This window comes from Epinephelus lanceolatus, chromosome 22, assembly GCF_041903045.1.
Source record: "Epinephelus lanceolatus isolate andai-2023 chromosome 22, ASM4190304v1, whole genome shotgun sequence".
NCBI lineage: Eukaryota > Metazoa > Chordata > Actinopteri > Perciformes > Serranidae > Epinephelus > Epinephelus lanceolatus.
In genome coordinates, this window is record NC_135755.1 from 1,076,855 (window position 1) to 1,215,092 (window position 138,238).

At 43.5% G+C, this 138,238-nt stretch overlaps 14 protein-coding genes and 1 pseudogene across 29 annotated transcripts in view; 9 read left to right on the forward strand and 6 right to left on the reverse strand.

Annotated features, from left to right (window-relative positions):
* The first annotated feature begins 5,103 nt into the window (after positions 1 to 5,103).
* On the forward strand, positions 5,104 to 14,113 carry LOC117246456 (low affinity immunoglobulin gamma Fc region receptor III-A-like). 2 transcript variants are annotated; one of them, XM_078164238.1, is made up of 11 exons: positions 5,104 to 5,266; positions 5,363 to 5,537; positions 6,626 to 6,691; positions 6,804 to 7,049; positions 7,168 to 7,413; positions 8,142 to 8,339; positions 8,711 to 8,755; positions 9,803 to 9,874; positions 10,559 to 10,636; positions 11,357 to 11,413; positions 11,784 to 14,113. In XM_078164238.1, exons 2-11 carry the CDS (start codon positions 5,507 to 5,509, stop codon positions 11,789 to 11,791), a joined length of 1,047 nt encoding a protein of 348 aa, XP_078020364.1. In that variant the 5' UTR covers positions 5,104 to 5,266; positions 5,363 to 5,506; the 3' UTR covers positions 11,792 to 14,113. The 2 variants fall into 2 exon arrangements, with proteins under 2 accessions (XP_078020364.1, XP_078020365.1); XM_078164239.1 differs by having other exon boundaries at positions 5,104 to 5,537.
* A 2,863-nt stretch (positions 14,114 to 16,976) lies between these two features.
* Positions 16,977 to 27,574, forward strand: LOC117246488 (low affinity immunoglobulin gamma Fc region receptor III-A-like). 2 transcript variants are annotated; one of them, XM_033610420.2, is made up of 12 exons: positions 16,977 to 17,051; positions 21,167 to 21,229; positions 22,945 to 23,190; positions 23,309 to 23,554; positions 24,432 to 24,605; positions 24,710 to 24,754; positions 24,924 to 24,998; positions 25,176 to 25,250; positions 25,707 to 25,778; positions 26,359 to 26,415; positions 26,760 to 26,796; positions 26,908 to 27,574. In XM_033610420.2, the coding sequence occupies exons 1-11, from the start codon at positions 17,021 to 17,023 to the stop codon at positions 26,786 to 26,788; spliced, it is 1,113 nt and encodes a 370-aa protein (XP_033466311.2). In that variant the 5' UTR covers positions 16,977 to 17,020; the 3' UTR covers positions 26,789 to 26,796; positions 26,908 to 27,574. The 2 variants fall into 2 exon arrangements, with proteins under 2 accessions (XP_033466311.2, XP_078020363.1); XM_078164237.1 differs by having other exon boundaries at positions 26,760 to 27,574.
* Positions 27,575 to 29,220: 1,646 nt separating this feature from the next.
* Positions 29,221 to 33,928, reverse strand: LOC117245755 (butyrophilin subfamily 2 member A2-like). Of its 2 annotated transcripts, XM_078164607.1 has the most exons (7): positions 33,391 to 33,928; positions 33,165 to 33,237; positions 32,945 to 33,075; positions 32,527 to 32,853; positions 30,519 to 30,800; positions 30,307 to 30,429; positions 29,221 to 30,017 (listed from the first exon to the last, which is right to left on the reverse strand). In XM_078164607.1, exons 4-7 carry the CDS (start codon positions 32,750 to 32,752, stop codon positions 29,806 to 29,808), a joined length of 843 nt encoding a protein of 280 aa, XP_078020733.1. In that variant the 5' UTR covers positions 32,753 to 32,853; positions 32,945 to 33,075; positions 33,165 to 33,237; positions 33,391 to 33,928; the 3' UTR covers positions 29,221 to 29,805. The 2 variants fall into 2 exon arrangements, with proteins under 2 accessions (XP_078020733.1, XP_078020734.1); XM_078164608.1 differs by lacking the exon at positions 33,165 to 33,237.
* Positions 33,929 to 35,964: 2,036 nt separating this feature from the next.
* On the reverse strand, positions 35,965 to 42,077 carry LOC117246405 (CD276 antigen homolog). Of its 2 annotated transcripts, XM_033610270.2 has the most exons (6): positions 42,048 to 42,077; positions 40,174 to 40,265; positions 38,404 to 38,742; positions 38,028 to 38,315; positions 37,820 to 37,942; positions 35,965 to 37,441 (listed from the first exon to the last, which is right to left on the reverse strand). In XM_033610270.2, the coding sequence occupies exons 2-6, from the start codon at positions 40,262 to 40,264 to the stop codon at positions 36,951 to 36,953; spliced, it is 1,332 nt and encodes a 443-aa protein (XP_033466161.2). In that variant the 5' UTR covers position 40,265; positions 42,048 to 42,077; the 3' UTR covers positions 35,965 to 36,950. The 2 variants fall into 2 exon arrangements, with proteins under 2 accessions (XP_033466161.2, XP_078020679.1); XM_078164553.1 differs by lacking the exon at positions 42,048 to 42,077 and having other exon boundaries at positions 40,174 to 40,485.
* A 471-nt stretch (positions 42,078 to 42,548) lies between these two features.
* LOC117246462 (low affinity immunoglobulin gamma Fc region receptor II-like) lies at positions 42,549 to 48,395 on the forward strand. Of its 4 annotated transcripts, none has more exons than XM_078164188.1 (10): positions 42,551 to 42,887; positions 43,492 to 43,612; positions 43,710 to 43,757; positions 45,246 to 45,509; positions 45,619 to 45,861; positions 45,944 to 46,084; positions 46,190 to 46,237; positions 46,954 to 47,028; positions 47,605 to 47,714; positions 47,894 to 48,395. In XM_078164188.1, the coding sequence occupies exons 2-9, from the start codon at positions 43,582 to 43,584 to the stop codon at positions 47,712 to 47,714; spliced, it is 960 nt and encodes a 319-aa protein (XP_078020314.1). In that variant the 5' UTR covers positions 42,551 to 42,887; positions 43,492 to 43,581; the 3' UTR covers positions 47,894 to 48,395. The 4 variants fall into 4 exon arrangements, with proteins under 4 accessions (XP_078020315.1, XP_078020314.1, XP_078020313.1 ...); XM_078164187.1 differs by having other exon boundaries at positions 42,552 to 42,887; positions 46,190 to 46,270; XM_078164189.1 differs by lacking the exon at positions 43,710 to 43,757 and having other exon boundaries at positions 42,549 to 42,887; positions 46,190 to 46,270.
* A 4,711-nt stretch (positions 48,396 to 53,106) lies between these two features.
* On the forward strand, positions 53,107 to 56,460 carry LOC144459704 (Fc receptor-like protein 5). 2 transcript variants are annotated; one of them, XM_078164190.1, is made up of 5 exons: positions 53,107 to 53,145; positions 53,332 to 53,388; positions 53,547 to 53,798; positions 54,528 to 54,773; positions 55,473 to 56,460. In XM_078164190.1, exons 1-5 carry the CDS (start codon positions 53,115 to 53,117, stop codon positions 55,712 to 55,714), a joined length of 828 nt encoding a protein of 275 aa, XP_078020316.1. In that variant the 5' UTR covers positions 53,107 to 53,114; the 3' UTR covers positions 55,715 to 56,460. The 2 variants fall into 2 exon arrangements, with proteins under 2 accessions (XP_078020316.1, XP_078020317.1); XM_078164191.1 differs by having other exon boundaries at positions 55,476 to 56,460.
* Positions 56,461 to 56,661: 201 nt separating this feature from the next.
* LOC117246197 (uncharacterized) lies at positions 56,662 to 63,258 on the reverse strand. 4 transcript variants are annotated; one of them, XM_033609983.2, is made up of 6 exons: positions 63,103 to 63,173; positions 61,851 to 61,940; positions 61,582 to 61,699; positions 59,595 to 59,873; positions 59,381 to 59,500; positions 56,667 to 57,947 (listed from the first exon to the last, which is right to left on the reverse strand). In XM_033609983.2, the coding sequence occupies exons 3-6, from the start codon at positions 61,688 to 61,690 to the stop codon at positions 57,379 to 57,381; spliced, it is 1,077 nt and encodes a 358-aa protein (XP_033465874.1). In that variant the 5' UTR covers positions 61,691 to 61,699; positions 61,851 to 61,940; positions 63,103 to 63,173; the 3' UTR covers positions 56,667 to 57,378. The 4 variants fall into 4 exon arrangements, with proteins under 4 accessions (XP_033465871.1, XP_033465874.1, XP_033465873.1 ...); XM_033609982.2 differs by having other exon boundaries at positions 61,582 to 61,725; XM_033609980.2 differs by lacking the exon at positions 63,103 to 63,173 and having other exon boundaries at positions 56,662 to 57,947; positions 61,851 to 63,065.
* Positions 63,259 to 64,495: 1,237 nt separating this feature from the next.
* Positions 64,496 to 70,623, reverse strand: LOC117246196 (butyrophilin subfamily 2 member A1-like). 3 transcript variants are annotated; one of them, XM_078164185.1, is made up of 7 exons: positions 70,468 to 70,542; positions 68,281 to 68,563; positions 68,029 to 68,146; positions 67,432 to 67,773; positions 66,153 to 66,431; positions 65,939 to 66,058; positions 64,496 to 65,443 (listed from the first exon to the last, which is right to left on the reverse strand). In XM_078164185.1, the coding sequence occupies exons 3-7, from the start codon at positions 68,135 to 68,137 to the stop codon at positions 64,875 to 64,877; spliced, it is 1,419 nt and encodes a 472-aa protein (XP_078020311.1). In that variant the 5' UTR covers positions 68,138 to 68,146; positions 68,281 to 68,563; positions 70,468 to 70,542; the 3' UTR covers positions 64,496 to 64,874. The 3 variants fall into 3 exon arrangements, with proteins under 3 accessions (XP_078020311.1, XP_033465869.2, XP_033465867.2); XM_033609978.2 differs by lacking the exon at positions 68,281 to 68,563 and having other exon boundaries at positions 64,496 to 65,434; positions 70,468 to 70,623; XM_033609976.2 differs by lacking the exon at positions 68,281 to 68,563 and having other exon boundaries at positions 70,468 to 70,623.
* Positions 70,624 to 70,963: 340 nt separating this feature from the next.
* Positions 70,964 to 87,655, forward strand: LOC117246199 (uncharacterized). 2 transcript variants are annotated; one of them, XR_013488539.1, is made up of 12 exons: positions 70,964 to 71,184; positions 72,840 to 73,029; positions 73,225 to 73,284; positions 74,518 to 74,778; positions 75,002 to 75,247; positions 75,736 to 75,888; positions 75,971 to 76,021; positions 77,521 to 77,565; positions 78,064 to 78,138; positions 79,232 to 79,311; positions 81,336 to 81,475; positions 87,306 to 87,655. XR_013488539.1 is itself a non-coding variant. In XM_033609984.2 (11 exons), the coding sequence occupies exons 2-10, from the start codon at positions 72,999 to 73,001 to the stop codon at positions 79,288 to 79,290; spliced, it is 981 nt and encodes a 326-aa protein (XP_033465875.2). In that variant the 5' UTR covers positions 70,964 to 71,184; positions 72,840 to 72,998; the 3' UTR covers positions 79,291 to 79,311; positions 81,336 to 81,893. The 2 variants fall into 2 exon arrangements, 1 of the variants encoding a protein (XP_033465875.2); XM_033609984.2 differs by lacking the exon at positions 87,306 to 87,655 and having other exon boundaries at positions 81,336 to 81,893.
* Positions 87,656 to 89,460: 1,805 nt separating this feature from the next.
* LOC144459717 (butyrophilin subfamily 3 member A2-like) lies at positions 89,461 to 92,881 on the reverse strand (annotated as a pseudogene). The gene is made up of 3 exons (XR_013488540.1): positions 92,833 to 92,881; positions 91,639 to 91,978; positions 89,461 to 90,605 (listed from the first exon to the last, which is right to left on the reverse strand). The product of XR_013488540.1 is annotated as a butyrophilin subfamily 3 member A2-like (transcript).
* A 5,731-nt stretch (positions 92,882 to 98,612) lies between these two features.
* LOC117245754 (Fc receptor-like protein 5) lies at positions 98,613 to 100,479 on the forward strand. Its single transcript, XM_033609236.2, has 5 exons — positions 98,613 to 98,686; positions 99,011 to 99,055; positions 99,175 to 99,441; positions 99,520 to 99,765; positions 99,955 to 100,479. The coding sequence occupies exons 1-5, from the start codon at positions 98,632 to 98,634 to the stop codon at positions 100,134 to 100,136; spliced, it is 795 nt and encodes a 264-aa protein (XP_033465127.1). The 5' UTR covers positions 98,613 to 98,631; the 3' UTR covers positions 100,137 to 100,479.
* Positions 100,480 to 103,856: 3,377 nt separating this feature from the next.
* Positions 103,857 to 111,680, forward strand: LOC117246444 (low affinity immunoglobulin gamma Fc region receptor III-A-like). Its single transcript, XM_033610336.2, has 10 exons — positions 103,857 to 104,028; positions 104,230 to 104,274; positions 104,476 to 104,712; positions 105,803 to 106,048; positions 106,694 to 106,819; positions 108,135 to 108,191; positions 108,358 to 108,432; positions 109,535 to 109,600; positions 109,759 to 109,856; positions 110,453 to 111,680. Exons 1-10 carry the CDS (start codon positions 103,998 to 104,000, stop codon positions 110,462 to 110,464), a joined length of 993 nt encoding a protein of 330 aa, XP_033466227.1. The 5' UTR covers positions 103,857 to 103,997; the 3' UTR covers positions 110,465 to 111,680.
* Positions 111,681 to 117,629: 5,949 nt separating this feature from the next.
* Positions 117,630 to 122,430, forward strand: LOC117246508 (L-amino-acid oxidase-like). The gene is made up of 7 exons (XM_033610455.2): positions 117,630 to 117,993; positions 118,344 to 118,567; positions 118,672 to 118,784; positions 119,301 to 119,502; positions 120,625 to 120,693; positions 120,871 to 121,007; positions 121,421 to 122,430. Exons 1-7 carry the CDS (start codon positions 117,975 to 117,977, stop codon positions 122,229 to 122,231), a joined length of 1,575 nt encoding a protein of 524 aa, XP_033466346.2. The 5' UTR covers positions 117,630 to 117,974; the 3' UTR covers positions 122,232 to 122,430.
* Positions 122,431 to 125,188: 2,758 nt separating this feature from the next.
* On the forward strand, positions 125,189 to 132,784 carry LOC117246507 (L-amino-acid oxidase-like). Its single transcript, XM_033610454.2, has 8 exons — positions 125,189 to 125,368; positions 125,772 to 125,836; positions 127,101 to 127,327; positions 128,493 to 128,605; positions 129,532 to 129,733; positions 130,009 to 130,077; positions 130,526 to 130,662; positions 131,547 to 132,784. The coding sequence occupies exons 2-8, from the start codon at positions 125,806 to 125,808 to the stop codon at positions 132,334 to 132,336; spliced, it is 1,569 nt and encodes a 522-aa protein (XP_033466345.2). The 5' UTR covers positions 125,189 to 125,368; positions 125,772 to 125,805; the 3' UTR covers positions 132,337 to 132,784.
* Positions 132,785 to 137,212: 4,428 nt separating this feature from the next.
* Positions 137,213 to 138,238, reverse strand: part of LOC144459911 (uncharacterized) — a 1,691-nt gene continuing 665 nt past the window's right edge. The window contains exons 1-2 of the mRNA XM_078164719.1: positions 138,214 to 138,238; positions 137,213 to 137,320 (exon numbers count right to left, since the gene is read on the reverse strand). The exon at positions 138,214 to 138,238 is cut by the window's right edge and continues 665 nt beyond it. Coding sequence (XP_078020845.1) covers positions 137,213 to 137,320; positions 138,214 to 138,238 — 133 coding nt within the window. The remainder of the gene's footprint in view (positions 137,321 to 138,213) is intronic.

Consider the following 138,238-nt stretch of genomic DNA (forward strand, 5'->3'; position numbering starts at 1 on the left):
AAACATGCAAATCAGTCACTAAATTTAAAAAGATGTTTAAAATTAAGGTATTCAGTAAATATAAAATACTGGGATAAAGTAAGCCAATTAGTATGAATTGAAGATTCTGCTTAGATTAATATTATTTATTGTTTTCAGTTTAGATAAAAAAAAATCATTGTTTAAAACTGTGCCATCTCGTTATCGCTATCTCAGTGTTCTGTTTCTGCAACTTTCCTTCTTGTAAATAGGGTAGGCAAAAATAAGATGTTGCTTCAGCCTATGCCTTTTTGCCCATACTTAATACAGAAATCCAAATTGTATGTATATATCATGTTCTGTTGAATGGACAAATAAATTACTATAGTAATGTTTACCATAAAACATTGTCGGCATGTGTAACGCCAAGTCCTCTTAACTTAATGTTAACCTAACGTTACACCAGAGATCCTACGATAGCTAGTTAATGTTAGCTAACCTTACCGCTAACTTAATGATAGAAAACCAGCTAATGTTGCCTAAAAATGTTAAGATATAAATGTGCAGTAGGTAGTAAAGCCAGATGACCAATAAAGCTTGGAGACTAACGTTACAACACATTAAACTGCAAAATTCAAAACGGCTAACGTTATAGCATTGTTAAAGATTAGCTGAAGTCAGCTAGCATCTAGGGAAAAATTCTAAACTTGCTCAACTTTATTAATAAATGTCACAGAATAAAAAAAAAATATTAACCCCCCTATGATCCAGGATTGTGAAATAATAATAAGCTCACTCTGTTACCACCAACTATTGAAAATATAGATAAATATTAACCTAGCAGAAAATCTGCTCGATGTGTCCTCCTGTGAAGTTGAACAATAGAAGAGCGGGACAATTAATAACCCACTGGTTGGGTCACAGTAACCCATCCAACTGTTTAGCTATGAATGAACCCCTTCCAACCCCTCTGACCCAGCATGAAACAACCCAACAATGTGTTTACAGAAATAACCCAGCATTTTTTTGTGTGTACTACTAAGGTGACAGCATGATGCAGTCCCAGGAGAACACACACGTGCACATATTCACCTCTAACATCTTCCTCAAACCACCATGAAATAAATCCTTTTTTTTTTTATCAGAGATTAACAGGTAAAATATCTTTTCTGGGGATCAGTCATCTCTATACAGTAGTATATATATCATCACCCTCTGAATGTGTTTATATGTGGTGTATTTTCTTAAATGTACATTACTGATGCGACCATGATGTTCTTACCAAATAAACTGTAACAAACTGAAGTTCCCTCTGAGTGTGATCTTTGTGTTTCTGCAGTTACAGAGCAGCACGATGAGCTGATTCATGAACTGAAATCTTTGATATTATATGAATAAAGTTTAACTGGAGGAATTAAACTCCTGAGAGTGATGTCACATGACCAGAGGACGGGCTGAGGAACAGCTTTTCACCTGCTCATCTGCCGCCTCACGTCATGCAGACGCAGCTGTTCTCCTTCTACCAGAAAGACGGACTAATGAAGCACACACTTCCAAAAGAGAAACTCCATCCAGGTGATCCAACCAGGTCATCTGACCAATGAGGCTCACAGCATGCATCATGAGTGTGATGTGTCATGTGCACCACAACAAGCAGCTCCGCAGCAGACTGATGATCCTGGGAGGGGACGCAGCATCTGTATCTTCCACCATCAGAGAGTGTGACTGCAGACAGTGTCAGTGACACATCTCCATGCTTCAGTCTCTCACTGCACACTGATGTCCGTCCTCTGTAAGACAGGTCTTGTTTGACCACAGTGTTTGTCCTTCATGCCACACATGGACAAATATGGGCTCCAGGTCAGATCCAGGTGGCACGCCAACCTAACGTCTTCACCAACTAATGTCACTGCTGTTTGAGAAGGCCCCGCCCCCTGAGACTGGCCTGCAGTCACATCTAACACATGTACAGAACAGCTAGTGATAATGAAGCCTCGTGAGTCACTGTGTATTCTCTGAGCCCACTAGATGGCGCTGTTGCCTCAACAATCAGAACATGATCAGAGCGCAGCAGCACTGGTTCATGAAGCTGCAGTTTATTCCCTGGCTGTCACACAGTGCTGCTGTCTGTGTGTAAGTTAGCCCTAGTCAGGACGTTATATCAGGAAGATCCATGTCATGTGATGTCCTCTCCGTCTGTGTGCCTACCCTAACCCTACCACGTGCAAGTAAAAACCCAAGGAAGCTATTGTTGGTGTCCTGCGTCCTGTTTCTCCAAGCGTCACAATATTATATTGGCGACGAGGATAATCTGGAGAGATGGACAACGACCTTGGTGGAAGGAGGGAAGACACATGCAGGTGAGATGGCACCAACAGGATCCCTGCCACCATTTGATTCAAAAGTGCAAGCTTGGGAGGAATACTGTGAAATAATGGAGCACTTCTTTCCTGCAAATGATATCAAGAAGTCCATATTGCTCAGTGTGGAGGGAGCACAAACTTACAAAACCTGGAGAGAATTCACAGTTGGTAACTTTATTACAGAGCCACTTTAACCCCAAACCAAGTGAAATTGTCCAGAGATTTACATTTGATTCACGTATGAGAAGACCCACTGAATCTGTGGCTGAATCTGGGGCTGAGTTAAGGAAACTGGCACGAGACTTATGGAGAGACACTTTCACAGATGTTACGGGACAGGCTGCTATGTGGAATAAATGATGACCGAATCCAGAGAAGATTACTGTCAGAGACCAATCTCACATTGGAAAGTACCCTGTCTGTAGCCCAAGCAATGGAGTCTGCCAACAAAAATGTGCAGGATTTTCAGGCCAAAGCAGGAGCCATGTGCTGTAATGCAGTGAGGGCTGGTGGATCAAAAAGCATGGGGCAGAAGAGAGAGAGCCAGGGGAGTGCAGAAAAGGATAAAGATTGTTATCGTTGCAAGGGTAAACATGCACCTGAGGACTGTCAGCTCAAAAAGGAAAAATGTCATGTGCAATGACTGGACACATAGCCCGAGTGTGTTGAACTGACAGAAGACCCAGAGAGGGAGAAGTGCATTATTGTTCTCCCAGAGTGGCAGAAGGGAGTGATGAGGAGGAGGAGCAGGCTTTGTCATTATACAGTGTCCTGGGTGAGGATGAAGAGGAGGGAGTGCTCACAGCCTGAGGTGTACTGGGATCTATATCAGGAACGCCACTGAGCTCTCGCCTCCTGATTTTGGTCAACATGTCTCCTCATGACCCGTCCTGTGCATGACAGGGGACCTGCGCAGCTCTCATTGGTCCAGGGATCCATCTGGGACCAAGTCCATAGTTTTGTGTAAAAACTAGATTCCTGGGTGAAAAACTCCTGAGCTTGGTGTTTACTGGATATTAGACATATTCAGTAGATTCACTTTTTTACGACACTATTTGACAACTCTACAACGGGAACAATCACAGTCCCAAAAACATTGTTTCTAGAGAAAATGCTAAAATATCTGAAATTAGCCATCATCATAACACAGCTAGAATTTGTGACGGATAGCACTGAGACGACGCCATACCTCTGCAGCTATCACAATCTGGCAACCCTGAGCACCCCCCCCCCCCCCCCCCAACCGCTGTAACCAAGGTAACCAAATCAAGATACTGACATATTTTGGACCCGTCAAAATTTCCAAAACAATTATTTCTCTACTGTAATTATTTGTTCTCAGGAAAATATAGACTTTAATTCTGCACCTCTGTAGACGTTCTACGGATGTATTATTATTATTTAAATATTGGGTTTGATGACACAGCTATAGGGGACACTGGGGTAAGTTGAGCCAAAGGGTAAGTTGAGCCACCCCTTCTTGCTAGGAAACCGTAAATAAAATTGAGCATGTGACCAAATATTTTGGAGGAAGGCATCATTTTATGGAGTCTGTGAAGGTAAGAACCACATGAGTTAAGTGGTTCGAGATTTATGTCCAAAAAAGCATTTTTCACTCATGAAAGTGAATTTAGTCTGTCATAAGTTTCATGGGGATTGTGTTTAGACCAAAATAGATCATTTTTAATTTTATACATCAATTGTGGTATCTATTAGCTACAAAATGAGGTTGTACAGCTAGCATGAAAGTGCACCATTTTAGCTGTGGGGGCTAATAAAGCAGGACAGGAACGAGCTTCTAGAGGAAGGACAACTTTCACATGTTGACATGTGACTGTGTCAGAGGGAGGAGACACAGACAGCCTCCAACAAACCAGCCTGAGGCCTGCTGTACATGTTAACAGCTCAGAGTGTAATTACACGTATGAATGTTTTCATACAGATAAATGTGACATGTTTGCCTCATAGATGCTCTTAAAACAGTGCATCCTGGGTAATCTAAGCTGCGACCGTATTTTGACCTCACGTTGTTCGAACGATCCAGTCAACTCAACTCACAGCTGAACTAAAAAACTTTACAGTCCCCAACACGTCATACTGGACTAGTTACAAGTTCACATTTGATCCCAAAACTGCCTACTACACACACACACACACACACACACACACACACACACACACACCTGCCTGGACTTGTCATTCTCCCTCCGTCCAGCAGATGTCCTCACACTGTCCCAGTCACATGACTCTTCATTCACCTGTTTCCACTTCCCTTCATCACTCCTGCAGTTTATGATCAGCCCACCGACACTCAGCCACTGCCACTACACTCGTTTGACCTCAAACCTGACTCTGGACCTGGACCTGGACCTGGACCTGGCCCTGGACCTGGACCTCTAACTGTGTGTTTACCTGTTGCCTGTTCCAGAGCTGCTCACCTGGGCCAACCTCTAAATGTCCTGCGTCACTTTGCTTCTATATCCAGGTAGAACGACATGATGTGAGACGGTTTGTAAACGTGTGGAGCGAGCATTGAGGTATGTCTCCTCTCCTTCTGTGTGTGTGTGTGTGTGTGTGTGTCACAGGTGTGACCCAGATCAGCTGTCAGCCAGGTTCAGGTAGATCCTTGGGTACATTCAAGTCTGGATTTATTTCTCACTGGCTCTGCTGATGTTGACAAATGTTTCCTGAATAAAGCATCTTTTGTTTGGACTGAATCAAACGCCACCACATAACTGTCTCTGTTTAACTGAATGTGTTGTCAGGCTGAACGCAGCCCGTGTGCCCCTCTTGGATCACTCCTCCCTGTTTGCAGCCTCTGATGACATCATGCTTACATCATCAAGGTTATCTTCTCAGACCTGACGCAGCCACAGAGCCACAGAGATCTGTTCACACAGACTGAACCTCTCCTGTGACGTCAGCGCAGTGACCCTTTAAAATATGTGATTAATTTATTGAATATGAATAATCAACTTTCTGATGAAGGTCAGAGACCCAGCAGCTCTGACCATCTTCACACGTGTATTTTTACCCTCCAGAGGAACTGAGAGCTGCGAGACGTCGTGAGGCTGTAACCTGCTGTGAGCTGCTCTCTGCACAGGAACAGGAAGTGCTTCACCTTCAGCGACATCACGTTTAGCTGTCTTTCAGTGTGATGATCAGACAGTCAGCAGGAAGACACCATGGAGGTCACAGCGCTCTGCGTCACACTGAGTGAGTCTGTCTGCAGTTGTTACTCTCAGATCACTTCCAACAAACAAACAAACAAACAAACAAACAGAATGTCAGATTGTATCAGGGAGCGTTATCAGACGTTCAGTCATATATTGATATTTGTTGTTGTGGATGATTTAATTTCTGATTTAATTGATATGTCTGATGGTTCTTTGTTTGCTTATTGGTTGATTAATGTGTTCATGTGTTCATGTCATCAGTGAGAGTGAGGGAGTTGAGTCTTAAATAAAAGTTTAAATGAATGAAGGGTTATAATTACACAAAATATATTGTGCATCTTTTGTGTGTCCATCTTCACCAGCCACGCTATAATAGTCAGGTTCTCTTCTTATCAGATTCTTCACTGAGGAAGACTACTAAAAACACTTAAAGGAAAAATGATGCACTCAGTACCTTCAGTAAAGTGCGTACGTTTGATCATCCAAAGTATAAAGTAGTAATGGTGCAGTAGAATACTGCTGCTGCATTCATGAGTCATGCAGTCACTCTGCAGATGTTTCAAGTTCATTTTATCTCCTTTACATCCTGTTGGGTTGTTTAATTTAATCTGCAGTGATGCGTCATGGTCTATAAGATCATCATGTGTTTGTTGCGTCAACTTCTCTAAAAAACAACTTTTCATGTCTTCAGAAAAACAGACGTGTTTTTTGTCTTAGTGCCGGAGCATCCTGCAGGAAAAACCCAACTGGGGACAAGAGCTGAAGATGAGTGACGGCTATAAACTCTCTGTGAACACATTAGTGTCGTATAACTGTTAGTAAGTGCCTCCAGTTTGGACCTGAGTAGGACTTAATAAATGTGCATAGTTACATTAAGAGTCATGGACGATATTATCAGGTCTGATTTTACTCTGTTTCATATTTGTCATGTGTGTCATGTGCCATACATGAACACGTTCCACCCTGAAGACGTCACACAGACACAGCTGTCTTCACGTTGATAATATGAAGAGTGATGAACATTTGCAGCAGTGTGTGTCCATGCTGCATCACCTCGTTATACTGCAGGGTGTTCACATGTTGGCGTCATGTGTGTGTGACACACTGCTGTCCTCTTTGTCTCTCCAGTGGTGAATGTGTTGCTGCTGCTGCTCACTGATGAAGGGCAGAGCAGCTCCAGTGTTCACAGATCTGGTGAGTTCAGATTGTTGATTAAAGAACATCCACATGTTTGTTACAGTGTGAGAACATGCAGGGACGTCTCTCTCACTGCTCTTCCTCTTCTTCTTCTTCTTCTCTGTGACAGATGCATGTGTTCTTCACGTGGACCCAAACAGACTGCAGTTCTTTGAGTATGACTCCATCTCATTCAAGTGTCGGGGGTTTCACGGCTCATCAGAATGGAGAGTGATGAGAAAGGTTTCCTCAAATGTTTCTCAGTGGGACTCTGGATTCTTAAACATCACACCTGCCTTTGAAACACACAGTGGAGAGTACTGGTGTGAAAATGCAGAGGGAGACAGGAGCAACGCTGTCAACATCACCGTCACTGGTACGTTCAACACACACTGACTCCAGCAACATTTCTGCTCTTCAAGAAAACACAGTGTGGCTGAAAGCTCCAGAATAAAGCAGGTGAAGGTTGTTGCACTTTATTTCTTGTTGTCCAGCTGGTGATGTGATCCTGGAGAGTCCTGCTCTGCCTGTGATGGAACGACAGGCCGTCACTCTGCGCTGCAGAAGAAAGATGACATCGTCCAGCTCTGCAGCTGACTTCTATAGAGACGGCCTCTTCAGTAAGACTGGATATACGGGCCGGATGACCATCAGCAATGTCTCCAGGTCCAATGAAGGACTCTACAGGTGTCACATCTCTGGAGCTGGAGGATCAGCAGAGAGCTGGCTGGCTGTCACAGGTGAGACATAATGAAACTAGCCAACACACACGTGATTACGTTTAGCCGACACACACACGTGGTTACGTTTAGCCGACACACACACGTGGTTACGTTTAGCCAACACACACACGTGGTTACGTTTAGCCAACACACACGTGGTTGGTCACTGCCCAAGTGCCGGATTTTGGTACCCTCAGAGTGAGACCAGGCTCCACCAACTAGCGCCGCTCAGTGGCGTATTATACCACCATGAAAGGTGGCTTTTTGGGCAGCTATAGGTCAGGAGGTAGAGCAGATTGTCCACTAATCGAAAGATGGGAAGTTCAATCCCCGGCTCCTCCAGTCTGCATGTCAAAGTTTCCTTGAGCAAGATACTGAACCCCAAATTGCTCCTGATGGCTGCTCCATCAGTGTGCCATCCATTAGCCACTCACACACTGCTCCATCAGTGTGTGAGTGGCTAATGGATGGCACCATGTGTGGTAGCATCGGCCAGCAGTGTGTGAATGTGACTCATGTGTAAACAGGTGACAGTGAGCGGTCAGAAGACTAGAAAAGTGCTCTACAAGCACAGTCCATAGTCCATTTCGGCGTCAGATGTCTGATGTGGAAGTCAGTGACTGACTAGTTTTGAGTGTTCAGTAAGACAGTTTGAGATAACCTGTAAAATATTTCACATATATAAGTGTTGTATTATTATAAAACACTTTATCATGTCACACTTTCATCTCTCATGGTGTTAACAGCACATATTGCTCCCTCACATGAAGACACAACACCTCAGGAGGGTCAAGAGCCTCCTACTCCTCCTCCTCCTCCTCCTCATCTTCCTCTGGACCCTGGCTCCATTCAGCTCTCCGTCCTGTTGCCGGTTGTCTTCAGCATTCTGTGTGTGTCTGTGCTGCTGTTGGTGGTGGGACTGCTTCAGTGTCGGAAACACAGAGGTTCGTTAAATCACCTGGGAGGAATGTGAAGTTTGCTTTCTGTGTGGTTTCTTCTTCTTCTTCTCTCTCAGTTTATAAACCTGTTAGAGCTGGTTTTAAACCATGGACATGAACATAGCACCGTTGCTGCTCACCTTCACCTTTATGAGTAACAGATAAGCAGATTAAGAGATGTAAATGTGATGTACGGTGCAAAACGTTTGAAGCTGCACAAAGTAAAAACCAGATTGTGACTTTTCTCTCAGAAGTTGAACCTTGGATGGTTTCAGATGTTTCAGCTATAACTATTATTATCATAGCTGCCATGTGCCAATACTGGACAGTCAGGGGTTAAAACACTGTCTACTGATGTTTCTCGTCCTGTTGCACAGCGGCGTGTTTTCCCTCTGAGGCGCCAACAACACAGTCAGACCCAGGTGAGTGTCAAACAGCTGTTGAACACACAGTCAAAAAGTCACGGTCACATCAGCTGATATTTTGATTTTAAATGGAGCATAAAAAAGACAAATATAGAAATCTGCATCTGTATGAAGAGGTGCTGATGTCATTAACTGGAGGGTTTTAACCACAGGACGCATCATATGAGTTTAATATGAAATACTGCATGTTGGCCTCATTTTTATTATTTACAAACACATTGTATGAAATGTTTACACAGTTCTCTGTAGCTTTATGTGTTGGAGGGCTGCAGAGCCGTGTGCAGACTAGAAATAGACCAGCTGTGTGAGAATAAAGCTGAGTGGTGCCGTGCCCTCACATGAGCACAGCTCCTGTGGTCAGTGTAGCAGCTTCTGTTGGTTATGATGGACACTGCAGGCATGTGGCGGCAGATGTGTTGTGTGGTGGCAGATGTGTTGTGTGGTGGCAGATGTGTTGTGTGGCGGCAGATGTGTTGAGTGGTGGCAGATGTGTTGTGTGGCGGCAGATGTGTTGAGTGGTGGCAGATGTGTTGTGTGGTGGCAGATGTGTTGAGTGGCGGCAGATGTGTCGTGTGGTGGCAGATGTCTCGAGTGGTGGCAGATGTGTCGAGTGGTGGCAGATGTGTTGTGTGGTGGCAGATGTGTTGAGTGGTGGCAGATGTGTTGTGTGGTGGCAGATGTGTTGAGTGGTGGCAGATGTGTTGTGTGGTGGCAGATGTGTTGAGTGGCGGCAGATGTGTCGTGTGGTGGCAGATGTCTCGAGTGGTGGCAGATGTGTCGAGTGGTGGCAGATGTGTTGTGTGGTGGCAGATGTGTTGAGTGGTGGCAGATGTGTTGTGTGGTGGCAGATGTGTTGAGTGGTGGCAGATGTGTTGTGTGGTGGCAGATGTGTTGAGTGGCGGCAGATGTGTCGTGTGGTGGCAGATGTCTCGAGTGGTGGCAGATGTGTTGAGTGGTGGCAGATGTGTTGAGTGGTGGCAGATGTGTTGTGCGGCGGCAGATGCTACAGTGAATATTCATATTTTATTATCATGTTTGTTTCAGTGTATGAACACGTCAGCGCAGATGATCCACGAACAGTGACGTACGCCAAAGTCACAAAACACAAGAAGAAAGGTATTTGTTTCATATATCTTATTTTACTAGGTGCAATATCAGTAAATGATAAAGTGTTTAATATCTAAACTTCCATCAGTCAGTGATGTGAACTCAGCCTCTCAGTCTGTGTCTTTATTATATTCTGCTGCTCACATATTGTATTGCTGTTTGTTTTGTACATTTTATTTAAAACACTGATCGTGTCTTTCTTTTTATTAATACGTACTTTTTGTCCTGTTTATAATTTGTGTCTCTGCTGCTGTAATGTTACAAATTTCCTGGTGAAAGGTTGAGCTTCCTTTCTTCACGAAGCATGTGAGGAAACAGTTTGTATGAAGCAAGTGAGCAGAGACGTTCAGTGTGTATGAATCTGACAGTGCATGTTTTAAAGTCAAAATACACTGTAGTTAACAGAAATGAGCAGTGGTGGGTAGTGTAGCCAAAAATTGTACTCAAGTAAGATGTAATGTAATCAATCAATCAAAAATAATAATCTGCAAATTCATATATTTTAAATGATACCCCTTTAACTACAACAAAAATAAATTAAATCTTTACAAACATAACATAAATCAAGGCACAAGAAACACAAATATATATATATATATATACACCTTCACACCTGTAAACAACCTGTAAACAACTGTACTTCTATTGTTCCTGATGAAATGAAGATGACAGTGAATATATTTAATGTTTCAGGCTGTCCAGAGGCAAATACTGTGAGTCATGTGACGGATGTGACGTATGCTGTTGTCACACCAAAGAGGAAGGAGAGAGGTATTTTCTTCTTCTTCAGATATATTCTTGAACAGATTCACTGTGTAACCACTGACACTATGACTGTAGTACAGATTAGTTTAACTTGAAGCAGAAACACATCAAGTGATGGATGCTTACATTTGCATTAATGAGAGTTTGACATCACGGCTAATGAATGTATCTGGATATGAGACATGGATTTCAGTTTTGCAGTTAAATTAAACCCAGTCCTTAAGTCCAGAGATCCAAATGTATAAAGCAACAAATGTTGACATGATTAAAAGACAAATAGTATTTCATATCGTCCACAAACAACAACAACTCTGCCCAGGTTACACCCCAATCACCAGGACAATGTTGGCACGTACATCTCTGCAAAATCCAACAAATCCCAGTCTATCACCCAGAAGCACGTCGTTCACTTCCTGTGTGAATGTGGAGCCAAACCATGACGGTCTTCAAACCTAACCACGTACTTTTGTTGATGTCTCAGTGTTGTTTGTGATGTCTGGGTGGACACAGAAGCACCCAGTGTGTAATATAGAAATGTCCACTGACTGATCTGTGATACCTTTGGTTGACAACGTGTTGGTCAAACATATAAAACATATAAACATAACACATTTGTGGTGTGCAGAAACGCACCGAGCCAACATTTTGTTCTGGTGACTGAAGTTTAATATTTATTAAGTTGGAATGAAGGATAACAGTAAAGTTTGTGTCTCTGTAACTCCTCAGTCTGTGGAGAGGCAGCTGAAGCAAACAGAGCAACATATGCAGCCATCAGACACCAGCGTAAGGAGAGAAGTGTTTTTATCTTTATTATTTTTCATACTGTCATTTTATGCTCAGGAGCTTTGCTAGAAATATATTTGATTAAAATGACTTTTGCATAAAGATAAATTACATCCATGAGTTGTCAAATAAAGGCAGTCACTTTTACAAAGCAACCATTTGGTTTAACAGAAATAAAAGTGTGTCATCTGCATAAAAACACAAAATAAATTCATACAGACAAAAACTACAGATACAAATCTACAGATACATACATGACAACAAATATAGCTATATGGATATTTGACTGTATGAGTCTCTAAACATGTTAAAATCTTTTACAGAGCGTGCAGTATAATTTATTTGTACATGTATCTGTGTGTGTTTGCAGGTCAGTGAGAGCAGAAACACCACCTGAAGGATGGAGGAGAGACTCTGCCTCCGCTTGTTTAATACGCGTTCAAGATGGAGAAGAACATCAAATCTATGTCAAAGTGTTCTTGCTCATAAATATAGGTAAACGCAGTGAAAGGTTAACGCCATGAAGCGCCACGGCTCACTCGCAGCCCCAGAGTCTATTTTTAAAAGCTAGCTGTTTGGTGTTTCAGTTAAACCACATGGTTTTATCTGCTCTGCCTGTTCACACGTCTGAGGACGCTGCTGACATCAACAGAGCTGCTGCAGCTTTTAAAACAGACTCTCGGTGGTCAACTGCTGACACAAGATCAAACTGAGGAGTTTGAACTTGTGTGTCAGATCTGTAAGCGAACAAATGTGAGGGGAGTATTTTTTTATAGCCTGTTAAATGAGGTACAGCATGCAGGTACAGGTAGGTCGCTCTGTCAGTGGACTTTAACGTCTACGTGTTTCACACTAGGTATCCTCTCACGTCTGCTGTCGACGTTCTGGGACAGGACGTGTTAGGTTTATAAAAAACATCATGGTTTTCTCTACATTCATGCAGAAGGCAAACAGCTGGCTCCTGGGTCAAAGTTCAGGTTTTACTGGACCCATCCACCTCCTCTCCTGACTTTTATACTGTAGGTACTTCAGCTCCTTCTATTATGTTGCTACTGGCAGCATTTCCAACTGACGCCATCCAGCGGTGAATCATCCTGCCATGACAGGTGCCATCTGCTGACATACTGCAACACCTCTAAAGATTCTGTCTGGGTGCATTGGCTGCACACTGACACTGCCTGGTGGCGTATCATTACACTATGAACGGTGGCTTTTGGCGCTGGTGATTGACGCCAAAATCTCTGCAAGAGCAGCGACGTTTGATGACTGAAGAATGAGACCTGGCTGATGTGTCCTAAAGCATGGAGACATTAGAGGCTCAGTGCTGCCCTCCAAAGGCCAAATGTTGTCAGTGGAAAATAAGAGTTTCAAAAAGTGATTCACCAACGCCAAAAGCCACATTTCACAGTGTTATGATACGCCACCAGGCAGGCAACGTTTTGTGGTGTCAGGATATGCCACCTGTTGGCTGGACGGTATCAGTCGCAGCAGTATGATGCATTGACAGGCATTATCAGTTGATAACATGGCTGGACGGCACCTGCTGCAGCGGGATGATCCACTGCTGGGCTGAGTCAGGTAGAAACACTGCCGGTAACGATGTTCTATACGAAGCAGGAAAGTCCGTATGAGAGCAAACACACCCTGGACTTTCACCCGGGAGCCTGGTGTTCACTTCACATAAGGATACTGTGCCTAATCATGATTTTGTTCTTTAAATCACATGCCTTTGTTGACGTCCTGTTGCAGGTTGCGGTCAGTGGATGTTTTTGCCATAGGTGTGAGTCGCACCGCTGTTTGTGGTGTCCCTGAACATCATCAGCAGATGCAGCAGGATACTGAGCATATACCATGTAGATGTTTAAAGAGGCAACCGACAGCATCTCTTCCTAAATATATCATGATGAAAATAATGTGGGTTGCACAGGGTAGTGTCCACAGTAAAATCAGACTATCAGTGTTTACATAGGTTACTTAGTGGCTTTGCAATCTTTGCAATAAGCTTCTGCCACAAGTGCTGAAATTTCACGGAAAAAAATCTGCTTTACGGCAGGAAACGCGTCATGTATTGTGAAACTGGTCGGTCAGCCAATCAGGGACTGGAGCTGGTCCTTATGAGGAGTTGGGCATGAGATAGTTGAGTCACGAGCACAATGGCAGACGGACAAAGTTTGGAGACAAGTGAAAAACGGCCTAGCAAAAGAAAAGGAGCTCCTCTGTGTGAGGAGGCAAAGAAGAGCAAAAAGGAGAGTGATAAAAGAAGAGGAAAAACAAGAGTAAACCTCAGTCAGGCGTTCAAGAGATGGAGGGAGCTCCTTGACCAAAGAGGCTTCAAAACCCATGTCCAGCTAGCTTTCTTTCTAATGGATCAGTAAGTAACACGGCTAAATGTTAGCTAGACCAGAGAGGACTGTACTGTACTGGCTGCTAGTTCATTCCTAGCTGGCCAGCATCGCAAATCGCCGCAACCAGGGAGCGGGTAGCGAGTGTTGGTCGGCTGACATCCTGGTTGCCATTCTACGGCAGCCCTCGGACAGTGATACCCCCCTCCCTTCCTTCTGTTCTCTTCTCACGGAGGCAGCTATCCACGGACATCGCCCAGCTAAGTTACGCCCAGCTAAGTGAACACTGGACTTTGTTTCCCATTCAATTTGAGCTCCAACCGGCCGCATGGTTTCCATACGGTAGTGTTTATTCTAGAATGGGGACTGTTTACATGTGCATATTGGTATAATTCCACTGTGTCTACTGTTGTTTGTACTGATACTGTACATATTGGTATAATTTACTGTGAGCTGTTTGTACTGGTACTGTGCATTGTGGTATAATTATTTGCATTACGATTTGTTTTTTCTTCAGATAAATCTGATGATTGTTGCTCGGTCTCTTTACTCATTTATTTAGTAGAGTGTCCACACACCTTCTCATTCTACATATACATAGAGGTATACTGGTGGCTTTACAGCCTACATTTTATTCATTATCTCTGATCCCCACGCTCAATTTGGTCGTTGCCACAGTGCAACGCAACACCACTGACGCTAGGTGGCGCCAAGCTAAAAAAAACAAATCCTATCTGTTGCCTCTTTAAGTCCTCTGACAAAGTGATGATATGTGATGAGTTTAGACAGAATGTGTTGACACAAAAGCCAGTCCAAATGCTTTCATTAATAATTACTGATATGAAGACTCACACGGTCTGTATTTAATGTAACCTAATCCAAATAACACCAACAGAATTATTTTAAGGAAGAATCCTTCATGATGTTGAGGTCAGTGAAAGTGTTTAGTTATGATCTTACTTTTTGAGAGTTACATCTTCATCTTTCATCTATCATCGTCTTATTGATAAAAGCAACAGAGAATATTAAAACTTAGATTGTTAGTAGACAAATTAAATCTAACTATAAACTAAAGTTCCCTCTGAGTCTGGTTCTTCAGTTCCTCCTTCTGCTCCGTCTGTGTTTGAACCATCTGCTCCTACTCTTTCTTCTTCTGGAGCGTCTCTTCTGAGTCTGTGGGAGGAGACACATGTTGATTCAGTCTGATGCACGCGTTTTATACACAGAGAGAGAGAAGGTCAAATCAGAGTTACTAACATGTAGTCAGCAGTGCCATCTAGTGTCTGCCCGCTAACATCACAGTCACAGAGCTGCAGTAGCTCTGACTGTGTGTCGTCTCCATTTCCACACAACAACAACACCAGCTGCTGGCTGCACAAATCAAAGTGAGGAGAACGACCAAGAGAACGCTGCTGACACCAGCTGCACAACAAGATGGAGCCTCCAAGCAGCAGTCAGCTGAGATGATCAAACACACAAGTCACACATCAGCAGTCATCAGCTGTTAGAAGAGACTACATGATGTTAGGGTTGTGGTGTGGTTGATGTTCCTCTGCTGGACTCTACAGTAAAAGAACATCATGGTTTGACTCTACCGGAATGAAACACCACCTCCTGGTTGAGAGTCGGTTTGAAAGGGGTTTGTTGGCTCCATCCGCTGCTCCTCCCTCCCACCTCATAGGGACTGTCTTGATCCTTACATTAAATTCTTACCAGCAGCGTTTCAACCTGATGCTGTCCAGCAGGTATGATACTGCTGTGGCAGGCGCCATCCGGCCGTGTTACCCACTGACACCCCCTGCTTGCGTATCATACCACTACAAATGGAGGTTCTTGGTCTCTGTGTCTGACGCTGAGCTCACTGACAAAGCGGTGCTGTTTGACAACTTCAATATGAGAGCAGGCTGGGCTGCAGCGCTCTCACTCTGAAAATGTTGTTCCCATAAATCTCTTCGACACAAAACCTGGAAAAAAAAGGTTGAAAAATACAGAAGTGACGCTCTTCCCTGGTGTTCTCCTCTCCCTCTCTGCTGCTGCCGTCTGAGTTGCTCCTTCTGGTCCTCCAGCATCCTCATAATGTTGGTGAGATGGTCTCTTTGTGGACCACCTTCATTTGTGTTCCAGCCTGTTCTCACTCCCAACTCAGTGTCAGTGTCGGAGGCTGACCCAGAGAGGCACCTTTCACAGCAGTATGATACACACCTGATGCATCAGTTTTGGAGGCAGTGGGCGATGACTGAAGTCAGTGGTGTGCACAGTGGCCCAATTGTTAAAAAACGCTCATTAAAGTGCCCTCTTGGGAGGGTTTTTCTTTTCTTTTCGCCCCTGCCCTTCAAAAAGTCTGTGCATGCCACTGACTGAAGTCATCAAACACTGTTGCTTAGTCAGGTCACATCGGCATCAGACGCAGACACAGCGAGACACTCTTCACAGCGGTAAGTTACACTCCAGTGGGCAGCAGTTTGTAACGCCATCAGCAACTACCATGATATCAAGAGCCGTACAGTGCAGACAGGGCAGACAGGGCAGGAGCAAGGGAGGTGGATGGGTCAAACAAACTAGGACTTTCACCTGGGAGCACGCTGTTTGGTTCCAGTGTGAAGTTCAAGACAAACCATGTTTTTTGTGTGTTTTACCAACACTCTTTTTTTTTTACTGTAGACATGCACCGAGCAGAGACTGTACATTTCCTGTAAAAAAATCAAAGTGTATTTTGAAAAGACTCATGTTACATGTGTGAACTGACACACCGTCCCTGAACATCTGAGACAGAGGTAGGAGGACACCTCGCACGTCATATTTTGAGGTTTATGCTCATCAACAAAGCGGCTGTATGTGACGAGTTGGGATGAGAACATGTTGTGTTTTCTTTCATTCTTCGTGGAGTTAGGCCTTTTCAATATTTAAATATGTGCCACGCTAATAGAGTAGATCCTACAGTTCCCATAATGCAACACAAAAGACTCTCCTCAGGGTTGTCATGTCAGACTTGACAAAACTGAAAAGAAAAAGGGTCTGCACGTCTGCTTGATTTAATAACTATAAAATAATGAACTGAATGTTTTTATCTTTCTTTGTCATTCAGCTTTTTATTTGCGCTCCGAAACACAGCCGCTCTGAAGCTGATCAGAGCAGCTGAGACCTCAAAGACACTTTAAAGTGCTGTGGCCTCCTCTGCACAGGAACAGGAAGTGCTTCACCTTCAGCTACATCATATTTAGCTGCTCTTCTGTTCTGATGATCAGACAGTCAGCGAGGAGACATCATGCAGGTCACAGCGCTGTGCGTCGCACTGAGTGAGTACTGAGTCTGTCTCCAATAACTGCTCTCAGATCTGATCAGACTGATGTATGAGTGAGCAGTATCACTCTGTAGTGTGACACGTGACAGTTAGTGATGGTCCAGTTTGACCTTTATCCTCTACTCAAGTTTTTTTGTGTTTGACTCTGGCCTCATTATTTACTGGGCTGTTTACATGTTGTCATGTTCATCAGGAGCAGACAGAAGCTGTACATATAGAGACGTGTGTGTAACTGTACATATAGAGACGTGTGTGTGACTGTACATATAGAGACATGTGTGTGTAACTGTACATATAGAGACGTGTGTGTGACTGTACATATATACATGTGTGTGTAACTGTACATATAGAGACATGTGTGTAACTGTACATATAGAGACGTGTGTGTAACTGTACATATAGAGACGTGTGTGTGACTGTACATATAGACATGTGTGTGTAACTGTACATATAGAGACATGTGTGTAACTGTACATATAGAGACATGTGTGTGTGACTGTACATATAGAGACATGTGTGTAACTGTACATATAGAGACGTGTGTGTAACTGTACATATAGAGACATGTGTGTAACTGTACATATAGAGACATGTGTGTGTGACTGTACATATAGAGACATGTGTGTAACTGTACATATAGAGACATGTGTGTGTAACTGTACATATAGAGACATGTGTGTAACTGTACATATAGAGACGTGTGTGTAACTGTACATATAGAGACGTGTGTGTAACTGTACATATAGAGACGTGTGTGTGACTGTACATATAGAGACGTGTGTAACTGTACATATAGAGACGTGTGTGTGACTGTACATATAGAGACATGTGTGTAACTGTACATATAGAGACATGTGTGTAACTGTACATATAGAGACATGTGTGTAACTGTACATATAGAGACGTGTGTGTGTGACTGTACATATAGAGACATGTGTGTAACTGTACATATAGAGACGTGTGTGTAACTGTACATATAGAGACATGTGTGTAACTGTACATATAGAGACGTGTGTGTAACTGTACATATAGAGACGTGTGTGTAACTGTACATATAGAGACATGTGTGTAACTGTACATATAGAGACGTGTGTGTAACTGTACATATAGAGACGTGTGTGTGACTGTACATATAGACATGTGTGTGTAACTGTACATATAGAGACATGTGTGTAACTGTACATATAGAGACATGTGTGTGTGACTGTACATATAGAGACATGTGTGTGTAACTGTACATATAGAGACATGTGTGTGTGACTGTACATATAGAGACATGTGTGTGTAACTGTACATATAGAGACATGTGTGTAACTGTACATATAGAGACACGTGTGTGACTGTACATATAGAGACATGTGTGTGTGACTGTACATATAGAGACATGTGTGTGTGACTGTACATATAGAGACATGTGTGTAACTGTACATATAGAGACACGTGTGTGACTGTACATATAGAGACATGTGTGTGTGACTGTACATATAGAGACATGTGTGTAACTGTACATATAGAGACATGTGTGTGACTGTACATATAGAGACGTGTGTGTAACTGTACATATAGAGACACGTGTGTGTAACTGTACATATAGAGACATGTGTGTGTGACTGTACATATAGAGACATGTGTGTAACTGTACATATAGAGACACGTGTGTGACTGTACATATAGAGACACGTGTGTGTAACTGTACATATAGAGACACGTGTGTGTAACTGTACATATAGAGACGTGTGTGTAACTGTACATATAGTGACATGTGTGTAACTGTACATATAGAGACATGTGTGTGACTGTACATATAGAGACATGTGTGTAACTGTACATATAGAGACATGTGTAACTGTACATATAGAGACGTGTGTGTGACTGTACATATAGAGACACATGTGTGGAACTGTACATATAGAGACATGTGTGTGTAACTGTACATATAGAGACATGTGTGTAACTGTACATATAGAGACATGTGTGTGTGACTGTACATATAGACATGTGTGTGTAACTGTACATATAGAGACATGTGTGTGTGACTGTACATATAGAGACACGTGTGTGTAACTGTACATATAGAGACGTGTGTGTGTAACTGTACATATAGAGACATGTGTGTGTAACTGTACATATAGAGACATGTGTGTGTAACTGTACATATAGAGACATGTGTGTGTAACTGTACATGTAGAGACATGTGTGTAACTGTACATATAGAGACATGTGTGTAACTGTACATATAGAGACATGTGTGTGTAACTGTACATGTAGAGACATGTGTGTAACTGTACATATAGAGACATGTGTGTGTGACTGTACATATAGAGATGTGTGTGTAACTGTACATATAGAGACACGTGTGTGTAACTGTACATATAGAGACATGTGTAACTGTACATATAGAGACATGTGTGTGTGTGACTGTACATATAGAGACATGTGTGTGTAACTGTACATATAGAGACGTGTGTGTGACTGTACATATAGAGACATGTGTGTAACTGTACATATAGAGACATGTGTGTGTAACTGTACATATAGAGACACGTGTGTGACTGTACATATAGAGACATGTGTGTGTAACTGTACATATAGAGACACGTGTGTGTAACTGTACATATAGAGACACGTGTGTGTAACTGTACATATAGAGACATGTGTGTAACTGTACATATAGAGACATGTGTGTAACTGTACATATAGAGACACGTGTGTGTAACTGTACATATAGAGACACGTGTGTGTGACTGTACATATAGAGACATGTGTGTGACTGTACATATAGAGACATGTGTGTAACTGTACATATAGAGACATGTGTGTGTGACTGTACATATAGAGACATGTGTGTGTAACTGTACATATAGAGACATGTGTGTGTAACTGTACATATAGAGACATGTGTGTGACTGTACATATAGAGACATGTGTGTGTAACTGTACATATAGAGACATGTGTGTGTACCTGTACATATAGAGACATGTGTGTGACTGTACATATAGAGACATGTGTGTAACTGTACATATAGAGACATGTGTGTGTAACTGTACATATAGAGACGTGTGTGTGACTGTACATATAGAGACATGTGTGTGTAACTGTACATATAGAGACGTGTGTGTGACTGTACATATAGAGACATGTGTGTAACTGTACATATAGAGACATGTGTGTGTAACTGTACATATAGAGACACGTGTGTGACTGTACATATAGAGACATGTGTGTGTAACTGTACATATAGAGACACGTGTGTGTAACTGTACATATAGAGACATGTGTGTGTAACTGTACATATAGAGACACGTGTGTGTAACTGTACATATAGAGACATGTGTGTGTAACTGTACATATAGAGACACGTGTGTGTAACTGTACATATAGAGACATGTGTGTGTAACTGTACATATAGAGACACGTGTGTGACTGTACATATAGAGACATGTGTGTGTAACTGTACATATAGAGACATGTGTGTGACTGTACATATAGAGACACGTGTGTGACTGTACATATAGAGACATGTGTGTGTAACTGTACATATAGAGACATGTGTGTGTAACTGTACATATAGAGACATGTGTGTGACTGTACATATAGAGACACGTGTGTGTAACTGTACATATAGAGACATGTGTGTGTATCTGTACATATAGAGACATGTGTGTGTGACTGTACATATAGAGACACGTGTGTGTAACTGTACATATAGAGACACGTGTGTGTGACTGTACATATAGAGACATGTGTGTGTGACTGTACATATAGAGACATGTGTGTAACTGTACATATAGAGACATGTGTGTGTGACTGTACATATAAAGACATGTGTGTGTGACTGTACATATAGAGACATGTGTGTGTAACTGTACATATAGAGACACGTGTGTGTGACTGTACATATAGAGACATGTGTGTGTGACTGTACATATAGAGACATGTGTGTAACTGTACATATAGAGACATGTGTGTGTGACTGTACATATAAAGACATGTGTGTGTGACTGTACATATAGAGACATGTGTGTAACTGTACATATAGAGACATGTGTGTGTAACTGTACATATAGACATGTGTGTGTGACACTCTACTGTCCTCTTTGTCTCTCCAGTGTTGAATGTGATGTTGCTGCTCACTGATGAAGGGCAGAGCAGCTCCAGTGTTCACAGATCTGGTGAGTTCAGCTTCATTAATTGGCTTCATTAGCATGTAAGTGTGATCAGGGTTAGAAAACAGCGTCATGGTTTGAATCAACATTCATACAGGAAGTGAACATCAGCCTCTTGATTGAAAGTCCAGGGTTTGTTGGAGCCATCTACCCTCCTGCCCAAACTATAAGGACCTTCTAGCTTCTTATATAACGTCCTGCTGCGTTATGAACTGACGCCATACGTCTGCATATCCATCCTGTTGTCATTCACCAAACACTGCTGCCGTGTCAGTGATGTTAGCATCAGACATCGACACCAGAAGCCTCCTTTCTTGGCGGCATGATACCCCACCGGGCGCCGTCATTGTATAATGCGGCCAGACAGAGCCTTTCACGGTGTTTTGACATGTCACCAGTCAGCTGAACAGCGTCAGTTCATAACATGGTCAGACAGCACCTGTGGTGGCGTGACACATGGTGGACAGCAGAAACATGCTGGTAATGACATGATACAAGGAGCAGCAAAGTCCCTATGGGGCAGGTGGTGGATGATCCACCAAACCCTGGACTTTTACTCTGGAGCTTGGTGTCTGCTTCCTGTGTGAATGCAGAGCCAAACAATAGGCCCGTTTCCATCGCAGGAACTTCGGGGTAATTTTACGGGGGTGCGTGTCTCCACCGCAGGGACCACGCCCAAAGGACAGAGTTCTGGAACTTTTACAGGGGCTAAACAAGTCCCTGCCTCAGAGTAGGTACTCAGAACGGCCCTAGCCTCGCGTCACCAGGCTCTTCACGTACGGCGAAGAGCCTGGTTTCCATTCACTCTGAATTTTGTCTGGATTCTGGTTCCGGTCTAGAGAGCGGATCCGGAATTCACCAAATTCACCAAAGTAAAACTTTAAATTCTGGCGCACCATCGCTTTACAATAAAAGAAAAGGTTAATTAATGGCTTGGGGCTTTTCTTGTAAATTATATTCTTTCAATTAAAAAGTTTCACCACATTTTTATTAGCTTGGTGCTTTTATTTTGACAGAAAGACGCATCCATCGAATTCTGGATCCTGTCTCTCTCACCCTGGTTCTGGTTCCTTACCAAAACGACCCCAGACTAGAACAGCCCCGAAAAACTCCTGGGTGGGGCTTAGAGTTTACTTGGTGCTGATTGGATATACTCAAGGCGCTTTCAACAGAAAGCGACTTTAGCGTTCTTTGCCGTGTCACCCCGGTCAAAATGGTCGTGCAACAATTACGTCACATTCAGAGCCCGGTAACTTTACAGGAACCTTCCTCCTACTCCGCTCTCTCAGCGGTTGAGAGGGCCGAGCGAGAGGACGTTCCTGTGAAGTTCCTGCCCCCCAAATAGTACCAGGAACTTCTTCAGTGGAAAACACGACAGGTTTTGTTGTGTGTTGGTCACTAACAGTGGTCTACAGCTTGGCCGGCGTCTTGCCGCGGCAACACACCATCCACCATCCCCTCCACCTCCAGACGACAAAGTCAGATCATATTCTACGTCACTTTAGAAACGTTGATATGACACCACCACAGTGCCAACACTTTGCTCTGGTGACCGGGCTGGATAATGCTCAGGTTGTTATCTGGACAGTTTGAGTCTCTGTGAGACATGTTGTATGTTACAGCTGAACTCCTTCACTGGCAGTGATGGGAGAATACCAGTTACCAAGGATTAAAGACTGGAAGAGATCTTTAACTCTTCTTCTTCTTCTTCTCTGTGACAGATGCATGTGTTCTTCACGTGGACCCAAACAGACTGCAGTTCTTTGAGTATGACTCCATCTCATTCAAGTGTCGGGGGTTTCACGGCTCATCAGAATGGAGAGTGATGAGAAAGGTTTCCTCAAATGTTTCTCAGTGGGACTCTGGATTCTTAAACATCACACCTGCCTTTGAAACACACAGTGGAGAGTACTGGTGTGAAAATGCAGAGGGAGACAGGAGCAACGCTGTCAACATCACCGTCACTGGTACGTTCAACACACACTGACTCCAGCAACATTTCTGCTCTTCAAGAAAACACAGTGTGGCTGAAAGCTCCAGAATAAAGCAGGTGAAGGTTGTTGCACTTTATTTCTTGTTGTCCAGCTGGTGATGTGATCCTGGAGAGTCCTGCTCTGCCTGTGATGGAACGACAGGCCGTCACTCTGCGCTGCAGAAGAAAGATGACATCGTCCAGCTCTGCAGCTGACTTCTATAGAGACGGCCTCTTCAGTAAGACTGGATATACGGGCCGGATGACCATCAGCAATGTCTCCAGGTCCAATGAAGGACTCTACAGGTGTCACATCTCTGGAGCTGGAGGATCAGCAGAGAGCTGGCTGGCTGTCACAGGTGAGATTGTTGTCATTTTAATATCTCAACACGTTCTCAGCCCAAGTCGTCACATATGGCCACTCTGTCGATGCAGGCACCTTCCAGCTTCTTATATTACGTTTCCAACTGAAGCCATCCAGCAGCGCATCATACCAACATGACCAGCACCGTCTGGACACCTTATGAACCTACCATCTGTCTGCACATCATACGGTGGCGGTGTACCATGAAAGGTTCCATGCAGCCACGTTATACACTGACGCCGCCTCGCAGTGTATTGTGCCGCAGCAAGACGTAGCTGGTGTCTGTGTCTGTCAAGTTTGTGTTGGGTTCAGCCTCAATGCCTGAACTCCACCCGGCACAGACAACAACAGAGAACACAGGACAGCTGCACTCATTTCAGTTTGAGCATTAGGCTGATGACCTCAAAGAGAGAAACATAAATCATGTCAGTTAATTCAACCAATTAATCCACATAATGTCAATCAAATTATTAATGCTGGCCGAACATGTTCAACACATGTCATCAGTCTGTGAGATCATGAGTTTGCAGGTGTAAAGTTAAGGTTTCGGCTCGTGGTGATAGAGGGAGGGTCACTGGGACAGCTGTGTTAGCCACTCTGTGAAGCTCTACTGTGGCACTTTGGTGCTTTCAGCTAAATGCTCACATCATGCTAACATGCTAACATGCTAACAGCTACAGATGTCTTCGCAGTTCATCTGATATTTGTTGATTTAACTCAGTCTGGACCAGAGACTAGTTCTCCATCCCAGAAACCATGCAGCATTTATCACTAACGTTTGGTTGTCGTCACCAGGAGCCAAACAGAGCAACATTTGTTCCCTGAAACATTGACAATCAGTACGACTAATCCATCTTTCCTCCTGTTCACAGCATACATCCCTCCTGCACCTCAAGACACAACCCCTCAGCATCAGGAGATACCTCCTCATCCTCGGCACCATGGCTCCATTCAGCTCTCCGTCCCGTTACCGGCTGTTTTCACCGTCACGTGTGTGGCTGCGCTGCTGTTAGCTGTGGGGCTGCTTCAGTGTCGCAAACGCAAAGGTACAGTCCACACCTGATGATTTGTGCCAATGCAGGAAGTAGTGTGTCAGTAAAAGTACAGCTGTCCTATCAGTTCTCATATTCTGCCTCTATGTTCCATGCAGTTGCATGCTTTTCCTCTGAGGCACCAACAACAGGATTAAACCCTGGTAAGTTTAAAACAAAGCATCTATACTGCAGTAAGTTAATCAGCCTTTTGTCCTGACTATGGTTCTTTCCAGTCATGTGTCCAGGCCCAGAGGCTGACTGTGTCTCAGGCCAACTGTGTCTGCTACAGCTGTTGAAATATGTCTTTGTCCTTGTTGTTTTTTGCTCCAGTCAGTGAACGTGCCCTCGTAGCTGAGCCACACATGGATATATATGCTAATATCACACGGCCGAAGAAGAATAGAGGTACGTCTCTGACTTATTCTGAGTTATTAAACTTGTTTTTGCTAAACTGATGTTGAGCACAAGTGTCTCTCAGCTGCACAGATATGTGCAGTGTTGAGGGGGTGTAGGGTAGGGTGACTACTACATAACTCTCCTGTTGAAATATATGATTATTCTTGTTGTTTCTATCTGTTCCAGTTAGTGGACACGCCCATGTAGCTGACCCACCCATGGCTCTATATGCTAATATCCCACGGCGCAAGAAGAAAAGAAGTACGTCTCTGACTGATTCTCATTTTACTTTCATTACACGTGATTTGTGACTAAACAAAGCTGAGTGTAAGTGTTTGTCTGCTGCACACTTAAACCTGCAGCTGTGGTTTTGCATGATGTGCTTTGTGACCAAATTAAGTTCGGCTGTCGCATGGCTGAAATGTTTTCACATGCGTTTTTTATTAGATCAGTGAGATGTCTTAGAAAGTGTTCATGTCACAGTGAACGATTGAGATTCACATGACATAGTGAGAACATTACGGCACTAATGGCTGCGCTTCTTTGGATTACATTGTGTGTATAAACGTGGCTGTCATCAGCAAAGTATTGATGAAATATACAGCTAAGTATATGGACGTATGTTACCGTGTCTCAGCCAGAAGAAATGAAGTATCAACCCAACTTAATAGTTCACAGTTCATAGTTTTGTGTTGAAATTTTTTGTTGATATTTCAGTTCGTCCTGAGGCAAACGTGGCTGATCAAAATGGGACGTGTGCTGTTGTCACAACGAAGAAGAAGGCGAGAGGTACTTTACACTGTTATATTTACTTTGCATTAATAACAGACGACTGCCAGTGGAGCACAAACCACATCAAATCAGTGATGAGAAATGTCGCTCAGTTGAAATACCTGAACAAGACGAAACATTTGTTCAGTGAATCTTCAACTGAAGCCACTCTGTGAGTAATAATGATCACCATCAGCAGTTTAAATGTGAGAGCATCTTCATACTGACAGCGTGAGTGACTATATTTAAGAGAGCGCGATGAAACAGTGAAACCACATCGTTCCCTCTGATCGCTGTGTTCACACGTCTGAAGATGTTTATGAGAACAGAGCTGTGGCAGCTTTTTAATAGATTAGCTGTGGTCAACTACTGACGCTTTAACTGCAGTAAGGATCAGTCTGACATCATGATCTGTAACTTTACATCAGGGGGACATTAATATCATAACTATATCAGGACCTATGTGACGAGTATTACTTTTGTTTTTAACTAAGTTTAAACTTGACTACCAACAGATGACAACTACTCTGCCTGATACAAAGGTTTGTCTATTAATATTTACAGTTTGTTTGTTTTTTGCTTCTATTCATTATCTCAGGTTCTGGGGAGGCACGTGCAGCTCCTACAAACAAAGCAAAACGGAGCAAGGAGAGAGGTATTTTACTTTGAATTGTGATTAATCATTACACAAATAATTTAGAAAGGTCAACTTAATATGTCATGTTACAAATATTCATTCTGTGTTCATGAACATTTCTACCTCAGGAGATATTTTTTCACTAAGGTTAATTTAATTTGATTAGTAAATTGTCAATTTAAGCCAGCTGCTTTTATGAGCCATGACTTTTGATGGTTTAATATTTTCAAACTACTAGCCGTGATAGAAAAAAAACATTTGTTAGGATAATATGTTGTGTTGAATCATATAAACATTTCATTATGTTTTGGTTTTTATTATATTGAAACCTGTAGCCTCTGTATTTCCTGTGTCTTGTCCAGGTCACAGAAAAGTGGAAACACCTGACTGAAGGACGGAGTGAGCACTGTTTCATAGTGTGCATAAGATGGAGAAATGCAACTATCATTTGGGCTTCTACAGTAATATGTAACTTTTTCAATGACTGTGTACGTTTTTCCTTGTTTTAAGATACTTGTGACGAAACCATCCCGCACATAACCAACCTCCAGGAGGAGGGGGATGATGTGACGGAGCGACTCTTTCACTGACTGTGGGCAGTCCCCGCTCCCTTTCTGTCTTCACCGAGTCATTAAACATAATAATTAAAATAGTTTTCCCTCTTTCCCTCTGTTTCATTCATATCCATACATTCACACAGTCCTTGTATCACTCACCTTACGGAGTATGTTGCATATTCATCCTGCTGGTGCCAGCCATCTGAGTTTGGTTGGCGAAACAGGGCGTAACATTTTGTTGTGTTAAATAGTCAGTTCTCGCACCTTTGATGATCATGTGACCTGCATTATTATGTTTCTTTTTTGTTAAAGGGAAATTTGGGTTTATTTCAACCTGTCTCCTATCGTCCTAAATTTGTTTCAAGTCACTAGTGACATAAAAATAATAGTTAGCATGTTAGCCGTTAGCCTAGATACAGCCGGGGCGCATAGTAGCGTCAGACCTGTTAAAACGTAATTGAACGGGCAACCTTCAAGTGCAAAGTTAGTCCACTAAACAAGCTTTTTCTCCACAAAGACCGCCTCATATCATTAGGATAAATGTCAGAGAGCATATAGAAAACCACATGTAAACGTGTTGTCTTACCTCACCGGTGTGCTGCCATGTTTGTTTACCATCTAGCTCTGCTTTCCAAAGCGCGGCTGAAATATATCTGGCGAGCTCTAGATAAAGCCCAGCTGGATACTACTCCAGGTGGAGGTGTCTCGTCCTCGGTCACATCCAGACCTTGAAAATAAGGCTGCAACCGGTCCCATTCCTTGCAACAGAGGCATTCCTCTTCTGTGGGCACTGGGGCACAGCATTCACAGGTACACCACCAATCTCCAGAGCTACGCAGCCTTGCAGCAGCCATTCCTCCTCTCTCAGCCTCTACCTGTTGCGCCTCTCTCTCTCTCCTCCTCCGTTCTTCAATTTCACGAAGCTCTTCGTCAGTGTATTCTGGCTCAAATAAATAAGGGCGGCCATCAAACTCTGCAAAATCAAATTCCTCCTCTACAAAGTCAAAGTCTGGCAAAAAGTCAGCCATTATTCTATAAATCTTTCATAAAATAAATGAATGAACTTTTCAGGCTACTGTCCGGTTCTGCCTTCCAGCTGTTGCTGCTTGTTCTCGCGATATTTCGGCCGCGCTTTGGAAAGCAGAGCTAAATGGTAAACAAACATGGCAGCACAACATGCTAACTATTATTTTTATGTCACTAGTGACTTGAAACAAATTTAGGACGATAGGAGACAGTTCGAAATAAACCGAAATTTCCCTTTAAGTTAACTTGTAACTTGGGTTGGGGTAAATTGTGTTTTTGATTAGTCAATATGCTGATTGTGTTTTTCTTATGTGAATAATATGCCTAGTGGGAGAGGCAACTGGTTTAAAGGAGGCTGCTCTGGCCCTGGATGAGTCAGTGTTGTTGTGGTTGCAGACGAGGTCACACCTGCTGGACCTCCAGAATGTGTGCTGGAACCTGTGTTTTTGAAAAGGTATTTTGAGTTATTGAAGAACTCTCTTTTTGGGACATCTTGACCTTTTGTAAAGAGTTTTTTTTTTGTTTTGTTTTTCCCTGTCTGATTTGCATCCTTTTTTTTTAACTTTCTGGTAAATATCACTGTGTGCACTTTGGGAGGCCGGCATTATAAACCACACCATCACAATATTTTTCTGACTACACCTGTGTTTTAGGAGTTTTGAAATAGAACCCCACGACAGTTTAGCAAAAATGTTCCATGCTGTCATGATGCTTTTGGTTTGTATTTTTCTGGTTGTGTAGTTTGTGGTGTGCTAATTGCTTCAGTAAAAGCTTTGCAAAATGTACAGATCAAATATATCAGCTGTAAATTACATATTGTTGTGTCAGATTTTTCCAGATTTTTCTGAGAAATCCTGTAGGAAAATGAGTTAAAAAGCATTTGAAAATCAAATTGTAATTGGAAGCATTTTGCGTCCACTGGTGTGGTTCTCAATCATCATCATCATCATCATCATCATCATCATCATCATCATCATCACCATCTATCTGAGTGTCCACTGAGTCCATTTTTTAAAGGGGGTGGTTTTGCATAATGAAACAGTTTGACCACAGTGATCATGTGCTGTTCACACACTGCTGCAGCCTCTCACTGTGGTGTAAACTCAGCCTGACCTGAGGCAGACACACTGTACCCACAATGAGACGGTAAGATAATCATCCTGTAATGTGATGCCTTGTTGGAGTTCATATATTCCCCATTATATATTTATAAGATGTAGAATCAGTGCAGGGTCACACATCCAAGTTATTCCATTTTATTTCACCATAATTATTTAGTGTCAAAAAGAGAGAGATGCATGAAACCTCACAGGTACAGTGTGTTCAGTAAATAACCTCGAGTGTGAGATCAGTTATAGCTCCATGCTTCCCTCCAGCGGCTAACCAGTGTTTGGAGAAATAGAATAAATTCATACACATGCTGTGGAAACATCATGAACAAAACATACCACCTATTGCAACAGCCAATCCTGAAGCTCTCAAGCAACAACAATCTGTTCAGTCAAGCTTTTGTTCAGTTATTCCTTATCAATCAAATAAGCACTCACTCAGGGACCAGGGCAGACCACTGTGGCTTGATACAGAACAACAAAAAATTAAGAGAAATACGTTAATTAATCTCTGACGATGGCAAGGCAAAAATGTATTTACTTAACATTTTAAGACATTTTAAGTTTCACAAAAAAATGATACAGAAGTGTTGCACACTTCTTAAAACCTTGTCCATTGTGTCAGAATTATTAATACTATTATTATCATTATTATTATTATCATTGGTGTCACATTGTGCAGCTTGTCTTTAGTAAGGAAAAGTCACAGTCGTACTTCACAATAAAAAAACAGTCAGAATATTGATATATGTTTTCAGATTGTCTCTGGAGGTCTCCAGCTCTGTCTTCTCTTCCATCAGTGCTCTAATCACATGTTCCATGTCTTTCTTTTCCTCTAACTTTTCCTCTATCAAATCCTTCGTGTTGAGGAGCTGCTCTCCTTCTGCTGCTCCATCTACAGATTTATTGTCACCGTGCTTCTTGTTTTCTGTAAACACAGGAAGGAAACTGTTGAAGAGAAAATCCAAACTACTGTCGTTCTGCAGCGTTAAACAGAACAGAGCGACTTCAAGGAGACACAAAGTACAGCAGAGAAATGATGCTAAATATTAAACTGAACTCTGAGGTAAAAGCTGGTGATAAAATAATAACCTGAACAAACATGTTCATTAAACCTGTTCATTTATTATTTAACACATATCCTCATATATTATCTCAGGAACTCTGGGAGGAGCTAGTTAGTGACATTTAGATTCAGGTAACGTGACTCTTACGACCTTTGTTTTGTCTCCGTTTCCCCAAAACAAGGAGAGCTGCACAGATGCAGGAGAGCGGGACGCAAACAGACAAGATGATGATGACACGCACAGCAGCAGAAGACGGGGCTGCGAAGACGTCCTCTGAAATGAAGACACACAGGACGTTATATTCAGGTGCAGGCAGAATTCAGCTGTTCAAAGCTCACAAAGTCAGTAAGACAGTTCCTCACCTGAAACTGTGATGTGTGTCTCTGTGGTGTGGTTGATGTTCCTCTGCTGGACTCTACAGGTGAAGCTGTTGCCGTGTCTCTTCTCCACAGTCACTCTGCTGCTGACAGTATAGAGGTCATCAGGACCTCTGACTGTCTCTGGAGGTCCAGCAGAGACGAGGTTTCCCTCACCGTCCAGCCACAACACCTCAGGCTCTGGATACCAGCCTGCAGACTCACACTGCAGATCCACTTTGTCACTGACTCTGTTGACACTCACTATGACAGGTGAGGAGACGGCACCTGAGCAGAGGGAAGGTGGGCATTGAGTTAAGAGTTGTCACAGACGAGATGAGTTAGTACAGACGCTTCAAAGTCCAGAGTGTGATGATGCCTCGCTGGAGAACCTCGGTGATCCAACACAGTCGCTGAGATTCCTCTTTATATTTCTCATTAACATGTCTAGTAAATAATGAGGGGACACAAGTATTGGTAGGGAAACAAACAGATATTCAAGGGCATCTCTAATTATGGCCAACTGTGGTGTGGACATGAGGCTCGTGCTCGTGCTCGTGCTCGTGCGCCCGGCGCCACAATGATCTAGATTTCTAAATCAGAATCAGGTGTATGCACGGCTCCATCAGTCTGACGAAGAGAATCTGCATGCATACATCTGTCTTTGTACGTACGCACAGTTTGAGTCATGAATCTACTGAAGAAAACTGAAGCTGTGTTGTCTTGTTGTGAGTCTAAACATCCCATCAGGGTTTTGTGATAAACACCGTTGTTCTTGTCAAACTCAAACTCAAATTAAAGCTGTGAGCAGTGTTGGGCGGGACCTCGGACTCTCGCTGTTTCGGCCTCCAGCTCACGCAGACAGTGCAAATTATTCGTAAGAGTCAAAATGTTGAGAAAATTAGCAATGTCAAGAGAACGCAAGGTCATTTTTGGGTCATTTTTGGCAATAGAGGGACTTTATATTACAGTATGTTACAATATGTATTTAACAGTCAAAATCACAAAAGCAGCAACAGTATTATCAGTAATAAAGGCTGTGTGTGTGTGTGTGTGTGTGGGAGATGGAAAACACTGATATATAATGTATGTACCTGTGGCAGCATTTGAGAGTTGGAATGGAGTCTGTAGCACAAAGTATGGAGACGCTATAAGGCTCGACAAAGCCCAATGATTGGTCCCTTTTTCCATTCATTTCTTATGGGACAGCTTTCAAAGATGTCACGTCAACTTTAAGAGCCCATAAAATCCAAACCGTTTGAGTAATGACAAAGTTATTCAGAGGTGTTGTTCAGCAGGGGTTGAGCTGTTGTGTGTGCAAGTTTGAAGCCGATACAATAAACGGTCTAGGAGGAGATATTTTTTGAAAAAGAACATTTTTGAGGCAAAATCTTACTGTGAAAGGTCAAATAGCTCACTTCCTGTTTGGTTTAGATCAGGGGTGTCAGTGTGCGATTTGTAGGTCTTGATGAGACGAACAAGCCAGTTTTGGTTTGATCTTTCTACGACATTCCTACGGGCTGCAGCAGCCATTTTCGTGTGTCTAGGTGGGGCTAGAGAGGCCATTTTGGCACTTTAGAGGTTATTTTTTTAATTTTATCAAATTTTTCGCCAGTCCTGACAAGCGTGCCAATTTTGGAGAGTGTTTGAGCATGTTTAGGGGGTCAAATTTGGGTTCAAAGAGGCGGCGGGAGAAAGAAGTCTCACTCTAACTGGATATCTGTTGTAAAGCTGTGACCTGTGTCTGAAGATCCTGGAGAATAATATGAAATAGTTCAAACACACTGATGGTGATATTAGCATAGCACTGGAGTTAGCAGTCGACAGTTAGCATGTTAAAATGCTAATGCTACTATGCTACGTTCAATGCTAAAATTATTGAGAGCATGTTAAGATTTAACATTATAATGCTCACAATGATTTTAATGTGCACAACTGGAAGAATGAGAGTCACACCTAGAAAACAATGATGATGATCAAACAAACAAACAACAAACATGTGTGCACCACTTACCAACAACGAGCTGAACAAAAGTGTCTCCATGTAACAACGGGAAGAAACATCTGTATGTTCCTGCGTCAGAGAGTTTCAGTGAAACGTTTCCGTCCTTCAGCCGGTTGATGGACGCTGACGTTCTTCCCTCGTACGCCGGGTTTTGTTTCTCCAGCAGGTCCTGACCTCCACGTCTCACATGGACAAACCTGGGTTTCAGGTCAGGTCGTGTCCACTCCATGGACATCGAAACAGCATCCGCAGCTGGCTCCAGGTGACACGGCAAGATGACGTCATCACCAGTTACTGCAACTACAGGCTTAGATGGACCAATCAGGAGAGGCTGACCTGAGAATACATGTATGGTTTCACAGCAAGAACTAACTGAATGAGTTATGACATCATCACGTTCTTATCGACATATCTGTGTGTGAGTCACCTTCAGAGCAGCATGGCAGCAGCAGCAGCAGCAGCAGGACGACGGCGTGACAGAAAACTACGACTGCTGAAGCTGAGCTGGAGGCCAAAGTGGCGTCTGTCCTTCAGGTGAAACATGTTGGAGCTCTGTAACTGGAGAGAAATCACCTGTTACCAGCTGCTCTCCAGGATGATGATATGAAGGTGAATGAAAGCTTCTGATGTGAAGACCAGCTGCTTACTCTGCATTTATGCTCAGGAGGAGGAGGAGAAGGAAAAAGGAGGCGGTCGCTGCCTTCACTGGTTCACACTCTCCTGCGTCAGTCGTCAGTAGAAACACTCACAGATATGTAAATAAAAGTGTTCAAACCTGCTGTGGTGTTTTCCTGCTCTGAGCTGCTGCTCAAATGAACAAGAGTGGACTTTACCCCTGTGATAAACAGAGCATCACATCTAATGATAACTCACCTGTTCAGTGGTGGCTGTGCTGCAGCTGAGCGCCATGAGCGTCCTCTAACAGCAACAGGTTTATCTCGATGAACTCCAGACCTGATCTCAGTGATAAACTCATAAAGCCACATTACACTGACTGCTGTTGCAGCACATAAACATGTCAGCCAGTGTAAATATGAAACAGGATCCTCACAGCCATAAACCGTGTCTCACCTGTGTCTGATGAGTCTCCACAGGTCCAACCTGCAGGTTTCACACAGCAGCTTCACCACGTTAAAGGTCCCTGACACACCGACACGACCGTCGACTGTTGATGGGGGCGGCAGAGGTCAAGCAGGTCGTCCATGAATCGACCAGCAGTTGTGAATGTGACTCGTAGTGTAAAGACGCTAAACAAGAGCAGGTCCATTTACCATTTGAGCCATGTTTATTGACCCTCTTGGTGCCTGGACGGTGGGCGTGTCCTTAGATCAGCTGGTGACTGAAGGTGAGCTGAGCCACATCGTCACCATCTTTTAAATCCCACCTTAAAAATTCCTTTTATAGAAAAAACATTTATGAACATTGAATATATTTCTCAGTGCTATCGTCCTTCTGTGATCGTTTAATATGACTGTTCAACCTGCACTTTGTCTCCCAGGGTTTATGTATTTTATTACCATTGTTGTTTATTGTTTTATTGCTGCTGAGAAAGAAATCAGTCTGATTGTCAGTTCAGCTCAGCTCTGCTGTGGAGAGTTATTTCCTCTCACACAGGTGCAGACAGACATGCTAGTTGGCCATTGGCTGCAGTTTTCATGGTGTGTTCAGGTGCAACTTTTTGGCCGAGACACAGGAGACGTCACAAACTACACGAGGTGATTTTGCCCAGCAGGACCTGCTCCTGGATCAACATCCCATCATGCTCCTCCCAAATCCTGTTGTGCATCATAACCCATCGTGGAGCTATATGGAGCATTAACGCTGAATGCTGATTGGCTATCAACAGAGCTACAGAACAGACTGACACTAATATTCATCGTGTCTCAAACTAAAGTGTCGAGCTGGAACAACAACCAGATCAACTTTTCCTTTTTCATTTTTATTAAAACAGTGTTTTCATAACTGAGACAAAGCACGTAGAATAACTTCACACCATATTTAAATTCTCACAATAAAACAGCATAAATGTAAAGACATTGTTGATCGTGAAAAATGTGGTACAAAAAATGTAATATCCTGAAATACAATCAGTAGAAATAGTGTTTAAAGAACGAGTAAAATCATATATACATACATATATATACATACAGCATATATATAATTCACACAGTTACATTGTTCAGTGAAAAAATCAAACCATTAAAAATAAAAACACATCACAATAACATATTTACGAAAACAGTGACAGAAGAAATTATGATTTTATATCATCAAAAAGAAGCTTTGCAAATGTTTGTTCGTCTCGACTGAACGTGAGCTCTTGTTTTGAGGATCTTCCTGAAGGCGACACATCCAAACACCAACATGCCCATTTTCCATTTTTAATTTCTTTTTCTCCTCACAGGTCATAGAATCAGGGAGAACGATCCTCACCTTTAATACCATTTATTTGAGGAATTTCAGTCAGGATTTAGAGTGCATCATAGCACTGAGACAGCACTAGTTAAAATTACAAATGACCTTCTGATTGCTTCAGACAAAGGACTCGTCTCTGTACTTGTTTTATTAGATCTTAGTGCGGCGTTTGACACAATTGACCATCAAATTCTACTGCAGAGACTGGATCACTTAATTGGCCTAAAAGGTTCTGCACTAAGCTGGTTTAAATCTTATTTATCTGATCGTTTTCAGTTTGTTGACGTTCATAATGAATCATCCTTACGTACCAAAGTTTGTTTTGGAGTTCCGCAAGGTTCTGTGCTCGGACCAATCCTATTTACTCTATATATGCTTCCTTTAGGTAACATCATTAGAAATCACTCTATAAATTTCCATTGTTATGCGGATGATACTCAGTTGTATTTATCGATGAAGCCAGAAGAAAGTAATCAATTAACTAAACTCCATAACTGCCTTAAAGACATAAAAACTTGGATGAGCACCAATTTCCTGATGTTAAATTCAGACAAAACTGAAGTTATTGTTCTTGGCCCCAAACAACTCAGAGACTCTTTATCTGATGACATAGTTTCTCTAGATGGCATTGCTCTGGCCTCTAGCACTACCGTAAGAAACCTCGGAGTAACATTTGATCAAGATTTGTCTTTTAATTCTCATTTAAAACAAACCTCACCGACTGCATTTTTTCATCTGCGTAATATTGTGAAAATTAGGCCTATCCTGACCTGAAAAGATGCAGAAAAATTGGTCCACGCTTTTGTTACCTCAAGGCTGGATTACTGTAACTCTCTATTATCAGGTAGCTCTAGTAAGTCCTTAAAAACTCTCCAACTAATTCAGAATGCAGCAGCACGTGTACTAACAGGAACTAAGAAACGAGATCATATTTCTCCTGTTTTAGCTTCTCTGCACTGGCTCCCTGTAAAATCCAGAATTGAATTTAAAATCCTACTGTTAACTTATAAAGCTCTAAATGGTCAAGCTCCGTCATATCTTAGAGAGCTCATAGTGCCATATTATCCCACCAGAACACTGCGCTCTGAGAACGCAGGGTTACTCGTGGTCCCTAAAGTCTCCAAAAGTAGATCAGGAGCCAGAGCCTTCAGCTATCAGGCTCCTCTCCTGTGGAATCATCTTCCTGAGGCAGACACCGTCTCCACATTTAAGACTAGACTTAAGACTTTCCTCTTTGATAAAGCTTATAGTTAGGGCTGGCTCAGGCTTGCCCTGTACCAGCCCCTAGTTAGGCTGACTTAGGCCTAGTCTGCCGGAGGACCCCCTATAATACACCGGGCACCTTATAGTGATAAGGATAGTGGACAGCGTGACGTGTGTGGTTGTGCTGCTGCCGTGGTCCTGCCAGATGCCTCCTGCTGCTGCTGCCATTATTAGTCATTAGTCATATTTCTACTGTTATTATACACATATGATTATTGTCACACATGTATACTGTCAGATATTAATACATACTTTCAACATATTGTACCACAGTAGCCAGAACTATAACTATAATATTACTTTCATACAGATTACTGTTAATTTATTATGTTGATCTGTTCTGTACGACATCTATTGCACGTCTGTCCGTCCTGGAAGAGGGATCCCTCCTCAATTGCTCTTCCTGAGGTTTCTACTGTTTTTTCCCCGTTAAAGGGTTTTTTGGGGAGTTTTTCCTGATCAGCTGTGAGGGTCATAAGGACAGAGGGATGTCGTATGCTGTAAAGCCCTGTGAGGCAAATTGTGATTTGTGATATTGGGCTTTATAAATAAAATTGATTGATTGATTGATTGATTGATTGATTGATTGACGTCTTCTGTCACTGTGTCTCCTGTTGAATACAGTGACTCTGATGTCAGGATGAGTTTCAGTCAGAGCTGTCTCTACATGACATAAATGTTTTGTCACAGGAGCCTTTGATTAACTGCAGTCAGGCTGAGAGGACTGACTCTCTGTATGTGTGTGTGTCACCTCTCTATCCGACCTCTCCGACTGATGTTTGACCTGGAGCTCCTCTCTCTGTCTCCTCAAGTCGTTTCTTCATTTGCTCAATCTGTTTTTCTACCTTCTTCTTCCACTCTGTTATTCTCTGGATCATGTCCTCTGTTTTCTCAAGTTTCTCTTTAGTTCTCTGTAGAGATTCCTTATATTCTAGATTTTTATTGTCCAGTTCCACATTGTTCTGTGAAAGAAGTAACTTTTTCTCTTGTTTCTTCACATCAAAGTGTTTCTCTAATTTATCGAGTTTCTTCTCGTTCTTCTTCTTCTCCTCCTCCACCTTCACCAGCTCAGTTTTCAGTTTGTCTCTGGAGGTCTCCAGCTCTGTCTTCTCTTCCATCAGTGCTCTAATCACATGTTCCATGTCTTTCTTTTCCTCTAACTTTTCATCTATCAAATCCTTCGTGCTGGGGAGCTGCTCTCCTTCTGCTGCTCCATCTACAGTTTCATTGTCACAGTGCTTGTTTTCTGTAAACACAGGAAGGAAACTGTTCATTAAGAGTTGAAACCTGCTGTATTTATGACTTTAACATGACAGAGAGGCACAACAAAGACCTTGTGGTCAAACTAAAACACGAGTAAAGGTGAGTAAATCCAAAACAACTACACAACATGACAAACCGTCCACAGAGAGACACAAAGAGAGGCTGAACAAGTATAAAGTTTGTGTGTCTCGCTCCTGTGTCGGAGAGGTGTGAGGGCCTGGGGCCCATTGGCTCCTGGTGTTGGTAATGCAGTGACTTCAGCATGAACTCAATTACTCCTGGGAACACCTCTGCTACAACAGTCTGTGCATGATGATGGTAAATGACATTAAGAAATAAGATGATCAAATTTATAACTCACGGCCGTTGTTTTGTCTCAGTTTCCCCAAAACAAGGAGAGCTGCACAGATGCAGGAGAACACGACGCAAACAGACGAGATGATGATGACACGCACAGTGCAAGATGGGACCTCTAAGATGTCCTCTGAAATGAAGACACACAGGACGTTATATTCATATGCAGGCAGAATTCAGCTGTTCGGACCAAACAAAGTCAGCTGTAATCTCACCTGTGATCTGAAGATTTATTTCTCTGGTCTGGTTGATGTTCCTCTGCTGGACTCTACAGGTGAAGCTGTTGCCGTGTCTCTTCTCCACAGTCACTCTGCTGCTGACAGTATAGAGGTCATCAGGACCTCTGACTGTCTCTGGAGGTCCAGCAGAGAGGAGGTTTCCCTCACGGTCCAGCCACAGCACCTCAGGCTCTGGATACCAGCCTGCAGATTTACACTCCAACACCACTCTGCTGCCGGCTCTGTCCATCTCTGCTATGATGACAGCCGGAGAGGAAAACGCACCTGATAACGAGAGAGAGGACAATAACTATCAGTCGTATCAGTTTTGATCTACTGAACTGAAATTCAAAGGAAGCTGACGTCCACTCACCGACAATAAGCTCGGCCGTAGAGGTCCCCAGGTTTGGAATGTGGCACCTGTACTTTCCCTCATCAGAGAGTCTCACTTTGGACAGCTTCAGTGAAATGTCTCCCTGCCTCAGTTTGTCAGTGGACAGTGATGTCCTCCCCAGGTAGGACGGGTTCTGATCCTGCAAGAGCGCCACACCGTCACGCCTTACGTTGACAAACCTGGGGTTCAGGTCCAGTCTGGCCCACTCCAGCGTCTTTGCAACAACATCAGCAGCAGGCTCCAGGTGACATGGCAAAACGACATCATCTCCAACCATCGCCAGTATTGGCTTAGAAGGGCCAATCATCTGAGAAGCACCTGAGGAAGACACAGGGCTATGTTTAACTGCTGCCTATCTCCCCTCCCCAGTGTCACAAGACAAAATTAATGTTGGTCATCTACTGTTTAAAGTTGGTGTTGGGATGAAGCCAAAATATTCTTGGTGGCTAAAGTAGTTTATGGTTCTGTGGGTGACCCACCTACCGAAGGAAGCAGCAAGAAGCAGCAGGAGGCAACAAGAAGGAAGCAAGAAGCAGCAGGAGGCAGCAAGAAGGAAGCAAGAAGCAGCAGGAAGCAGCAGGAAGTAGCAGAAAGGAAGCAAGAAGCAGCAGGAAGGAAGCAAGAAGCAGCAGGAAGCAGCAGGAAGGAAGCAAGAAGCAGCAGGAAGTAGCAGGAAGGAAGCAAGAAGCAGCAGGAAGTAGCAGGAAGGAAGCAAGAAGCAGCAGGAAGCGGCAGGAAGGAAGCAAGAAACAGCAGGAAGGAAGCAAGAAGCAGCAGGAAGTAGCAAGAAGCAGCAGCAGGAAGGAAGCAAGAAGCAGCAGGAAGTAGCAGGAAGGAAGCAAGAAGCAGCAGGAAGGAAGCAAGAAGCAGCAGTAAGCAGCAGGAAGGAAGCAAGAAGCAGCAGGAAGTAGCAGGAAGGAAGCAAGAAGCAGCAGAAAGCAGCAGGAAGGAATCAAGAAGCAGCAGAAAGCAGCGAGAAGGAAGCAAGAAGCAGCAGGAAGTAGCAGGAAGGAAGCAAGAAGCAGCAGGAAGTAGCAGGAAGGACGCAGGAAGCAGCAGGAAGGAAGCAAGAAGCAGCAGCAGAAAGCAGCAGCAGAAAGCAGCAGTTTGTGTGAGCAGCGTCTGTAGCTTCGTGTCTCAGTGTTTTTCATTCAGATTCATTTCCTGTTTTATTTTGTTAGTCTCATTTCAGATCCCCACTTCCTGTCCTGGTGTGTTTCCCGCCTCTGAGATTGTCGGCCCTGCCCTGGTGTGTTGCACCTGTGTTGCACCTGTGTTGCACCTGTGCCCAGTTGTCCTCACCTCTCGTGTGTATGCAGCCTGAGTACTTCCTGCTCCCTCTGCCACTTTATTTTTGTACCCTTTCCTTCGCTTGTGTTTCTTGACCTCGCCTTTTGGATTGTTGCCAGGTGAACACTTCTGTTTTCACAACTCAGCTGTGTTTTTGAGTCATGAAGCGATCTGGAGCTTAGCAGGGATCTTTCCCAGGTGCCTCGTCATCCTCCACCCTCCACCCCCTCATGACAAAGTCGGCTCATATACTACGTCACTGTAGGAACACTGATGTGATGCCTATGAAACATGGAAATGTATCTGTGGAGTGCAGAAACGTACGATGCCGACGTTTTCCTCTGCAGACTGCTCTGTCTGTAACGTGTGGCTCCACTTAGGATTAACTTCACCATGTCCTTTATCTTTAGCTCCAGGTGTGTGTGTGTGTGTGTGTGTGTGTGTGTGTGTGTCACGTACCTTCACAGCTGTGTGTCAGAAGGAGAAAAACCAAAGCACTAACGGCACTGAGATGAGACACGGAGACTCGTCCACTCCACTGGTGAAACATCCTGAAAACAGCCATAAACAAGTAAATTAAAAACATTTAGTTTTGTGTAAAACACTTGACAGTTTGTTTCTTTCACTCAAACATGAGGTGATTTTTCAGCAGTCTTAAAGCTGAAGGCTGATGGTTCACCGTCAGTGGTCTGGACCTGAGGAGCCTCAAATGTTTTATGTCTATAACAGATTTCATCCCCACAGCGTGTCATAGCAGATTTTAATTTGAATTAATGTCACTATGGCATGAAGAGAACGCTTCAGGTTGTCACGAAGTCAAGCAGAATTAAAATAAAAAATTACAAATTAAGACGAGTTCAATGAACTAAAGGTGATTTGATTTGATTTGATTTGAAATGATGTAACGGTCGACTCTGACAGCTGCTCAGAAACAAAAACTCTGTCACATCCTGATAAGAATTTCAAAAACTCTTCTAACTAGAAAAGGCCTCAGAGAGTGCAGACGTTAAACGTTAGGTTATCGCTAACATTTGGCTAACTTTCACTAACCGCTAACATTTATCAGTCGCCAACGTTATGTGCATGACCAAAACATCAAGTTGTGAGGCAGTTTTAATCAACAGCAGCTTGTTGTACATACCGTGTCATTGAGTCAGGAAGGGCTCATCTCTATGTTTCCCGGGTTCTATGTTCCTTGCTCAACTAAAAAGGGTTCTATGTTTCTCACTTGGTTGAGTGGGGAACATAAAACCTGGGAAACATAGATACGCTCCCGTCAGGAAAACCCCCATTCAGTCAGATGATAGACTTTATGTATTCCTGACGGGAGCGTATGTATGTTTCCCAGGTTCTATGTTTCCCAGGTTCTATGTTCCCCACTTAACCCTGCAAAAAAGGTTCTATGTTTCCTGGGAAGCAGGGAACATAGAGCCCTTTTTGGTTGACCGGGAACCATAGAACCCGGGAAACACAGGGATGACCCCTTCCTGACGAGCCCAAGTAGGCCTACTCGCCACTGCCATCTGGTGGCACACGTCTGGTCATGGAATGAGTCTATTCTAAACCTCGGTGAATACAAAGTGCTGTTTAGCGCTATTTTATTATTGTATCCACTTTGCTTCAACCGATCACCTCCAAATTTATTATCATCTGTTCCTTGTCCTATTATCCACTTTTCCTGAAAATTTCATCAAAATCTATTTTGAACTTTTTGAGTTATTTTGCAGACAGACAAACAAACAGACAAACAAACAGACCAATGCTGGCAAAAACATAACCTAATAATAAACATTAAATACTGTCAAAGTTTTACATAATAATAATAATAATAATTCAATAGATCATTTTCTCAAACGACCATTTTTGTCTAGAGACATGATTTGTTCAAAATGTCCTGAGAAATAACTCACACTAAACATGTTAGCTAACGAATGAGAACGCTTCAAGAACACAACTAGAGACACACACTGAATGAATGAATAAAGTTAATCTAATCTAATCTAATGCAGTGTAAGTGTAGAAGACATAAACGTGCACCAATCAGTAACTTTAACAGATTCTGTCTCTGAGAACAGGGCGACACATGTGAGCCCTCAACCTGCCTGTTGCCCCCAACCCACCGTTACTGTTTCCTCTGACCTCACACCAGTCCCCCTGCGTCACACTGCCTGCCGGTGCATTTGTCTAAGTCTTTTAAAAGATGTCCCTACAGCTGTTTCACCTGCACACACTTGACTGTAGATGTCACTGTAAAAGTCACCTTATGAATGAAGATAAAATGTTTCTAAAATCAGGAACTAAAACACATATTTCTCATTTAATGAGCTCCATACCTGTAGTTGGTCTCAAGGAACGCCTCGGCCGCACAGATACAATGATTGTGGACTCTGACCCTGGCTGAGCGCTTATACTGTGCGTATGGGCGTGTTTGCAGTCATATCTGGGAATGTGCTTCCTTACAGGTCATAAACACAGTCACAATGCAGAGAGTCAGTTTTTATTCTGGCAAAGAACTCAATGACAAATCTGCCTTTTCTTTTTAATTTAGACTTTTACATCACATGACATTGTTTGACAAGGTGTGACATGGTTATACACAAACCGCTGCAACTCAACTCTGACAGTAACTGGCGGCAGGATATTAAACACACGTCATGAGTGGAACAGGGAAGTGGAGTCGACCTGTGTGATTAACTGTGATGTGTGTCTGATCACTGCAGAGGGCAGGAGAGGCCTGTCACATGTTTGAGTGTGTGTGAGACAGAAGGAGATAAAGACCCCATGCTACCACGCTGTACAGCACGCCAGAGAAAGATTCAGCACGTCCCAGCACAGAGTCTGTCTGATACAGTGTGCCAAAAATACCAGGATGTTCACTACACCTGGTCTGGTTCTGCAGTCTGTAAGCCAGCATGCTTCACTGGATACTCTGACCAGTTCAAATGAGGTTTTTCCAAACAACTTTTTATGTCGGGGCTTCAGGACACTTGGATCACTACGGACGAGCAGTATGGAGATATTTTGTGGTTTCAATGATGTGTTTTTGGACGTTTGAATCTGGGGCGCCGTCAGCCTCCATTAGGTGGAGTTGTGTTGCTACCTCCTCTCCCCTTGGATCTCTGCAAGTGATGTGAGGACTCTAAAACTTCACCTGAGCCTCCCTCGGCATATGGGTGAGTAGATAATGGCTGGATTTTTATTTTTGGGTGCACTATCCCTTTAAACTACTCACATCATGAGGAACAGCAGCAGAGCTCTGCAGGTTGATCTCCGTCTCTGCAGAGCTCAGTAAGTGGCGTTTGTTTCATCTCCATCATGCGGGATATAAAGCTGACCCTCCCCACTCACCACCTGCTGCTCACCTGTTCCTAACACCTCCCATCAGCCCTGCAGTATGAACATGCTTTCAGCTTATCTCTCCAGGTTACTGCTCTGCCTGCAGGACTTTCCCTCTTGGATAGGTTTGGTCTGGTGTAACATGAACTCTTGTCGTCGTGCTCCTTCAGTCAGTCTCTGAGCCTTTGCGGCATCACAGTGCACGCTGAGTCTGCTTCATTGACATGGAGATGATGTACTGTCTGGACAGGACCTTAGCCTGGCTGTTTGCTCTGACAGTGACAACAGTCTGCATATCATAATCCACCTGATGAGCTCACTGTGTTGGCTTGCTGCTCGTGCAAGTGACTCTGTGCTCTGGTGCTGCTTCAAGGCTCGACCAGTCAAACCCTGGTGAGTTCAGCTCGTGTCACAGATTAACTCTAGTGTGTCGGTCACCAGAAATAAGCTGCACAGGAAGAGGAAGTCCTCACCTACACAATAAGCTTCTGTCACTCAGTGTGATGTTCAGACAGTCGGCAGGAAGACAGCATGGAGGTCACCGCTCTCTGCGTCACTCTGTGTGAGTACTGAGTCTGTCTGTCTCTCAATCTGTCTCTATAAGAAATATAAATCATGTTGTATACAAACGTACCTGTTCTTTCACTCTGTGTCTCCAGTAATGAGCACGTTGATGCTTCTGCACTGTTACTGTGCTGACACAGCTGGTAAGTCTACGTCAACAAATCTTCAGAGATCTAACAGCTGACAGAAAAAGGTTGATTCAAAGTATACTTTATCATGTGAATCTATCCAGGCCCTCAGAGTGTGCCCATAGATTCAAATCTGCCTTTTCTAAAAGTGTTTGATACGATTCTGTAGGAAACAATACAGAGTGTCTCCTCTTTGCTTTGAATGCTTTTAAAATTAAAGTCTGCTCATGATGAAAAGTGCTCACTGTGATCAATGGGCAGTCAGCATGTTCTCATTCTCAAGTCGTCAAGTCCTGAACCAGATAGCACCAGTAGTGTTGGTGTGATACACTGCTGGACGGCGTCAGTCCAATCAGCAGAGACTCGTTTTTAATAGTAAAAGAATATCTATTAACACTAGTCCATAGCCATTGGTAGCTGTGTCACCTTCTACCTATGCCAGTCCTCAATGCCTATGTGCAGTTTCACATAGATTGACTACATCAGTGAGTAGAAAAACGTGGGACAGACAGAATGACTGACTGACAGAATGACACACTGACAGTTTCTGTGATTATGTACAGCATACCATACCATGACTTAGTCATACCAAACATTAGAAAACAACACCAACATTGGTCCACAGGGGGAGCCACAGCGATCGGTCGCATTTTAGCCATTTTGAAGCATTTTTCTGTTGTTATAGCGCCACCCAGTTGCCAATTAGAGTTAAATTTCTCCAGTCACCTTGAGGCGTCCTGTTCTACATATCTACCAAGTTTAGTAAAAATCCATATGGCGGTTAGGCCTAGATAAGAAATGAGCTCTCTAGCGCCCCCATTTTGTTTGATGGGGTCAATAATGGAGGGGTCCCCTCAGATTATGTGTGCTCATATGCCTACAAAGTTGCGTGGTGATGGGTGAAACCCTTGAGATGTTATACACCTTTATGTGATGAGCCACGCCCTCCGCAATATTCGGATAACATGTGCACATAGAATGAAACATGTGGAAAGTATTTTAGACCTCGTAGACTTGGTTTGATTTTAGGAGGGTGATGGATCCATAGTTGGATAGGGAACTCCCCCGGGGTGGAGAGGCTGGTGGTGGTCGAGGTGGTGAAGATGGAGAAGTGTTGATGATGTGGATGAGTAGAAGAATGAGTCTTTATTGAGCTTGTCCTGGACTCTGGGTACGATGGTTGGAGGTGATCAGGGTGGAGGAGGGATGACAGCTGACAGCAGCAGAGGAGAGAGCAGATCTAAAACTCTGGATAACTAGTAGAGTGAACAGCCAGTCAGCTGATTAGAGGAGGCAGACGCTATGTGACGACTTGGGATGAGAACGTGTTGGCAGAGCACACGCAGCGTTCAGTCCCATCCAAAGAATTTAGTTGTTCTTACAAAGCAGACGCCTCCTGTCTCCTCCATCAGGCGTGACCTTTTGTTTCTGTGCTTTCAAATCACTTGTGTTTTGTTGAGAGAAGTCACATTAAAATAAATATTTGCTCTGTCTTACTCCCAGGTGGAGTGTTCCTCCGCGTTGTTCCAAACAAGCTGCAGTTCTTTGAGTACGACTCTCTGTCCTTTGAATGTGAGGGATCTGAAAACATGATGGAGTGGAGAGTGATGAGGAGGATGATGGGCGTCGACACAATATGTGCGTCTGAGTGGAATCAGTCATGGGGACCCTGTTATATTCAACATGCCTATAAAGCAGACAGTGGAGAGTACTGGTGTGAGGCTGCAGACGGAGAGAGGAGCAGCACCATCAGCATCATCGTCGCTGGTACCTCATGTCATATCAGCTGAACCAAATGTTCTTGTTGTCATGGCAGCAAAATGGTGTATAGAAGTGAATGTTGGCATGAAATAATTTTGAACCTCTTGTTGCTCAGTCGGCTCAGTGATCCTGGAGAGTCCTGCTGTCCCTGTGCCGGAGGGAGACGCTGTGACTCTGAGCTGTAAGAACGAGACGACCTCTGGCCGTATAGCTGACTTCTATAAAGATGGCGCCCTGATACTGACGGGCTACGCGGGAAACGTGACCATCCGCAGTGTTTCTAAGTCTGATGAAGGACTCTACAAGTGTGACATCATCGGTGTTGGAGAATCAGCAGAGAGCCTGCTGACTGTCACAGGTGAGACACAACAAACACCCTGATGAACATATTGAAACAGGATTTGTCACAAGACGATATCATAAAGGTTTTAATTCAACAGTCTCCCCATCACCTGATGACGACACACATCCTGCCCGCCGTGCGTCCCCCAGTGTCTTCCTGCTGTGGACCATCGTGGCCATTTTCTTGGTGACACTGCCTCTGCTGGTGGTGGCACTCTCTCTGTGTGCAAACCACAGAGGTGAGAAGGAAAATGTTGAGCAACAGATACAACGTGTGTTTTACTCTCAACTCTTGGGTCTTGTTTCCTAGTTTACCAGCAAAGGTTTTCTTTTCTGATCTTCAGGGTTGTCCTACGCTTCCCCAAAGACGCCGACGTCAAGGTCACGCTCAGGTGAAACAGACACAGATAAAGAACACAGAGCATGTATGTATTGGTGCCTTCAGCCATGTGTATGTGTGTGTTTCTGTCTGTCTAATCTCACAAACTACCAGACCAATCAGCCTAATATTTGGTGTGCACATTAATGACTGTGTGCTCGATGACCTCTCATGGTTGTTTTACACTGTCGTTGACTGCTGACTCCTCGCTCCTCTGAGCCGTCTGCTGCACAACACACACACGTGGTTACGTTTAGCCGACACACACACACGTGGTTACGTTTAGCCGACACACACACGTGGTTACGTTTAGCCGACACACACACATGGTTACGTTTAGCCGACACACACACGTGGTTACGTTTAGCCGACACACACACATGGTTACGTTTAGCCGACACACACACGTGGTTACGTTTAGCCGACACACACACATGGTTACGTTTAGCCGACACACACACGTGGTTACGTTTAGCCAACACACACACGTGGTTACGTTTAGCCGACACACACACATGGTTACGTTTAGCCCTGGGGCCGCTGGTCACTGTTACACAATAAAGGTGACCGACTGTGAATCATGCCGACATGAAAGGTTGTTTCTGACACTGGACGTCACTGACTAAGTGTTGGATTTCGATGACTTCAGAGTGAGACCAGGTTGGCATGAACACCTCTGAGACTAAATCCAAATTAAATGCTCCTATTTCTCTGTTTTGTTTCTTGCAGTGTCCAAAGTGATCAATATAAATCATCTACAGATGATGACGTGTTCTCCAAACACAGAAGTCATCACCTTCACAGGTACTTTATGTCACACACATAAAGACACAATAATGCATCTCAACTCTTTAAGTTCACCGCCCTGCACGCTGATGCCTCCGACAGCTGTTTGAATCAGTGCTGCCTCGGTGTGTCAAACACAGAAGGTTGAGAGCCCAGACTGACGTCAGTCCAGTATCTGTAAAGGTCAGTGTGAGTTCAACCAGCTGCAGGTGTCTTGTCACATACAAACTGTGAGAGCAAACCACAGAAAGAAAGATGTGGGGCCCTCAGGTCTGCCCAACTCCCCCACAGCCTCCAGTCACACATGCATCAACAGCTCTTTACGTATCTCACCAAACAGCCTCGGTGCGTTGCTCCAACACTCTGTGGTGCAAGAGGGCCTCGACCTCCGTCTACACCCACCAGGTTTCTGTCCAGGTTTAGTTTACCTCTTCCTCGTGTTCATGTAGACCTATATGAGTCAAAGTGGAGGTAGCTTTCCCCCTGGTCCTCTGTTCCATGGTGACACTAACATGCAGTTATACAGTTGGATTCAAGAATAAATAAAAATAATTTTCCCGCCAACGAGCTGCAGTGTTTCACTTGTTTCCACAGAAGAAGCAGCAGCATCCAGCTTCACAGAGACTCCAGACACCCACCCTCCCTCAGCTGATACAGACCAGTGCACGACTGATGAAAACAGCTTCTACTACACCATTGACTAGGTGAGATCCACAGTGACACTGCTCCCTATGTGCAGTTTGCAGAAATGTAACATGGAGAAGGCTAAATGAAACCCACAGTAATAACCTCAGCATGAATCCAAAAAGATTTTAAGTGCAAAAAAAGTTGCATCCTGTTTCTAACCTTTCTTATTAATGAATGGCTGGTGTGTGTCCTCCAGGTCACTGACAGCAGAGACGTCTGGCTGAAGGAGAGACGTGTAATATTACGACTGACATGTTTTTACTGACATGTTGTACAGGAAGACTGTGCTCCTGTGATGAAGAACAAAAGAGCTGTCAGTGTGTGTAAAGTGATTGATTTTGTACTGATCACAGCTGTGTGTGTTCAAAGCTTCTCTAAATATGGACCGCTGTGGTTCTCAGCTGTCTCACAGCATCAGGGTCTCTTTTAAAGAGCGAGCTGTTTATTGTCAGTTAAACCACATCGCTCTGTCTGCTCACACGTCTGTCTATAAGAACACAGCTGCTGCAGCCTTTAATACACTCACTGTGGTCAGCTGATGACGTTTTGATGTGACGTGACTTAGATCTCACGCAGCCTGAAATAACTTCACATGAAGGTGTTGAACCACTGATATGGTTATAAAACGTGCTGTAGCACACAGGAAATGTGCAGTTTCATACAGTCTCTTTCAAAATAAAAGCACTATGTCAATACAACACCACCAACTCATGTTTTTTTTCCTTCAACAACACACACACACGTGGTTACGTTTAGCTAACACACACACGGTTACATTTAGCCAACACACACACGTGGTTACGTTTAGCCAACACACACACGGTTACATTTTGCCGACACACGCACGTGGTTACGTTTAGCCAACACACACACGGTTACATTTTGCCGACACACGCACGTGGTTACGTTTAGCCAACACACACATGTGGTTACGTTTTGCTGACACACACACGTGGTTATGTTTAGCCAACACACACACATGGTTACGTTTAGCCAACACGCACACGTGGTTACGTTTTGCCAACACACACACGGTTACATTTAGCCAACACATATGTGGTTATGTTTAGCCAACACACACACGTGGTTACGTTTAGCCAACACACACACGTGGTTATGTTTAGCCAACACACACACGGTTACATTTAGCCAACACACACACGTGGTTACATTTACCCAACACACACACGGTTACATTTTGCCGACACACGCACGTGGTTACGTTTAGCCAACACACACACGTGGTTCCGTTTAGCCAACACACACACGTGGTTACGTTTTGCCAACACACACACGTGGTTATGTTTAGCCAACACACACACGTGGTTCCGTTTAGCCGTCACACACACGTGGTTCCGTTTTGCCGACACACACACATGGTAACATTTAGCCAACACACACACGTGGTTACGTTTAGCCAACACACACACATGGTTACGTTTAGCCGTCACACACACGTGGTTCTGTTTTGCCGACACACACACGTGGTTACGTTTAGCCAACACACACACGTGGTTATGTTTAGCCAACACACACACGTGGTTCCGTTTAGCCGTCACACACACGTGGTTCCGTTTTGCCGACAAACACACATGGTAACATTTAGCCAACACACACACGTGGTTCCGTTTAGCCAACACACACACGTGGTTACGTTTAGCCGTCACACACACGTGGTTCCGTTTTGCCGACACCACACGTGGTAACATTTAGCCAACACACACACGTGGTTACGTTTAGCCGACAGACACATGTGGTTCCGTTTTGCCGACACACACACGTGGTTATGTTTAGCCGACACACACGTGGTTACGTTTAGCTGTCACACGCATGTGGTTACGTTTAGCTGTCACACACACGTGGTTCCGTTTTGCCGACACACGCACGTGGTTACGTTTAGCCAACACACACACGTGGTTACGTTTTGCCGACACACACACGTGGTTATGTTTAGCCAACACACACACGTGGTTACGTTTAGCCGTCACACGCACATGGTTAGGTTTAGCCAACTCACACACACACACACGTGGTTACATTTTGCCGACACACGCACGTGGTTACGTTTAGCCAACACACACACGGTTACATTTTGCCGACACACGCACGTGGTTACGTTTAGCCAACACACACACGTGGTTCCATTTTGCCGACACACACACGTGGTTACGTTTAGCCAACACACACACGTGGTTATGTTTTGCCGACACACACACGTGGTTATGTTTAGCCAACACACACACGTGGTTACGTTTAGCCGTCACACGCACATGGTTAGGTTTAGCCAACTCACACACACACACACGTGGTTACATTTTGCCGACACACGCACGTGGTTACGTTTAGCCAACACACACACGTGGTTACGTTCAGCCAACACACACACGTGGTTACGTTTTGCCAACACACACACGTGGTTACGTTTAGCCAACACACACACGTGGTTACGTTTAGCCATCACACACACGTGGTTACGTTTAGCCAACACACACACGTGGTTACGTTTTGCCGACACACACACATGGTTATGTTTAGCCAACACACACACGTGGTTACGTTTAGCCGACACACACACGTGGTTCCGTTTTGCCGACACACACACGTGGTTATGTTTAGCCGACACACACGTGGTTACGTTTAGCTGTCACACGCATGTGGTTACGTTTAGTCGTCACACACACGTGGTTCCGTTTTGCCGACACACACACGTGGTAACATTTAGCCAACACACACACGTGGTTACGTTTAGCTGACACACACATGTGGTTCCGTTTTGCCGACACACACACGTGGTTATGTTTAGCCGACACACACATGGTTACGTTTAGCTGTCACACACACGTGGTTATGTTTAGCCAACACACACACATGTGGTTCCGTTTAGCCAACACACACACGTGGTCATGTTTAGCCGACACCCACGTGGTTACGTTTAGCCAACACACACACATGTGGTTACGTTTAGCCAACACACACACGTGGTTACGTTTTGCCAACACACACACGTGGTTATGTTTAGCCAACACACACACGTGGTTCCGTTTAGCCGTCACACACACGTGGTTCCGTTTTGCCGACACACACACATGGTAACATTTAGCCAACACACACACGTGGTTATGTTTAGCCAACACACACACATGGTTACGTTTAGCCGTCACACACACGTGGTTCTGTTTTGCCGACACACACACGTGGTTACCTTTAGCCAACACACACACGTGGTTATGTTTAGCCAACACACACACGTGGTTACGTTTAGCCGTCACACACACGTGGTTCCGTTTTGCCGACACACACACATGGTAACATTTAGCCAACACACACACGTGGTTACGTTTAGCCAACACACACACGTGGTTACGTTTAGCCGTCACACACACGTGGTTCCGTTTTGCCGACACCACACGTGGTAACATTTAGCCATCACACACACGTGGTTACGTTTAGCCGACACACACATGTGGTTCCGTTTTGCCGACACACACACGTGGTTATGTTTAGCGGACACACACGTGGTTACGTTTAGCTGTCACACGCATGTGGTTACGTTTAGCTGTCACACACACGTGGTTCCGTTTTGCCGACACACGCACGTGGTTACGTTTAGCCAACACACACACGTGGTTACGTTTTGCCGACACACACACGTGGTTATGTTTAGCCAACACACACACGTGGTTACGTTTAGCCGTCACACGCACATGGTTAGGTTTAGCCAACTCACACACACACACACGTGGTTACATTTTGCCGACACACGCACGTGGTTACGTTTAGCCAACACACACACGGTTACATTTTGCCGACACACGCACGTGGTTACGTTTAGCCAACACACACACGTGGTTCCATTTTGCCGACACACACACGTGGTTACGTTTAGCCAACACACACACGTGGTTATGTTTTGCCGACACACACACGTGGTTATGTTTAGCCAACACACACACGTGGTTACGTTTAGCCGTCACACGCACATGGTTAGGTTTAGCCAACTCACACACACACACACGTGGTTACATTTTGCCGACACACGCACGTGGTTACGTTTAGCCAACACACACACGTGGTTACGTTCAGCCAACACACACACGTGGTTACGTTTTGCCAACACACACACGTGGTTACGTTTTGCCAACACACACACGTGGTTACGTTTAGCCAACACACACACGTGGTTACGTTTAGCCATCACACACACGTGGTTACGTTTAGCCAACACACACACGTGGTTACGTTTTGCCGACACACACACATGGTTATGTTTAGCCAACACACACATGTGGTTACGTTTAGCCGACACACACACGTGGTTCCGTTTTGCCGACACACACACGTGGTTATGTTTAGCCGACACACACGTGGTTACGTTTAGCTGTCACACGCATGTGGTTACGTTTAGTCGTCACACACACGTGGTTACGTTTTGCCGACACACACACGTGGTAACATTTAGCCAACACACACACGTGGTTACGTTTAGCCGACACACACATGTGGTTCCGTTTTGCCGACACACACACGTGGTTATGTTTAGCCGACACACACATGGTTACGTTTAGCTGTCACACACACGTGGTTATGTTTAGCCAACACACACACATGTGGTTCCGTTTAGCCAACACACACACGTGGTCATGTTTAGCCGACACCCACGTGGTTACGTTTAGCCAACACACACACATGTGGTTACGTTTAGCCAACACACACAGACACGTTTTTATGTTTAGCCAACACACACAGACACGTTTTTATGTTTAGCCAACACACACACACACGGTTACGTTTAGCCAACACACACACGTGGTAACGTTTAGCCGACACACACACAGTTACGTTTAGGAGAAAAGAACAGAGTTTGACTTTAGAATCTTACGAGACACAAACACCACTCTCTCAGGCGAAAGTCAGTGTTTGTTTGACCCACCCCCTCCTGCCTGCCCTTCTCGAACTTTCGCCGCCTTAACCTTCGTCCTCGTCCCTCCGCATTTCCCCCTGACACCGCCAGGCTATGACTTCAGACAGCCACATATCATGCTGACATCAAACGCCTTTTTCCGTTGGTTTCTGATGCTGCCCAAGTGCTGGATTTCGACGACTTCAGAGTGACACCAGGCTCACCGTTCATGACCATCATCCTCACATCACGGCGGAGTCATTGTGTTCAGGAGTAGCGAGACCAAAGCCTGGTGTGGCGGCTGCATGTCTTTCAATCAAAGTGAGTCTCAGAACCTGCAGTGTTTAGTTGTTTGTTAATTCCCCCCATTTAACAACATCATGCTCATCTACGCTTCAGCACAAGCTGACTCTTGCATCAGCATCAGCACCAGCCACACAGGAAGAGGAAGTGCTCACACTCTTTAAACTTCAGCTGTGCCTCAGTCTGATGTTCAGACAGTCGGCAGGAAGACAACATGGAGGTCACCGCTCTCTGCGTCACTCTGTGTGAGTACTGAGTCATCTCCATCTGACATTTAGCAACAGAATATAAGTTTATAACTGTAAAAGTCATGTTGTTATTACGTCAAGAGTCAGAGCTCATATTGTATTCAGAGAATTAACATTTATAGCATTTACTTACAGAAATAAAATCAGTCTGATACTCACTGTTCTCTTCTTTCATCTCTGCAGATATCAAAGTGTTGATGCTGCTCTTTGCACAGTTTCACCTAAATTCAGCTCAGGACGGTGAGTAGCAGCCAGTAACATGTTGACTTCATGACACTTGACACCCTCTGCATTTATAAAGTTCAGTCAATTTGATCAGAGCTCTAAGCGCTAACGGTCAGACTGTCCTGAGAACATGTTTGTCTAAATGTCTCGTCCTCTCTGTGTCTCTGTCTCAGCTCTGATCGTTCCCACCAAACTGCAGGTCTTTGAATACAGCTCCGTCTCCATCAACTGTCAGGGCTCAAACTCCACCACTGGGTGGACCGTCATGAGGAAGATAAAGGGAAAGGTCGGTGAGTGTGTGAGCACCTGGCTGACGACACCAGTGTCCAGCTGTGCCATCAAACCTTTGTACTCAACAGACGGCGGAGAATACTGGTGTGAGGCTGGAGAGGAGAGAAGCAACGCCGTCAACATCACCATCACCGGTAATGGACTGAGTCATATTATAAAATGTTCATGATTAACGTCCTTCAAGTTATGTAGACTTCTTTTTGCAAGATTTCTGAAGTGCAGTGAAGTTGAAGTGAAGGTTTGGGAAATAAGTTCAGAACACATCATTATATGTTTATGGAAAACTGTTAGCACCTCACACATCTTGGTCCTTAAAAGACCAAAACAAGCATAAAATAAAATAACTGGCATCTGACTATATGATGACAAACACTGTGTGTGTGTGTGTGTGTGTGTGTGTTCTACTCACTGACGTGGTCAATCTATGTGAAACTGCACATAGGCATTGAGGACTGGCATAGGTAGAAGGTGACAAAGCTACCAATGGCTATGGACTAGTTTCCTTTCAATCTCCAAACAATGTCATCATCAACACAAAACTACAATCCAGGTCATAAAATATGTAAATATAAAAGACAGGTTTGTCAAAAATGAGCAACACAAGAGCATATTGTATAGATATCTTTAGTACATATGTAGATTGAACTATAGGTATCTTATATATGTTGTAAACTTATATCTTCATATATTCAGATATATTCAGAGGTTTAAACTGTGTTTGTATGCTCACTTATTGGGACTCTGTAAAGTGTTTCCTAATGATGAGTTTAAAAACTTTTTGTACCCCCCCCCCCCCCCCCCAGACATAGACATCGACAGATCAAACTGACATTTGAACATTGTGTCTGATTCATTTTGTCCAGGCGGCTCAGTGATCCTGGAGAGTCCTGTCCTCCCTGTGACGGAGGGCGACACTGTGACTCTGTGCTGCAGAAGCAAAACGACCTCGTCTGCCCTCATTGCTGATTTCTATAAAGACGACCTCCTGATCGGCACCAGCTCCACCGGAGAGATGATCGTCCACAGTGTCTCTGCATCTGATGAAGGACTTTACAGATGCAGCATCTCTGAGTTTGGAGAGTCGCCGCAGAGCTGGCTGGCTGTCAGAGGTGAGACAAGATTTAAATACATATTGATGGTTTGAGGACAACATTACGACATGATAAAACCTTTTCATGACTGTTTTTCTTTTATTGCGTGAGCTTGGCTCTGAATACAATACATTTCATATTCTGTGTCCTAAGAGGTTTATCAAGTATCAAGTGGTTACTCTTAGAGAGAAAGGTCTCTGAAAACAGAAGGCAACATGAGTGTATTGTGTGCACAGCCAAGTTGCACGGCAGCAACTCAACAATGGTTCAGTCACAGAGGAAACGTGTGAGCTCAGCATGGATCTTATTTTCCCAGTACTAATAGAAACTCTCATGAATGTGCTCATGACTTCTCTTGAAGAGGCTCGACCCATAAACACATCAGTTAATTCCAGGATAGGTGACCAATAGACCGGGACATGGTTAAACACTGAAACATACAACAACAGCCAAAGTAAATCCCTTTTCATGCTGCGTGCTACAACAGCAACAATTCAACATGTTTCGTCCGTGACTGTAAACCAACCAGGTTCGATCGACGGACCTCGTCTGTTTCTCAGTTGAACCAAACACTTGTTATTCCAGCTGTGTACACACTGTTTGTTTTTGTTTGTCTCTTCACTTGTTTTAAAGCTTTATGTTTATGGATCTATTGATGCTTAATTCAAGGATATTTTCAGCATGCATGATGCAGTTGTGTTTTCTGTGTCTTGGCAGCAGTTCCCAGGGAGACTCCGCCCCCTTCAGACGACTCATGCCACGCTTACCTCATCTTAAGGACCACTTTCAGCATTGTAATGGTGGCTCTGCTGCTGCTGCTGGTGGGACTGCTCCACTGCGGGAAACTCAGAGTCACACAAATTGTCACTGTCACACACTCACAGGCAGAGACGACTGCCACCGTGAACAAGACAGGCGAGTCAGTGACGGAGGACACTGAGGGCGGAGTTAGTCTATAAGATGATGTAGTCCAGGTGATATGTTGGTGTTTTTTAATTGGTCGATACTTCAATTCCATGTCTTCATCCTGTTTGGGAAACCATCACCGCTGTAGTGTTTTCATGTTACTCACTTCCATCTGCTTTTCATGCAGCTTGACTCTGATGTTTCAGCTCAGCTGTGAGCAACATGAACACGCGTGTCAGCCTTCATTAGACGGGTCGTAGATGTCTTGTGTCTCTTGCAGAGGTTATTGTCAGACTTTGTTACGAGCAGCAAAGGTCAAAACCCACAGATGAACGCTTCACCTATTTTTAAAAGCCGCGCTGTGCGTCGTCTGCTTCTATGTTATATTTTACACACTGCAGGTGCTGGTGACAATTTGGGCTCCACACACACAAAGCACACACAGACTGAGACTGAATAAAGCTGAAGGGCCCGACGAGGCTGCAGCAGTGACACAACATCTCTGTTTGACAGAGAGACTCAACGTGGGTTTGAAGAGTGAGGCCCAACCCCTAATACAGAAAAAACTGTTTTCTTTTTCTTTGTAGCAGCGACCCGCAGCTCTATAGGTCACTCTGCCAGTTGGTCGGTCCACAAATCTTTTTGTGAATAACTCAAAAAGTCCTTGACCAAAAATGCTCAAAATGAACATATTGCAACTAGAGACCATGAGTAACTATACCAGAAAGAACAACCATGATTCATCCATTAATGGCGTGATAGAAGCAAATTTGGTCGCAGCTATTGCAAATTGTTTTCTCCCAGTTTGGTGAAGCAGAGTATTCAGGTTTGAGCTGTAGGATAAACACAAAGCTCTGGTGAACAGTCACAGGACTAACTAAGTGTAACTAAGCAAAGCCATTAAAAGACAACAACTTGATTATGTATATGTATATTTATTAACCAGACTTAACAGCCCATAAACTTTTTTGTATCAACAAATAAAATATTCACAGACACTGTGATGATAACATATGAATGAATTTAAACTTTTGTCAAATGAAAAAGAGAGAACAAAGCTAGGGACATGTAGGCTACGCTGAAATATTATTGATTGATTCAGATTTAGATTCAGACAACTTTATTGATCCCACGTGAGGCAGTTCATTTGTAGCAGACTCATCCCAAGCATCAACCACAACAACATACAGTTTCCTATGTGATGCACAGTCCATTGAAACAGACCACAAGGTCATTGAAGGGCCCAAGTTTAAATAAACATATAGATACAAATATATTTAATAATTAAAATATATTGTTACATCCAATATTATAAGAATGTGTAGCCTATTATTTTAGTTTTTTGATTCATGAAGAAAGTATTTTGAGTATTTTAAATACAAAATTACTCCACTCAAAAGTATTTAGTTACAGATTACATTTGCTTTTTATCTGCCTCATCAAATACAAATTACAAAATACTCAAATAGGTATTTTAAATACAAGTAATAGAAAGACTGCCCATCCCTGATAACTAACACAGCGATTAAGAGAAATAATAATAATAACCTGTCTAAAACACAGAGCCTTCAGTCACCTGACCTGGAACATGTGTTCAGACTGTAGCTGGAGGTGTTTGTAATAAGCAGGTAGACGCTTCAGGTGATGGTGAAGGACCTGAAAAGACGCCTCAGGTTCTCTACAACAAAGTGTGTTAACAGGAAGTAAAGTGAACCAATCATGATGGATCACTGGGTGCTGTATCTATCATTTCCTCTTCTCCCTCTGACTGAAGTTTCTTCTGAACCTCTTCTCTCCTTCTCTCTGTCACCTCCAGGTGTTTCATTATTTGCTCTTTATCTCGCTCTAGTTTTCCCTTCCTCTCTGACATTTCAATAATCATCTGCTCTGTTGTCTCCAGTAGTTCCTGTGTGTTCAGTGACAGTTCATCATGTTCTCTCTTTCTCCACTCCACAGCCTTTTGGGCCTTTAAACGCTTCTGCATTTTTACTTCTTTGTCAACTTTGGTTTTCTCCCTCAGTTTCTTCTCACACTCCACCATCTGCGCCTTGTCCTCCTGCAGCAGTGAGTTGAGTCCTTGTGTCTGGTTCTTCAGATCAGTCTTCTGCTTCGTCAGTTTTTCAACCATCTGTTTTACATGTTTCAGTTCTTCCTCAGTCTTCTGTAACTCCTCATCAAGTTTTGCCTTTGTGTTGTCCAGATATATGATAGTCTCCCTTCCTGTCATGGGCGTCTCTCTGTCTCCTTCTCCCACCATCAGATATTCTGTGTTGTGGTCTGTGGTTTCTGTGTGAACACAAGAGACGTGTGTTTAGTCTGAAGTTCAAACCTGTTTAGTTAATGCAGCGTTGCCCTACGCTGATGAAAGGTTGTTGCTGTTTGTTGTTGTTGTAGCTTGGTGTTGGGACTATTTGTGAATCTCTGTCAACAACAATGAAATAAAACTGTAACTGTGTAACTGGACGTCTAAATCAGCTCATCTTGGATGAAGAGCAGAGAGAACATTGGTGTTAGCTGTGATGAAGCTGCAGCCTCTGAGCTCAGCTCTGGACCTTTAATCTCAGGACATGTGACTTTCATCAGCCAGTTAGAACCCAACAAGTTGTTTGCTCCATTCTTATGAGCTGCTGTTTGTAAAGCGGCTCACATTGAAATTAACACTTTGCACTTAGCTTCAAACCCCAACATTTAAAAAAGTTGTGTGTATTTTTTAAAGTCACTTTTTACCACATTTACAGCAAGATTTAAATTATGTTCAATGTAATCTTAATATTAAATGTAAAATCTAAATGTTAAATGTTAAATCTACATCTAAATGATAAATGTTAAATCTAAATCTAAATGTTAAATGTAGAATCGAAATGTTAAATCTAAATCTAAACATTAGATCCAAGAATAAATCTAAATGTTAAATCTAAATCTAATAATTGAATGTTAAATCTAAATGTTAAATCTACATCTAAATGTTAAATGTTAAATCTACATCTAAACATTAAATCTAAGTGTAAATCTAAATGTTAAATCAAATCTAAATGTCAAATATAAATCTAAATGTTAAATCTAAATGTGCTTGGTGAAACTAAATATTTAGCTAATATGCAAATACATACTGCCGGTCACCGGAAGTACCAAAATAAAAGCCTGGGTGGTCAGACTGTGTTTATAGCATCAAATAACGAATTAAAACCAAACTAAGAAATGAAAATGAACACTTGAACAAACATCAGCGTGATTATAACTACCTAAAATGACAGAAACCATGTTTGGGGAAATTTGATGTGTACTTTGAGTTTTTAGTGTAACATTTAACATTTAGATTTAGATTTAACATTTAGATTTAACATTTAACATTTAGATTTAACATTTAATTTTTAATATTTAAATTTAACAATTAACTTTAACATTAAATTTAACATTTAATATTTAGATTTAACGGTGAAAGATATTGCTGTAAATGTGGTAAATAGTGACTTTAAAAAATTCACACCACTTTTTTAAATGTTGTTTGAAGCTAAATGTGGCAAAGTGTTGATTTCAGTGTGAGCCACTTTACAATCGGCACCTCATACATGCTGCAGTGGATGACACTGAGGCTAAGATTAGCTGAGGGGGGTCTCAGCCCCTCTCAGCAACTCCAAGTACAATTAATGTAAGCATAACAATGAAAGAGATGTGAGTAATTTCAGCTTCAGGAAAAAAGAAAAAAAGTTGCCACCAACCTTTTTTGTTTCGTCTCCATTTCATCACGACAATGACAACTGCAACAACAGGCACGATGGACACAACCAAGCAGATGATGATACGAGCAGCAGTGCTGGGCTCGAACATGAAGAGAGAAACTGAGAGTATAAAACACAGGACACATGAAACTAGACTTGAACTGTTGGATGAACTCAGTGGAAACATCAGTCACTCACACGTCATGTTTTCTACCTGGAAGATGAACAGTTGTCTCTGTGGTGTGGTTGATGTTCCTCTGCTGGACTCTACAGGTGAAGCTGTTGCCGTGTCTCTTCTCCACAGTCACTCTGCTGCTGACAGTATAGAGGTCATCAGGACCTCTGACTGTCTCTGGAGGTCCAGCAGAGACAAGGTTTCCCTCAACGTCCAGCCACAACACCTCAGGCTCTGGATACCAGCCTGCAGACTCACACACCAACAACACTCCACTGCTGACTTTGGAAATCTCTATGTCAGGTGAGGAGACAGAGCCTGATGGAGAGTAGAAATGTAAAAGATGCTCTGAATGTAAGATCGGCACGAGCATGGAAATACCTCAGTTCATTCAGATTCAACTTTGACACTGCACCTGAAAAACCTTTCCAGTTAAACATTACTTTTCTTAGTGAGGATACATTCTGCCCTTTTAAGCTGATTGTAATGTTCTTTTTAAAACTTTGTGTTTGTAATCTAATAACTGCACTTTAGTCATTCATTTCCCCTCTAAAGGACGAACCTGAAGTTCTCCAAGATGACACCTCAGCCCTTTAGTTGGCCCAAATACCCCTGTGATCAGTCCAAGTACCCCTGAGTCCTCTTACCAGTTCCAGTGCATGTCTGGTCCGTCCAAATGTCTTGTCACCTCAGTTACCACCTGTGATCTGTACGTGCCCCCGTCAGAGAGCTGCAGTCTGGAGAGTTTCAGTGAAATGTCTCCGTGCTTCAGTCTGTCAGTGAACACTGACGTTCTTCCTCTGTATGATGGATGCTGATCACCCAGAAGTTCGTGACCAGAGCGCCACACATGAACAAATCTGGGTGTCAGGTCTGGTCTCGACCAATCCACAGCTGTGGAAGCAACATCCATAGCAGGTTCCAGGTGACACGGCAAAATGATGTCATCTCCAACTACTGCTACAATTGGCTGACGTGGGCCAATTAACTGAAGCTCACCTGAGAAGACATGATGTTATTTAATGATGGCAGGAAGAGTGAATGTATTTATGTTCAGTGTCTAACACATTGTCAACACTAGTGTCAGGACAAGCTTCAGTCTTCTTTTCTTTAGCTCCTTCTACACTGCCAGATTTTCGGCAAATGTTGGGCCGTTTTGCCGGCAAGCTGCGAGCGTTTAGACACACAGAGCCGCATTGGCGAGTTGATCCGAGGTGCCCAATTTTCCACCTCGTAGGGTAGACATATTGGTGGAACCTCTTTGGTTTAAACAGACCGAGGCGGCCTTCTGCAACGGGAGGGGCTGTTGATGACTTGTGGGAGGAGCTGTTGATGACTTGTAGGAGGGGCTGTTGATGACTTGTGGGAGGAGCTGTTGATGACTTGTGGGAGGAGCTGTTGATGACTTGTAGGAGGGGCTGTTGATGACTTGTGGGAGGAGCTGTTGATGACTTGTAGGAGGGGCTGTTGATGACTTGTGGGAGGGGCTGTTGATGACTTGTAGGAGGGGCTGTTGATGACTTGTGGGAGGAGCTGTTGATGACTTGTGGGAGGGGCTGTTGAAGACTTGTGGGAGGAGCTGTTGATGACTTGTGGGAGGAGCTGTTGATGACTTGTGGGAGGAGCTGTTGAAGACTTGTGGGAGGGGCTGCTGATGACTTGTGGGAGGAGCTGTTGATGACTTGTAGGAGGGGCTGTTGATGGCTTGTGGGAGGAGCTGTTGATGACTTGTGGGAGGGGCTATTGATGACGCTTCACGTGCGAGCCACTGGCGGTGGATAAACAGGAAACAGCTGATAGCAGGAATTAGCGAGCAGCTAGTAGCAAGAGGGAAACACAAACCTGACAGACACTGTAAAGATGAGCAACTGGGGAGACAAGGAATTGCGCGCCCTCCTTGTCCTCGCAAACCTTGCAAAGACCGTCACACAGCCTGTGCAGACAAAGTCCGATCTGTCAGATTCACACTAACCTCTAACTTGATCGAAACTTTCTAACCTTAAACACAAAATACAAAGTGAGTTACCTTCGGAGCAGTGTGTTAGCAGCAGCAGGACAACAGTGTGGTGGAAAACTAAAACACTCAGGGTACAGAGTTGAGGGTTTGGGGATCGTCCATCCTTCAGGTGAAACATCCTGGAGTTCTGGAAACAGCCAAGTCTGTCAGTTTCTGTAAATCACAGATATGTTACATCATATGTATCATCAAAGGTCAAAGGTCAAAGAAAACTTTATTATCCCCGAGGGGCAATTTGTTGTGCAGCCAGCAATCTCACACATAAAAAAAACTCATACCAGCTTAAGGTGCTGCAGTGATCTGATTGTGTCATCCAGTGGAGGAGGGGGTTGTGGAGGGCGAGTCACATCGGCAAGATGCCTGTCAGGCTGCAGACGTCCATTCAAGATCATCAAACAACAAAATGTGTCATAATTTAGCTGATAACTGCTGTTTGCTGCAGCGTTCTAGGCACCAAACATGGCTGCTATAAGAGACCTGTCGCTGCCTTTCCTGCTGGGAGTGTGGCACAAACAGTGGGTGTGTCCCACGGGGAGTGTGGCACCAGGGCTGGGTACTTTAAGCCAAAGAACATTTCTTTTGCCCATAAACAAGTGGTGTTTGTGCCTAAATCTGACCACAATATAACAACACAATGCGTATCCACTACATCAGTGGTAACTTTGTGTGCCCAAGACACACCAAAGGGGAAGCATAAAATCTGAAGGTACATCTGTATCTCTACTGGTGCACAGTGTCACAATATGACATGTGTTATCTCTCTCTTCATGACATAAAATAAAATACAATAAAACAATAAAAATAAGACAGGTAGCTTCAGGATTCTTTTCTCCTCTTCTCTCTCAGTGGTAGGTTAGCGTTAGCGTTAGCGTTAGCATCAGGGTGCTGTGCTGTAATTTGCTCCGTACAGTAAAACAAACACAACATGCTGACACAGTTTATTAAAATTCATTCATAACTGTTTGTACAGGCCCAGATGAGTGTTGTTATAATCATGTATGGTTATCACACAGGACACCATTTGAGAAACACTGCTCTACAGAACGATGCACACATGTGACATATCCATGGTTTGCAGGAATAAACAACGGCAACAATTTTTCCTGCTGATTTTATCTGATCTGATCCAACAACTGTTTTATAAAAGCAGGTTTTTGTTCTCTTCACCGTGCTGCTCATCTGTCACATTCATGTTCCACAGACTCACACATGAGTCAAACGTGACTGTGAGCCACACTGGCTAAATGACTTTTGGCAAATTCAGCACAGTAAAACAAGAGAATTAAATATTTCAGCTGCGTTTAGCTAATGCAGAATTCATTCTGTCTTTTACTGACAAAAAGAAAACTAAAGTGCTGTTGGTTGTTTTCCGATGTATGTTCACATTGAGGAAGTGGAGCTGCCTTTTTATCAGCTCTCGCTCCCTTATCTGTTTTATTTTACTATTCTTGAGGCAGTTTAGCTCAAATGTTGGTTAACTTTGAATAAAATAAGTACAGAAGATAAGTGTATTCATAAAAGCTCACGTACCTGTCGCAGGAGTCAGTTTGTCGTCTGCTGACGGAGGACTGACGGCTGCGTGATCGCAGTGAAACACCATAAATGAACTTTCACCCCAGACGTGAGGGAGAGCAACACTGTACGATGACTTGTCTGTTTCAGCCTCAGTCTGCTGCAGCTCTCTCCTAAAATCTGATCTCCATCTTAAATCAGATCAATGTTAGTGATATTTTCTCCAGATGATTTAATATAATCTGGACACTCATGGGCTGGAGCACCACCTCGTTCTAAAATGTGATTACATGCTGTAAAAAGTAATTCCTTCGATCAGCTGGCTAAATTTTTATTGTTTAGACACTGCTGTCAGTGCAGTATCCAGAGGTCCCATTGAAGTGCTTGAAGTAAAACATAACAGTAGCATAAAGTTAGCACGGCCTGTATGCTATTAAAATATCTAACAGTGAATTATATTTGAAAAAAAGTGCCTCATCATAACACTGAAACAGCCTCGTGCCTCATGCAGAAACTGTGTGTGTTTTCTGTCTCGTTCACAGAGACTCGATCAAGCCTGTCATGTTTACACACTTACACTTATCACTGAGGGACTTTCTCCACCTTTTAAGTGGCGGCTCTGCTGATGGCGCTGTGGCCAGTGGGACGACGTCACTGTGGGAACTGCCCACTCACATGTGAAGGTGAGTGGCAGAGTGAACACACAAAGGAGAATAGTTGAGTTTAATGAATGACTTTGATCAAGGTCATAAAGCAGTAAATATACCATCATGCCTTGCAGCATTTGGCGTCATAGTCATAGTATCACAGTTAATGATAGTGTAGAAGGAGCATACGATCCTGTAAACGTCCTTTGTGTCTGTGTGTTTTATTGAGCTACATACTCCTGTCTGTCTGTCCGTCCTGTTTGAGACGATCAGAACAGCACAGTGAAGAGACACAAACTGCTGTGAACTATGACCAGCAGAGAAACTGTTGAAACACAGAGGTTTATCAGGACCAATATCAACATAACTCTGAGCAACACAATCAGGCGTGACAGCCCTCGTTAGCATTAACAAGCTACAAAGAGGGTTCCCTGTGGTGCGCCTGTCATGTCTGAACAGATATATGTTCTCCACAGTAATTATGATAAAGGTTTATTATTCATATTCTTTACAAACATCTTTAAAAAAGGAAATAATGATTAAAAAAACATACAAAAATATCTGCATTGGTCAAAAGTTAAACATCAGCGACTGCCAGAAAGTCTTGTTTACAGATTATTGGGACATGTTGGGAGGACTTTCAGCACATGGACTGATGAAGATCAGCAGTTTTCTAGTTTCATCTTTGAGCTGATCTCATCATCTTATCTGAAGGAAACACAACAGCACAGTAAACTGGGACAGAAGATCAAATCTGGGTAAGATTCAGTTTAAAATGTCTTTTAATTATATTGACTTTAACCCTTTATAAAAGAACAGATGGGTTATAAGAACTTTGACGCAGCACAAATCATTCTGGGTCATAATCACACATATTGTACAAAGTGTTAATGAAGAAAAGAGCTCGTCTGAATTTACAACAATTACACAAAGATAATATCAAAGCACAGTGTAATCAAAAACAGGCAACATGACGTGGTCTGTTACTGTTTGTTCAGTCACCTGACCTGGAACATGTGTTCAGACTGTAGCTGGAGGTGTTTGTAATAAGCAGGTAGACGCTTCAGGTGATGGTGAAGGACCTGAAAAGACGCCTCAGGTTCTCTACAACAAAGTGTGTTAACAGGAAGTAAAGTGAACCAATCATGATGGATCACTGGGTGCTGTATCTATCATTTCCTCTTCTCCCTCTGACTGAAGTTTCTTCTGAACCTCTTCTCTCCTTCTCTCTGTCACCTCCAGGTGTTTCATTATTTGCTCTTTATCTCGCTCTAGTTTTCCCTTCCTCTCTGACATTTCAATAATCATCTGCTCTGTTGTCTCCAGTAGTTTCTGTGTGTTCAGTGACAGTTCATCATGTTCTCTCTTTCTCCACTCCACAGCCTTTTGAGTCTTTAAACGCTTCTGCATTTTTACTCCTTTGTCAACTTTGGGGTTCTCCCTCAGTTTCTTCTCACACTCCACCATCTGCGCCTTGTCCTCCTGCAGCAGTGAGTTGAGTCCTTGTGTCTGGTTCTTCAGATCAGTCTTCTGCTTCGTCAGTTTTTCAACCATCTGTTTTACATGTTTCAGTTCTTCCTCAGTCTTCTGTAACTCCTCATCAAGTTTTGCCTTTGTGTTGTCCAGATATATGATAGTCTCCCTTCCTGTCATGGGCGTCTCTCTGTCTCCTTCTCCCACCATCAGATATTCTGTGTTGTGGTCTGTGGTTTCTGTGTGAACACAAGAGACGTGTGTTTAGTCTGAAGTTCAAACCTGTTTGGTTAATGCAGCGTTGCCCTACGCTGAAAACATGAAAACAGAGAAATACAGCAGTTCTCATTTGATGCTAGGGTTATTGGTGTAACCTTTATCAACAACAATGTGAAAAACACTCAGGTTTAATTTAAATGTGAAACTGGACATCAAAGCTACTCATGGTAAGAAAAGGCTTTTAAAGTGATGTTAGCTGTGGTGAAGCTGCAGCTGTTGAGTCTGAGGGACAGCGCAGCTCTGGACTCATCGGGACTTTCTGTTGTTAAAGGACGATGTTAAAGCGAGCTAATGCCCTCACTAACAAGTTTAGTGTTCCATACTGCAGTGGGTCACACTGAGGCTGAGATCACGTCAGGTGGTTTCAGCCCTTCACACCCACGATGAATGAAACAATGAAGGAGATGTGAGTAATTTGAAGTTTGGACAAAACGAAGAAGGAAATTGTGACTTGCCTTTTTTGTTTCGTCCCCATTTCATCACAACAATGACGACTGCAACAACAGGCACGATGGACACAACCAAGCAGATGATGATACGAGCAGCAGTGCTGGGCTCGAACATGAAGAGAGAAACTGAGAGTATAAAACACAGGACACATGAAACTAGACTTGAACTGTTGGATGAACTCAGTGGAAACATCAGTCACTCACACGTCATGTTTTCTACCTGGAAGATGAACAGTTGTCTCTGTGGTGTGGTTGATGTTCCTCTGCTGGACTCTACAGGTGAAGCTGTTGCCGTGTCTCTTCTCCACAGTCACTCTGCTGCTGACAGTATAGAGGTCATCAGGACCTCTGACTGTCTCTGGAGGTCCAGCAGAGACAAGGTTTCCCTCAACGTCCAGCCACAACACCTCAGGCTCTGGATACCAGCCTGCAGACTTACACACCAACAACACTCCGTTGCTGACTTTGGAAATCTCTACACCAGGTGAGGAGACAGAGCCTGATGGAGAGTAGAAATGTAAAAGATAAAGTTAGTCACAAGAATGAAGTGCGTCACACTGGTACCCTGACACATAGTCTGCCCAAATACCCTTTGGTCAGTCCAAGTACCCCTTTGGTTAGCCCGAATACCTTTCTAGTGGACCAAAATGCCTCTGTAATCATTTCAAATTCCTCCTGTCAGTTCAAGTGCTAGTCTAGAGGTGATCCAGGTGGCTCTGCATTTGGCACATGCCCTCCACTTGGCATAAGTGCCCCTGAGTCCACATGAACCCCCTGGTGGTTGGCCCATATACTCTTCTTGACAGCACAATAACCTTCTGGTTGGCCCTGATCGATCAAAAGGCCCTTCATGTCAACTCAGTTGGCTTCGTGCTCCTCTGCTCAGCACTAGTGCCCCTCTGGTTGAGCAAAATACCTTTCTTTAGGCATAAATGCCCCTGTGGTCATTCTAAGTACCCTATTGTCAGTGTTTGTGCTCATTAGGTCGGTCCAAATCTTCCTCTGGTCTCTTTTCTTGGCCCATTTACTCTGGTCAGCTACGGTGCCATTCTTACTGGTCTAAAACTCTTTCTGCTTGACCCAAATGCCCACATGGCTGATCCAGTGACTGCTGCTGTCAGTCCAAGTGATCAGCAGTCACTAATACACCTGTGGTCACTCCAAGCATCCTTACAGTTAGGACAAGTATTTTTCTGGTCAGCAGAGCTCCCTTTTGGGTCCACCTGAGTGCAAGTCTGGTTGGTGCACATGGTCCTGGAGTCAACCCACTTTGTTGAGCCTGGTTCCCTTCTGGTGCCCGTCTGGTTAACTCCTGTGTCTCTCTTTTTTGAGCTCAGGACATAATGAGAACTGAACCTGAACATGACCTCTTCTATGATCTTGTAAACAGTAGTGTGTGTGCGCAAATCTCTGCTGCCGGTATCACTATGTAATGCAGTTACACCTTTCATGGATCATTGTAGTTTTTTATAGTGCAGGACGCATTAATGCAAACTTACCAACAGTGAGCACGACCACAGATTCTGTGCCAGAATCGGGAACGAGGCATCTGTATGTCCCGGCATCAGAAAGTCTTACATTGGACAGTGTCAGTGAAACGTCTCCACACTTCAGTTTGTTGGTGGACAGTGATGTCCTCCCCGTGAACAGTTGATGCCCCTCCTGCACCAGCTCCTTACTGTCTCGCCTCAAATGGACAAATCTTGGTTCCAGGTCAGGTCTCGCCCACTCCACAGTCAGGTCGGTAGCATCCACGGCAGTTTCCAGGTGACATGGCAGAATGGTGTCGGCACCAACCATTGCCACCATTGCCTGAGACGTGCCGATCACCTGAGACTGACCTGAGGGACAAACAGGTCTGTTTGTGAAATCCTACTTTTACTGCTTTTTAAAGTTCTAAATAATATCAGTACAACAAAAGCTTATTTTCCACTTTCTTTATATCAGTCAGTCCTGACGGAGCAGCTCAGGTTTTGTCTTGTGTCTGTTTGTAGTGTTCTGGCGTCACAGTAGGGTTGTTTCTACTGTATGATATTTTATGGTATTGTGTCTAAACTCTGATAATGATTAACAATCTGTTGTTGTGTGTCATTTACCTCCACTGGAGTGTGTTAGCAGAAGGAAGATACAAGCTTGATACAAGACCAGTGCACCAAAGTCACTGAGCTGAGGTTTCAGGAGGAGTCTGTCCTTCATGTGAGTCATCTTGGAGTGCTGGAAATGAAAGTAGGTCAACTGTAAAGTATCTGACACCAGATCAACCTTAAATATCTCTTTGAGTGGAGACACTTTTTGTTTTTAAAGGGATAGTGCACCCAAAAATGTAAATTCAGCCATTATCTACTCACCCATATGCCGAGGGAGGCTCAGGTGAAGTTTTAGAGTCCTCACATCACTTGCAGAGATCCAAGGGGAGAGGAGGTAGCAACACAACTCCACCTAATGGAGGCTGACGGCGCCCCAGATTCAAACGTCCAAAAACACATAGGGCTCTAGTTTCGCAGACCGGGCGAGGCGGGGGCGCAGCGCACCTGCGCTTCACCAACTGGGTGTGGCCAGGCAGATTTTGCAAGTTTGGCACACCGTGCGCCTGGCGCAGCTACTGCTCTTTCCCATCTCCGTCCCTCCTACCTGCGCAAGTCAGAAAGAGGGAGGAGAGAAGGCGTGGAGTGGGTTTTACACGCATCACACCAATCAAATGAGCCCCTCTCCTCGCCCTTAAATGTGCCGTGCGAAGGCGTAATGAGAGTTTACTCAATTCGCCCTGGCAGAAGAGAGCAGCAGTGTCAGACAGCCAAACTTCTCCCAGGAGGAAACTGATGTTTTGGTCCGGGAGGTCCAAGCTCGCAGTGTCCGACTATACGGAACTGTGAGCAGACCTCCACGGGCTGATGATGCAAAGGTAGCCTGGGAGGAGGTCACCACAATTGTAAATCAATGTTGCGTTTCTCTCGTGCGCGCGCGCTCTCTCTTTCTCTCTCGCAGTTTCACTCTGTTTCTTTTCTTTTGACTTTTCTAAGATGACAGATGCTGAATATATACTCCCTATCTGATACTGTGGCTGTTTGTGGTTGGCTGAGAGGGATGTGAACTCATTAGTTTGCAGCTGTGTTAATCAAATCAGGTTGGGTTTCCATTACGCGTGCCAAACGTGCCAAACGGTGCCAATCCCCTTTGATCTGACATCAGATGTGACGGGACAGTCGATATAGAGATACATTTATGTGCTGATTGGAGATAGTTGCATTGAATAGTGTTTTTGTGGGTATTTATTGCATCGTTAATGTGCCTGATATTCTGGAAACCTGCCTGTGAGGTTTTGGTGACGTGTGCGCACTGCCCGCCGGTCAGCCAAACTTCGGCTTACACCGGCTGCACTCCGCCTGCGCTGACAGTAGACCTGGTTTCAGATGGCGAGCTTTTAGCGCACCTTCAGCAAAGCCTTTTGGCACGAAACTGTCACTGCGCCAAGCTGGATCTGTCGACACCTCCCCCTGCTGCGCCGCCACACCCATCTCAGCGCACCTCGGTCTGCCAAACTACCAAACTGAGCGCGCCTCGGGTTGCGCTGCTCGAAACTAGCTCTGTGCGGGGTTTGCCAACCTGCGCCACCCTGCGCTGCGCCGGGAAACTAGAGCCCATAATTGAAACCACAAAATATCTCCATACTGCTCGTCCGTAGTGACCCAAAGCTAATAGCAGAGTTCACATGACATTTTTCCAAACAACTTTTTATGTCGGGGCTTCAGGACACTTGGATCACTACGGACGAGCAGTATGGAGATATTTTGTGGTTTCAATTATGTGTTTTTGGACGTTTGAATCTGGGGCGCCGTCAGCCTCCATTAGGTGGAGTTGTGTTGCTACCTCCTCTCCCCTTGGATCTCTGCAAGTGATGTGAGGACTCTAAAACTTCACCTGAGCCTCCCTCAGCATATGGGTGAGTAGATAATGGCTGAATTTACATTTTTGGGTGCACTATCCCTTTAACTCCTTAAAGATGTGATCAGAGGTTGTATTAGTAACTCAAACATACAAAAGTTGAACGTTGCAGTTAAGACACGAGGAAAGAGTAAACTGATTTTCAAGAGGTTTAGTTTGTGAAAACAAAAAGTAAAGTGCTGTGATTTGTCTTTCGTGATTTATCCTCAAAGTGCTGAACCTGGAGTGACAGGGTGTTTCCAGTCGCCTCCCCCTCTCTGTGGAGTTCACCTCATAAAAAAACTGTTCCCACAGTGTCAGCGTTCAGAAAGGCCAAGTGTTATGTGTCATTGTGATTAATATTCATTCATGTGCTTTTATAAATAACATTTGCTCTCCGTATGTAGGTTTGTAATGTTTACAACAGCCTTATTTTCTGAGCGACTGATGGGTGCGACCGAACCCACCGATATGTATGACAAAAGACTGCAGACTGAAGACTGTAGTCTGACTTTCAGTCGAGACACAGGACAAACATAATAACGATAATGGCACAGTCAGATAAAATCACTAAATGAATCCATTAAAGTGTTACATGTTTAAATGCGACATACCTTGTGCGTGTTTCAGAGTCGCCTCGCCTCAGTGGAGAGCAGCCTGCACGGTCAAAGTCCAGAATAAAACAGTCTGAAATGAACTCACGGCTGCTATCAGCCCGCCCCCTCTGTAAATCTGTAACCTGTGTTTTGACTTTATTGTTTTTCTCCAGTATAACCAAAGCAGTGTGTCAGACTACACACACGATGTTCTACACCTGCAGCTTTATTGGATTCTTAGCCTGAAACACTGCGTTCTGTCACTGTGCTGAGCTCTTGTGTCCACACACTTGTTTTTGTTTTAGCAAGTGAGAAACAGAACGTGTGAAACTCAGTGTCGGTATCTGCGCCCAACCTTTAGACTACAGGTTGTAAAATCCAGCCAATCAAAGCAGCTTCTAATCATCTGTGACTTATTGTGAGTGTTTGATATCAAAGAAATGTGTGTGTGTGTGTGTGTGTGTGTCCTTGCTTTGTACTTTCGTTTTCTCTCAGTGTGTTTATTCATGACCTGAACTCTGGGCCTGTTATCTGCTGGAGGTCATGTTTGTATGAAACACCACAGGAACACATGAGCGGCTCAACAAGGAAGTTGTGTGAGTGGAAACTGTGAATGACAAGGTGACTGCAGAGTTCAAATGATGCAGAGAGGAAGAAAAACACAGATTTTAGACGTGTGTTTTGAGAGATTTCTTGAAGGCGGGAGGGAGTGTGCCGGTGGAGGAGCTCAGACAGGTAAGGAGGTGGAGCCAGGTTGTGGAGAGCTTTGTGAGTGATGATGAGGAGTTTGAAATGGATACGCTGGGGGATGGGGAGCCAGTGGAGGTCATGAAGGACGGAGGTGATGAGGTGACAGGAGTGTGTGAGGAGACGAGCAGCTGAGTTCTGGATACACTGAAGTTTGTTGAGTGTTTTGGGTGATGAGCTGTAGAGGAGACTGTCTCAGTCTGGAAGTGATGAATGAGTGAACGAGTCTCTGCAGATGAAGAGCAGAGGGATGGACGGAGGCAGCCAATGTTTCTGAGATGGTGAGGGTGGAGTGAGCAGCAGGAGTGACGGCTCTGGTGGAGATGTGGAGCTGAATGTCGTCCATGACAGAATAAATAAATGAACGCATGCATGTTGTGATGTGAGGCTGATTAACTGCAGAGGGCAGAGTGGGACTTGTTTTATATCAGACTGTGTGAGAGTCAAAAGGAGTCGGGGTGGATTCTGTCTCTGTGACCTCATTCTCTCAGTCACAACCCACAGCTCATGACCATAGGTGAGGGTTGTGGTTCTGTTGGCTTCATCACACCGTGACCTCCAGCATGACCTGGGGCGGTTTGCAGCCGAGTGTGAAGCAGTCATGAGAGTCAGCACCTTCCAGTCTGAGTCAAAGGTTCTCTGCTGGAGAACAGTGGATTCGTCACATCCTCACTCTGACCTCGTCACATGACCACGTTTGGTCATTAACATAATGACGTCCAAGGTACCCTGGGTGTGTTGGTTGTTGACATTCTGGGACGCCGTGTCAACTTCAGCCTGTTACATGCATTGTCTGTTTTCAAAATACACTTCTGTTTTCACAGGAAATGTACAGTTTGCATACAGTCTCTTTCAAAATAAAAGCACTACGTCGGTACAACGCCACCAACCGATGTTTTTTTTCCTTCAATACACGTGGTTACATTTAGTCAACACACACACACGTGGTTACGTTTAGCCAACACACACACGTGGTTACGTTTAGCCAACACACACACGTGGTTACGTTTAGCCAACACACACATGTGGTTGGATTTAGGAAAAAAGACCAGGGTTTGGCTTTACAGTCTTACAGGAAGTGACCACCGGCCTCCCAGCTGAAGGTTGGTGGTTGCTGGACCTATCCACCACTCCTCTTGCCCACTCCAGTTGCTGCCTTAACTTTCATCCCTGTCCTTTTGTGTTTCCCATTAAACTATATCGGCAACTGGCCGTATATCATGCCGACATTAAAAGACGGCTTTTTTAATTGGTTTCTGACGCTGCGAGCCACTGTCTGTGTGCCTGATGTTGATTGTGCCCTCTGGGTCAGGAGAGAGTTACTGCCTCCAGAGAAGGAGTTCCAGTATCTTGGGGTCTTGTTTATGAGTGATGGTTGTTGTGGTAATAATTATGGCTTATTATTGGTATTATCTATTTGTATGATTTTATTTCATTACAGCCCTCAAAACATCCTGATGTCTAATAAAGCTTCCTCAACAAGTTTTGGAGTGATCCACAACAAACTGTGCTTACATCATATTTAGTTGTTTCCTTTCTGTCTCGTCTTTGATGCTCCTCTTATAACATCCTAAAATCAGGCTCTGTGGCGCCACCTGTTGAGACTGCACTTGTTTTTCTTCTCTCTTTCTAACCGAGAGCAGCTCAGTCTCAGAGAGACAGCTGCTTGAGCCTCAGTCTCAAGCTGCTGTTTCCTCATCAGCAGAGAAACATGACGTGGAGGAGGAAGAGGAAGAGGAGGTTCTGACTTGAATCATATCTTAAATTCAGTGTGATGTTCAGTCAGTCAGCAGCAAGACAACATGGAGGTCACAGCTCTCTGCGTCACACTGTGTGAGTACTGAGTCTGACACTGTTGGGTTCAGGGGAAACAGATATGATATTGTTTGCATGTACTCTCTCTGAACACAGGTGGTAAAGAGAGTCACAATCTGCTGACTGATGATGGATCAGATATTAGATATATCTACATCTTACAGTTCAGTTATATACATTACATCTTCTACATCAGCTCTCTTGTCTCTGCAGTGATGACGGTGTTGTTGCTGCTGGTCGCACACGTCGACCTCAGTGATTCTCAACATGATGGTAAGAAGCATTTTCATAATGTTCGCATACCTGCTCTCATTCAAACAACATCTTAGGCTCCAAATGGATCAAACAGTCCCCACGTTTACAGCCGAGGGCGACAGAAGTTTGACAGATGACATCTTAAACTTTTACATTTCAGTTTTCAAGTGTTTGCAAATATAGAGTTGAAATATATAAAATGAAGGGTACAAACATTTGTCCTTCCATGTTTTAATTTAACATGACCCAGAATTTGCATTTCAGGAGAACTTCTTAAACATTTAATGCTGGTCCAAATTCTGCTGCGCACATTTTGACGTCACTGCGTTTGAGCTGTGAAAGAGAATTAAAAGTTGTTTTTGCCTAAAAAGATTAATTAAGAAATGATAAAGAGTCACCTTGCTATTTAAAATGATGTTGTTATTTTTTAACTGGCTTTCATATGCTTTCTGTAGTCAGTGTATTACCTGGAGGAGGTGGCGGTCAGCATGGAGACACAGGCTGTAGTCCCACATGGGTCAGCAACAAAGTTTATTTTAGCTACCTGAAAACAAAATCAATATCAGTTTAGATGTACGCTATGTTAAGAGTACTGTCACAGCTTTACTTTAATGTCAGACACTGACTTCCAACAGGAGAATGAAGCTGTTATATCTCTCTCCTCACAGCCAGACTCCACTGAGAAAACCAGTGATTTAACATCAGTGAACACAGGAGCTGCTGCTCGACTGCTGCCTCCATCAGATAGTTAGTTTGTGTTGCTGTGTGACTTTGGTGTTTAAACAAGTTACTTCAGATTGACCAAAGTCACACAGCAACACAAACTAACTGACTGATCGAAGCAGCCGTAGTGGCGGCTCACGTGTCCAGTGGGCTAATGAGTGTTTTTGCCAGTGGAGTCTGGTGTCTTTGTAGAGTTGGGAGACTGAAGCTGTCAGAACAGGCTGTCTGACATCAAGGTGAAGCTGTGAACATACCCTCAATATAGTGTACACTTACACTGATCTTGGTGTTTTTAGGTGGTGATGATACGATTTAACGCTGACCCCTCCACAGCAGCACAATGTTTAGCTTTTGTGTCACACACTGGGGCTGTGCCGACTGACATCTACTGTCTGTAACATGCTGACGAGGCTTCAGGACCTCATACAACCCCATTAAAAACTCTGAACTATCCCTTTAATACATCTCATCCTCTGTGTGTGTGTGTGTGTGTGTGTGTGTGTGTGTGTGTGTGTGTGAGAGATGCAGCTTTTCCTCAGGTTGATCCAAACAGACAGCAGCACTTTGCGTATGACTCCTTCACAGTGAGCTGTGAGGGTCTGGAGGGACTGACTGGATGGAGAGTGATCAGGAAGATCAAAGATGTCGTTAATACGTGTTCTCCTTCCTGGTCGACATCAACGGGACCCTGTGTCATCCGTAACGCCTATCCAGCCCTCGACAGTGGAGAATACTGGTGTGAAATAGGAGGAGGGAAGAAAAGCAACTCTGTCAACATCACTGTTGCTGGTGTGTAACCACTGAAACACTGAGTGTGCAAAGTCGTCATTTTTTTGTGTGTCTGTGAACGTCTCAGCTTGAAGGTTAATACATACTGCTCACTGTGTGCTGACACAAGAAACCGTGACCCCAGTATGCTCCAAACAACATCACCTATTGAGACATTTAAACACAGGAAGCATCTGCCATGTTGTCTTACAGGCTTTCAAACTGTGATTTACATATTCTCCAGCTGGCTCAGTGATCCTGGACAGTCCTACCCGTCCTGTGATGCTGGACGATGCTGTGACTCTGCACTGCAGAGAGAAACAGACGTCCTCCAACCTCACTGCTGATTTCTATAAAGGTGGCCACTTCATGGACAGCAGCTCTGCAGGAAACCTGACCATCCAAGGTGTTTCTACGTCTAATGAAGGACTCTACAGGTGCAGCATCCCTGGAGTCGGACAATCACCTGAGAGCTGGCTGACTGTCAGAGGTGAGAGACACCAATGATTTGTACCTTTCCTGTGTCACATGTTTTAAAGCTCCATAGACTCATCACACATGATCGTAACCTGCTCTGCAGTCCAGCTCAGTGTGACATTACAACTGAGCATCGTTACAGAAACTGTGTCTGTGGGCTTTATGATGTGGTTTTAACCTGCTGGTCTGAGAACTAGAGCCGAGGATGTCTTACACTTTACTGTTTCAGACACATGTTGAGTTAAAGAATGGACATAGTGACTGTATGAAATGTTTTATTTTAAAGACACACTCTGTTGATTTTCAACCAGCTCTGTGTCACCATGGTGTGGGCAGTGTGTGCAGGTGAAGCCACCCTATGAGGACCACCTTAACACAGTTTGTCCTGCACACACTGCCCACACCATGGTGACACAGAGCTGGTTGAAAACCAGCTAATTATCCCTTTACACTGATATCACAGCATGAATTTACAGCATTAGGATCATGTGTCATGTACAGAACACACCGTTAGCTCTCCAGCAGCTGATGAAGAGCCTCATCATGGCCTTCAGCTCCCTCTGCTGCTCTGCATTGGTGTCAGTGTTTTCTTGCTGGCTCTGCTGCTGTTGGTGGGATTACTGCGATGTAGGAAACGTCAGACAGTCACTGCAGGTACAGAGAATAAAATACAGACACAACTTCAGTCACTCACACAAACTGTGCTAAACGTGGGCTTTTTCTTTTTAAAATCCAGACATCACAATCCCTCTGTCTTCCATCCAGTACACCTCTTCTCCAAAAACAGGTGAGAAATGCCAACATCTATTCTACATAGCTATAAATATGTGTTGCATATTTTGTCATTATTGAAGTGAGTCCAGAGAGGCAGGTGGGCGGAGACATTTTCAATCCATTCAGTCCAAACATTTTTATAGATCCACAAATCAACTTCTTAGGCCCAAAAGGACTTCAACCCTTCAACAACCTGTAAGAGGGAGTTTTAAAGTTACCCCTGGGCCACACTGCCTGTGTGAACAGCACATGATCGTGTTCACACAGACAGTGGTGCTGCTATAGATCTGCCTGCAGCTGTATCTACTGTATTTCCACAATTAAGAGCTGATATTCCACTCTTTCATGGAGCCGTGCAGCCACTGTAAAATAAACTGCGCGGTCATACAAATATTTCACAATAAAAGCCTCATGGATTCTGTCCATAGAAATCTTGTCAGAGCGCTTTTATTTTGAAACAGAAACAGGAGAGGTTGAGTTAAACAGAAGTATTAATATTTAGATATATATTATATAATATTTACAATAAGTCTGTGAGTGATCTCAACATTGAAACTGTAGTGAAAGGAGGTTAAATGTCAATATGATTATCAAAAGACCATTTTCACTCTATTTTCTCTGAGAACAAGTGACACACACACGAAAACAAAATTGGCGAGCCTCTGAATCTCTATATGTGTCACAGCTGAGCAGCACTACTCACACGGGCAGTGTGGCTGCTTGATCCTGTCAACACTGGCACCTAAAACAAATACCAACAGATTCCGTGATGAACACGGGCTGCTCACACAGGCAGTGTGGCCCAGGGCTTAGAGCAGCCACACTGCCTGTGTGAGCAGCACTGCTCAGCTGCAGAACATCTACAGAACAGGAGTCTCACCTGTTTTCTGCGAAAATAGACAGTGAAAATGATCTTTTATTAATCATACTGAGGTTATATCACTTTTCACTACAGTTTCAACCAACTCAACTTCCCTGTATGTGTTTCAAAATAAAAGCCATCTAAGAATCTCTCTGTTGACAGAATCCCTTTATCTGTAAACACAAGGCCTTTAATGGTCAAATATTGTTGTGACAATGAAGTGACTTCAAAGGCCTCATTAATAAATGAAGTATTGACTTTTATTGTGCAAATACAACAGATACAGCAGCAGGCAGATCTGCAGCAGTGCCGCAGCAACAACACTGTCTGTGTGAACACTGCACACATGCAAGCCACAGCAGTTCAGTGAGGTAGCTGTCACGTGTTGCTCATGCAGGCAGTGGAGCCCGGGCATTCAGCCCTGCAGAAACATCACCAAGTTTGGACCCTTGACCTTGAAAAACGAATCAATGTTATTAATTTTCCACAGAACTTCCAAATCACTTCTATGACAAATTAAATCAGAAGAGAAGTTTATCAGTCCAGTTCTACCCAGCCAGAATTGAGTCCAAAACTCTGCTACTTGTATACAGTATAAAGCTCTTACTGACTAGGGACCTTTTTATTCTCTGAATTCTTTACTATTTTAGACACCAGCTGCACTCAGAGTCCACCTCAACATTCAGCCAGACCCAGTGAGTCTTCAATCTTCAATTCATATTGACGCATGCATGTGCTCACTCTTTCCTAGATTGCATCGGTACATTTCTCAGGTCCTATGTTCGGCTGCCTTTGTTTGATTGTTTGGTTTTTTTGCAATGGTTGCGTACACAGAATAAGACTCCTGCCATTTTCAGAGGAGGAGGTTTTCATGATGAAACAGGCTAACTTTTACCAAAGCACAAAGAAATGCAATGTTTATTTTTGTTGTTTTATTAAGTATCAGATATTATATATTATATATGTAAAAGAATCCAAGGTCTTGAAAACCACAAACTAAAACAGCTCTGAGTGTATTAGAATAAAGCGCATGCATTCACTGATATAATCATATTTACAGGAATATATTTAGAGAATTTATTTATAAATCAGCTGATTTGCTTTGGAAGTAAATGATTTAATTTTGAGCCAGTTTATAATTTTGTAAAGAGGTGTCTGCCCATTTACCAACCTGCTCCTTTATTATGTTTCAGTGTGTGAAGAGGACGGTGAAGCTGTTTGGAAACATGCAACATATGCTGCCGTCACAAAACCCAGGAGAGAGCGAGGTAATTAACTGAGAAACACAGAATGCAACGTGTACAGGTAATGTCTATATAAAAGATGACATTCCCATAGATTAAACTTTGCAGCATGTGAACAGTGTCACAACCAGGAAATGATGACAGCCACTGAATTACTAACCTCACATTTATAAACCGCGTTTGAAAGTTAGTGTATTTATAGACTGTATCAGAATGTGTCCACTTCAGCAGCTTCAGGCCTCACTTACAAAAACTACCCGAGATCCCACAGACAGAAAAAGGTAGATGGGCCCCTCAGCTCGTTGTGTAGCAGCTCCTGTTTTGGCTGCACTAAGGTCACAGAAAAGGCTGTTTCGTCAAGTCACCACCATTAAAATAATACATACACTATGCACGCTTTACATTTATTTATAAAAGGACAACAAGTACTTTAAGCCACCTTGCAGCCTCATACGCTGTGTGGGTAAGTGAGTGGGTGGTCAGTGTTTTATAAATATACAGACTGATGTGCTGGAGTAAATTTGGACGTGTGTTAACTCTCAGATTTTTTATCTGTGTTGCCGCACATAAGACAGAAGGAAGTAATACACAAGTCTAATGACAAGATGTTGTAGATGTTGACTTGTTTTGTCACAGTCAAAGAGCAAAGTATTCATTCATTGGTAAAATTTAAGAACGGGGTCAAAGAGTATCAGTTCTCTTTTGGGAATTGCTATTACTATCCTCCTTAACTCTATGAAGGCAGTCATTGGATGGATTTTGGGAAGGTCCGAGGACAGAAGGTGCCAAATTTTGTAAACCCCTCTGAGGTCAACTGTGATTTGTGATATTGGGCTTTATCAACTAAATTGAATTGAATTTTCTGAATGTTTAACACAAATTTGAAGTTGGGTATCAACTGTGTAATAATGTTTGGAAACACAACGTAAATTGTGGATGGTGTGACAGGAAAAACAAAAGAAGCATTTTATAGAAAAAGAAATGGGCCGATAATAGAGCCTTGTGGTACCTCACATTTAGGGACAGTCATAATAATCATTTAACTGGTTTTATTTAAAATATTGTTCAATCATATTTTTATGTTTGTCTCAGGTTTCTGAAAGTGTTCCTCTTTCAGATGTTGAGGAGCCCGTGTTTATGCCTGTGTACCACACCCTAAGCCTGGGGACGGACTAGCAAACAGACCACCATGAAGAGGTACTGAACTGGAAGTTGATGTGTTTTGACTCTTTTGCTGGAAAATTTTGACTAAAATATGTTGGGACAGGAAGCTACACGGCCTAAAATGATAACGTTATTCTTTCCAAGTATTTTGGTATATTTGACAGGCTACTTTTATGGCAATACATAAATAAATCAAATGGTGGCACAGCGGTGCAGTGGTTGGTGTTGTCGCCTCACAGCAAGAGGTGGGGGGTTAGAACCCAGGGTGGAGGATCCCTTCTGTGTGGAGTCTGCATGTTCTGCTGTGTGTGCTCCGACATGTTCTCCCCATGTCAGCGTGGGTTTCCTCCAGGTGCTCCGACATGTTCTCCCCTTATCAGCACCACTGTGGTCCAGAAGCTCTGACCAATTTGGTTTCTTAAAATGCACGACTTTAAAGTTCTTCAGGGTTTTATAGGTTTCAGCTTTTGGTAAACGAATAATTAACAATTCTGAAAAGTCATTTGTTTGCAAAACAGAACCAGCTGCTCGGTGACACCTGTTGTGACAACTTTGCTGTATTTTAAAGGGAAATTTCGGTTTATTTCAACCTGTCTCCTATCATCCTAAATTTGTTTCAAGTCACTAGTGACATAGAAATAATAGTTAGCATGTTAGCCGTTAGCCTAGATACAGCCGTAGCATCAGACCTGTTAAAACGTAAGTGAACGGGCAACCTTCAAGTGCAAAGTTAGTCCACTAAACAAGCTTTTTCTCCACAAAGACCGCCTCATATCGTTAGGATAAATGTCAGAGAACATATAGAAAACGATTACCATTTACCATTTAGCTAAGGCTGCAACCGGTCCCATTCCTTGCAACAGAGGCATTCCTCTTCTGTGGGCACTGGGGCACAGCATTCACAGGTACACCACCAATCTCCATTCCTCCTCTCTCGTCCTCTACCTGTTGTGCCTCTCTCTCTCCTCCTCCGTTCTTCAATTTCACGAAGCTCTTCGTCAGTGTATTCTGGCTCAAATAAATAAGGGCGGCCATCGCCTCTCGATGTGGAAAGCCTATATACTAACATTCCACATTTAGGTGGTCTTCAGAGTTGTTGTCTTACCTTACGGTGTGTTTACCGTTTACCTCTGCTTTCCAAAGCGCGGCCGAAATATCGCGAGAACAAGCAGCAACAGCTGGAAGGCAGAACCAGACAGTAGCCTGAAAAGTTCATTCATTTATTTTATGAAAGATTTATAGAATAATGGCTGACTTTTTGCCAGACTTTGACTTTCTGGAGGAGGAATTTGATTTTGCAGAGTTTGATGGCCGCCCTTATTTATTTGAGCCAGAATACACTGACGAAGAGCTTCATGAAATTGAAGAACGGAGGAGGAGAGAGAGAGAGGCACAACAGGTAGAGGACGAGAGAGGAGGAATGGCTGCTGCAAGGCTGCGTAGCTCTGGAGATTGGTGGTGTACCTGTGAAAGCTGTGCCCCAGTGCCCACAGAAGAGGAATGCCTCTGTTGCAAGGAATGGGACCGGTTGCAGCCTTATTTTCAAGGTCTGGATGTGACCGAGGACGAGACACCTCCACCTGGAGTAGTATCCAGCTGGGCTTTATCTAGAGCTGACGAGATATATTTCGGCCACGCTTTGGAAAGCAGAGCTAGATGGTAAACAAACATGGCAGCACACCGGTAAGGTAAGACAACACGTTTACATGTCGTTTTCTATATGCTCTCTGACTCACTGGTCTTTGTGGAAAAAAAGCTTGTTTAGTGGACTAACTTTGCACTTGAAGGTTGCCCGTTCACTTACGTTTTAACAGGTCTGACGCTACTATGCGCCCCGGCTGTATCTAGGCTAACGGCTAACATGCTAACTATTATTTCTATGTCACTAGTGACTTGAAACAAATTTAGGACGATAGGAGACAGGTTGAAATAAACCGAAATTTCTCTTTAATATCGGTCTTATTTCAGGTCTGCGTTAAATGCATGAGCACAGATGTGAGTTATAAAGTTTTAACCATGCTGACAGCTGTGGTCTTTGTTCTCTGTGTGTCTTGCAGGTGACTGAGAGCAGAGAGCCCTGACTGAAGGAGGGAGGAGCTATGTGATGTGCACACAGCTGTTTCTGTCATATGCTTATGAAATACTTTGATCTGTGACGATCATCAGCAGCGGGGGAGTAAAAGTTAACCATACTCAGGTATGGACATGTGCTGATTCTTAATTAAAGACACTGTGTGACTTGTTATGAAGTGGAACCCACCTAAAAACACATCATCTTCATCATCATCATCACCATCATCACCCTGTGAGGGCGAGAGCTTCAGCTGTCTATTTTAGGAGCTGTCAGTCTGTAGCAGTCAAACCACACCGTGCTCTCCGCTCTGTTCTCACACCTGCAGACACTGTTTAAAAGACGAGAGCCGCCACAGCTTTTTAATGCCCTCACTGTGACCTCTGTGGTCACACTGTGGGAACTATTGTGATGTACTACTGACCTGAAAGTTGGCTCGAACATTACTGTTGTTGACCATCAACATGCTGTAAGAATGGTACAGTACTGTCAACACATGACCTGTCCTGAATAAAGAGATCGCCACCTGCTGGTTTTAAAAGAAGCAACGAGTCAAACAAAGGCTATCTGACTGTGTTACTGAGTGAGACACTGGACCTGTTGTTGTGATGTTTGGGCTGCACATGACTTCTAGTAAGACATTAGCAACAACCGCACAAAATACTTATTTACTGAAATGAGTGACACCATTTCAGGTCTCGTGCTGCCCCCCAGCACGCCTGTTATTATGACTGAGATGCAACATTCTTCTGTACTGCAGTCTTAATTTAAAAATGCCTTTTTAATCATATCCAGGAAACAAAACACCATAAACATCACATAAAACACAAAAAGAGTGCAAACTCTATAACCCTTTCTACACAGAGATGGCGCTGTGGGGCCACCATGACGTCCCTCCTCTATGCCAGCTTTTCATTTGTCCACAGAACCAAAGAACGGGCATCGTTCTGCCCCAGTGTGTCATTACACACTGCGTCCTGGCACCTGCGATCAGAGGAGGCATGAAGGACGTGACATGTAACACAACAGCGTCGGCCCCAAGTGTGAAATATAACATACATGTCAGCAGCTCTTTATAAACAATAACAATGACATCACATGTCAACAACAATCATTTAGCATCCCTGTTATATGGCAGCTGATCTCGTCCTCTGCTCAGAGGGTAAGGAGCTCCTGGATCTCGCTGTTTAAGTGAACTGCTAACTGCTAACAGCTGATGTTCTTGTTCTTTGAGTTAGCTGCTGACTGCTAACAGCTGCTGTTCTTCTTTGAGTTAGCTGCTGACTGCTAACAGCTGCTGTTCTTCTTCTTTGAGTTAGCTGCTGACTGCTAACAGCTGCTGTTCTTCTTCTTTGAGTTAGCTGCTAACTGCTAACAGCTGCTGTTCTTCTTTGAGTTAGCTGCTAACTGCTAATTGCTGCTGTTCCTCTTCTTTGAGTTAGCTGCTGACTGCTAACAGCTACTGTTCTTTTTCTTTGAGTTAGCTGCTGACTGCTAACAGCTGCTGTTCTTCTTCTTCTTTGAGTTAGCTGCTAACTGCTTACAGCTGCTGTTCTTCTTTGAGTTAGCTGCTAACTGCTAACAGCTGCTGTTCCTCTTCTTTGAGTTAGCTGCTAGCTGCTAACTGCTGCTGTTCTTCTTCTTTGAGTTAGCTGCTAACTGCTAACAGCTGCTGTTCTTCTTTGAGTTAGCTGCTAACTGCTAACTGCTGCTGTTCTTCTTCTTTGAGTTAGCTGCTAACTGCTAACAGCTGTTTTTTTAAGTCTCCCAACACATGTCATCAAAACGTCACACCAGTTCCATCACATGTTTCCGGCCACTTAATGAGAAGATGACATCGTTTCCCAATCGCTCTGCTTGACGTGCCAACGTGGAAACAAAGACACAGGAGCTTTGACACAAACCTGCACCTCAGAAGGGTTTTCACCTTTTCAGACAGTTTTTCATATCATTCATTTTCTCCTTTAAGAAGCCGACACTCAAAGCAAAGAATCAACGAACTTGAAACTTTATCACTTTATTAAATAAAATACATTTCCTGTACGTTACAGATTTACATGTGTGTGTTATTACTGTAGTAATGTGTCACTGCATTAACCACAGTTCTTCACGTGATCCATCTGTGTGACCTCTGCACACACTTCACCTGCCATACACGCTGCAGTCGTCATGAGCCTGGTTTGGTTTCTGGTTTTCTTGTGGACATTGTTTTGAAGTTTGTGATCTTTCTCATTTCATGTTCTGTTTCATTCATTAATGTTTAATCTGCTTCCTGTTTTATTTTGTAGGCTCTCCTCATGTGTCGTGTCTAGTTTTACTTCCTGTCTGTGTGTGTTTTCCCGCCTGTTTTCTGTCACACCTGTCCTGTATCAGTCTCATTAGCTCCTCCCTGTTCCCAGAGTCCTCCCTTCACACCTGTCCTCATCAGTCTTGTGTCCGCCCCTTCAGCTGTGTCTCGTTCTTGTCATTAGTTTTCTGTGTGTATATAAACCTGTTTGTCCTTTGTCAGTTCATCTGTGGTCATGGTGCCGTTCCCTGCTCTGCTTCCTGTCTGGTCTCTGCTGTTCTGGTTTGGATTTTCCCCCGAGACGTTATGATCACATTATCCTGGTTGGTTTTCAGTTTAGTTCCGTCTCTTCTGTCTTTTAGACTTTCACCTACCTGCCTGTTTTTGGATGTTTTTGTCAGCTTCATTTATCTTTGGTTCCTAATCCACCTGCCTGCTGCTCTGCGTTTGGGTCCTTTCCTGAACTGGTACATGACAGCACTGTGACATAAAGACTTCCCATAATGCTCATGGTGTTCTGACACAACAGCATTTACCTTTAAAACAGAGATGTACAGAGCTCATAAACTTTTTTAGAAACACTTTCTCTGTTATCACACTTCAAACCACCTAAAATGAAGAAGTGACTGGTGCTGAACTCTTAATAAAAAGGAGAGTGAATGGTGATTGTTTTCTTTAATGTTTAAAAAATTAAAAGCAAATCCAATATGAGAAAATGTCTCATTGTCTCAGGTTTAAAAGTGGGGTATGCAGTTTTATTTTGGCGGGTAAAAATCCCATAAACTTTGAGACTCAGACTTTAGAAAATCTAGCCTGTGATGGGAGACTGTGTCCAATCACAGGAGAGACCTTCAGAGAGCGTGTGTTCCTATTGGCTGGTCTACACTGAGCCCACAGAAAGGGGATGGACTTGTCAAAAAGAGAGTCTAAAAGAAATTCTGCCAATGAATGAAAACCACGTGTCCATATCAGAGAAGAGTTTCAGAGATGCAGAGAGAACTGAAATGATTTTAAGGTTCTCTTAATGGTCTGACCCGGGCCTGCATCGCAGACCTCCTGACCCCTTATTCTACGCCCAGGTCCCTCGGGTCAGCTGACCTGTCCCACGCTCCAGACTCAAGCTCAGGGGTGATCATGCCTTTGCTGTGTCCGCCCCAACAGACAGCGTCCCCTTCCACTGACTCGTTTCAGTCCAGACTCAAAACCTGCTTTTATTCGTTAGCATCTGAGTCCTGCTGATGTGGTCTGCCCTGAATGTGCGAGCTGTGGACCTGACTGCTATGTGTTTTTGTCACTTTACTCCTTTTGTACAGCAAATTTTCACCTCAACACTGAGCAGTGTGCACCCGATGTGACGCAGCCTGGCGTTGTGGACAAAAAGCTACGAGTGCTCCCCTGTCTAGGAACACCTGTCCCTCAATGAACGGTTCCTGCCCATACTGATGGACACCCATGACAATACAGTGACCCCTACAGGACAAATTAGCAACCTACAGTTTACACTGCTGATGGCTCCTACACACAGTGTGTCCTCTGCCTCACTTCCCGCTGTAGCCTCGCGTCACCAGGCTCTTCACGTACAACGAAGAGCCTGGTTTCCATTCACTCTGAATTTTGTCTGGATTCTGGTTCCGGTCTAGAGAGCGGATCCAGAATTCACCAAATTCACCAAAGTAAAACTTTAAATTCTGGCACATCAATTCCATCTCCGGTTTGTTGTTGTTGTGGTTGTTGTTGTTGTGGTTGTTGTTGTTGTGGTTGATAGAGCATGCTACGTGGCGAGCATCATGCAGTTTTCCTCTCTCTTCCGCCCCCACCGCCCCAAACTTTATTGAAAAAATGCATTTACAAACTACAGGTATAATGAACAAAACTAGGATCAAGTGCCTCTTAAATAAAACAGACAGCTGAAATAATAACTTGTAATACAATTAAATACAATAAAAGAAAAAGGTAAACTTAATGGCTTGGGGCTTTTCTTGTAAATTATATTCTTTAAATTAAAAAGTTTCACTGCATTTTTATTAGCTTGGTGCTTTTATTTTGACGGAAAGGTGCATCCATTGAATTCCAGATCCTGTCTCTCTCGCCCTGGTTCTGGTTCCTTACCAAAACGGCCACTAAAGGGCCCCAGACTACCCCGCTGCTACAGACCACCTCCCCGAGAGGAGAGTGGGCAGCAGCTCCAGAGACTGACCCCCAGTCAGCAGCCAGCCAGCTCAAAGGAACCAGACAGCCCTGATTCCCGGCTGGATCAGCAAACTTTCTCTTGCTGATTGGACACAGGTTGGACTACAGCTGCTGACTCCTCTTTGATAAAGCTTATAGTTAGGGCTGGCTCAGGCTTGCCCTGTACCAGCCCCTAGTTAGGCTGACTTAGGCCTAGTCTGCCGGAGGACCCCCCTATAATACACCGGGCACCTTCTCTCTCTCTCTCTCTCTCACTCTCATCCTATTACTGCATCTTGCTAACTCGGCCATTCTGGATGTCACTAACTCGGCTTCTTCTCCGGAGCCTTTGTGCTCCACTGTCTCTCAGATTAACTCATATCACAGCGGTGCCTGGACAGTGTGACGTGTGTGGTTGTGCTGCTGCCGTGGTCCTGCCAGATGCCTCCTGCTGCTGCTGCCATCATTAGTCATTAGTCATACTTCTACTGTTATTATACACATATGACTATTGTCACACATGTATACTGCCAGATATTAATACATACTTTCAACATATTGTACCACAGTAGCCAGAACTATAACTATAATATTATTACTTTCATTGATTGATTGAATTGACTGAAGGTCCGTCTCCAGACTGCTGCCCGCTCTCCTCCCAGCACAAAAGTCCACAGTGCTGGGTCACTGTGTGTTACTGTAGCTCGTGCATATGCCTGTGGTCATCCAGTGGGTGGGGCTTAGGACAGAGAGGGGACGGTGTGCCTCCCACAGGTTTAACCGGTGACCCAGTGGTTTCCTATCCATGAGAACTGGTTACCCAGTATTGTGTCACTGTGCTGACCCAGGGACTAACCCTGAGTGATTCTACCTGAGGTCACCTTTTGGTGACAGTCCACGACATACAGGACAGAGCATTTTGATTACACCAGAGAGCTTCAGTTTGGACTGAGTGGGCCGCAGCCTTTAGCAGTTAATGACTTGTTCAGCACCATGCAGTTACAGTGTCTGCAGACAAGAGCAACGCAGCAACAGCATTCAACAATCCAGTTTAAATAATAATTACAGTGGGTTCCTTTTACTCGTGTTGGTCTCAAACTGAATTGTCCTCCTCTGCGTCATGGAGCTGCTGCTGTCAGTTGAGTTTCCGAAACTTGAATTTAAAGGAGAGAGAGAGACAGAAAGGGAGAGAGGAGGAGATATCTAGATGCATGTGAACCGTAGAGTTTAACCTCATCACTGCACTTCAACCATGACAACTTACTTTATGAAAAAAGTTCCTGGCTCCTTCCACCTGAGAAATAAAAACCAAAACAAAGATGTTAAAGTCATTTCATGAAATAAATACAATTCTTAAAACATGCATGTTGGCTGAGAGCAAATGAAATCGTGGGAGAGATGAGTGAATACAGAAGGGTTTAAGGTATGAACCTTTTTGTCCTTCATCTCCTGGTGCAGGTCCTGACGGTGGTTCTTCAACTTCTGCTTTTTCTCCTTCAGGTTCTGCAGTTGTTTCTCCATCTGCTGCCTCACGCTCCGGTGCTTCCTAACCTCAGCTTCAAACTGGAAGGAAGGAACAAGAGACGACGAGACACAAGCCAAGGCACATGTTTGCTGATTAAGGTAGAAAATAACTCATGGGAACGTCAAGAACCATTCGTATGGCTGTTCAATATTGATACAGCTGCTGCTACCTGATCTCTGATGGTTAAATAACTCATACAGGTGTGATGTTTTCATTTACGTCTCCTGCAGTGTTTATTTCTTTGACGAAATTTGTTCAACAATGACCTTTTTTCCACGATGAAAACAAGATGCTGACGAGCTACAAATAGATCTTTATAATAGCAGATCTCTTAACCTGAGTTCACGCCTGTATTCTGAATATTAACATATTCCTCCTGTAAATATATGAAACTCCTAAAATCTTTATGATTCCTGTCTTTGATAAATGATACATGTCACTGCTATATAATCCTGCTTCACATGACCTTTTACATCAATATCACATGACAGTGAATGTTTCTGCATTTTATAGATTACATGATTTTTTTCACTTTTCAAACAGGTGATCATCTAAATCTATTAAAGCTCTATGCTGCCCTCTAAAGGATAGGTTTTGCTAGTGGCACCTTCTACATGAGCCTCATTATGTATTGCTGATGTACAGGGATATGATGTGGTCTTATGAGAGGCATAATTCAATTCAAACAATCCTCAGAGTTTGTTCAGAGGATCATCAGAAGCACTTACTTCCATGTCAGTCTGTCCAGCAGCTTCAGAGATATTTGGGTCTGGACCAAACTGACCAGCTGACTGAGGTTAGGGTAAACCAAAATAAGACTCATGAAAGGAAGTCAACACCAGCCAAACTTTATTTGTAAAGAACATCTAAAAGCAGCTGCAGTCGACCGGAACAGGCACAGAATACAAAAACAGATTAATACAGAAGCAAACACCAACGAGAACCATAGATTATAACATGATACCGTAACATAACCCAGACTGTTTACAGACAAGCGAAGATCAATCTTTAAACAGACAAGAAGCCAGTGGAGGGAGGGCAGGACTGGTGTTATAGGATTTCCTTTTAAAGTAGGTAGACCTCTAATTTGGCTAAAAGTCTGGACAAAGCTGCTTTTGACATCTTTAGGTTACCAGGGTAACCCCGGTTCCCTGATAACCAAGTGCCTGAAGGTGCTTCCCATAGTGCGATACAGAATGATCACAGCGATTGCTTAAAGAGACGATCTGTGACTGAGTAATAACATCACACTACTTTCACATTTGCACTGACAGACAACAGTCATACATCACATGACCACTAGAGGTCCCTGTCAGGTAAGAGGCTTTCTTGAGGGTTAAAGAGTTAAAGGTTGAAGAAATGCTCAGCCTCTTCCTGCGCTCTGTCACGGTTTCATAACCTGCCAGTAAAACTGACTGCTTCTGTTTAGACGGGCGCTGTGTAGGAATTTCTCCCGTCTAGTGTTGAGATCGTATATTGCATTCAAACGGATAGCGAACTCTAGCACCTCACTGTTTCAAACGCGTATTGCAACAGCGTTAGCTGCTCTGTACCAAAAAGCTATGATACCATTGATGAAACCATGTCATCCGATACTTCATGGAGTATTCATTCAGGCTCCTACACAGACACATGCGACGCCAGTTGACTGTTAGCGCTGTTAGTGCTGTTAGCAGCGCTGTTAGCGGCGCTGGTCGCTAACAGCTGTTAGCCGCTGTTAGCTGTGATTCTCCTTCAGCAGCTCTCTCCACCTGGGAAAGGCTACCCTGATGTTGACCATCGTTTTTTGAAATCGCCGGTCACGTTGCCTTTTTGCCTGTTTTCAAATGCACCGGCACTTGTGACTAGCCTGCTTGCTGCTGCTTTTCGTCACTCTACCTGCAGGCAGAAACCGACAAGTGAAAACGCGAAAGGCGATTCTGTATTTCTCAAGTATGTCCCTGTACGTACCTGTGTTTTCAAGATGGCGCACTTACATGATGAGACACCGGTCGCAATGTATATGTAAATGAGAATTTTGGAGCTTACAGACATACTTAGATAGGCTGACGGAGGTAAACACACATGTGCTAGGACACACTTTTGACTGCAAAATTTATTTGTCTCAAAGAACGACTGAAATTGTTACACATAGTGCCTTTAAGATCTATGACGAGATGAATGATCCTGTTTGTCTTTATGTCTCTGAATGTTCTGACCTGAGGCTCTTTTGAATTTCATCTCTCTGCTTTTCTATCTCTTCCAGTTGTTGATTAATCTGCTCCTTGTCATCATACTACTATATTAATTCCACACAGTGTTGACTTTAAAAACGTGTCTGTGGTCCGTATTTTATTCTCCAGTTCCTTCTTTACTGAATCAAGTTTAATTTTGGTTTCTAAAATCTGATTTTCATTCTGTTTCTCTGCTGAGCGTTCAGTATCATCTTCATTTATCTGTTCTGATTTCCTCTGCAGTGACAGAAGCTGACACTGGTTCTCAAACCTGTTTTTCTCTAACTCCTGCAGTTCTAATCTGAGGTCATGTTCCTGGTTCTCCAGATCCTTCTTTTGATCCATTAATAAATGAACAGCTCCTACCACATCTTTACGCTCTTCCTCCACTGCCTTTAACTCTGCATCAAGCTTTGCTTTTGTCTCATCCAAATCCTTGATGTCCATGTTCTCCAACATGATCGGCAGTGTTTCTCTCTTCTCCCTGATGACCAAGGGAATGTCTGTGTTGTTTCTTGAAGGTGTTGTAAAGTTGTTACCTGTTCCAACAGACTGTCTTTTTTGTTTCCGTCTCCATTTCCAGACAATAAAGACAACTAAAGGAATAACCATGAAAACCACAGCCAAGCTGATGGTGATGGGAGCAGCAGGTCTGCATGCAGCATTTAGGAAATCACCTGTAATGATAAAACAAAGAAAACAAACATCTTGACCTTCAATATTTGGCATTAAAACAGTGAACATATAAATATAAAACTTGTTTTCTACCTGGAAGATGAACAGTTGTCTCTGTGGTGTGGTTGATGTTCCTCTGCTGGACTCTACAGGTGAAGCTGTTGCCGTGTCTCTTCTCCACAGTCACTCTGCTGCTGACAGTATAGAGGTCATCAGGACCTCTGACTGTCTCTGGAGGTCCAGCAGAGACAAGGTTTCCCTGACCGTCCAGCCACAACACCTCAGGCTCTGGATATCAGCCTGCAGACTCACACTGCAGATCCACTCCTCTGAGGTCTTTATCATCGTCAGTCCTCATTAAGCTAATGGTGAGTGATGAAACTGCACCTGATAAAAGAGACGAAGAATTTACATTACAGTTGCAACTAAAAAGTCTAGATTGAAATTCTTGACAAGTCCTCATCCCAGGCCATCAAATATCATCACTTTGTTAGTGGACTTTCATGCCTACACATAACGCTCTAGGTATCCATCACTGTCTGCTGTTGACGTTCCAGGACAGGATGTCAACAAAAACACAAGTTAAGGTTTAGACAAGAGAGGGACATGGCAACCAGCAGCCAAACATCAGCAAAAGCATGGTTCAGAAAAAAACAAAATGGTTTGGCTTTACTATCACACAGGAAGTGAACAGTGGCTTCCTGAGTAAAAGTCCAGAGTTTGTTGGACCCATCCACCACCCCTGCCGCCCACCCTATAGAGACTTTCCAGCCTCTTGTATTAAGTTGTTACCTGCAGCATTTCTGACTGACGAGGTCCAGTGGTGTGTCATATCAACTGCTCCTTCGAAAAAGCTGACAGAAGTGGCTGGGGAGAGAACTGTCTGGGCTTCTTTGCTGAGGCTGCTGCCCCCACGACTCGGACCCGGATAAGCAGAGGATAACAAGTACGAGTATGAGTACAAACTTCCATTAACAAGATGGTTTCAAGTTCCAGTTATAGTAATAAAACGTTTGTTCAACCAACAACAGCCCCTCTGTTTTCATTCCTTTAAGTCTCGGTCTGACTGATATGGTTATCGTACTGTGGAAATCTCATAGTGTTGCATCCCCAATACCAACATGACCGGTGCCATCCTGCAGTGTTCTGAAGTGACTCCGTCCATCTGCCTATCATACCGCTGTGAAAGGTGGCTTTTGGCATTGGTGTCTGACGCCAAAATCATTGCCAAAGTGGCGGTATTTGACGACTTCAGGGAAATACAGACCAGCTTGTATAATCAAGGCAGAAAAAAGTTTAAAACAAATGCTCTCATTCATCAGCAGCTACCACTGAAATTCAGGTCTCACTTTCCTGCTGTAGATAAATGTGTTTCCACTGATCAGCTGAGGTTTAAAGCCAAGATGATTTATCCACTCACCAACAACAAGCTCAGCAGTAGAGTCTCTGTGCAGTGTGGGGATGAAGCATCTGTATTTCCCCTTGTCTGAGAGTTTTACTTTGCAGAGTTTCAGTGAAATGTCTCCACATCTGTTTGTTGATGGACACTGATGTTCTATTTACGTAGGACGGATGCTTTTTCTTCTCTAGTTCCACGCCATCACGCATCACATGGATGAATCTAGGATTCAGATCAGGTCTCGTCCACTCTATAGTCATGTCAGTGACGTCCACAGCAGGTTCCAGATGACATGGTAACATGATGTCTTCACCAACTGTCACCACTATTGGCTGCGATGGACCAACCATCTGAGACTGACCTGAAAAGAAATGTTCACGAACATATGGCCTTAACTGTGACAGACACAGATTGATATATTTGATATATTTTTTAATCAGGTTAAACTGGTGTGTCAATGTTCAGAGGACGCAGAAACTCACTAACTGTATCAAGTTAAAGTGCATGTGATCGGACATAAATGTTGCAGGATATTTTATAATGGAGCTGAGTTTTTTGTTTGTAACTGAAATGTTAAGTTGGATCTCATCTGCATATAATGACACATCCCCGATTTGTATAAGCATCAGCTACCTCTAGTGATGGCCAAATGAAGCCTCATGAACCACGTTCTTTATTTTCTGACTCCACCAGATGGCGCTCTTGGTTGAAAGATGAAGGCTGGATGACTGACAGTGAAGTGTGCTTTCAAACCTTTGTTGAACAGACAGCGCCATCCAGTGGTTTCAGAGAATAAAGACAGTGGTTCATGAGGCTTCATTTGGCCATCATTAGCTACTTCCATGTTGGCTCATTCATAGCTGTGTGGCTAGCTGTAAATCATAGCCGTGACTTCACTCTGTGCTTTTTTTAAAACCAGAGCCGTGATGAGGTTGTAGGTGGAGCACTTTGGGAGGCAGCAGAAACTCAACAACAGATGAGGACAAGATGGAACTAATGCTCTGCATGTTTTGGAGGGTCATTAAATGTGGCATTTGCTCCTCAACTTGAATGTTACTGAAATTATCTTTGTGTAACATGAGAACAGTCTGGGGCAAACGTGTTGTGATGTAAGCAGCAGTAATTTGAGATTTGGAAGCGTGTCACTGATATCTTTACCTCTACAACCACATGTTAGGAAAAGAAAGGCAACAGTGTAATGGAAAACCAACGTGCCGATGGCACTGACTCGACGTTTAGAGGGCCATTCATCCGTCAGCAGAGGCATCCTAGAGTTTAGAAAATGTACATTTTCATCTCAATTCATGCAGGAGATTTGATGCAGTGAATATCACCATAACGCAGTTCTCAGATTAATCTGATTTCATTGATTTGGGTTAGAGTAAGCCACGCCACAATTCCTGTAGTGTTGATTCATATGATCATGTGACACACATGTTCTGTCTTTGAGCTATCGGCAGTGTTTTCCTTCAGTCCTTATTCACTCATGTGCACTGCAGGTATCTAACTTTAAATGAAGAACTTTAAAGCTCTGTCGCTTTCAAATTAAATAAGGATAAAACATTGTTTCAGCCTACCTGTTGGCAGCTCAGATGGTCTCCTCCATGCTGAATCTCACTGTAGTAATGTTTAATGTAAAAGTCCACTCAGATCATATGTGCTGTACTGAACTGTGACTGTTAATCTTCAATAAGCACATCTCTGTTGCAGACTGTGACCATTAAATTTGATCAGTTAGAAACATATAGTACCAGAGACTCCAACTGATGAGGATTAACATCTAACTCTCCATCTCGCACCAGCTGGGCGATGGCAGACTCAGGCTGTCTGAGGAACAGGGGTGACAAATAAATAAAAAATAAAAAGGGCACAAGATGCATGAGACGGGGCACCAGCCCGCAGAAAGCTTTGTAGCCTGTGAGGCAAACTGTGGTGCACCGCTTCATGTTTCCTTCACTGTAAGTGCTCTCTAGAGGGCGCTGCTTCATGTTTCCTTCACTGTAAGTGCTCTCTAGAGGGCGCTGCTTCATGTTTCCTCCACTGTAAGTGCTCTCTAGAGGGTGCTGCTTTGCTTCATGTTTCCTCCACTGTAAGTGCTCTCTAGAGGGCGCTGCTTCATGTTTCCTTCACTGTAAGTGCTCTCTAGAGGGTGCTGCTTTGCTTCATGTTTCCTCCACTGTAAGTGCTCTCTAGAGGGCGCTGCATCATGTTTCCTCCACTGTAAGTGCTCTCTAGAGGGCGCTGCTTCATGTTTCCTTCACTGTAAGTGGTCTCTAGAGCGCGCTGCTTTGCTTCATGTTTTCTTCACTGTAAGTGCTCTCTAGAGGGCGCTGCATCATGTTTCCTCCACTGTCAGTGCTCTCTAGAGGGCGCTGCTTCATGTTTCCTTCACTGTACGTGCTCTCTAGACGGCGCTGCTTCATGTTTCCTCCACTGTCAGTGCTCTCTAGAGGGCGCTGCTTCATGTTTCCTTCACTGTAAGTGCTCTCTAGAGGGCGCTGCTTCATGTTTCCTTCACTGTAAGTGCTCTCTAGAGGGTGCTGCTTTGCTTCATGTTTCCTCCACTGTAAGTGCTCTCTAGAGGGCGCTGCATCATGTTTCCTCCACTGTAAGTGCTCTCTAGAGGGCGCTGCTTCATGTTTCCTTCACTGTAAGTGGTCTCTAGAGCGCGCTGCTTTGCTTCATGTTTTCTTCACTGTAAGTGCTCTCTAGAGGGCGCTGCATCATGTTTCCTCCACTGTCAGTGCTCTCTAGAGGGCGCTGCTTCATGTTTCCTTCACTGTACGTGCTCTCTAGACGGCGCTGCTTCATGTTTCCTCCACTGTCAGTGCTCTCTAGAGGGCGCTGCTTCATGTTTCCTTCACTGTAAGTGCTCTCTAGAGGGCGCTGCTTCATGTTTCCTTCACTGTAAGTGCTCTCTAGAGAGCGCTGCTTCGTGTTTCCTTCACTGTAAGTGCTCTCTAGAGGGCGCTGCTTCATATTTCCCATGTTTCCTTCACTGTAAGTGCTCTCTAGAGGGCGCTGCTTCGTGTTTCCTTCACTGTAAGTGCTCTCTAGAGGGCGCTGCTTCGTGTTTCCTTCACTGTAAATGCTCTCTAGAGGGCGCTGCTTCATGTTTCCTTCATTGTACGTGCTCTCTAGACGGCGCTGCTTCATGTTTCCTCCACTGTAAGTGCTCTCTAGAGGGCGCTGCTTCATGTTTCCTTCACTGTACATGCTCTCTAGCGGGCGCTGCTTCGTGTTTCCTTCACTGTAAGTGCTCTCTAGAGAGCGCTGCTTCGTGTTTCCTTCACTGTAAGTGCTCTCTAGAGGGCGCTGCTTCATGTTTCCCATGTTTCCTCCACTGTAAGTGCTCTCTAGAGGGCGCTGCTTCATGTTTCCTTCACTGTACGTGCTCTCTAGAGGGCGCTGCTTCATGTTTCCTCCACTGTCAGTGCTCTCTAGAGGGCGCTGCTTCATGTTTCCTTCACTGTAAGTGGTCTCTGGAGGGTGCTGCATCATGTTTCCTCCACTGTAAGTGCTCTGTAGAGGGCACTGCTTCCTGTTTCCTTCACTGTAAGTGCTCTCTAGAGGGCGCTGCTTTGCTTCATGTTTCCTCCACTGTAAGTGCTCTCTAGAGGGCGCTGCTTCATGTTTCCTTCACTGTAGGTGCTCTCTAGAGGGTGCTGTTTTGCTTCATGTTTCCTTCACTGTAAGTGCTCTCTAGAGGGTGCTGCTTTGCTTCATGTTTCCTCCACTGTAAGTGCTCTCTAGAGGGCGCTGCTTCATGTTTCCTTCACTGTAGGTGCTCTCTAGAGGGTGCTGTTTTGCTTCATGTTTTCTTCACTGTAAGTGCTCTCTAGAGGGCGCTGTTTCATGTTTCCTTCACTGTAAGTGCTCTCTAGAGGGCGCTGCTTTGCTTCATGTTTCCTCCACTGTAAGTGCTCTCTAGAGGGCGCTGCTTTGCTTCATGTTTCCTCCACTGTAAGTGCTCTCTAGAGGGCGCTGCTTCATGTTTCCTCCACTGTAAGTGCTCTCTAGAGGGCGCTGCTTCATATTTCCCATGTTTCCTTCACTGTAAGTGCTCTCTAGAGGGCGCTGCTTCATGTTTCCTTCACTGTAAGTGCTCTCTAGAGGGCACTGCTTCATATTTCCCATGTTTCCTTCACTGTAAGTGCTCTCTAGAGGGCGCTGCTTTGTGTTTCCTTCACTGTAAGTGCTCTCTAGAGGGCGCTGCTTCATATTTCCTTCACTGTAAGTGCTCTCTAGAGGGTGCTGCCTCGTGTTTCCTTCACTGTAAGTGCTCTCTAGAGGGCGCTGCTTCATATTTCCCATGATTCCTTCACTGTCAGTGCTCTCTAGAGGGCGCTGCTTCATGTTTCCTTCACTGTAAGTGCTCTCTAGAGGGCGCTGCTTCATGTTTCCTCCACTGTAAGTGGTCTCTAGAGGGCGCTGCTTTGCTTCATGTTTCCTTCACTGTAAGTGCTCTCTAGAGGGCGCTGCTTCATGTTTCCTTCACTGTAAGTGCTCTCTAGAGGGTGCTGCTTTGCTTCATGTTTCCTCCACTGTAAGTGCTCTCTAGAGGGCGCTGCTTCATGTTTCCTTCACTGTAAGTGCTCTCTAGAGGGTGCTGCTTTGCTTCATGTTTCCTCCACTGTAAGTGCTCTCTAGAGGGCGCTGCATCATGTTTCCTCCACTGTAAGTGCTCTCTAGAGGGCGCTGCTTCATGTTTCCTTCACTGTAAGTGGTCTCTAGAGCGCGCTGCTTTGCTTCATGTTTTCTTCACTGTAAGTGCTCTCTAGAGGGCGCTGCTGCATGTTTCCTTCACTGTACGTGCTCTCTAGACGGCGCTGCTTCATGTTTCCTCCACTGTCAGTGCTCTCTAGAGGGCGCTGCTTCATGTTTCCTTCACTGTAAGTGCTCTCTAGAGGGCGCTGCTTCATGTTTCCTTCACTGTAAATGCTCTCTAGAGAGTGCTCCTTCGTGTTTCCTTCACTGTTAGTGCTCTCTAGAGGGCGCTGCTTCATATTTCCCATGTTTCCTTCACTGTAAGTGCTCTCTAGAGGGCGCTGCTTCGTGTTTCCTTCACTGTAAGTGCTCTCTAGAGGGCGCTGCTTCGTGTTTCCTTCACTGTAAGTGCTCTCTAGAGGGTGCTGCTTCGTGTTTCCTTCACTGTAAGTGCTCTCTAGAGGGCGCTGCTTCATGTTTCCTTCACTGTACATGCTCTCTAGCGGGCGCTGCTTCGTGTTTCCTTCACTGTAAGTGCTCTCTAGAGAGCGCTGCTTCGTGTTTCCTTCACTGTAAGTGCTCTCTAGAGGGCGCTGCTTCATGTTTCCCATGTTTCCTCCACTGTAAGTGCTCTCTAGAGGGCGCTGCTTCATGTTTCCTTCACTGTACGTGCTCTCTAGAGGGCGCTGCTTCATGTTTCCTCCACTGTCAGTGCTCTCTAGAGGGCGCTGCTTCATGTTTCCTTCACTGTAAGTGGTCTCTGGAGGGTGCTGCATCATGTTTCCTCCACTATAAGTGCTCTGTAGAGGGCACTGCTTCCTGTTTCCTTCACTGTAAGTGCTCTCTAGAGGGCGCTGCTTTGCTTCATGTTTCCTCCATTGTAAGTGCTCTCTAGAGGGCGCTGTTTGATGTTTCCTTCACTGTAAGTGCTCTCTAGAGGGCGCTGCTTTGCTTCATGTTTCCTCCACTGTAAGTGCTCTCTAGAGGGCGCTGCTTCATGTTTCCTTCACTGTAGGTGCTCTCTAGAGGGTGCTGTTTTGCTTCATGTTTCCTTCACTGTAAGTGCTCTCTAGAGGGCGCTGCTTTGCTTCATGTTTCCTCCACTGTAAGTGCTCTCTAGAGGGCGCTGCTTCATGTTTCCTTCACTGTAGGTGCTCTCTAGAGGGTGCTGTTTTGCTTCATGTTTCCTTCACTGTAAGTGCTCTCTAGAGGGCGCTGTTTCATGTTTCCTTCACTGTAAGTGCTCTCTAGAGGGCGCTGCTTTGCTTCATGTTTCCTCCACTGTAAGTGGTCTCTAGAGGGCGCTGCTTTGCTTCATGTTTCCTCCACTGTAAGTGCTCTCTAGAGGGCGCTGCTTCATGTTTCCTCCACTGTAAGTGCTCTCTAGAGGGCGCTGCTTCATATTTCCCATGTTTCCTTCACTGTAAGTGCTCTCTAGAGGGCGCTGCTTCATGTTTCCTTCACTGTAAGTGCTCTCTAGAGGGCACTGCTTCATATTTCCCATGTTTCCTTCACTGTAAGTGCTCTCTAGAGGGCGCTGCTTTGTGTTTCCTTCACTGTAAGTGCTCTCTAGAGGGCGCTGCTTCATATTTCCTTCACTGTAAGTGCTCTCTAGAGGGTGCTGCCTCGTGTTTCCTTCACTGTAAGTGCTCTCTAGAGGGCGCTGCTTCATATTTCCCATGATTCCTTCACTGTCAGTGCTCTCTAGAGGGCGCTGCTTCATGTTTCCTTCACTGTAAGTGCTCTCTAGAGGGCGCTGCTTCATGTTTCCTCCACTGTAAGTGGTCTCTAGAGGGCCCTGCATCATGTTTCCTTCACTGTAAGTGGTCTCTAGAGGGCGCTGCTTTGCTTCATGTTTCCTTCACTGTAAGTGCTCTCTAGAGGGCGCTGCTTCATGTTTCCTTCACTGTAAGTGCTCTCTAGAGGGCGCTGCTTCATATTTCCCATGTTTCCTACACTGTAAGTGGTCTGTAGAGGGCACTGCTTCATGTTTCGTGACATCAGCATGTCAGCCTTGTTATTGTGAGCATATTAGCATGCTAACAATAGCATCTAGCTCAACGCACTTCTGTGCCTACATATGTCTCACAGAGCTGCAAGCATTGGTGGAAACTTTTTCTCAGGCCTCGCTGACACTGAAGAAAGTAGTATCAGTTATTTTAGTTTCTTACATGTAAGTCTGCCATGACAGCAGCTCTGTGTCAGAGACAAGGTTTTCAAATTAAACCAAGAAACCTACAGAAGAAATAAGCCACACAGGAAGACAGGTCGAGACATCGCTTCACCTTCTTTTTATACTTAAGTCTGATGCTCAGTCGGCAGCAAGTCAACATGGAGGTCACAGCTCTCTGCGTCACACTGTGTGAGTACTGACTCCGTCTCCACTTCCTGTCACATTTACAGAGACGATTTTAAATAAGATGTGATTGATAAGATACTTTAATTATGGCATCATGAAGGTTTCATGTACAAGAAAGTCTGAGTGACATCTGGCATCATAGATTTGAGTTTTCAGCTTTAAAGGCTGCCCCCCTCCCCCGGCCAGTTACTCCATTTTGGACGATGCATCTAGCAGTGGCTGAATCCTTTACTTCTCCCATCGTGTGTTTAAGAAGACAGAAACTAACAGAGAACATGCATTATTAGTTTCTGTGTGATGTTGAGCTCTGTTCTTTTGTCTCTCCAGTGGTGACTGTGTTTCTGCAGCTCGGTGCACATGCTCAGAGAGTTGGTGAGTAGCTTTGTTTGTGTGTAAAAGCTAAGAAGAAGACACCACTCAACAAACAGTACAGAGTTGTTCCTGTAGTGTTAATTCAATTCAGCTTCTTTCCGTGTGGTTTTCTGTGTCAGATGAAGGTTTCTGGATCATTCCAACCAGACTGCAGCTCTTTGAATATGAGCCTGTCTCCTTCAAATGCATCGGCTTTGATGGCTCGACTGGGTGGAACATTTCAAGGAAGGGCAAAACAGGAATTTCGACTTGTGGTGTTTCCAAGTGGGGGACGTTGATCGAGTCATCCTGCACCATAAGAGGTGCTTTTCAAGATGACAGTGGAGAGTACTGGTGCGAGGCTGGAGGGGGGAAAAGAAGCAACTCTTTGAACGTCATCATCAGCGGTATGTTTAGATGCAAACAGCAAGATTTGTTCTAACTCATGTTTAATGTAAAATCAACATTAAACTTGTGTTGTTCAGCTGGTTCAGTGATCCTGGAGAGTCCTGTTAGTCCTGTGAAGGAGGGAGATGATGTCACTCTGAGCTGTAGAAACAAGACGACCTCCTCAACCCTCACAGCTGATTTCTATAAAGATGGCCACTCCATCGGGAGCAGTTCTACAGGAAATGTGACCATCAACAGTGTTTCTAAGTCTGATGAAGGACTCTACAGGTGCAGAATCTCTGGAGCTGGAGAGTCACCTGAGAGCTGGCTGACTGTCAGAGGTGAGACACTGAGGAGTTATAAGACAAAATCATTTTCTGTTTATTGTTTGATGCTCAGCAGATTGATGAAATGTGTTTGCCTTTAAGGAGGTATAATCTGGTTCAGTGGTTCCCAACTGGTGCAGCTTCAGGGTCCAGATTCACTGTGTATCATGACGTCACCATACTAACTTCCTGTTGTCCGTGCAGCACCTCACGCAGAGACTCATCCCTCGTCAGATCACACGATCCTCATCTTCAGAAACATTATCCCTCTTGTGCTGATGGCTCCGCTGCTGCTGCTGCTACTGGCACTTCTTCACGGTGGGAAACTCAGAGGCAAACAACAAAACCTCAGGTCCACGCAGAATACAATACAAGAGGCTGAATGACAGACAGAGTTTATTAAAAGCTGGTTCTGTTGATAAGATAATAAAGCAGTAAACATCCTGTCATGCTTCATCTGGGTGCTCAACAACCTTCTTGTTTGTCTCTACAAATCTTATTATAAACATTTGATCTGATCGTCAGGGCGCAGTCCTTCAATCTGGATAACAATCTGGTTCTGGTGATCCATTTTATTTTCTTCGATAGATCATGTGATCCAGCTCACTTCTGTCCCAGTTGCTCAAAAAGAACTGGATAGGATCACTCTGATCCAGGTAGTACAGATTTTTAAGGGTTACCAAATCAAGATCAGGAGTACTTTAACTGGGCTTCAGGGGGCGCCAACATCCACACAAAATAAGACATCCTTAATTACCTCCACCAAGGAGGTTATGTTTTTGCCGGCATTGGTCTGTTTGTCTGCAAAATAACTCAAAAAGTTATGAACGGATTTTTTTTGATGATATTAAAGTTGAATGAAATCAGTTGACACAAAGTGGATAAAATAATAAATAAAGTCTATCGTCTAACAGACTAAGCAGCAATACCAATTTGTAAAGATGGTGAAAATATCACCATCTGGTGGCCGGAAAGCAGGTCTAGTTCTACTTGCTAAATATTGTTGTAATTCTAAAGTTGAAATTAATGTTCTGTGTTGGAAAAAAAGAAAGTGAAAAATACAAATACATATATATATATATATATTCTGTGTTGGTACAAAATAAAAATGAAATAAATACACCACCTGTTTCCTGGAATATTTCATGAGCAATAAATTCATTATTTTATCCACAGCCATGTTTACCTCACTCACTCTGTCATGATAAAGACACAATAATTCATCTTCACAACACTGAAACATTTTTCAAATGTTGAGGCAGGTCAGCGAGCACAGAGTAATAATAAGTGTTTTTATTTCAAAACTGGAAAAAGCATGACACACTATCTGCACTGGGCTTGACCTGTGGCCGTCACTAACAAAACTCAAAAAGTAGAAAACTGGAAGTGATAAACAGAGTTATGAGAATAATAAACTGCATTTTCACATCACCATATTTACAGTTTCAGGAGTGTATTTCTGTGATAATATATTTTCAAGCATTTATTTCAAATGTTTAATTATGCTGCATTGTGTTTCATACATATATATATATATATATATATATATATATATATATATATATATATATATAATTAAGTGATTTTTTTATTGATTAAAATTATAAAGAAATGAAATGTGCAATAAATTGAGCCATAAAGTCAATAAATAAAGTCAATACATTCATTTAAAAAGGGACATTAAGAAAGTTAAAGGTGATCACAGCAGACAAAACTGAAGTCTATATGCACATGTTCTTAATGTCTTTTTTCTTTGAAGCCACTGGATGGCGCTGTCTGTTCAACAAAGGTTTGAAAGCACACTTCACTGCCAGTCTGTCAACCTTGATCTTTAAACCAAGACCGCCATCTGGTGGAGTCAGAAAATAAAGAAAGTGGTTCATGACGCTTCATTTGTCCATCACTAGTTTTTGTATTTCAGTCTGAATCCGGCCCTCTACTGGGGGACCAGGGTAATCCTGATGTTTTGGATCAGAGTAATCCTGATCCTGTTCAAACTGAACGACACAAACTGGAGGTTTGATCCAGATAAGAAACCTGATTGGATGATCTGATCTTATCTGATGACATCATCCTGTTTTTCCTTTAAACAAGTAGATTTCAGGTTTGAATCGATCTGATTGGATCAATCCTGCCGGGCATCCCAGCTACATCAGCTGATCTCAAGTGATCTATCAGCTGATTGATGGAAGGGAGTCAGCTGATAGATCACATGATTCCTTTCTAAATCCCATTCATGGCGCCCTATTTAAACTGGCCTGTCTACTGTTGCTGCTTCCTCTGCTAGCTGCTTTGCAACCTGACTCCACCACAGCTCCTCCTTTACAAGCCGTGTCTGACTTATCAGTGTCATTTCTGTTTGTCATTGATGCTGCTCTGTTCTGTTCCCAGGGGTCTTTGCTGCTGCTCTTTCTCTTTTCTGCCTTTCTATGTAGGCGTATCAAAGGGCAGAGAGGCCCCCCAGAACAGAGCCATAGGGCCAAATATAATGCTGCAAATGGAACTAAAGTATTCTTTGTGGGTCCTGGCTGAAATATGTAACATTTGTATGTTTCTTTGGATCATGTCAACATCTTTAAAATGATGTATTATATGAGCGTCATGTGGAAGTGGAAGAATGGCGGATGGTTTTGACACCTGCCGTGCTGCAGACCTCTGCTCAACAAACAACACAAAGTATGTCGGTAGAAAGATGGCACTTGTGTCTCCTGCTGCTCTGTGACGTACTGTTCAGTGATTGATGACTGTTTGTTGTTTCTCAGGGTGGAGGAGCAGAGGTGTCGTGTGCTGTGACTGCATCAAGACCCGCAGATTCTCAGAAATCACATAAGTCACACATTTTCATGTTTGAAGGATCCACCTTCACACTCTGTGACACCCTCTGCAGACTGACCACAGTGTCTCTACACCTTGACGTGAAACATGTCATGTGAAATGTGTAAAGCTGTGATGTGCTTTGAAATGCAGCAAGTCAAAACAAGCAAAGAGGAAAACTGTGCAACATTATTTGAAACTTTAACTGCAGTTGAAGGTCATGTATGAGCGAAGCTATGTAGCATGTTTTTATTGAAGCATACAGAATGTAATAAAATTCTTCCTGTGGATGAACTGTTTTTGTCAGCAGGGGGCAGAATAGGGCCTGTCCAGTGTGTGTGTGTGTGTGTGTGTGTGTTTGAGGGTGAGGGAAAAGAAGGGAAGGAACCACAGGGGAAACACTGAGAGAAAGAAAAGAGGAAATCAACACACTGATGGTGTTTTTTTCCAGTTTGTCTGCATGTATTTATGGAAACCTGTGACCTCATCACCTCAGAGCTAGCAGCTAATTTACATCTGTTGTCCCCTGGCAGGAAGACAACAAACAAATAAATAAACAGAGCAGCAAAAACACAACATGAAACAGGACGATGCATAAAAGTCCTTCAGTGTGAGATCATCACAGACACAGTATATCTGAGGCAATCACTGCTGATGAAACTTCTGTGCTCACTTTAGCTTGAGGTTGGATTTAAAGGTTCACACTGCAGGGTGCACAGTAGATTCTGTGTTTGTGATGTTGATGTGCGTGGACCTCCACAGCGCTCAGCTGAGGTTGTGACCAGGTGTCAGACCGTAAGCAGCGCCACAATCACCTTGATATGTTTACAGCAGAAAACCTCGAGCTGGTCAGCTGGCAGAAGAGGCAGCAGGACAGTTTGCAGAGTGGTGAGTTTCCTCCTCTCGACAAGTGACTCACAGTCACACCGACCACAGAAAGACCCGCCAGCACTTGCAGAACAGACACAGGAGGCTAAACTGAGCAGAGCTGCCACAGAAGTGACTGCGTCTACGTCATCAGGCATCAGGATCATATGAGAAGATGTTAACCTGAGGAAATGATGTATCTCAGGATATTGCAGTGACCATGATCCCTTTGCATTTTAGTGGTCAGGTTGGTCACACCTGCCTCTGTGGACAGTCATTTATTTAATCATCTAGCTTTCCTGTTTTATACATCATGAGTTGAAGTTCCTGGTTCTCAGGGTTAAGTCTTTGGTTTTTGGCTCCACCCACTGATATTTAACTGAACCACTGAGGCAGCAGCTCTGTCTGTCTGTCTGTCTGTCTGTCTGTCTCTGAAGGTCTTCAGGTTGAAGCATAAATTTAGTGTTGCATGATCAACAGCAGGTTGAAGCCACACAGGAAGAGACCACCTCTCACGGGCTTCTGACACTTCAGTGTGATGCTCAGTCAGTCAGCAGTGAGGCAACATGGAGGTCACGGCTCTCTGCGTCACACTGTGTGAGTACTGAGTCTGTCGATTAAAACTAAATGATGAAGAATCTGTGATCTCTTTGTGTAAACTGTTTATTTTTATGTTAACTGTTGTGTCTCAGTAAGAGAGAGCACAGTGACTCTGGAGAGCAGCTGTAGGAGTGGATAAATCATATGGACGCCATGAACGTGTCTCTGATGTTTAGCTGCTCTTCTTTGTCTCCTCAGTGATGAACGTGCTGCTCCTGCTGGGTGCACATGATCAGGAAGTTGGTGAGAACCTGTCAGTTGTTCATTTATGTTGTTAAATCATTTACCATTGTGGCAGATGTGTGCAGTCAAGTGTTAATGACAGAGAATATGTTCACTTTATGGTTCATAGAAATAAATAAAAGTTCACAGAAGTTAACATTTTCTATGCATTGATATATTGTTTGTTTGAATGTGATTCTGTTTTGTCCTCCTCTGTTTCAGAATCAGCAGTGCTTCATGTCGACCCAAACAGACTGCAGTTCTTTGAGTATGAACCTGTAACTCTCCACTGTGAGGGGCCCACAGGAGAGGAACTCTCATGTAAATCTACCAGTAGGCTGACGTCAACAGGGTCGTCCTGCACCTTCAAAAATGTTTTTCCAGAAGACGGTGGAGAGTACTGGTGTGAGGGTAAAGGAGGAGGGAGGAGGAGCAACAGCGTCAACATCACTGTCACTGGTACGTTTGTATTAAGACAGCGTTTCCCTGCAGTGCCCCGTGTCCTGCATGCTTCAGATCTCTCCCTGCTCCAACACAGATGGTTTCAATCATCAACTCATGATGAGGCCCTGAAGCTGCTTGATAACAAGCCCATCATTTAAGGTCGTGTTTGCACCTGCTATTAACATGTGTTTCTGCCATCCAAACACAAGTGAGCAACTGATCACTCTGTTGCTGCCCCGCTCACAATTATAATGTCCGCACTTTTGCTAGCTGCTCAATAACGTGCTCGCTATTCTCGTGTACTGCTTGTGTGGTGCACTCATTTCAGCAGGGTGGTGTTGTCTCAAATCGTGCACTGCCTTCTTGCACTCACCTTCACCTCTTCTTCTTCTTCTTCTTCTGCTGCTTCTTCTTCTTCTTTTCAAACGATGGATCACAAACAGACGGTGGATCGTTATCACCAATATTTGACCTCTACCTCCGCCCACACATAAACCAAACTTGCACCACAGTGTCAGTGCTGATTGTAATGTCGCGCCATGGCTAAGAGCAAATTAGCTTGTTAGGGAATGCTAATGTTAGCACTCACATTATGGTTGATGCACTGAATCATCACAGACACACAAACATCACTGACGACTTCTATTCAACAACAGTTTTGGTACTTGGTGCAAAACCATGTCGAGCTAACAGGCTCTGTGTTGTTTGCTACGTCACAAAGATGGCGACCGTTGAGGCTGAGAAGTGTCCGTCATTCCACACTCAACTTTTGGACCGTTCTGAGTGTGTCAGTAGTACACTGCATGTTCCTGTACTGTGCAGTGTGAACACACTTAGTGCACTTACAGAATGAAGGAGGTGATCTGAGACACGCTGTTTGTCTAACTCAACTCAACATGGGTTAGTTATAGAGCATTACCTCATTGTCGTCAAATCAGCCACCACGCTCTGCATCAATGACATATTCTGGGTGTAAACAGGCTCGATCTAGAACATGCAGGACATGAGGTCCTCCGGGGAGGTTTGGGAAACGTTGCATGAAGACAACATGATTTATCATAAATTCAGTTTAACATGACATAAATATCAAACACGTGTTGTTCAGCTGGCTCAGTGATCCTGGACAGTCCTGCCCTTCCTGTGAAGGAGGGAGATGCTGTGACTCTGCGCTGCAGGAACAAGACAACCTCCTCAACCCTCACAGCTGAGTTCTTTAAAGATGGCCGCTCCAAAGAGAGCAGCTCTACAGGAAACATGACCGTCCATCATGTCTCCAAGTCTGATGAAGGACTCTACAGGTGCAGAATCTCTGGAGCTGGAGAGTCAGCAGAGAGCTGGCTGACTGTCACAGGTGAATCTCTGCATTGTGATACAAACACTGCTGCAGTTGTTGAATCTAATTCCCCATTAAAGTTCCGTCAGAGTCCCGTCAGGCAAAGTTTACATGGCTGATTTAAATATCTGAAATAAGGGTGCTGATATCGCAAGGGAGACGTCTTTTATCTTTGAGGTCAGCTTGATTTGACTCTGTTGCTCCAACTTCCAACATTTCCAGTCACAGTGAAGTGGAGCCACAGTCCCAGCTGGACGAGGACATCTAACTGGCCTACTGTCCTTGTCCCAGTATACAAGCACAGGAGGGGAATTCATTTATTGAGCCAAGTATGTGCGACTCCTCTACGATAGGTGGAGATATGCCCCCTTTCAGCTTGTTAGTATTGGACCTTTTTCCTGTTGACCTATTACGTCACAGACCAAACAATGGACAAACAAGTTAGCTACGGTTAGCTAGCAGCTAACTGCTACCATGGTGGACAACTTTACAGCTCTGTACATTTGGTCCGACTGAGCTGTGATTAAACTTTATTGGCAGAAAACTGTTGCTTATAGAAAGAGCATGAAAAGAGAGCACACAGAGGGAAATGATTTACAAGGCTTCTATCAGTGTCCTTGCAGGAGCTATACTAAGATACAGTGCCTACTCTTGTCACTGCAGAAGATCACAAAGAGACCACTCCCACCACCTCCAGCTCTACACCATGGATCGTTACGACTCTGTTACTGTTGGTTCTGCTGATGGTGGTGGGAGCACTTCACCTCGGCAAACGTTACTGGAACAGAGGTACGGACACATTTTTTTTTTAAATTTTATTTATTTAAAAGGGACAATATACAGCTCAAACATAAATGTCACCATTTGATGCACCTTACCAGATTATAGCTTCAAGCTAATTCGCGTCTGTAGTCCCTTGGCAGGTCACAGTAAAAAATAAAGTACAATAGCAAAACAGATAAAAACAGCATACAAGGATAGACAGAAAATAACAAGCTACTCGCGCACAGACACACACACACACACACACACACACACACACACACACTCCAAAAACCAAGTTCTAAAGACCACGTCTCTCTAATAACTTTGCTGCTTAAAGCGCTCAGAGTGAACTTTATCGTAAGGGAATCTCTGAACTGTTATTTTGTGAGATAAGCATATCAAGGATTTACACTTCACTAATAAGATCTGGGTCAAAAAACTGAAGTTAAAGTGTTTTTTTTTCTTTAATCAATTCATTTTTTTTTTTTTTTTGCTTTACTCACCTGCAACTGTTTGACATCAGTTACACTTTGACACACCCAGCAACAGATTTGGCCAAAAAAGAAAGAAAAAAAAGAAGAAGTGGGGTTCACTTATTAAAACAGAAAAATAATTAAATTACAAAAAAGAGAAAAAGGGGACCCACTTATTAAAAAAAAGTAAAAATAAAAACACTTTGTGAAACTTTACTTGAAAACAGGTTTGTGAATATACTCTTCTATATGCCACAGAATTTAAGGACATAATAATAGTTTTGCTCTAATTTTGCGAACAGTCGGCTGTTCACTTTATAAGTGAATCCAATCAGTGTGACATTTCAAAATATCCTCACACAATGGCTCATATGATCCTATTTATTAGTAGCCCATGAATGACAATACATCCTTAATGTAAAGTAACGTAACGTAAAGCTACAGTGGTTAGATTTAAGAAAAGAAACATGGTGAAGACGTAACTTAAAATGACTCAAAGTTCAAAAGGTCCTGAACACTGGTCTCCAGGGGAAAGTCCTCTGTCTTGTGACTCATTCACCGCCCCACCCTGCCTCCTAACTGAACTGCTTCCTTCGTTACTCCCATCAGCGCATTGGTCACACAATCGCAGCCTTCCAATAGACGTGAGTTATACACATGACACAGGCTCATCGTCATGTGGGATGTGCAATAATTTTGGTGCATTACTTTTCAAAGGAAAATGCACAAAGTGCATGAGAACAGTCTGAATATTTGCAGTCATAAAACAAAGTACAGAAAAAAGAGGACAAAGTGTGGAGGCTGTTGTATTTGCTGTCTCAGATACCTTCATCTTATGTTGACGTTATTATTCCTCTTTGCTGCAGTGTTGAACAACCTGCCCACACTGACTCTCCGCTCGAGCTCAGCTGTCGACCAAACAGGTGAGAACGCAAACCATCCGTCTAAGGGCTCTGTTAAAAACCCAGACAACAAAGTGCTTCAGACAAGGAAGCAAATTAAAATGATAGTAATGAATGAATTAATTGTCTTTGTGTTTGTCTGTCTGCAGTGTCTGTTATGTGAACTGATGCATGTTATTTGTTTCAGTCTCTGCAGAGGCCGGTGCAGCTGGTGGAGACAAAGGGGTGTATGCTACCGTAACAAGAAACAGGAAGAAGAAAGGTACGTCACCAGGCAGTGTTATTTTTGCTTTATACACACGTTTCTATCTCATGTTTAGCACCTACCACAGCAAACAACATCTACGTCGTATATTTAATCTGTTTAAAAGCTTAATCTTTTTTTAGAAAGTATTGTTTGCTTTACAAACTCACTGCCTTACCCTTTAGTACTAATGCCAGTAGCAGATTTAAAATATGACTATGGTGTATCAAGCGTAAAAAGTTATATGATAATTACACAGTTTGTTTGCCTTTGGCTTTGTCTTGTAAGACATGTAGGTGCTGCTGATAATTTGAGCTTCCTGGTTTCAAACCACAACAGACAACCACAGAGAAGACAAGGGCCCCTCAGTGTATGTGGGGTGGAGGTTATGAGTTAGCCACAGAACAAAAGGGTTACCCATTCCTATAACTTTGGACATGCATTCAATGTAAAATTAAAGTTTCTGTATCATTCTGTATTTGTTCTCTTTTTTGCCGCCCAACAGCAGCCCAGCACCGACATGAAAATGTTGGCATTGTACATTTCTGCAAACCACGAATACGTTGCATTTGTTTGTTTCAGACATATCATATCGTATCATATGGTATCGTGGCCCAAATCAACCACTGGGTTAAGGTATATTTTACGGCATCTGACATATAAATTTGTGTGTCATCTGCATAATAAAGAATAAAAAAATCCAAGTAATTAGAAAAAATACAATCAGAGCACAACAAAATCAAAAGAAGACCCAGAACTGAGCCCAGGGGTACCCCACAAAACAGTGAGGTCCAACATAAATAATACAGAGTTCCCCACATTTTAAAGGAGCAGTCTGACATTTTATCTTTTATTCACTTTTTTCTGCCTTCGATAAGAAAACTTTTACATATCTGTGTTTTAAGTGTGAAGCTGGAACGAGGACGTGATTAGCTTATCTTGGCATAAAGCTTAGTATCACCAGTATTTACCAAAATGTGAAACTAGTCGTGATACAATGAGAAACATTCAAGGAAACAAACACATTTTCCAACTCAATTTTATATTGATCTGCAGCATCATCACAGATGATGTTGATATATTCATCCATCAGCTGACTGACACTGTCTCTCTCCATCAGATGATGATGCATTGGTGTCTGCACCCGTCTACTACACCTTGGGCCTGGATGACACTCAACAACTGGGTGAGACTCATTTTGAGTGGAACGCAGTTTAAATGGTGACTGATGTTGGGAGGAAACTGATATCAGACACACCACCAATACTGTGAAAATAAGTCATTGGATGTTTTGTTGAGTCAATATTTGCCAACATTCTGACATCATTTCATCTGTTTTCAAAGCAGGACCAGGAGCATCTACCACGACAGCGACACCTGTTCCCTCAGCAGGGACCAACCCATCTTTAACGGACAGTGCCTTTTACTCTACAGTCCAGTGGGTAAGATCTTTAAGTCACATTCATATCATGAGGGATGGGTGGTAGAGTTTCATCACTGGAAAACTTGTGATGAAGAGTTGGTCACATGAGGGTTGTGACATGGTGTACATTGACTGTATATGGGCAGCACGGTGGAGCAGTGGGTAGCGTTATTGCGTCACAGTGACAGGGTTTCTAACCCTAACCCTTCTGTGTGGAGTTTGCGTGTTCTCCCCGTGTCAGCGTGGGTTTTTGTCCATAACTGAAGAATTCATTCACTAATTCTGACCAAACTTGACACAAATGTCTAACAGGATAAAATAATGAAGGTCAAAGGTCAAAGGTCAGCTTGACTGTGACATCATCATGTTTTAACGTCATATCTCAGGAACAGAAGGGGAGACATTTGGTCAGATACTGAATTGGTGACTCTAATCTTGAAACTGTGCTGATTGTATAGATCTTCTGTGTGTGAAGCATCCATGTTTTCAAAAATGTCTTTGAGAAATATTTTCATGTTTTTTTGTAACTTGACATTTCTGCAATGAATTCTGTTTTCACCACCCTGACGCACTTTGTCATGTGTGTTTGTTGTGTGTTGTTGATGTGTCTTACAGCCTGCTGGGTGACTGCTAATCAAAGGGGGAGCTTGAAAAGACGTGTTCACCATTTGACACAGTGCACCCGAATTAGCAACGCCATGACATGAGTGAAAACACAGAAGTAACACAGCCCCATACTCAAAGGTATCAGTGTTTGTTTTAGCAGCTTTTAGAATTTAGTCTTAAGACAAAAACGTTTATTAGTGTTAGTCACGTTTTAGACTTTTAATGATGATGTGTTAACAATGTGTGTGTCATGTCTCCAGCAGTGTGTGACAGGTTGTATAAGATAATGTGTGTGTCATGTCTCCAGCAGTGTGTGACAGGTTGTATAAGATTATGTGTGTGTCATGTCTCCAGCAGTGTGTGACAGGTTTAAGGGCTGATTTACAAGCACACACTTACTGATCATCATCTGAAAAGCTCAACATCTCTCTATTTATGCTCTCAACAAATAACTAATGTGAGCCAACTAGGATTTGTCCCCAGGTTCATTGTAAACTCTGACTTATCCATGTGACTGTTAAGAAGCAGAAACATAACTTGATTAAAGCCTGAATTCTTTCTTCATCTGCAACATGTTACAGTCAAAGATTAAAACTGGACTCTGAGCTCATTCACAGAAAACTGATCTGATTTCAGACTGTCTACACAGATAAATGAGCCTGTTAGACACCAATCAAATGCTGACCTTCTCCAGACAGTCCAAACTGAGTGGAGACGTGTGGGGAAGAGATTTAAAGACAGGCGGGTGGCTGCTTGCTCTGCTGCTAACAAGCGGAGCTAGCTGCTAACAGCCACCGCTGCAACTAACAAACTCCACAGATTCATTCAGCAGCTCCACCATCCACAGTCAGACACACACGGCTGATTATTTACTGCTGAATTACAGCTCACAACTCGCACCAACCCAAACATCCTGGTGCAGACTATTTACTGGAGTTTACAGCCTGTCAGTGCTCCGAGCTCATACTACTCATGTGGCAATAGAAAATAACTGCAAGCCTTCTGCTCTTTGTCCAACACTGACACGTCTCATCAACAAATATGAAACATTGATGTTATCATAGCTTTCATTATCTAGATCTAGTTTTAACTTGTCGACGTCTTGTCTTTGTCACTAAAAAACAAGGTTGTTGAATACTTTTCATCGTTGTTTTTGTTAATGAAATTAGCACTGTATCACAAATGAATGTTAATTTCTGTACAAATAATGTTTGAATAAAACATAATAATGGACGAACACACTGAGTTGAGAGACAATGCAATTTGTTGATAAAGTTGGAGCAGCCATCTGTACATGTGTGAGATCAGTGGATGAGCTGGACTGACACGGCTCTAAGTTCATGTGAAGCGTTTTAAACTGCACTGATGTGGTCGTGCAGTCTTCATCTGACTTCGCGTGTCTATTTTTAAAAAGCACCAGTTTATTATGGTCTGTCAGTTTAACCAACTGGTTCCATCTCTGTGTGAGAACTGTTGACAGGAACTGGTCTGCTGCAGCTCTCAGACGCGCTCACTGTGGTCAGCTGCTATCTTAATGGTGTCACGTTTATCTGAAGCACTGAGTCTGATTTTAACAGTGTCTTATGTGCACTATCTCGTGAAAGCAGTGCGTGGGTCATGAACGTGTGAATGTTCCTGACGAGAAGATACGTGACAAGTAACGACGAGTACAGAGTAGAAAGGTCATGTGTGTGTCAGAGGGGTTTGTGTTTTTATTGGTCTGTGACACAAATGTCATGTGTTTATCAGGGTCCTCGTCACTTTGACCAGGCTGATAGATCTGGCTTCAACTGTCTGCTCCTGCATGAATGAATGAGGGGTTAAAGCTGTGTGTGCCCTGATGAAGACATGAATTATTTCACTTTCATTAAAGTAAACGGAGCAGTTTAAACTAACTGCACACGCATTAGAGCAAAGCTTCTTCAAGTTCGGCCCAGCAAACCCAGAAGTGATGAAAAAGGCTTCAGAATTGATTTTAAGATTCTTTTATTAGTTTTTAAAGCTCTTAATGGTCTTGGTCCTTCTTCTTTATCAGATCAGCCCTCTGGGACCCTCAGGTCCTCTGGTAGTTAATTATTCCAGGTGTTAGAACTAAAGCCCACGGTGAGGCGTCCTTTTCTTACTACGGCCCACGTCTTTCTTAGACATTTTATCATTGTCATATTTTAAATCCTTTATTTATTTCTTATTGATAACTTTTAGTCATATATCTAATATGCTTTTAAAGTTATCTATTTATCTATATACTTTTATTTATGTATTTATTTATTTATTTTTTATTTTATCTTTATTTTTTATTTCTATTTATATATTTTATTGCTATTTCTATTTATTCTTATTCCATCTATTTTTTTAACACTTTTATTTTTTAGGTTTTCTTAAGCCTCTTTCACACACAGCGCGATTTTTGCAGCGCCCACCGCGGGGTAGGGCGCAGAGCAAGCGGAGAGCAAGGCGCGCAAGACAGGATTTGGGGGAGTACAGGCTCGTTCAGGAGCTACAGCTCCATGGTGACCGCTTCCGGGTCTACTTCAGGCTCTTCTCTGCTATTGGACGCGCTGAGGTGTTGTCACAGTGCGTTGCGGTGAAATTAAAATTTTTTCAATTCGAGCGCAGGCTGGCTGCGCGCAGACGCCACGACATGCGCCCTCTCGCGTGCTGCTCAGCTCTGCGGCAGAGCAGTATGCCTTTGCGCCACGATAGCACATACACAATGAATGGGTTCATCGGCAGAGGTCTGCGCTTTGCACACTCTGTGTGAAAAGGGCTTTACTTATATTTTATCTCCGAGGAAACGCCATCAGTGAGGAAACCACTGATGGCGTTTCCTCGGTTCTCTCAGGTCCTTGCACCTCGCGCTGGTGTGCGTCTCGTGTCTGGACTGTGTCTGGATGTGATTTGGCCTGACTACATCTACGCCTGGCACCATGTGTTTCCATCAGGGCATGATGGTGCCGGGTGTGGGTGTGGTCGGGCTGCGTCGTGTCTGGACGCAGTCCGGACGCAGGATGCATTTGTCTTTTTATTTTGTGAAGCACTTTGTGGTGCAGTTTATTGCATGAAAATGTGCTATATAAATAAAGTTTGGTTGATTGATTGAAAGGCTGTAATAAAGTCTCGTGAGCTGAGTCTTGGTGCAGGGCCAGGTTTCACACACAGCTCGTGCAGTGTACTCCAAGTGCCTTTTTCCTGAAGACATGAATTCCTGCTTAAAAACAGATGTCCACAGACACAATGTCATGCTCTCATAAGTGCACTCTGCTCAACCTGTTCTCAGTTCATCAAGTACAAACCGCAAATGTGACTACGTTAAATGCTTATGTGACCGAGCCTTTAGGGAGACGCAGTTAATGGTCACTTTGTTACAAAAAACAATCTGAATTTGTCAGAAGGATCAAATTACAAATCACACGCCAAAGTGAAAGTATGGATCTGTCAGAGAAGCAGAAGTGCCGGAGGTGCCGCACCTTCGTCTGGCTAACACTGGAAATATGAGGCAGGCTGTGGTTTGGCAAAGGAAACCCAGGATGACTCAATCACTGAAATGATGCTTTGTTTATTTCCTGCTTTCAGTTCATATTTTGGCAGCGTTCCCAAGAAATGAGTTCACACACACACACACACACTCGCAGACGATGATGTAGTGTTAAGGGTTTTTACTGATCATGGGACCGAACCGGTTATTCTACATCAGCTGATTCTGAGGTGGCGGTCTTTAATACCAAATCCTGATTTACAAAAATAATAAAAATACAAAGATGAAATTACAGGAAGTCATGCTGTTTGCTGTGAAGCCAGTTAGAAAAAAATCCCAGTGATATATGTGTGTATAATTATATATGTGTGCATATAAGAGGTCATGATTTCAGGTTACTCCAGCAGCGGGTGCTGACATTGAAGCTCCTCACACAGTAACAGCCTGACATCATTATATGGTGTCGGCTCGTGTCAGAGGCAGTGCAGGTGAATGCTAAAGGCACTGTCACCCACAGGGGGCGCCACAAATGAGTGAAGAGCGTTATTATTTTTTACTAAAACTGTGAAAGCTTTTATTCTGAAATACAACATGAAGTCACAACAACAGAACTGCACGTCAGAGCCCACTAAATAATAGAGAGGCCTTTTTTTTGCCCCCCCCCCCCCCCCCCCCCGTTACACTTTACCTGCTCTCTGGGGGGGCGGAGTTATCTGACGTGACCTCACATGAACGCTGAAACACGCTGTATTGTTATCATGTCAAAACGACTCAACTACCACGACACTGCTGAGAGGATCAGCAGGAGGAGAGCTCATTCAGTTAGCTGTTAGCAGTTAGCAGCTAGTTATCGTTACCTCTAAGCAGCTCATGGAGGTTGCGCTGATTTACATTGTGAAGCGTTCAAGCTCTACTCAGTAAAAATGAGCACTGGGTGAGGATACATTTTAACGTTCTCCTGATGTGTTCAGTGTAATCTTGTAAAATGTAGCTTCTGGCTCACCTAGGGCATCGAACGTGCTGATTATATTCTCCTTAAAGTTCTGTGCAGGTTTTCTGTTGTTGAAGTCGTTCTGTATTTGTGTGAATAATATCGTCAGCATGTGACATTAAATGTTAAAGTGAGTGTAAATACTGAGACACACGCTGTCAGACAGAAGTGTTTTTCTTCCATGTCATCAAATAAAGAAAAGAGACACGGTTAATAACTGACATGGATCTGCACGAGGCAAAATGGGAATTATGTAAGTATTTTCTGGCTGAAGTAAGACTGAAGACACTTTAAAACATTAACTCAGTGACAAACCTAATTTTGTGATCAGGACTTTTATTGGACTCGTCAGTCTGACCTGGTTTGTAGTTGATGGGCCGAGACATCGAGTCCCAGAGCGCTGCACAGGAAGCTAGTTCCCCACTGTGCGTGTGGTGTCTGTCTGAATAGCAGAATATGAAATGTGCACATTTCCTTTCCTTAGTTCCTCCATTTATTCCTCGTCTGTGACTCAGACCCATTGAAGACTTCTACTTCTGCTTTTTCAGCACAAAGTTTACACGGGTACAGTTGGGGAAACCCAGGAGCTGTGACTGTGATGAAATGAGGACAGGACCACATTTACTGGACTTCATATTGATGTCACAGAAGGCCTCAAGCAACATTCTCTTAAATTTCTCCGGAGCTGTCAACGTTAATTTGTTTTTAACTGCATGATGCTATTTTCGCTGCTGCCTGACTCTCAGAAGCTGTAGATGGCTGAGTTTTAAAGCTACAGTGATGATACTGGCATCATATGAAACCCAAGGAATCCATGTTGTGCTAGCCTCTCAGGAAACCCGGTCTCACTCCAAAGTTCTGGGGCTTGCAGCATCAGACACTGACGAAAAAAGCTGCCCTTTAATGTTGGCATGATGCGCAGCAGGTTGCCGTTACACTTTAACGGCACTCGGCAGTGACGGGGAAAAGCAGTAGGACAAGAGCAAAGCTTAAGGCGGCGAAAGTCCGAGTTGTGGTGGATGAGTCCAATCAAACACCAACTTTCACCCGGGAGAGAGGTGTTCATGTCCCGTGTTCCTTTTTCCTAAACGTAACCACATGCGTGAGTTGTTGGAGGAAAACAAAACATCAGTTGGCGGTGTTGCACCGACGTAGTGCTTTTATTTTGAAAGAGACTGTGTGCAAACTGTACATTTGTTCATTACAGATATATGAGTATAAAAGCTTGACCCACAGTGCTGAGCTACACCTCAGATTAATCTTTAGGTTTCCAGCTTTCAGGTGACACGTACCACCTCTATGTAGCTTATACTGTTGACCTGCTGTCTCCAACAAAACATCCCGTCCCTCCTAAACAAAAGGCGTCTACAGTGCGTGGGTGTCAGGGTTCATTGTGTTGTGTCTCTTCCACCACGCTGCTCTGATCTGAAAGACATAAATCAAAAAGGACATTTCTTTGTCTCCCAATCAAACTGACGGCCTGAAACACTGTGTAGTAGCAGGTGTTGTCCCGTGTGTGAATACTTGAGATGCCACTAAAAAAGGTTGTAGGAAGAAGAAGAAGTTCAGAACTTGCTGTTAAATAAACTAAAGTAAATGTGATTGTTCAGAGTGTCAGCACTGGAGTTACAGAAAGAAATAATCAAGGACTGAGCAATGGCAAAAACATTTGTGATGCTGTTCATGTCAGCAGCAGCAGCAGCAGCAGTGGACCAAGTATTTGGATCCTTTACTTAAGTACAAGTACTAATACCACCCTGTAAAATACTCTGTTACTAGTTAAAGTCCTGCACTGAACATGTAAGTCATGTATGTAAGTAGAGGTACTCCGTACAGGAACGTTTAAATCATCATATTAAATCAATGTAATTAAAGAATAAAAGGAAAAGCAGTCGGTCATCATATCTGAGAACCATTAGATGTTTTGCATTAGAAAATATTTCTGTAAATCTCTCAATTGACTAATCATTCCAGCTGCACTTGTTTCATTTCCTGTGGCTGACCTTTTGCACTCCACCCCCATTTTGTAGCAAAAACACCTAAAATGACATACCCAAATTAAAATGACTGTAGCTTCTGAACCGCTCTGACTACATGCATGCATGAGGTCTTGCCAGAAAGCAAACTCCCTGAAGTTTCTTGTGAAAGTGTCAGAAACACTCTAGGTGATACAGAGACAGAGTAATGGGCCTCTGAAGTCAGTAAAAAGATTTTGCCTAAAATAAAATAAAAAATGTGTTTCAGGATGAATAACTGTCTGTGGCTTCATCTGAGCAGGTAAATGACACTGTGGGGCTGTAGGCACACTATCAATGAACACTTGTTTCAAATTTGAAGAAGACTGCTCAAAGTAAGAGCAAAATAACAGCAAATGGCGGAGATGTAGAAAAATAAGAGCAAATCTTTTCTTATATTGTGATTGATGGAAATTTCTCTCACAGAGATTATGACTGCAATTTGCATGAAGATTTTGCTTCAGTGAAACCTGAACGCGAAACCTGAAATTAATAATATAATGCAAATGTCTGTACAAATTATGCAACAGTTCAGGTTTATGTAATGGAGACCCTTCGATGGACAATGGACATGTTCAAGGACGTGACAAGATAGGGTTGATCAAAGTGCTCTGTTAGCTCCTCTGAAGAACTGCTGTTACGTTAGCTGAAGATAATGGTCACACCCTCTCTGACCTCAGCAGTTGTCAGAGGGTATAAGACTCTGACATGCCATGTGTTTCCCAGGCCAATGAATTCCACTAGACCACTTTAAGGTTAGCTCAGCCGAAATTGAGGAGGCTTTGCTGCAATTCGTATGCAGTTAGGGGCCATCTGACTGAGCGGCGGCGTATCATACCACCACGGAAACTGGTTTTAAGCGTCGGTGGCCGAAGTCACCGACAACTTCGGAATGAGAATAGACTCAATATGTAGACGTAAAAGGCCACTGACAAATCGGCATCATGCGACGACTTGGGATGAGATCATGTTGAATATTTTCAATGTTCCTTAAATTTCAAAGAGTTTCCTTGTGTTGGACGAACAATTCGTGGATTCTTTAAAAACAAGATGCTTCCGTCGTCTTTCGGTGAGTATACTCTCGACCACTCGTGAAGAAACGTTCTTACCTGTGAAGAGAGCAAAATCAGAACTAATCATGGAGACGTACAAAAATGAGAGGAAGTATGTGTTTATATTGTTTCTCACATGAGGCCCAGTGTTTGGAAGAGACATCTCTGACTCTTGGACTGATTTTAAATCTGTAAATGTGATAAAAGGAGGTCAAGTACAGTGAAGGGTCTCATGTCTTGTAGCTCAACTGGACTTTGGCTCTATAAAACTCTATTACACCCTGGTATCTGTGCTTCAGGTAAAAGAATCAATAGATGTTTAAAATGCTTTGATAAAGGAGTGTTTCTCTGTGTGTGTGTGTTTCAGTTGCTGTCAGTGTGCTGCTGCTCACGCTGTACGCGAGCCACGCCGCCGCCGTCAGCATGAAGGAACACCTGGCTGATTGTCTGCGGGACAAAGACTACGACGAGCTGCTGCAGACTGTGAAGACTGGCCTTCCGCACATAAACACATCTCATCATGTCGTTATTGTTGGAGCTGGCATGGCTGGACTGACGGCTGCGAAGCTACTGCAGGACGCAGGACACAGGGTACATCCAGCAAACTGATGTTATAAATGCCATTTCCCAGTGACATCAGCAGCAATATCGACAGGAGTGGTATTAACAGTATTCGTGATATCTGTTCTGACAAGGTGACCATGTTAGAGGCTAATGGTCATGTTGGAGGACGAGTGGAGACCCACAGGAATGAAGAAGAGGGCTGGTATGCTGAACTGGGAGCCATGAGGATCCCAAGTCATCACCAGTGAGTTTGTGTTTTTTCAATTTCAGTTGAGGATTTACGTGAACATGTGCACGCAGCCCCCCCCCCCCCCCCCCGCACAGACTGCAACAACTGTGTAAAAGAGATACCGCTCAGACCTAGATGCTACCAACTGATTTAAAGAAGAAAATTAAACCTAAAAGAATCCAAACACAGAGAGAAGCTGCTGGATCGACGCGTTAAGTCACAACTCGTATTATTTGTACTTTTATTCTCATATTGTTTGTTCGTCATAATTCATCAGCACCTGCTCTCCTGCACCACTGCACAGGCCTTCAATGAACAGTTAAGCTATTTTAAAGGTTGTACAGTTGGTATAGCGTACTCAATATGTCAATCAGCAGTACATACATTTTGTTGTTGAGGCCAGCAGAGGCTGCCAGTGGTTGTCACTGTCTTGTTTGGTATTAACTAAGACTTCAGAAATGATGTAGTGATGTTACACGGCGTAAAAAGACCACACGCTAACTCTGCCACCATCACCTCCTCTGTCCACAGCATCGTTCTCTGGTTTGCTAAAAAGCTGAAGGTCAAGCTAAATGACTTCATCATGGATGACCCCAACACCTTTTACTATGTCAATGGAGTGCTGAAGAAAACACACACGGTCCAATCAAACCCTGACGTTCTGAAGTACAACGTGTGGCCAAGTGAGAAAGGGAAGTCAGCCGACGAGCTGCTACAACGAGCTTTGAAGAAGGTATAAAGGAAGATCACACATCCCTGGAAAAAAAGCTGCTGCCAAACAACACGTTTACATATATCAAACAAATGTGTTCATCGCTTTTCTCCACACATTCTCACTCCGACGCCATCACATATTGGTGTTTTGGTCATGGACTTTCCACGTCCACATATGACATGGCCTTATAATCTCACGGGACGTGAACACTGCTCTCTCAGGTGAAAGTCAGCGGTTGGTCGATCCATCTACCCTTTCCTGCCTTAACTTTCTTCATTGCCCCGCCGCGTTTCCCCCGACACCCCCGTGCACCATTAAAATATAACAGCAACCAGCCACGTATCATTCCGACATTAAAGGACAATCTTTTTACGTTGGTTCCTGATGCCACAAGTCACTGCCCAAGCGCCGGATTTCGACAACTTCAGAGTGAGACTGGGCTCATTTTGTTGAGCAAGATATCGTTGGCATAGAAGGTATATATAAAATAAGAGCGACATAGCTAATATTATGGCTTCCACCATTTTGGATTGTCTGGGTATCGGTTCCATTAAATGTCACAACTGACATCATAGTTAGTAACTGGCCAACAGCATAAATGAGCATGTTCAACAATAAAAAGCCTCAACCTGAGCAAATTCAGTCCTCACAGAGGTCAGAATTTTACTGATTTTTAAGCTTCTCCCACCAGTAAGGTTGAAACAAGATGTGTTTAAAGTCCTGGCTATTAGAAAATCAGACAAAGACAAAAGTAACCCAGTCGACCAACACTGAACATTCAGCATCTTTTAGCCCCGTACCTACCAGACAAAAACCCACGAACACTAACCAACATCTGGCTTTTGTATTTAATGAGAAAGGTTTCAATCAGGATTCACACTGGTGTCAAATAACTCTGCAGTAGTAAGAGGAATTTATCCGCTCCAATCGGCGGCGATGGAAACACAAGCCCCTTTGCCAGCTTGATGCAATCGATGCAACTGATACTGCCAGAAAATACCATCCATCTACAACCGAGCAGTACGTGAGACAGAGACTGAATGACACACATGTGAATACTCATGAAAACACCACATATTCAATGGATTATTCAGATGACTTCATGAGTGCACTCGACTTTTTCCTTGTGTTTGTTTGCAGGTAAAAAATGAGGTGGAGACACATGGCTACTGGGTCGCACTGAAAAAGTATGACCGTTATTCTGTGAAGGTAAAACACAACATTGTGTCCTGAAAGGCTGTGAAATGAGAATCATCAGCATTATTTTTGACGCATAACAAACAGCATAAATACAGGACAACATCTTATCAAATTGTTGTTTTTAACAAATGATAAGTCTTTGGAGTCACTGGGACTGCATGACATGGAACTCTGTTTATTTACCAGGAGTATCTGAGAGAAGAAGGAGGTCTAAGTCCAGAGGCAGTGAGGATGATCGGAGACCTGCTTAATGAACAGAGCCTTATGTACACAGCGCTGAGTGAGATGATCTATGACCAGACTGATATCAATGATGACACTCGGTGAGGCTCTACACTCCACACTGTCAACTCATCAAAATGGGAATAGCTTTTTGCACAGTTTATAAAACCCTGAGCCAGAAAAAGGGACAGTCGTCACTGGGGGTGTAAATCATCCGTTTCTTTACAATGTGATTTTATAGCGATTGTTTGTACAATGATACGATGTTTGCTGATATCACAAAGTCTGCCACGATACGATTTTGATTCAGTGCAATTTAGAGGTCTGCGACTGATGTGAGACGATGTCACCTGATCAGTTAACTCAGTCTGTTCCAGAAGAAGCTGAAGAAGCATGATCAACTTCAGCATGTTCACATTACATGAATTATCTTCAGTAAAACTCATATCATGGCAGCTTTACAAATTCACACTGCTCTCTAAGAACAGCATCTATTTGTCTTTGTGTTTTTAAGGTACTCAGAAGTGACCGGTGGGTCGGACCTTTTCCCCAAAGCTTTTCTTAACGTGCTCAGTGACTGTGTGATTCTCCTCAACTCCAAGGTCAAACGCATCAGTCAGTCAGATAAAGGTGTGATTGTATCGTACCAGAGAGACCAACACTCGTCTTTTATTGACCTTCCCGCCGACGTCGTCCTGGTAACGACCACAGCCAAGGCAGCTCTCTTCATCGACTTTGATCCACCTCTCTCCAACCCAAAGACGGAGGCACTGAGAGGGGTCCACTACGACAGCTCCACCAAAATCATCCTCACCTTCAGCAGGAAGTTTTGGGAAGATGACGGCATCCGAGGAGGAAAGAGCATCACTGACGGACCCTCTCGTTTTATCTACTACCCCAGCCACAGTTTCCCGACCAATGAGACCATCGGCGTCCTCCTGGCCTCCTACACCTGGTCTGATGACTCCCTCCTCTTCCTAGGTGCCAGTGATGAAGACCTGAAAGAGCTGGCTCTGAGAGATTTGGCAAAGATCCACGGCGAGCACATCAAGTCTCTGTGCACAGGGGTGGTGGTGAAGAGGTGGAGCGATGATCCTTACAGCCTGGGCGCCTTCGCTCTCTTCACACCTTACCAACATTTAGAGTACTCTAAGGAGCTGTTCAGACATGAAGGCAGGGTGCACTTTGCTGGTGAACACACGGCCTTCCCTCACGCCTGGATTGAGACCTCTATGAAATCTGCCATCAGAGCTGCAGTCAACATTAACAAAGTCACACTCTTGGATTCAAACTCAGTTAAATATCCAGAGCGAGACGAGTTCTAGGGTCTGAAGAATCAAGTCTCAGCAGAAACCAAAAAGTGCAACATATCTGGCTGAAGCCACAGAAATGTGTTGTTAAAATGCCACTTTGACAGAACACTAATGAATCAAACCTGTATGTGCTATATGAAGTGTATGTTGTTCATAATTACGTGTACAAAGGGAAGAAGAAAAGTATTTAATAAAGAATATTGAAAAGAAATGTCTTCATTCCAATATTTAATTTGTCCTCCACCTGTTCATTGTCTCCAGCTGCTAGTCCAGCCTCTGCTAGTTCACACTGCCAGGATGCAACCATTAATGCTCATATTCAAACCTACGGACAATTAGAGTCAGCACTTGGTCTGCCCTGTATATCTTGAAGGATACTGGAGCATATTGTTGAAGACAGGTGTGATCATACAACCTGTCATTAGAAAGCTGCGCTCCTCGTGGTTCCATTGATGCAGACCATTTCAAGATACAACGACCACTGCAGGTTCAATAAACACTTTTAATAAACTTGGTGTTTCAGACGAGCTAAGTCCAGTGAAATATTCAGTCCCAACACATTAGTGCATCCATAGATATCCACAAACTGCTGTTGCATCATCTCAGCGTTCATATTTCTCCACATATTGTCCATCATTTCTCCCGTCCTACGTCTATGTATGCCGTCTGCTTGGTGTCAAAATGGTGGCCGACCCCCTGACCTTTTGATTGACACCTCACCACAGCCAATAGGAGCTTCCACACTGGCAGTCTAGGCTTCAATAGGCAGAGGAGCAGCCTGTCCAACAGCGGACCCTCCCCACTGCCACTCCGTCTTGGAGTGTCAGTCCAGTTGTGGTCACCTTAACGGCTGGATGAAGCACTCTACGTCAAGGTGTAGTTTTGGGACAAACTTCCCTCTCTGCAGCGGAAAAGGAGCTGTTGTTGTGTTTGGTAACCATGGAGAAAAGTATAGTTCCTCCTATGTTATGTTCTTTATGTCTGTTTGAATCACTTTTATTTGATTCATGCTGTTTACCAGTGTTTATTATCCATTTGCTATTGAAATAAATAGCCTCAATAAATAAGTAAATGAATCAAACAATAAACAAAATGGAATTAAACTGATCCCTGATATTCTTCGGTGACTTTCTTGTCTTTACATTTTGTAAACATCTTCTCAGTTTTTCACTCTGATGTTTATCAGCTGCGGTTTTGCAACAGTTCTTGTTACACTATAAAATGAACACGTGTACTGTTTGATAGAGACCACAGAGGTGAAGGGTTGATCCTGAATATAAAGCAGCATCTGAGATGATAATGTGTGTGTGATAATATGAAATGTCTGTCTCAGTTTGAACAGTTTACATTTCTCAGGGAAGTCGCGTGGAACTTTATTTGTAGTTTGTAGTTTATCTGCAGTCGTCTGCAGCGTCTTTGTTTAACCTCTCTAACTCCACGCCGACGTCCTCGCTCCCCCCCTCCTCTGTTAAATGGTATCTCCCAGGCGCACTACGTCATCAAACCATGTGATGTTTGGTATCGCCGGATTCAGAAAAGGTAAGAGTCTCACTCCTACCACTATTTTTGGCTGAGATATACCGTCTAGAAAGTGGGATCATAACTTTCAGGTTTCATATGGCTTTATTTGGTGATATTTTATGGTGTTTCTGTGTCATAAACAACATCAGCTATCATAATCACACCTGATTTCAATAAGGTACAATGTTTGAAGCTGGCTGAGTGTTGTTTGATCACTGATAGTACTGTTTTGAAGCACAGTGACCAACTTGTCATTTGGAGCTCCGCCTGGATCTTTTCATGGTAAAAACACTGTAGAATGGTCATACTTTGAGCAGTCTTCTTCAAATTTGAAACAAGTGTTCATTGATAGTGTGCCTACAGCCCCACAGTGTCATTTACCTGCTCAGATGAAGCCACAGACAGTTATTCATCCTGAAACACATTTTTTATTTTATTTTAGGCAAAATCTTCAACTTCTTACTGACTTCGGAGGCCCATTACTCTGTCTCTGTATCACCTAGAGTGTTTCTGACACTTTCACAAGAAACTTCAGGGAGTTTTCTTTCTGGCAAGACCTCATGCATGCATGTAGTCAGAGCGGTTCAGAAGCTATAGTCATTTTAATTTGGGTATGTCATTTTAGGCGTTTTTGCTACAAAATGGGGGTGGAGTGCAAGAGGTTTGTTTAAGAAAAGATTCAGGTGAAGGTAACAATAAAATAAAAACTATATTTCAATGTGTTGAAACTTGTATAACTCAGTGACTGTTGGAGAAAACACTCCAGAGTGTTACCTTCAGATGAGACCATGCATGTACACACACTAAACACTGAACAGGAACAGCTTCTAGTTTGCTCTGGGTCTGACGTGGCCGTTTCCTGAGAACTCCACAGACTTGCAGTTCTCATCCATCCACCGGAGGCTCTCAGACTTTCCCAGCAGTCCCAGTCACCTGACCTCTATCTCACCTGCTCACCTGTTCTTCATCAGCCAAATGCTCTCACACAGTATTTATACCAGCTCATCTCCACCTGCTCGTGGCCAGACTGTCAACCATGCTTCCTGCCCTGTGGACCCTCACCTGTCTGGATATGCCACCCTCACCTGTAAGCTTCACTTCATCATGTTACCAATAAATCACTCAGCTGTTCTCGTCTGTGTTTGGATCCTTTTCCTACCTGCCTTGCACACATCAGCTCTTTGTGTCAGCACCAGAATGCAGCGTGGTGGAGCTGGCATTTCAACCACTTCTCAGACTTCTTTAAAACCAAACCCAGATGAAGATACCACACCTCCATGTGTGGCACGCTGACAACAAGTGACTTTAGCAATGTGGTTAGCAAATAATTCTGTGGTTGCATTTTTGGCAAGGTTCCCATAAGGTGACACAAGCCGTCGTCGTTGCTGATGATGAGTCATAGGACATTTTGTCTCTGATCATAAGACCTGGTTAAATATGAAACTGAAAGCCAAACCCTGATGATAAAGAAATGACAACATGCATAAAGCCATGCTGTTTGTGGTCGGCTCGATCAGATGAGAGAAAAATTCCAGCATTAAGGCAGCGTGTGGTGGGCCTATATAAGAGGATATGAGTTCATGTGCGCTCACTGCAACACCAGATTCTGTCGTTAACGCTCTCTGAAGGTAGGAATCATTTCACTGTCATTTGAAATGAGACTAATATATCAACATAATGAATTATCTCTTTGTTTTTCTGTCACGTCTTTGATGAGAGCCTGTATCAGATCTAAAATGGAGACTTACACTGATACAGCAGACAGAAAATACATTTAAAACATGAAAGATCAATGAAAAAAAAGAAAGTAAATTACAATACCAATTTATTAAAAAACTATGGAAGTTGCACATCTTAATTTAAAAAATAGAATTTCCCTGCTGGGTATTAATGAAGTATATCTTCTTCTTATTTGGATTCTGAGTGTTGTTGATGCGTGCACAGAAAGTGTAGACGAGCTAGAAGATGTTAGTTTGTCAGGTTTAAACATTTAGTTTCTCATATTTCTTTTTCTCTTCCTCACGTCATCAGAGACAAAAAGAAGACGAGCATCCAAACGGATGAGATGGATCCACATGTGGTGAGATGGAACTTATGTGAGTAACATTGTGTTTTCCTTTGCTTGTGTCTGAATAAATATTCTATAACTCCCCCAACAGGTGAGCTTTGTTTAAATCAATGAACTGAAAGTGTGAGCGTGGCTGTCAGTCTGTCCCTCTGACATGTTGGTGTTTAATCTGACTGACTGCTGGAGGTTTAACAGTGTCAGAGTTTAGTTTCGCTTCTTTTGTGCTGTGCTTTTAAATATGTGATGTACGTGCAGATTTAGCTGCGGTCAGTTCCTTGATCTGTTTCCTTGTTTGTGGATTTGACTCACTGGAGAAATGAGCGCTGTGCAGCAGTTCTGCTGTTGAGCACCATGTTTTATGGTGTCAGTTTGATGGTCATGACTGCGTGATGAAATGAGGGCGGGGCGCTGTTTACTGGACTGTTTATTATCCAGACATTGGACTTGTCTGAAGGAAAACAGAGGCCTCTGTTGTTTGTCTCAGCATAGTAGAGATGAAGAAGACTGTATCCTCCCCTGTCAAGGTTGGGTCTGATGTTGTGATGCCTTGACTGCAGTTTTGACTGTGTCCACATCTGCATCACTTCAGTCTTTGCATTGAAGCTAACGATCAGGTGGGTGGTTTCTCCTCATCTCTGATGAGTATTGTCTTTGATGGAAGGACGTTCACTATAACCATCCAAAACTACAGTTGCTTTGTCATAATGGCGCATGGTAAAGTCTGCGTATGACTGTGCAATGGCACCGTAACTGTCGCCCCTTTTCCATGCCGAGCAGTGAACCAGGGAGCCACCGTCAATGCATTTTCAAGAGCACAGTATTAGTTTGTCTTCAGTTAGCAGCAGTGTTTGTGGGTCAGCTTCTCTTTTGTTTTCCAGTGAATGAACTTCTGCTGGTTCGTCCTCGCCGTCACACGTCCCCACAGGATCTCAATGCTGACTGGCTATCGTGGTGCAGATCAGTCACTAATTCAGCGTATGACACAAGATCATCAAGATCATTTTGTGTAATTCACTTGCACATATAGTTTTATTAGCACCTGGTGTGGACACAAGGTTAGAAAGAAATGCTGAAGGACAGATTGCACTGACTTGTAGAGGCTAGGTGAATAAAGGCCAGCGCAGACATGACGTCATGACTGATTTATGTTTTGAAAAGTAACAAGTGTCGCCTCAACCTGACTCCAGCTTTAGCCTTCTTCTTTCTTGATTAAATATCCCAACATGAAGGAGAGCTAAAGATCTTTCACACTGAGTTAAATGCTGTGTTTTTCTCTCTGTGTGTGTTTCCAGTATCTGTCAGTGTGCTGTTGCTCACATTGTACCTCAGCAACACCACCACTGCTGTCAGCATGAAGGAACACCTGGCCGACTGTCTGAATGACACAGACTACCCTAAGCTGATGCACACTATCCAGAACGGCCTTCCACGAACGCATAACTCTCATCATGTTGTCATCGTCGGAGCTGGCGTGGCTGGACTGACGGCTGCAAAGCTACTGCAAGACGCAGGACACAAGGTGCATGCAGCAGGGTGATACTTTAAAGCAGTGACGGCCAAGTGAAGTGTCAAGAACCATTTTTTAGTTTTATTTTCAGAGCACATTAGATGGTGTTCTTGGTTTAAAGAAAAATGCTTCAGAAAAGTAAATTCAGTCTGTTTTCAGCCGTTTGTTGAACAGAGTGCAGCCATAGGCTGGATCTGACCATCACTACTTTAAAGCTCCTTTAATAGTTTTGTTGGCCACCAGGGGCAGAAACATGTTGAAACAAGCTGACAGACATGCAGCCACCACATAACACAAGCTGGGTTTCCATCACCCTTAGAAATGTGCAACATCTAAATAGCGCAATAGAAAACACCTGAATTTTGCAAAACCTCTCAAATATTGCTAAAAAGTTTATACGCTTTCATGAGGTGGTTTTTCAGACGTGACGACACAGATGTATGTCGCAAAAGTGTAATGGAAACAGTTTTAGCGCATTAACACGTCACGTGACCCCACTACGTCACCGGACGGGTTCTTTTCCATCCGTATACCAAAACAAAATGACACGTACGTGTGGACAGAGGAAACCGCTATCATCCGCTGCCTTCGTCTTTTGTTAAAAATCGTCACGGCAGCAGCAGTAGATGCAACCAAAACCACTTTGCCAACATCAATAAGTTTACTCAGTAGAATCTGGACATCCATTTTTTTTTTTTTTTTTACGAGAATTACGGCTTAGATGTCAAACACCTTTCAATGGAAACACGTGCAAGCCCCAACTGTCGAAATATCACATTTATTTGGTGCAAAACTGTGATGGACACCCAGCTACATGCTCACCAGCTCATGCATGTGAATGTTACAGAGATTTTGCATCAGTCTTATGTGTGGATAATTAGCATAATCACTTTCTCATAAAAGTCATAACTAGCAAGCAGTTTTAAGATGCTTCAGTAAAACTCGTAAAGTAGATGTTAAAACATGCACATATACAAACACATTTAATGTGTTATTCTGTGGAGACATATCTGCACAGTAACCACTTCTCTACTAAATTTACTCTGTGTTAGTTTAAACTGTCCACCATGACATCAAAAAATCTGTGTTCAGATGATATATGATCACAGATCAGATCTTTTTAAAATCAGGAATCCGACACCTCTGCCTCAGTGCTTTATCTATCTGCTCTGACAAGGTCACCATATTAGAGGCTAGTGATCGTGTTGGAGGACGAGTGATGACCTACAGGGATGAAACAGACGGCTGGTATGCTGAACTGGGAGCCATGAGGATCCCAAGTTATCACCAGTGAGTAAGAGTGTGTCTTCAGTTTGCAATACATCAGTGTGTTAACTCGGATACTCTGGTAAATCAAGTGTCTGGTTCAGGTATTGTACGTTTCAAGAGTGCCAGTATCATGTGAGTAAAACACTCCTTACTCACATAGTTTTTTAATAAATAATCAATATAGCAACTTCTGATCAACCCACTCTCAGCTAGTGACGGCCAAATGAAGCCTCGTGAACAACTATCTGTCTGTTTCGTTGGTGATTGTTGGAACAGTAGAAAGAGGAACTACAAAGGTTTTGGTGACTTTTATTTATTATCTTTTTTTCTGTTGAGACTGAATGAAGTGCCAGAACATAGTGATGGCCAGATGAAGCTTCATGAACCACTGTCTTTATACTCTGAAGCCACTGGATGGCGCCGGCTGTTCAACAAAGGTCTGAAAGCACACTTCACTGTCATTCCTTCAGCCTTTATCTTTAAACCCAGAGCGCCATCTGGTGGAGTCAGAAAATAAAGAAAGTGGTTCATGAGGCTTCATTTGGCCGTCACTACTTTCAGGCCTTAAATAACAGCTTCTGCCATTTTCAAGTTAAGTCCCACCCACCTCCTGGTTAGACGCCGCCCATTCAGAGCACAGACACTGATCCAGATAACATGGAGATGGTGTACTCACTCATTCCTAGTTTAGATGATCACTATAGCAGCAATTCCTAAAAGAAACTTCAGCATCACATCAACACAAAATCCAACACTCTTCGACAGGTGATATTTTGGGAGTGCACAGTGTGAAACTGTCTCGGTCACCAGTTCTGTAAAATCATAAAGGTGATGTGTGGATGTGCCCAGTTTTCCAGTCGACTCACAAATGTCTCATTTGTTATTACAAACATCTCAAAGTGTGTATAAGAATGCGACAGGCCATCAAGTGTCTCATTTCATCACAGTATCGTCCGCTGGTTTACTCAAGAACTGGGAGTCAAACTAAATCCATTCATCATGGAGGACCTCAACACATATTACCTGGTCCATGGGCTGCTGAAAAGAACATACGCAGTGAAAGCAAATCCTGACATCCTGAAGTATAAACTGCGGAACAGCGAAAGAGGGAAGTCACCTGACAAACTGCTACAGCGAGCTCTGCAGAAGGTACCTCATGTTTCAGTACATGATCTGTTACTGGAGTATCTGACACCAGTGTGAGCTGAAACACAATGTGCCAAACAGACAAAATATTCATCTAACTTATTATACAATGAAACATGTTATATATATATATATATATATATATATATATATGTGTGTGTATATATATATATATATATGTGTGTGTATATATATATGTGTATATATATATATATGCTGTATGATGGGTGTGTGCTGAAGCACTACTGCAAATAACACCTGGCTGTAAATTCCTGCAGGTGAAAGATGAAGTGGAGGCACATGGCTGCAAAGCTGCGCTACGGAAGTACGACCACTATTCTGTGAAGGTAAATCACAACATGATGTGCACACACTGAAGTACACACTGAGTCTGGAACACACAACTGTGTGCTGTGGAAACAAATGATGTGAGCTCTAGAACAATTCAAGGTAAAGGGACCTTCCCATACATGGTGCTGGCTGGACGCTGGTTGGGAAAGTAGAGAACCAGTAACTTCCTGTTGCCTGTAGGTGGAGCTGTGACCATGAGTCAGTATTGACATGTAGATGTCCTCGGGCCTGGACCCTTATCAGGAATGAGAAATGTGGTTCAGATTGGACAATGTACAGTTGAGTTTAAACAATTTTCTTTTTCATGGTGAAAGGCAAATCGTCAGAGGATCAAGATCAAACATTACAATAGCGTCCTAGCACTGTTTGTTGCTTGTGATATAATTATGTTTAAATGAAGGCTTGAACATCAAATGTAGAAAACATTTGTTTGTTGTTTTACAGGAGTATCTGAGAGAAGAAGGAGGTCTAAGTCCAGAGGCAGTGAGGATGATCGGAGACCTGCTTAATGAACAGAGCCTTATGCACCTGGCGCTGACTGAGATGATCTACATCCAGAGCGACGTCAGCGACACCACCACGTACGATTGTTTGATTTACGCATTTGTACTTTTACATTTGTCCAAGAACATGTTAAGTTTTAGTTCAGGGCCAAAGTATACAGTCATCAGACCACATCTCATAGCAGAAGCTTTTAGACCTGTGACGGAGAAAAGATGCAATGAATCGTTCAAATAGGAAAAAGAACGCACACTTTCATTGTGTTGCACTTGTTCGTACACGTGAAAGCTGAAAGTTATGTGAACAATGATGAGAAGAAAAAGTTGAAACCTTATCTATTTCCTCATCTCTGCACAAATGAACGATCAGCATTCTTGCCGCGTTGTCCGTAGACACAGAATTCCAACCTTTGGAAAAGTTTGGGTGGAGAAGGTTCGACCATCCAACATGCACTTTGTCTGCAGCATGCTGATGCCAAAAACTAAACTGAAAACATCTTTATAACTCTTCCTTGTTTCCAGATAAATTACTCTAGCACACTTGCTACAGACACGTGCACAGACTTTGCACATTGGAGACCTGAGAGCAGCATTAAATGCTTCTGTTTTGGGACAAACTTGGTTTATAGACAGTTTTACTGCTTTGGTTTCTCTCAGTTTTTGCTATGACGCAGTTCTGTGTTTATTTATTAATCTTTATTGAAGCAAAGGTTTGGCAGGAAGATCAGTCTTTAGCTTAGCTTGATTACAACAACCTGCTTTTTATGGCCTATTAGTCATGTCTGCCAAGAAGCAAAGAAAGCAGCTGGCAGTGATAAACTGGTTAAAGATGATGTGTCATTGGCTCAGGGTGATTGGAACGCCAGTGGGTCTGAGTGTTGTTGGCATCACACAATACATACAAACCTTCTGTCACATATGTTCCCAATTCATTGAAGCTAAAACTGTGTCTTTGTGTTTTGAAGGTACGACGAAGTGACTGGTGGGTCTGATCTCCTGACCAATGCTTTTCTCACAGTCCTTGACGTCCCCATCTTCCTCAACTCCAAGGTCAAACGTATCAGCCAATCGGATAAAGGTGTGATTGTATCGTACCAGACAGACCACCAGTCCTCTTTGACAGACGTCTCTGCAGACATCGTCCTGGTAACGACCACAGCCAAGGCAGCCCTCTTCATCGACTTTGATCCACCTCTCTCCAACCCAAAGACGGAGGCACTGAGAGGGGTCCACTACGAAAGCTCCACCAAAATCGTCCTCACCTTCAGCAGGAAGTTTTGGGAAGATGACGGCATCCGAGGAGGAAAGAGCATCACTGACAGACCCTCTCGTTTTATCTACTACCCCAGCCACAGTTTCCTGACCAACGATACCATCGGCGTCCTCCTGGCCTCCTACACCTGGTCTGATGACTCCCTCCTCTTCCTAGGTGCCAGTGATGAAGACCTGAAAGAGCTGGCTCTGAGAGATTTGGCAAAGATCCACGGCAAGCACATCAAGTCTCTGTGCACAGGGGTGGTGGTGAAGAGGTGGAGCGATGATCCTTACAGCCTGGGCGCCTTCGCTCTCTTCACACCTTACCAACATTTAGAGTACTCTAAGGAGCTGTTCAGACATGAAGGCAGGGTGCACTTTGCTGGTGAACACACGGCCTTCCCTCACGCCTGGATTGAGACCTCTATGAAATCTGCCATCAGAGCTGCAGTCAACATTAACAAAGCATCAGCTGGAGCTCAACACCGTGACGAACTGTAGAATCTTTAATCCAGCACTTTTTCTTGGTTGCTTCATGAGCACAGGTGCACAGAAACAACTTTATCTGTTCCTGTATCTGTTCAACCAACAAAACAATCTGTCTCTGTATCTGTATTCAGATATACAACTCAAATACACACACACAAGAAAATGATAATAATAACTGTTTACATTAATAAGTCACTACTTTTTAAGCACTGACAAACCAAAGCAAGTTTTGCTGACCGATAAAAGGGGTTACTCTCACTCTTTTACATGATTTGTTTTCTACTGTTCTCTTTAGATTTATACTATGAGGAAGAAGAAGCTAAATATATATTATATACGAAGTCCCAAACTAAAAACTGTGTACACACACTGCTGTTCATAACTCAGTTTCATATTTGTTATTTATCTCATTTTCTAAAAATGTTTTAATCTATTAAATGTTTTTCCTATTTTCCATTAATTTTCTTCATTATTCCATAAATTAATTTCTTTGACTCATATACATGTCTTTGTTTTGCACATGCTCTCGTCTTTGTTTTTGTTAACATGTAAGTTCGTCTTCGTTCATAATAACTCACTGTGATTTGGATCTAGTCTGGAGGTTATGAATCAATTGATGCGCAGATATGTCAGTCACGGCTTTGTTCCCCTCAAAGAAAGAGCAATATTCGCATTCGAGTACATGCCTGCGTAGGAGTCGTCAAATACCATCACTTTGTTAGCGACTTCAGCGTCAGACACCAACAGCGAAAGCTTCCATTCATGTTGTTACGATACACCAGCGGCTAGCCAGACAGACTGTGTCAGTTCATAACGTGACAGGGCGGCTCTGGTTGTGTCTGCTTGATGTTCTTCTGCACAGCGTCACTTTGAAATGCCACTTGTGATGACACAGTGTGGAGCTGAAAAGTCCCTTTAGGGTAGGCGGGTGATGGATGGAAGGATTTCACCTTGGAGGCCAGTGTTCGCTTCCTGTGTGAATGTAGAGCCAAACCATAGTGTTTTTTTGCTAAACCTAACCACGTGCTTTTGTTGACGTCCCATCCCAGAACATCAAAAGCAGATGCTGAAGGATAGTAGTAGTAGTTTATTCGATCGCATATGCGCATGTGCAATTGGACACCCAAAGAACCACACACTAATAAATCAAAAAAGAGTAGGCTGAAGCTATCAAGCTTACGTATGCCGACCCTTCAAAGCTATTGAGCATTATCACCCCCAAAAATTATTTTCATAGACCCTTTAAACCTTGATGTCATCAATACTTGCTTCAACCAGTGTATTTGGTTGAATCGATCTCTTTCCAAACACTATAAAGTTGGTCTTACTAATGTTTAGAGAGAGTTTGTTACAATCAAACCATAATTTCAGTTTAACCAACTCAACCGAGACATCGTGCAACAACTGGTTTAGATTCTGCCCAGTACAAACTATGCTAGTGTTGTCAGCAAAAATAACAAAATTTAACATACTAGAAACTTTACACACGTCATTAATATGTAACATGAATAATTTTGGTCCCAGTATTGATCCCTGTGGCACTCCACAGATTATATCTAGACATGTTGACCTGTGCGCACCTATTTGTACAAACTGTTGTCTGTTTTCAGTGTAGCTTTTGACCCAACTAAGCCCCGCCCCTCTGATGCCATACCGTTCCATATTGCATAGTGCTTATTTTCTGTTGAATTACTTAGTTCCTCCAATACTTCCATCAGTGCCATTGAAGTAGATCTGTTGGTTCTAAAGCCGTATTGGCTGTCTATAAGTAAGTGATGCTTTTCAATAAAACTATCCAGCCGTTCCACAAAGAGTTTCTCCAAGACTTTCAAAAAGTACCCAATCTGAATGATAGATTGCAGATGTAAATTAGAGGGTCAGCAATATTGCTTGTAACTTTCTTTATCAAAATCATATCAGTCCCATTCCAGTCTAGAGATGTTTTGCTCTTGAATCTGTTCACTGTGTCAATTATTTCATTTTTTGTAACTTCTCACAAAAAGAGGCTGGACTCTGGTGGTGGTGATGAGATGAGATGAAGAGGGAGCTGAGGCTTATGCAGCAGCTTGAGTGATGACTGTCTCTGACATCAGTCGATAGTATGTGAACCACTCACTTCTGTCGCAAGAACCAGTGCTCAGAGTACTCCTCTGCAATAAAGAGGTGATACTGCACATTACTGTGAGCTTTGTCGCCCTCTGCTGACAACTTGTAGGCATTACCGTTACATTAAATAGAGCTCTGTGGTTTTCAAACCCGCCACTCATAACTTATCACACTTTGCTGGAAACTTCTGACAAAACTTTTCTGCCGTAAATGACCAGTTAAGGGACACAAAGCTTTATGTGCTGCATGAGTCAGGAGTCACTCAGTCAGTATCACACACCAGTAAAACACACTGATATCTGCCAATGAACTAAATCCACAAAAACCAAGGCACAGGAAATGGCTCCCATTAAGATAGCTTTTATTTTAGTGTATGTAGCAATACACACCTGGACAAATGGTACACAGAGAGAGAAAGAGCTGGCAAGGGACAGATTAAGAAACCAATCTGTTATTAAAGAGTTGTGTTCAAACCAAAATTTTGAAATTTGTAGGCCCAAATCTACAGTGTGCCCCTGGACTACTTAATTTAGGTCACCTGTAGTAACAGTAGTACAAGCAGCAGCTGTCATTATTAACAACATTGAAGAAGAACGCACATAAAAAAGCACGAGTAACAATGAAGCAATAAATTAAACACAAAATACCAACAGATATATTCATCAAAGACGTGCAAGCTGAAGCATGATGCCCGCTCAGTGGTTGGCCCTCTCGGCCCTGCTGGGCTTGGTTGTCTTTTTCCAGTTTGTTTTCAGGATCCTGGAGAAGGTGTCCAGGGAGTATCTATCACTATGTTCTGGCACTTCATTCAGTCTCAACAGGAAAAAAAATAGTAAATAAAAGTCACGAAAACCTTTGTAGTTCCTCTTTCTACTGCTCACCGATCACCAACTAAATACAACTTCAAAATAAAACCCCTAATTTGCTGAGTAAGATGTAAAAATATGGCCGATGTTGAGGTTAGCGTCTCCCTGGTTCCCTCGTCAAAAGGCCAGTGGGATTTTTCTATTGGCTTCTGGCTCATTGCAGAAAATAATCTCTGTGACAGATGAACATACTGACAGGTTTTGTCCACCAAGATAATCTTCACTAATTGACACCACGTTATGACTTTTTGGAGCCTAATTGCAATTTCCAGAAGTAAGAAGCTAACGTTAGGCTATAAACGACCTACGCCACGGTCACATGACTTAACGTCTCCACCACAATGAGGCTGTAAATTCATGTTGGCTGTGATGACGTTCTGGAGTCTCATTTAGCCACTTGTTAGCTTTTTTCAGACACAGAAAGGTTTCTAAATTCACAAGCCTCAGACACCGAACCAAAAACCCACCGACTTTTGATGAGGTTACCGGGCGTGGTAAAATACCAACTCATTTCTGGGTTTTAAGACTCGTTCTTCTATTTCCCCTCAGCAGCTCTCCTTCTCCGGATACAGGAACAAAATAAAATCACAAAAATCACACATGAAAGAATTTCTCACACTTGTATACACTCATTCCTCTTTAAGTTCATTCCAGTCACATGCTCGTTTCCTTGCCCTTCTGGCGCCATGACGTATGTAGCGCACATAGCAACGGGCTGAGATAGAGCAGTCGGACTCGTTGCACTCACCGGTTTCCATTCACCACAGCACAGTCTTCTACCTCCCTTCTTCGACCTTCTACCTCCCTCCTCCTCCTCAACAGACGAAGCATTAGCAGAACAAGGTTGTTGTCGTACTGCTGCTTCAAGAATATGAGCAAAACACAACCGAAAAAGGCACTAAGAACGGCGTCGTCAAGCATCTTGTTATCTGGAGCGAGGACTACAGTGTTTTCTTCCAGTAAACACGTAACATCCGCCTCGCCCCCTATCCAATCAGAAACCTTCCCTGCCCCAAACCTTGCATGGACCCGAATAAAGGTGTAAACTACCTGGAAAAACTTTAATTCAGAATGATTTCATTCAGATTTATTTCATTCAGAATGAGAAGCCATCATGTAACCGCACCCAGTGTTTGCTTTCAGCAACTCAGGTTCTGGAGGGTCCCAGCCGACTGTATCCTCTTGCAGGACTGCAGTCGCCACCTCGACCCTCTGAATATTCGAGTCATCGAGAACAGACTGTATCCGCGTCCATAGCATCCTCTACGCTCATATTTTGGAATGCTATTTACGCTCTTGGAAGCATAGCTAGTTTGCAATACAAGCAAAGATAAGATGGAAGTTCTGTCTTTAAGTGCCATCTAGGGCACGGGAACTGCCCATTGGTTCGACATCCCATTGTTCCGACCATAATAAACTCATTGTTCCGAAGTCTGTTCCGAAATCATCATGATGCCCTGTGGTTAAGGTCTGGTTAGGTTTAGGCACAAAAACCACTTGGTTAGGGTCAGGAAAAGATCATGGTGTGGGTTAAAATGAAAAAGAAAGTGACAAACACATAAGCCGTGAGTCTGCTCCGCCTCAAGCCGGTCACGGCGCACCATACGCCCGCCGCGAGCCGTTCAGCACCGCGGACAGTCGGACTAATGGGTGGCGAACCAATGACATGGACCCCTAGGGCACGCCCCCTGGCTACCCTGAGGTGAATCCAAGCAGAGATACCTCGTAGTTCTTCCTTGTTTCAATTCCATCACTGCCGCGTTCAGTAAAGGTGCTGGATGCAGGAAAAACAACAGGTTTTGTAGCTGGTGAACTCTTTCTGGGTCAATATAGCAGGCACTGAGGATTTTATTGCTTCAGTTGGCAACATTTACTATCAAACTTCATCGGACGTCCACATAACTTAGCATTCCCTTTTAGCCAGTTGTGTAGTGATAGTTGATGAGGTGGGTGTGGTTACCAAAGAGGAAGTGAGTAAACTCTCCTTTACATTTCAAAGGCTTTTTGCATAATGAGTGGCTATGCTGTAAATGGACACAAAAAGAGGTGGTTACAGCCCGTGTACCTGCGTGTAGCCTCCACCACACCACTGCTTTTAGCTTATCAGATCTACCCTTTTCACATGGCCTATTCTCATATGCAACCCTTTCACTCCTACGCTGAGGCTATACAAAAACAAAACAGAAACAAACTCAAAGTTCCAAAAGGTTCTCACTTGATTATCTGCTTAGCATATGTTTGCAACCTTTAAAAAAAACAAACAAAACACTCTTTTTAATTTTGCAAAGTGAACGACCAACCCGTTTCTATCCTGAAGTCGTCAAATACCACTGCTTTGTCAGTGATGTCGGCGTCAGACACCAACACAAAAGGTCTCTGACACCGCTGTACGTTATGATGCAGGACAGCATCAGTTAGAAACAAAGCGGTAACAACATCATACTGTATAAGGAGCTGGAAAGTACACTGAAGGTTACCTAGCGGGTAATATGTAGATGCAAAAGTCCACTGATACAATGGTGATGTGCGACAACTCGGGATGAGAGCGTGTTGGAACTACACTTTCCACATAAGATTTTGTGCACATTATTCACAACAGTTTTAGAATCGACTCCATCGCAACATTTTAATTAAAGCATGCATGTTAATTAATGGTTGGTTAATTGGCAATAATCTGATTTTGCACACCAAAAATGAAAACTTGTCATCTCAAATGAGAGAATCTATAAAGTCAAATTAGTCGGTTCTGCTCATGAGTTATTTAATTGAGCAGTTTTCCTGCTCGGTGTAGAAACAGCAGAGGTAAAACCAAACTGCTGGGCAGTGTGAACCACAATCCAGATATCAGAATCACACAACTGTCAGTGTGTCTCAGCAGTAGCGAGTTGTTCAGAGCAATACAAACAAGGCATCCTACAAACGAAAACCACAGCACTGCCGTT

Coding starts and splice junctions, on each gene's coding strand:
- LOC117246197 (XM_033609980.2), bottom strand. CDS start 61,964: ATGATCTTGAATGGACGTCTGCAGCCTGACAGGCATCTTGCCGATGTG. Junction 61,700..61,850: donor CACTGCAGCACCTTAAGCTG/GTATGAGTTTTT, acceptor GGCTGTTTCCAG/AACTCCAGGATGTTTCACCT. Junction 59,501..59,594: donor GACAACTGTTCATCTTCCAG/GTAGAAAACATG, acceptor TTATACTCTCAG/TTTCTCTCTTCATGTTCGAG.
- LOC117246488 (XM_078164237.1), top strand. CDS start 17,021: ATGCAGGTCACAGCGCTGTGCGTCGCACTGA. Junction 24,606..24,709: donor TCAGTGTCGCAAACGCAAAG/GTACAGTCCACA, acceptor TGTTCCATGCAG/TTGCATGCTTTTCCTCTGAG. Junction 24,755..24,923: donor AACAACAGGATTAAACCCTG/GTAAGTTTAAAA, acceptor TTTTTGCTCCAG/TCAGTGAACGTGCCCTCGTA.
- LOC117246444 (XM_033610336.2), top strand. CDS start 103,998: ATGGAGGTCACGGCTCTCTGCGTCACACTGT. Junction 104,713..105,802: donor CGTCAACATCACTGTCACTG/GTACGTTTGTAT, acceptor CGTGTTGTTCAG/CTGGCTCAGTGATCCTGGAC. Junction 109,601..109,758: donor GGATGACACTCAACAACTGG/GTGAGACTCATT, acceptor CTGTTTTCAAAG/CAGGACCAGGAGCATCTACC.
- LOC117246462 (XM_078164187.1), top strand. CDS start 43,582: ATGGAGGTCACCGCTCTCTGCGTCACTCTGT. Junction 45,862..45,943: donor GAGCCTGCTGACTGTCACAG/GTGAGACACAAC, acceptor TTAATTCAACAG/TCTCCCCATCACCTGATGAC. Junction 47,029..47,604: donor AGAAGTCATCACCTTCACAG/GTACTTTATGTC, acceptor TTGTTTCCACAG/AAGAAGCAGCAGCATCCAGC.
- LOC144459704 (XM_078164190.1), top strand. CDS start 53,115: ATGGAGGTCACCGCTCTCTGCGTCACTCTGT. Junction 53,389..53,546: donor CCTAAATTCAGCTCAGGACG/GTGAGTAGCAGC, acceptor TCTCTGTCTCAG/CTCTGATCGTTCCCACCAAA. Junction 53,799..54,527: donor CGTCAACATCACCATCACCG/GTAATGGACTGA, acceptor CATTTTGTCCAG/GCGGCTCAGTGATCCTGGAG.
- LOC117246199 (XM_033609984.2), top strand. CDS start 72,999: ATGGAGGTCACAGCTCTCTGCGTCACACTGT. Junction 73,030..73,224: donor AGCTCTCTGCGTCACACTGT/GTGAGTACTGAG, acceptor TTGTCTCTGCAG/TGATGACGGTGTTGTTGCTG. Junction 75,248..75,735: donor GAGCTGGCTGACTGTCAGAG/GTGAGAGACACC, acceptor TGTCATGTACAG/AACACACCGTTAGCTCTCCA.
- LOC117246196 (XM_033609976.2), bottom strand. CDS start 68,137: ATGACTCACATGAAGGACAGACTCCTCCTGAAACCTCAGCTCAGTGAC. Junction 67,774..68,028: donor GCTAACACACTCCAGTGGAG/GTAAATGACACA, acceptor TTTGTCCCTCAG/GTCAGTCTCAGGTGATCGGC. Junction 66,059..66,152: donor GACAACTGTTCATCTTCCAG/GTAGAAAACATG, acceptor TTATACTCTCAG/TTTCTCTCTTCATGTTCGAG.
- LOC117246405 (XM_078164553.1), bottom strand. CDS start 40,300: ATGTTTTTAATTTACTTGTTTATGGCTGTTTTCAGGATGTTTCACCAG. Junction 38,743..40,173: donor TCTGACACACAGCTGTGAAG/GTACGTGACACA, acceptor TGTCTTCCTCAG/GTGCTTCTCAGATGATTGGC. Junction 37,442..37,819: donor ACTGAGACAAAACAACGGCC/GTGAGTTATAAA, acceptor CTGTGTTTACAG/AAAACAAGCACTGTGACAAT.
- LOC117246507 (XM_033610454.2), top strand. CDS start 125,806: ATGGATCCACATGTGGTGAGATGGAACTTAT. Junction 125,837..127,100: donor TGTGGTGAGATGGAACTTAT/GTGAGTAACATT, acceptor GTGTGTTTCCAG/TATCTGTCAGTGTGCTGTTG. Junction 127,328..128,492: donor TGCAAGACGCAGGACACAAG/GTGCATGCAGCA, acceptor TGCTCTGACAAG/GTCACCATATTAGAGGCTAG.
- LOC117246456 (XM_078164239.1), top strand. CDS start 5,507: ATGGAGGTCACAGCGCTCTGCGTCACACTGA. Junction 5,538..6,625: donor AGCGCTCTGCGTCACACTGA/GTGAGTCTGTCT, acceptor TTGTCTCTCCAG/TGGTGAATGTGTTGCTGCTG. Junction 8,756..9,802: donor AACAACACAGTCAGACCCAG/GTGAGTGTCAAA, acceptor TGTTTGTTTCAG/TGTATGAACACGTCAGCGCA.
- LOC117245754 (XM_033609236.2), top strand. CDS start 98,632: ATGCTCAGTCGGCAGCAAGTCAACATGGAGGTCACAGCTCTCTGCGTC. Junction 98,687..99,010: donor AGCTCTCTGCGTCACACTGT/GTGAGTACTGAC, acceptor TTGTCTCTCCAG/TGGTGACTGTGTTTCTGCAG. Junction 99,056..99,174: donor TGCACATGCTCAGAGAGTTG/GTGAGTAGCTTT, acceptor TTTCTGTGTCAG/ATGAAGGTTTCTGGATCATT.
- LOC117246508 (XM_033610455.2), top strand. Junction 118,785..119,300: donor AGGATCCCAAGTCATCACCA/GTGAGTTTGTGT, acceptor CTCTGTCCACAG/CATCGTTCTCTGGTTTGCTA. Junction 121,008..121,420: donor GATATCAATGATGACACTCG/GTGAGGCTCTAC, acceptor TGTGTTTTTAAG/GTACTCAGAAGTGACCGGTG.
- LOC117245755 (XM_078164608.1), bottom strand. CDS start 32,752: ATGTCCATGGAGTGGACACGACCTGACCTGAAACCCAGGTTTGTCCAT. Junction 30,430..30,518: donor GACACACATCACAGTTTCAG/GTGAGGAACTGT, acceptor TCTTCATTTCAG/AGGACGTCTTCGCAGCCCCG. Junction 30,018..30,306: donor GAAACGGAGACAAAACAAAG/GTCGTAAGAGTC, acceptor CTGTGTTTACAG/AAAACAAGAAGCACGGTGAC.